General features: G+C 55.5%; 5 protein-coding genes across 10 annotated transcripts in view; 4 read left to right on the plus strand and 1 right to left on the minus strand.

Annotated features, from left to right (window-relative positions):
• Nucleotides 1–16,348: 16,348 nt before the first annotated feature.
• Nucleotides 16,349–55,777, plus strand: LOC144737207 (glycogen synthase kinase-3 beta-like). 2 transcript variants are annotated; one of them, XM_078619931.1, is made up of 11 exons: nt 16,349–17,936; nt 18,177–18,370; nt 36,340–36,423; nt 37,576–37,686; nt 40,890–41,020; nt 41,264–41,370; nt 44,847–44,944; nt 46,053–46,148; nt 47,478–47,664; nt 49,743–49,826; nt 50,729–55,777. In XM_078619931.1, the coding sequence occupies exons 1-11, from the start codon at nt 17,849–17,851 to the stop codon at nt 50,800–50,802; spliced, it is 1,254 nt and encodes a 417-aa protein (XP_078476057.1). In that variant the 5' UTR covers nt 16,349–17,848; the 3' UTR covers nt 50,803–55,777. The 2 variants fall into 2 exon arrangements, with proteins under 2 accessions (XP_078476057.1, XP_078476058.1); XM_078619932.1 differs by having other exon boundaries at nt 16,350–17,936; nt 18,186–18,370.
• A 22,971-nt stretch (nt 55,778–78,748) lies between these two features.
• Nucleotides 78,749–101,641, minus strand: LOC144737192 (hemicentin-2-like). Its single transcript, XM_078619913.1, has 17 exons — nt 100,308–101,641; nt 97,782–97,975; nt 97,079–97,229; nt 95,997–96,284; nt 94,741–95,028; nt 93,372–93,659; nt 92,224–92,511; nt 90,806–91,093; nt 89,250–89,537; nt 87,075–87,374; nt 86,037–86,303; nt 84,485–84,850; nt 84,003–84,173; nt 83,687–83,714; nt 82,844–82,950; nt 80,324–80,382; nt 78,749–79,203 (listed from the first exon to the last, which is right to left on the minus strand). Exons 1-17 carry the CDS (start codon nt 100,378–100,380, stop codon nt 78,829–78,831), a joined length of 3,819 nt encoding a protein of 1,272 aa, XP_078476039.1. The 5' UTR covers nt 100,381–101,641; the 3' UTR covers nt 78,749–78,828.
• Nucleotides 101,642–106,047: 4,406 nt separating this feature from the next.
• Nucleotides 106,048–117,997, plus strand: LOC144737132 (protein mono-ADP-ribosyltransferase PARP12-like). 2 transcript variants are annotated; one of them, XM_078619831.1, is made up of 12 exons: nt 106,049–107,975; nt 108,961–109,096; nt 109,660–110,017; nt 110,606–110,689; nt 110,808–110,937; nt 112,110–112,272; nt 112,829–112,949; nt 113,510–113,606; nt 114,098–114,179; nt 114,615–114,751; nt 115,000–115,151; nt 115,601–117,997. In XM_078619831.1, the coding sequence occupies exons 1-12, from the start codon at nt 107,545–107,547 to the stop codon at nt 115,900–115,902; spliced, it is 2,193 nt and encodes a 730-aa protein (XP_078475957.1). In that variant the 5' UTR covers nt 106,049–107,544; the 3' UTR covers nt 115,903–117,997. The 2 variants fall into 2 exon arrangements, with proteins under 2 accessions (XP_078475958.1, XP_078475957.1); XM_078619832.1 differs by lacking the exon at nt 115,000–115,151 and having other exon boundaries at nt 106,048–107,975.
• Nucleotides 117,998–119,520: 1,523 nt separating this feature from the next.
• Nucleotides 119,521–135,477, plus strand: LOC144737126 (1,4-alpha-glucan-branching enzyme-like). Of its 2 annotated transcripts, none has more exons than XM_078619818.1 (16): nt 119,521–120,159; nt 125,417–125,586; nt 126,210–126,325; nt 126,577–126,702; nt 126,873–127,008; nt 127,589–127,679; nt 128,081–128,290; nt 128,665–128,780; nt 129,104–129,231; nt 130,808–130,906; nt 131,066–131,176; nt 131,296–131,467; nt 132,759–132,943; nt 133,332–133,462; nt 134,098–134,215; nt 134,745–135,477. In XM_078619818.1, the coding sequence occupies exons 1-16, from the start codon at nt 120,050–120,052 to the stop codon at nt 134,799–134,801; spliced, it is 2,076 nt and encodes a 691-aa protein (XP_078475944.1). In that variant the 5' UTR covers nt 119,521–120,049; the 3' UTR covers nt 134,802–135,477. The 2 variants fall into 2 exon arrangements, with proteins under 2 accessions (XP_078475944.1, XP_078475945.1); XM_078619819.1 differs by lacking the exon at nt 119,521–120,159 and adding an exon at nt 122,843–123,425.
• A 4,449-nt stretch (nt 135,478–139,926) lies between these two features.
• Nucleotides 139,927–141,317, plus strand: part of LOC144737194 (uncharacterized) — a 6,193-nt gene continuing 4,802 nt past the window's right edge. For 2 of the 3 annotated variants that reach the window (XM_078619915.1, XM_078619916.1), the window contains exon 1: nt 139,927–140,111. In XM_078619915.1, the coding sequence (XP_078476041.1) occupies nt 140,072–140,111 (40 nt within the window). In that variant the 5' untranslated portion in view covers nt 139,927–140,071. The remainder of the gene's footprint in view (nt 140,112–141,317) is intronic. The other variant, XM_078619914.1, reaches the window with a different exon arrangement.

Below are 141,317 nucleotides of genomic sequence, written 5' to 3' on the forward strand. Positions count from 1 at the left end.
CCTCTAGCGACCTCTAGTCTCATCAACTCGCGATGTGTTGCCCTCTAGCGACCTCTAGTCTCATCAACTCGCGATGTGTTGCCCTCTAGCGACCTCTAGTCTCATCAACTCGCGATGTGTTGCCCTCTAGCGACCTCTAGTCTCATCAACTCGCGATGTGTTGCCCTCTAGCGACCTCTAGTCTCATCAACTCGCGATGTGTTGCCCTCTAGCGACCTCTAATCTCATCAACTCGCGATGTGTTGCCCTCTAGCGACCTCTAGTCTCATCAACTCGCGATGTGTTGCCCTCTAGCGGCATCTAATCTCATCAACTCGCGATGTGTTGCCCTCTAGCGACCTCTAGTCTCATCAACTCGCGATGTGTTGCCCTCTAGCGACCTCTAGTCTCATCAACTCGCGATGTGTTGCCCTCTAGCGGCCTCTAATCTCATCAACTCGCGATGTGTTGCCCTCTAGCGACCTCTAGTCTCATCAACTCGCGATGTGTTGCCCTCTAGCGACCTCTAGTCACATCAACTCGCGTTGTGTCGCCCTCTAGCGACCTCTAGTCTCATCAACTCGCGATGTGTTGCCCTCTAGCGACCTCTAATCTCATCAACTCGCGTTGTGTTGCCCTCTAGCGACCTCTAATCTCATCAACTCGCGATGTGTTGCCCTCTAGCGACCTCTAATCTCATCAACTCGCGTTGTGTTGCCCTCTAGCGACCTCTAATCTCATCAACTCGCGATGTGTTGCCCTCTAGCGACCTCTAATCTCATCAACTCGCGATGTGTTGCCCTCTAGCGACCTCTAGTCTCATCAACTCGCGTTGTGTCGCCCTCTAGCGACCTCTAATCTCATCAACTCGCGATGTGTTGCCCTCTAGCGACCTCTAATCTCATCAACTCGCGATGTGTTGCCCTCTAGCGACCTCTAGTCTCATCAACTCGCGTTGTGTCGCCCTCTAGCGGCCTCTAATCTCATCAACTCGCGTTGTGTTGCCCTCTAGCGACCTCTAGTCTCATCAACTCGCGATGTGTCGCCCTCTAGCGGCCTCTAATCTCATCAACTCGCGATGTGTTGCCCTCTAGCGACCTCTAGTCTCATCAACTCGCGTTGTGTTGCCCTCTAGCGGCCTCTAATCTCATCAACTCGCGATGTGTCGCCCTCTAGCGGCCTCTAATCTCATCAACTCGCGTTGTGTTGCCCTCTAGCGGCCTCTAGTCTCATCAACTCGCGTTGTGTCGCCCTCTAGCGGCCTCTAATCTCATCAACTCGCGATGTGTCGCCCTCTAGCGACCTCTAGTCTCATCAACTCGCGATGTGTTGCCCTCATGCGGCCTCTAGTCTCATCAACTCGCGTTGTGTTGCCCTCTAGCGGCCTCTAATCACATCAACTCGCGTTGTGTTGCCCTCTAGCGGCCTCTAATCCCATCAACTCGCGTTGTGTTGCCCTCTAGCGGCCTCTAATCACATCAACTCGCGTTGTGTTGCCCTCTAGCGGCCTCTAATCACATCAACTCGCGTTGTGTTGCCCTCTAGCGACCTCTAGTCTCATCAACTCGCGTTGTGTTGCCCTCTAGCGGCCACCAACCACTACAGCAGCCCCTTCATCTTCAAGCAGGAGCAGCAATGGGGGTGTGCAGTCACGTGACTCTCATGCGGGGGGGCGGTGACGTGGGCGTTCCTGGGTTCGACTCCCGACTCGGGGGCATCTATAAGTGGAGAGTGTGAGAGAGAGTGTGTGTATGTGAGTGTGTGTGAGACAGAGAGTGTGTGACTGTGTGTGAGTGTGTGTGAAAGTGTGTGTGAAAGTGTGCGTGTGAGAGTGTGAGTGTGTGTGAGAGAGTGTGAGTGTGTGTGAGAGAGTGAGAGTGTGTGAGAGTATGTATGAGTGTGTATGTGAGTGTGTGAGAGTATGTGTGAGTGTGTGTGTGAGAGTGTGTGTGTGAGAGTGTGTGTGTGAGAGTGTGTGAGTGTGTGTGAAAGTGTGTGTGAAAGTTTGTGTATGTGAGTGTGTATGTGAGTGTGTGTATGTGAGTGTGTGAGAGTATGTGTGAGTGTGTGTGAGTGTGTGTCAAAGTGTATGTGAGTGTGTGTGTGAGTGTGTGTGAGTGTGTGAGAGTATGTGTGAGTGTGTGTGTGAGTGTGTGTGAGAGTGTGTGTGTGTGTATCGGGCGTGGTGCTGGCCACCCACCCCCTCGTGTGCCGTTCCGGCCTTCATAGGTGCTCGCTAACAGCACTTGCCCCTACAGTCTGTTAAGGCTAGACGGGAGATCTTTATCTTTGTGTGTGTGAGTGTGTGTGAGATAGTGTATGTGAGTCTGTGTATGTGAGTGTGTGAAAGTGTGTGTGAGTGTGTGTGAGAGTGTGTGTGTGTGAGTATGTGTGTGAGTGTGTGAGAGTGTGTGTGTGACAGAGAGTGTGTGTGACAGTGTGTGACTGTGTGTGAGAGTGTGTGTGAGACAGAGAGAGTGTGTGACTGTGTGTGAGAGTGTGTGTGTGTGTGTGAGAGTGAGAGTGTGTGTGTGAGTGTGTGTGAGAGTGTGTTTGAGACAGAGAGAGTGTGTGACTGTGTGAGAGTGTGTGTGTGTGTGTGAGAGAGTGAGAGTGTGTGTGTGAGTGTGTGTGAGAGTGTGTTTGAGACAGAGAGAGTGTGTGACTGTGTGAGAGTGTGTGTGAGTGTGTGAGAGTGTGTGCGTGTGTGTGAGTGTGTGTGAAAGTGTGTGTGTGTGAGAGAGTGTGTATGAGTGTGTGTGAGAGTGTGTGTGTGTGAGAGAGAGTGTGTGTGAAAGTGTGTGTGTGTGAGTGTGTGAGAGTGTGTGTGTGACAGAGAGTGTGTGTGTGAGTGTGTGTGAAAGTGTGCGTGTGAGAGTGTGAGTGTGTGTGTGAGAGTGTGAGTGTGTGAGAGTGTGTGTGTGTGAGTGTGTGTGAGAGTGTGTGTGTGAGTGTGTGTGAGTGTGTGTGAGAGTGTGAGTGTGTGTTCTCTCCCCATGTTCTGCAGAGTGAGTGAGTGGAATTGGTATGATCTCCCCCTGTTCTACAGAATGAGTGAGTGGAGTTCGTATGATCTCCCAATGTTCTACAGAGTGAGAATGAGTGAGTTGAGTTCGTATGATCCCTCCCTGTTCTACAGAATGAGAATGAATGAGTGGAGGGAAAACCCGAAGGACCCAGAGAAAAATCCACGCGACCACGGAGAGAGAGAGAGACGCAAACTCCAAATCGACAGCAGCAGGCGTCAGGGTTTGGGATCGAACCCACACGCTCATGCGTACCTGGCTGGGTATTTAACTCCGATTCACCGCGGCGGCCACGCAGAGGAAGTTCGCGTGGTGGGGTTAGGGGGTTACGTGGGGACGGGAGCCGAGCCACGCGTCCCCCGTCACCCCGCCCCCCCTATCGCGGGGGCTGGGGCGGTCGCCCAGTTCTGGCCCGCGTCACTCCCCAGAGACGGCGGTCAACGGGACCCGGAAACGGCGCCGAGAGAGAGAAACTAAAACCACGTGACCAGCGGGGAGGGGGGAGAGAAACTAGAACCACGTGACCAGCGGGGAGGGGGGGGGAGAGCGGGGTGGAGAGAAACTAAAACCACGTGACCAGCGGGGAGCGGGGAGGGGGGAGAGAAACTAGAACCACGTGACCAGCGGGGAGGGGGGGGCGGGGTGGAGAGAAACTAAAACCACGTGACCAGCGGGGAGGGGGAGAGAGAGAAACTAAAACCACGTGACCAGCGGGGAGGGGGAGGGGGGAGAGAAACTAAAACCACGTGACCAGCGGCGAGGGGGAGGGGGGAGAGAGAGAAACTAGAACCACGTGACCAGCGGGGAGGGGGAGAGAGAGAAACTAAAACCACGTGACCAGCGGGGAGGGAGAGGGGGGAGAGAAACTAAAACCACGTGGCCAGCGGGGAGGGAGAGGGGGGAGAGAAACTAAAACCACGTGACCAGCGGGGAGGGAGAGGGGGGAGAGAAACTAAAACCACGTGACCAGCGGGGAGGGAGAGGGGGGAGAGAAACTAAAACCACGTGACCAGCGGGGAGGGAGAGGGGGGAGAGAAACTAAAACCACGTGATCAGCGGGGAGGGGGAGGGGGGAGAGAAACTAGAACCACGTGGCCAGCGGGGAGGGGGGGAGATGGGGGGGGGGAGATGGGGGGGGAGATGGGAGGGGGGAGATGGGGGGGGGAGATGGGGGGGGGAGATGGGGGGGGGAGATGGGGGGGGGAGATGGGGGGGGGGAGATGGGGGGGGGGAGATGGGGGGGGGAGATGGGGGGGGAGATGGGGGGGGGAGATGGGGGGGGGAGATGGGGGGGGGAGATGGGGGGGGGAGATGGGGGGGGGGAGATGGGGGGGGGAGATGGGGGGGGGAGATGGGGGGGGGGGAGATGGGGGGGGGAGATGGGGGGGGGAGATGGGGGGGGGAGATGGGGGGGGTCGACTCGGCGTGACCGCCGCGCTCCGGGCTACGAGCCTGGGGTGCCGACCGGCGTGATGTCTGCACTAAACCCAGGATCTGGAGTTCAGCCACACGCTCCACTACCCACACGCTCCACTACCCACACACTCCACTACCCACACACTCCACTACCCACACACTCCACTACCCACACACTCCACTACCCACACACTCCACTACCCACACACTCCACTACCCACACACTCCACTACCCACACACTCCACTACCCACACACTCCACTACCCAGCCACTCACTCCGCTACCCAGCCACTCACTCCACTAAGTTGATCCGGCCACACGCTCCACGAAGTTGATCCGGCCGCATGCTCCACTAAGTTGATCCAACCACACACTCCACTAAGTTGATCCAACCAGACACTCCACTAAGTTGATCCAGCCTCACACTCCACTAAGTTGATCCAAGCAGAGACTCCACTAAGTTTATCAAACTAAACACTCCACTAAGTTGATCCAAGCAGACACTCCACTAAGTTGATCAAACCACACACTCCACTAAGTTGATCCAAGCAGACACTCCACTAAGTTGATCAAACCACACACTCCACTAAGTTGATCCAACCAGACACTCCACTAAGTTGATCAAACCACACACTCCACTAAGTTGATCCAACCACACACTCCACTAAGTTGATCCAAGCAGACACTCCACTAAGTTGATCAAACCACACACTCCACTAAGTTGATCCAACCAGACACTCCACTAAGTTGATCAAACCACACACTCCACTAAGTTGATCAAACCACACACTCCACTAAGTTGATCCAAGCAGACACTCCACTAAGTTGATCAAACCACACACTCCACTAAGTTGATCCAACCAGACACTCCACTAAGTTGATCAAACCACACACTCCACTAAGTTGATCCAAGCAGACACTCCACTAAGTTGATCAAACCACACACTCCACTAAGTTGATCAAACCACACACTCCACTAAGTTGATCCAACCAGACACTCCACTAAGTTGATCCAGCCACACGTTCCACTAAGTTGATCCGGCCTCATGCTCCTCCACTGAGATCCACCGACGGCGCCCGACTCGGCGTGGCCACCGCGCTCCAGGCTCCGAGCCCTGGGGTCCCCACCGGGTTTCTGTTCTGCACTCAGAAGTCTCCATCGACTGCGAGTTCCCTGCCCTCCAAGGGCAGGGAACTCGCAGTCGATGGAGACTTCTGAGTCCCGGGTGAAGATCCACAACACCAACAACAACAACACCAACAACACCAAAAACAACCGCCATTCGCCACTAAGTGGCGGTGACCTCACCACGACGCTTGTGCCAGGCCATGTGCACCTTGAGGCCACGTGAAGTGTCGAACGCCCGCTGGCAGGAGGTCACGGGGCAGACCCAGGTGCCACGGGTCGACAGACTGAGATGACCGAGATGACCGAGATGACTGGCTGATGCACCACCTGTGCCCCCTACTGTGCCAACTTGCTGCGCTTTAGTCACCCGGCGCTCCGCTCGTTGTTGTGAGCGTCGCTCCTCCGCCCTCCGTTGTTGTTGGAGGGCGATGCCTCCAACTGCCCAGTAGCGTCCTTCACGAGCCTCCTCCACAGAGGCCGATCTTGACACTGCTGGTACCAGTCATCGGCAACAACACAACACCACCACCATTACCACCACCAGCTGTTGTTTACAATCCTCCCTCTACCCTTTGGTTCTTTCGGTAAAGTCACGTAGGAATAAAATAAATTAAATTAAATCACGACGTTTCGGGCGCAACACAAGCGCCCGTCATCAGGTGGGACAACCACAGCAAGAAGTCATTGCTGAAGTGGGCAAAATGGGCTGCTGCAACAAGAGGCTATATAGGCAGGAGAAGGGGAGGAGGAGCCAGGGAGGAGAGACAGGGAGGGGTGGGGGTGTGGGGGTTAAGGGGAGTGGAGGCTACAAGTAAGACGCAAGCACGGCAGGAATGGCCGGGGTGCGGAGGGGAAGTGGGCGGGGGTGGCAGTGGGAGGGTTAGGAAACTGGAGATGCGGATATGAAGGCAGGCCAAAAGCATCTTCTTGGTTCTTTCGGTAAAGTCACGTAGAATGGAAATAATAAAATAATAAAAATAAAACATAATAAAATAAAAGAACCTTTATTATTATTTTATTATTTCCATTTTACGTGACTTTACCGAAAGAACCAAGAAGATGAATCCCTGCAGTCACAAAAGCTTTAAATCGAAAAAGGCCAAAAGCAGTTGTGGTTTTACCTGGTTAATAACATCCTTCCAATGATTGCTCAATCTGTATCCATCTTCCAGGTTGAATTTATGTCTATGTTTATATATCTGGATGGCTTCATGAACAAACCTTTGACAGTACGCCCGAAGGTTTGCAGAGCACCTTGGTCTCGGAAAAAACAATATCATGAGAGCCAACAGCGTTATAGCAATGGTCAGCCACGGCGGAGGAATTAGTTCTGCCATGTTTCAGATCTGCCTCGTGTTCGCGAACACGGTTCGAGACATGACGTTTCGTTTCCCCAATGTAACAATCACCACAGGTGCAACTTAGTTTGTAGACTCCAGGATATTGCATGTTAGGAACGACATCCTTCACAGATGGGATTAGATCACGGATTTTGTGTACTGTACTGAATCGGACCTGGATGTTATGTTTGTTTAAGATTTTTGAAATCTTTTTGGTAACGCCTGCTATGTATGGTATCGTGATGGTTTTGATCGGCGTCTCAGGGGGTTGTTTCTCCATGGTTGGAGAAACAGCTTTGCGGATAATGATGTCCGAGTATCCATTCATCTTGAGGGCCTGGTGCACGTGTTCCAGTTCACTGGCTAGGTGGTGTTGGTCAGAAATGCAGTGGGCCCTATGGTGTAGTGTTTTGATGAGGGAATTCTTCTGTGCTGGATGGTGGTGGGAATCAGGTTTCAGATAGGAATCTGGGTGGGTGGCTTTCCTGTAGACAGAGTGTCCCAAGGAGGCATCAGGTCTCTTCTCAAACAAAACATCCAGGAATGGTAGCTTGCCATCCTTCTCCACTTCCATGGTGAATGTGATGGACGGGTGTATGGAATTAATGTGGTTGAGAAATTGGTTCAATGCTGGCAAGCCATGTGGCCAAATAACGAAAGTGTCATCCACATATCTCTTCCACAAGGAAGGATGTAGGGTGGATGTCTGGATGGCGTCTGTTTCAAATTTCTCCATGAATACATTGGCTATCACTGGTGATAAGGGTGGACCCATGGGGGTACCTTCATTCTGTTTGTAGAAAGTACCATTCCAGGTGAAGTAAGTGTTGGTAAGGCAGTGCCTAACCAGCGTAGGAACATCAGGGTTCAGTCCATGTTGGACTAAATCTTAAATTATTGCTAAAGTGTCAGGCACAGGAACCTTGGTGAACAGAGAAACCACATCAAAGCTGACGAGAAAATGGTCTGGGAACAGTGAAATGTCCTTGATTAGAGAGACCAAGTGAGCTGAGTTACGTACTGCCGAGGTCGTCTTGCCCGTGAATGGAAGCAAGGTATCAGACAGGAAACGGGCCAGCTTGTAGGTAGGTGAGTTGATAGTGGAGACGATGGGCCGAAGTGGAGTGCCTTCTTTATGGATCTTAGGAAGACCATAGAATCTGGGTGGTCTAGCAGCAGAAGATTTTAGGGAGATTCGTTTGACTGGCTCGATTAAAGAAGTCGAACTGGTAATGATATTATTGTTTTTTGTAGTCAGGCTGTGAGTAGAATCTTTGTTGATTTTGGTGTAGCTGCCATCATTAAGAAGGTCCTGGATTTTGTAGTTGTATGTGGTTTTATCCACGGCGCTCTGGCATCCCTTTGCTTCAGGGCGCCGTGTGAAGCGGAGTTCTCAGTGAGAGAGGCAGTCAACAGTTGACTCGTCGCCTGAGACGTGGATGAACCGGGTTCTCAAGCCAAGCGAGTTGGTCTCATCCCGGTCACCAATGACTCACGCAGAGACCCATAGACTTACACAGAGACCCGTAGACTCACACAGAGACCCATAGACTCACACAGAGACCCATAGACTCACACAGAGACCCAGATACTCACACCGAGACCCATAGACTCGCACAGAGACCCATAGACTCACACAGAGACCCAGATACTCACACCGAGACCCATAGTCTCACACCGAGACCCATAGACTCACACAGAGACCCATAGACTCACACAGAGACCCATAGTCTCACACCGAGACCCATAGACTCACACAGAGACCCATAGACTCACACAGAGACCCATAGACTCACACAGACTGAGTTGTGATTAAACCGGGTTCTCTAGTGGATAGAGTTGATGGTCTCAGCACGGTCACCAGTGTCTGTTACAAACCCTCGTCTCGTTACATTTGGTTCCACACTGGATTTGGCAAAACACATTCTGCTCTTTGGACGAGTGCTCACGTGCACGGATGACACTGCTCCACAGCTCGTGACGTCTCTCACCATCATCAACAACAACAACAACCTTGGTCAATCCACTGCTGGATGAAGTACTCCCCGGGTGCCCGCACCACCCGCCACAATCCACCCAGCTGCTGCTGCCAACTGATTTCATTGCTCCATCTCCCCGGCCAAGGTCATCTCGGACGCGAGGTGTTATATTTCACGAGAATAACAATAAAACGATATTTTTGAAAATGTGCGATTCATTGTTCGTTCGTGTGCCAGCCAACAAGGAGAGGTTGCTCCCTGCCCCCCCCTCCCCCCGGCTTCAGCAACCCGTAATGACCAGCGTGGTGAAGTATGGTCAAACAAATAACCACCCACGGCCCCCTGCACAGCCTGGAGAAACACGCGTGCAGCAGTGGAATGACATCGGGACGGCCGCACGACACCCGCTCCTCGCTCTCGCGTAGAGACAGAGAGAGAGACACGGGGCAGACTCAGAGAGAGAGAGAGACACGGGCAGACTCAGAGAGAGAGAGACACGGGGCAGACTCAGAGAGAGAGAGAGAGACACGGGGCAGACTCAGAGAGAGAGAGAGAGACACGGGACCGACTCAGAGAGAGAGAGAGAGAGACACGGGACCGACTCAGAGAGAAAGAGAGAGAGACACGGGGCAGACTCAGAGAGAGAGAGAGAAAGACACGGGGCAGACTCAGAGAGAGAGAGACACGGGGCAGACTCAGAGAGAGAGAGAGACACGGGACCGACTCAGAGAGAGAGAGAGACACGGGACCGACTCAGAGAGAGACACGGGGCAGACTCAGAGAGAGAGAGACACGGGGCAGACTCAGAGAGAGAGAGAGACACGGGGCAGACTCAGAGAGAGAGAGAGAGACACGGGGCAGACTCAGAGAGAGAGAGAGACACGGGGCAGATTCAGAGAGAGAGAGACACGGGGCAGACTCAGAGAGAGAGAGAGACACGGGGCAGACTCAGAGAGAGAGAGAGAGACACGGGACCGACTCAGAGAGAGAGAGAGAGACACGGGGCAGACTCAGAGAGAGACACGGGGCAGACTCAGAGAGATCATACTTTGCAGCGGTCATCCGGAGCGATACATTTGATTTCAGGCCACTGAATAGCAGTGGCAGCTAGGGGTGTACAACTCCTCCAGAGCAGTTTTGAGTGAAGATCTCACAGGTAGTGATCCAAGTTGCAATTTATTGGCGATAGCATTCCAGACCCTGGGGGCATCAATAGCAAAGGCCCTTCCTCCAGTGTTTGTGCGGCAATGAGGAATGTGAAGCTGTAAATGAGCGAAGACCTTAGGTCACATTTGTTCTTCGAAACAGAGAGGAGATCCAGCAGGTAGTCTGCTGATTTTGTTTGCAAGTACATCGTGAATAAATACGATCTGATGCACAAGCCGTCGATCAGATGTTAAGTTTGACCCAATGTAGAGATCGCAGTGGTGAGTCCTATATGGGCAGTTCAATGCAAATCTTAAGGCCGAGTGATACATTGAGTCAAGCTTCTTCAGTACAGTGCTTGGGGCTGATTTGTATACGATGTCACAGTAATCAAGTAGAGGCAGTATGGTTGCTTTTATCAATTCCAAACGGAACATAGGGGGGAAGCAGTGCTTGTGCCGATACAGAAAACCAATTTTTATTTTGTCTTTTTACCAATATAATCAATGTGATTTTGAAAATTCAGTTTTGAATCAAAGATGACCCCAAGACACTTTTAGATCTTGACTTGCTCTATTTGATAATTATTTAAGGAATGTAATTGGGGGAAAAAACTTCCTGCTTTCGTCCTGGTGAGAAGCATTGCATCTTGGTTTTGGAGGTATTCAGGATTAGTTTAAGAGCAACTAGCTGATGTTGTAGTTTGTTGAAATCCTCCTGGAGCTTAGCACCCTGGAGCTTAGCTCAGGGAGAGAGAGGCACGGGGCTGACTCAGAGAGAGAGAGAGACACGGGGCTGACTCAGAGAGAGAGAGAGACACGCGGCTGACTTTAAATTTCGATATATTTTCTATCGAAATTTTAGTGTTGGCCAGTAGTAGCAAGTTGAAATATCATGAGCTGCAAACCCGGGCTGAGCCAATGGGAGGGAGCTGTGAATAACGGAGGGGGGGGGGCGGAGGGGGGGCGGAGGGGGGGGGGCGGAGGGGGGGGCGTGAGCCGCGGTGCAGAAGAGCAGGTGACATGGTCTGGCTCTGTGAGCACCAGGCATGGACAACCGCCGCCTCTGATTGGTCAATGCGCTCGACTCGATTCCAAAGGCCGCATTTCGATTCAACTTCGCGAAGACGAATCGATAAATTGCCCGACGATTCGGTGATTAACCACCGATTTAGAGAAATCGGAATCGAATTACGTCACTTTATTGCCTGGAAGAGGGGTGGGGGGAAGTTCCAACAAATCCGTCACCAGCGGCCAGAGTCTACGCACTGCTGGGTGGAGGCCTCCCCTCGTCACCATCGACTCGGGCGTCTCTCTCTCTCTGTGTTCTCTCTGTGTGTGTGTGTTCTCTGTGTATGTGTGTGTGTGTTCTCTGTGTGTGTGTTCTCTGTGTGTGTGTTCTGTGTGTGTGTTCTCCGTGTGTGTGTGTTCTCCGTGTGTGTGTGTTCTGTGTGTGTGTGTTCTGTGTGTGTGTGTTCTCTGTGTGTGTTCTCTGTGTGTGTTCTCTGTGTGTGTGTTCTCTGTGTGTGTATTCTGTGTGTGTGTGTTCTCTGTGTGTGTGTGTTCTCTGTGTGTGTGTGTTCTCTGTGTGTGTATTCTGTGTGTGTGTGTTCTCTGTGTGTGTGTGTTCTCTGTGTGTGTGTTATCTGTGTGTGTTCTCTGTGTGTGTGTGTTCTCTGTGTGTGTGTGTTCTCTGTGTGTGTGTGTTCTCTGTGTGTGTGTTCTCTGTGTGTGTGTGTGTTCTCTGTGTGTGTGTGTTCTCTGTGTGTGTGTGTTCTCTGTGTGTGTGTGTTCTCTGTGTGTGTGTGTTCTCTGTGTGTGTGTTCTCTGTGTGTGTGTGTGTTCTCTGTGTGTGTGTGTTCTCTGTGTGTGTGTGTTCTCTGTGTGTGTGTGTTCTCTGTGTGTGTGTGTTCTCTGTGTGTGTGTTCTCTGTGTGTGTGTGTTCTCTGTGTGTGTGTTCTCTGTGTGTGTTCTCTGTGTGTGTGTTCTCTCTGTGTGTGTGTTCTCTGTGTGTGTGTTCTCTGTGTGTGTGTGTTCTCTGTGTGTGTGTGTTCTCTGTGTGTGTGTGTGTTCTCTGTGTGTGTGTGTTCTCTGTGTGTGTGTGTTCTCTGTGTGTGTGTGTTCTCTGTGTGTGTGTGTTCTCTGTGTGTGTGTTCTCTGTGTGTGTGTGTTCTCTGTGTGTGTGTTCTCTGTGTGTGTTCTCTCTGTGTGTGTGTGTGTTCTCTGTGTGTGTGTTCTCTCTGTGTGTGTGTTCTCTGTGTGTGTGTGTGTGTTCTCTGTGTGTGTGTTCTCTGTGTGTGTGTGTGTTCTCTGTGTGTGTTCTCTCTGTGTGTGTTCTGTGTGTGTGTTCTCTCTCTGTGTGTGTGGTCTGTGTGTGTGTTCTCTGTGTGTGTTATCTGTGTGTGTGTTCTCTATGTGTTCTCTGTGTGTGTGTTCTCTGTGTGTGTGTGTGTGTTATCTGTGTGTGTGTGTGTGTTATCTGTGTGTGTGTTCTCTGTGTGTGTGTGTGTTCTCTCTCTCTGTGTGTTCTCTGTGTGTGTGTTCTCTCTCTGTGTGTGTGTGTTCTCTGTGTGTGTGTTCTGTGTGTGTGTTCTCTCTCTGTGTGTGTGTGTTCTCTGTGTGTGTGTGTTCTCTGTGTGTGTTCTCTGTGTGTGTGTTCTCTCTCTGTGTGTGTGTGTTCTCTGTGTGTGTTCTCTGTGTGTGTGTTCTCTCTGTGTGTGTGTGTTCTCTGTGTGTGTTCTCTGTGTGTGTGTGTGTTCTCTGTGTGTGTGTTCTCTGTGTGTGTGTTCTCTCTGTGTGTGTGTGTTCTCTGTGTGTGTTCTCTGTGTGTGTGTGTGTTCTCTCTGTGTGTGTGTTCTCTCTGTGTGTGTGTTCTCTCTGTGTGTGTGTTCTGTGTGTGTGTGTGTTCTCTGTGTGTGTGTGTGTTCTCTGTGTGTGTTCTCTCTGTGTGTGTTCTGTGTGTGTGTTCTCTCTCTGTGTGTGTGGTCTGTGTGTGTGTTCTCTGTGTGTGTTCTCTGTGTGTGTGTTCTCTGTGTGTGTGTTCTCTGTGTGTGTGTTCTCTCTGTGTGTGTGTTCTGTGTGTGTGTTCTGTGTGTGTGTGTTCTCTGTGTGTGTGTTCTCTGTGTGTGTTCTCTGTGTGTGTGTGTGTTCTCTGTGTGTGTGTTCTCTCTGTGTGTGTGTGTTCTCTGTGTGTGTGTGTGTTCTCTGTGTGTGTGTGTGTTCTCTGTGTGTGTGTGTGTTCTCTGTGTGTGTGTGTGTTCTCTGTGTGTGTGTGTGTTCTCTGTGTGTGTATGTGTTCTCTCTGTGTGTGTGTTCTCTGTGTGTGTGTGTTCTCTCTCTCTGTGTGTGTGTTATCTGTGTGTGTGTTCTCTGTGTGTGTGTTCTCTGTGTGTGTGTGTTCTGTGTGTGTGTTCTGTGTGTGTGTGTGTGTTCTCTCTCTCTCTGTGTGTGTGTTATCTGTGTGTGTTCTCTGTGTGTGTGTGTTCTGTGTGTGTGTGTGTTCTCTCTGTGTGTGTTCTCTCTGTGTGTGTGTGTGTTCTCTCTCTCTCTGTGTGTGTGTTCTCTGTGTGTGTTCTCTGTGTGTGTGTGTGTGTTCTCTGTGTGTGTTCTCTGTGTGTGTGTGTGTGTTCTCTCTCTCTGTGTGTGTGTTATCTGTGTGTGTTCTCTGTGTGTGTTCTCTGTGTGTGTTCTCTGTGTGTGTTCTCTCTGTGTGTGTTCTCTCTGTGTGTGTTCTCTGTGTGTGTTCTCTGTGTGTGTGTGTGTTCTCTGTGTGTGTGTGTGTTCTCTGTGTGTGTGTTCTCTGTGTGTGTGTGTTCTCTGTGTGTTCTCTGTGTGTGTGTGTGTTCTCTGTGTGTGTGTTCTCTGTGTGTGTGTGTTCTCTGTGTGTGTGTCTTCTCTGTGTGTGTGTTCTCTGTGTGTGTGTGTGTTCTCTGTGTGTGTGTGTGTTCTCTGTGTGTGTGTGTGTTCTCTGTGTGTGTGTTCTCCGTGTGTGTGTGTTCTCTGTGTGTGTGTGTTCTCTGTGTGTGTGTCTTCTCTGTGTGTGTGTTCTCTGTGTGTGTGTGTTCTCTCTGTGTGTGTGTTCTCTCTCTCGGTGTGTTCTCTCTCCCCTTGCTCTCTCAATGGGTTCCCTCCGTGTTCCCCGGCTTCCTCCTCCTCCCCCCACGGCTAAATGATCCCACTAGTGTCACCTGCATCGGCCCAAAACCACCCCCAATGCTCAACAGAATCCCATACAAATCACTCGATTGGGACAACGCGCTGCTGCTGCTGCTGCAGCTGTAGCAGCAGCAGCAGCAGTGGCAACATCGCCCCCTACTGCGAGACCTTAGCAAGAGCCTTCTGAACAAAGAGCCCAGCGACTCAGTGACACTTTCCTGCGGGGTGGAATATAAACTAAATTGTGTTTTATTTTAGCTGCTACGTCGCCCTCTCTCTTCAGACGCGACCTGGCTGGCTATCACAAATGATAGCGAAGTGGCCGTCAGCGTCATCATCATCGCGTGGGAATTCATCGTGGCAGCCAAAAGCTCTAGAACGCGTGGCGGCGTTGATGCTAAACAGCAGCAGCAGCAGCAGGCGTCGTCAGGGTCGGGGTCGAACCCACGACCTCCTGCACACCTGGCGAGGTAGTTAACATCTCATCGCCACAAGAGACAACAACAACAAGTCAGCACGTTCCGTGTCAACAACAACAACTGAGCACGTGCCGTGTCAACAACAGCAGCACCGCGTGTGGCCTCAAACGAAACAATATGTTGGGTGACGTTTAAGGCAATGCCCCCATTTCATGGCACACACATCAAGATGCCAGAGAGAGAGAGAGAGTGGACGGTCAGCACCAGCATCGTGATTCAGATTGGAGGAGGATGAATCCGAAGAGCTATCAAGCTCTTTTTTTACACAAGTGTCCCGTCGGGCCACGGAGTGAGCGAGTTACAACAACAAACACAACAACAAACACAACAAACACAACAACAAACACAACATACACAACAACAAACACAACAAACACAACAACAAACAACAACAAAACAACAACAAACACAACAACAAACAACAACAAACACAACAACACACACACAACAACAACAAACACAACAACACACACAACAACAAACACAACAACAAATACAACAACACACACAACAAACACAACAACAAACACAACAACACACGGACCGCAGTGCAGAGCAGTAGCAGGTGTTGGGAGGATCGTCACATCGAAGGATCGTGAACGGTGGTGGCGCCCATCATCCAGCAGTAGATCGACCACGACTGAGGATGGTCACGTGGCTCAGCGGAGGGTGAACGGGTCGCGAAAGGAGAACTCAGCCCATCATCATCATCATCTATCCCCCAATGGTCGATAAAGTGAATTCCAATTTGTGGAAGGTTGCCAGTGGTTGTTCTATGGGTAGACGCGCAGCCCCCGCCATGGGAATGTGGAATTTCCACTCGTGGCTTCGCAGGGCTGTAACAAGTTGATAAGCACCAATCGTTCAATGCTCATTGTGAGCAGCACTTTGAAGATAAAAATGTAAACATTTAAATGTGGATGTTCAAGCTTTTAATTCAGGACACACCCACATTGGATGAATGTATGTGCCATAAAGAAGGCCCATTGCTCGAAACGTCGCCCATCAAATATGTTTTCCTCTTTTAAGGCCACGATGTTAATGATGCACGTGTTGAGTTTGTGTTCATTTTTATGTTATCTGGTGACGCTGCTGCTGTTGTTGCTTTAGCAGTGGTGCGCAAACAACGACTGAACGTTCCGTGTTCATAACAGCAGCGCGTGCGTGTGGCCGTAAATGGTAAATATATAATGGTCGACGTTTCGGGTCATGGCCCTTCTAATTGGGCCATTTTTGTGTTGTTTGTTATGGCTCTCTGACCTGCTCCGACTGGACATCTGTGAAAAATATCTTCATGGCTCATCGGATTTCTCCAGGATAAATAAAGATTCTGATTGTGACATTGAATGTGATGTGTTGTTCAGATGCTAAAATCTTCTTGGTTCTTTCGGTAAAGTCACGTAGAAGGGAAATAATAAAATAATAAAAAAATAAAACATAATGAAATACAATTACTTCCCTTCTACGTGACTTTACCGAAAGAACCAAGAAGATGAATCCCTGCAGTCACGAAAGCTATAAATCAGATGCTAAAATACAATTTTAAAAACATCGATTCGATTCCCACATTTGTAGATTCGACATTGAGCGCAATCGCGTTCAGTATTAAAAAAAACTCGATTCGATTCCGATTCCGTTGTTAACACCGGCGGTGGGCGGTGGGGCTGGGCGTGGGGTGAGCGGAGTGCGAATCGCGGCACCTTCAGAATCGATTCCGCCCATCGTGTAGAGACTGTAGGTCATTTTTAAGAGGAGATCTGCGGCTTGCTCCTCCGCCTCGGCTCTTCGCGCCCTCGGCCAGCAGTCTCGAGTCGAGGCGAGCAGTGGAGAAGAACCCGCGGGGGCGGCGGCGGCAGCTCACGAGTGTTGGGAAGCTGTTGGGGGGGGGGGGAGAGACGCTGTCTCTGAGCCGGTGGGGCGGCTCGCCGCAGCCCCGCGCCTTCTACAATCCGGCGATAGAGAGACGGATGTTACAATAGGTCGCGATTAGACGCGGGGGGGGGGGAGAGAGAGAGACACACACGAGTGGGGCAGCAGCAGCAGGAGTAGTAGTAATATTAACTCGCTCTTCTCATCTCTGGAAGTCGATGTGTGCGGGCTGACGCGTTCTGGCGGCAGGGTCCGTGCCGCGTGGACGAAGAGGGGGCGGTGTGACGAGGTGATAATCCTATTGGCGATTACAATAATAGGGCCGAAGAGCGGCAAGTGGAGCTCTCGGGGCTGCTGCTGTAGCTGCTGCTGTAGCTGCTGCTGCTGTAGCTGCTGCTGCTGTAGCTGGGGGTCAGGATTGGGGGGCGTGGGGGGCTCTCGTGGCCTCACGACATCGGGGCTCTGCTCGTCACTTCAATTAGGATCGAACTTTGGGGTTGTGAGGGCTGCGAGGAGATACGCAAGAGGATTCGTGTTGTAGTCGGGGGAGATAAGCAGAGAGCGTACGAATATCTTTTTTTTAAAGAGGCATCCAAAGTAAGCCGTGTTTCAGTCAGACGAGGATAGGAGATCATTACCGGTAGCTACTCGCCTGGCGAGAGAGGGTAGTGTGGCTGAAATAGATCATCAGAGAGCAGGGGGAGATCCAGAGAAGCAAAGGACGAGGCGGAGGGAGGAGGCAGAGCGTGAAGGACCACCACCACCACCACCCTGCTACAGCTGACGGGGTCTAGCAGGAGGTCTGACATCAGGAGATCTAACAGGTCTAACAGGAGATACATCAGGAGATCTAACAGGTCTAACAGGAGAGATACATCGTACAGGGGACGGGCAGAGGGAGACGGACACAGGGGGGAGGTGGAGACGAGGAGACAGACAGGGAGACAGAGAGGGGGGGGACACACAGGGAGAGAGACACAGGGACAGAGACACAGACAGGGAGACAGAGACACAGACAGGGAGACAGACAGGGAGACAGACACACAGAGAGAGACACACATAGACACACAGGGGGGGTAGTGGGGGGATGTGGCCTCCCCAGCACCACACATCGTGAGGCACAGACCGAGAGACGTGGGGCGAGTCGGGCTGAAGGCGGCGGCGGTGGCAGAACAATAACCAGGCGGAGGAGGGGGGAGATCGCTCGACACATTCACCAGCACCACGACAGCGACGACGTCGAGAAGATAACAACAAGAATCATCATCGTCGTCGTCGTCAGAGCCACACCGAGAGAGGAGGAGGACGAGAAGGAGGACGACGAGGGGCGATGAGTGGACGGCCCCGCACCTCGTCTTTCGCCGAAGGCCCGAACCGGGCCGCGCAGCCATCGCTCTTCGGGAACCTCAAAGTCAGCCGTAAGTTCCACGTGAACGCCATCGGATCGACACTCTCGTCGCGACGTCAGGACGACGTTGGGACGACAACGACAGCCGCAGCACGCGCAGAGCCCCGCGTTCGATTTTATGTTTAGTGTTCACTTCGCTCGGCTCTGGGCGCTGTCGTTGCTGATACAACAGCAGCAGCAGCCGTAGCCGACGATGGTGTTGTGTGTGTTGTGTTGCTGCTGTTGTTGATTGACTCCCCCTTAATCTAAGGGGATAAAGACGGCGGCAAGGTGACGACCGTCGTGGCTACACCGGGCCAGGGGCCCGAGCGGCCCCAGGAGGTCTCCTACACCGACACGAAGGTGATCGGCAATGGCTCCTTCGGGGTCGTGTACCAGGCCAAGCTGTGCGACAGCGGGGAGATGGTGGCCATCAAGAAGGTGCTGCAGGACAAGAGGTTCAAGGTAAAAGACGGCGACATTATCTCTCTCTCTCGCTGGTGCTGGTGGTGGTCGTTGTGTGTGGGTCGTGTTGGGGGGGGGGGGATTGTCGGCTCCGTCGTTGTCGTTTTGCGAGTTTCATGTCGAGCCGAGGAGCGCTGCCGAGGCTCTGCTATAGTAATCGAGCATTGTGTGTGGATGTCTGCTGCTTGTGCTGCTACTGCTGCTGTACTTTGTGGTGCACAGTCTAAAGACGGCGATGGTTTGAGTTGACGATTTGATCCCCATCTTTACTCGCCGCGGTGGGAATCTCGACCGCGATATCCAGTTTATGCATCCCGACAGATGATCTTCATGTGATGACGATCATCGTCAAATCAGTCATCTTTAGCGTAAATCTTTATCGGCCAAGATCAATCACACTTCACGAGCCGCCGCCCGTTGCATCTCGTAACCAACCTGCCGATGTTAACCATAATTCAACTCTTAACACGTGAGCCGATGGTACTCGAAACCAACACCGCTCCCGTCTCCACGGTCCGTAGTTTTTCTCGCTACAAATCAACAGTTGTGTAAAATCGACTTTTTTTTTTATAAATTCGAATTTTAAACGAAATTTTATTCGCAACCGACGACTGCCCCCAAGGAAGCTCGGCGCGAGGAAGCCGCCATTGCAGGGCGGCGTCTTCCTCGCGCTGAGGGGGAGGAGGTGGTGGTGGGGAGAGACCGCGGCCGTTCTCGCTACGCGGGGCGGCCGAGAGAGCCCTCGCGTTGTCATCCGCCGTCGATGAGCGCGGTGTCCGCCGTCGTCGTGAGGGGAGAGGCGGCAACATTCGTGTCGTTGTTCGCCTCTCGGCCCCCTTCACGGCGCGGCCTGGGTCTTCTTGTCGCAGCCTGCGGGGGGGGGGAGGCCGCCATTGTTCGCGAGCGAGCGAGAGGAAACGAAATCAAATCGAGCGAAACGCCGCCCGGCGCGTAGTCCGCGCCTCTCGGAATCCGTCACAAAGTGTTTAAAACGACGTTGGGAGTCGTTTTAAAACAGCGCCCCGCCGCGTAGGAGCCGGTTTGCTCGATCCACTCGTAGGCCCCCACGGTCTTTGCTTGCGCCTACGGTGCTCGCCTGAGCGGCTTGGCCGGGGCGGGCGGTGTCCCGGTCGGCAGTGGGAGGCCAGGCGAGGCCGAGGCTCCTACCCCGCCCATGGGGGCCCAAGCCCCGCCATGTTAAAAATCTCAGAGAGAGAGGGGGGGGGGAGGTGGGGAGGAGTGGGGGGTGGGGGGGGGCCCCCTCCCAAGTGGAGACGGAGCGAGACGGAGCGTCGCGTGATTTGGCGACGCGCACCGTGAACGTCGACCGCGATGGGAGGGACGCCGTGGGGTAGTGGGGGCGTTGGAGACGGAACACCTCATCCAGCAGTGGATTTGATCATAGATGCTGCTGCTGCTGAAACAAAGCAAGACGATTATGTAAAGGATCATGAAATTGCGGAAGGGTTAAGGAACCCGACCATTTGCGATGTGGTGCGTGTGCGGTTCTGGCTATGCTTAAGAACTGGGACGGAGGCGGAAAAAAAACCCCGTGAAAGAAGGGGTCATGTGGCACGTCCCCGTGGGAGATGGAGCGATGCTGTCGGATGGGAGTGCGGCACGGGGCTCGGTGGATTGATGTCATCCTCTGTGTCGTGAGAGATGGCGACTGCTCTGGAGTGAGCTTTTCATTCGGCACTGCATTGTGCCATTGCTGACGATCATTAATGCCGAGATCTGCCGTGGAAGGGCTGGAAGCCTGACACGTGACACAAGTCCAGCTGAGACTCAATAACTACATCGTGATCGTCAGCATCGTCAGCCATGGTAATGAGCGGTGCATCGTAATAATCAGCCGTGCTCCGTTCACTGCTGGATGAAGTCCTCCCGCAAGTTGTCGCTGTTTCTCACGAGCCCGCGATGTAATCGGCCATGCGCCCACCGCTAATTTCGGCGCAAAATTTCCTTCCGTGGACGACCTCTCTGACGCCTTCCATTGCTTGGCTGCCACTCCATCATTCTCGACCACCGTCCATCTCTTCTTGCGTCTCTACGCTCCGTCAAGTGACAGCCACCGTAGCTGGGCAAGGTTTGAGAGCCCATTGTCGGGAACGTCACCAAAGAGTGATGGGGAAATGAAATTGGCTCGTGTACAGAAGGTGCCAGGTGGAATTGCTACATCGCAGAATCGTGACAGATGCTGATGGCTTGATGGGCCAGGGATGACTCAATCCTGCGGTGGATTGAACGTGACCGACAATTGATAGTCTATGGAATACATCAGTCCCATATTGCATCCCCTTTATACATTATGCAGCATTGGATTGATCACGACTGATTTTGATTGATGATGGTAATTTGTGGAATTATCGGTGCCTTGCATTACAAGCGGTCGCTGAATCTCTGCTGTATAATTCCATGCCATCCATGACTTGTGGGTCCACCCTTCTGTGGTTGCCCATGATGAGCCTTTCTCTGAACCAGGCACACTCCTACGAAGCACTGGCAGAAAGCACATCAGCAGGGTGTACATTTCCGCACCCTCGCAAACGCATTTGGTCAAATTACCCCCCCGCAAGCTGCTTGGCAGGGGAGGCTATCATCCAGCAGTGGGCTCTACGTGTTTGCTGTCCATACAAATACGAAGATCCCCTCCCCCCTACAGCAATAAAGACTGTTGAGGCTAGTCGTGTCAGCGAGTACACATAATTACTGGCATGGCACACGAGGGGCTGGTGTGGCTAGCACTATGCCAGGCCACATTTCTCCCCCAGTGCTGAACTTCACACACCAGAGTGGAGTGATGCTGTCGAACCCAGAGTGGAGTGATGCTGTCGAACCCAGAGTGGAGTGATGCTGTCGAACCCAGAGTGGAGTGATGCTGTCGAACCCAGAGTGGAGTGATGCTGTCGAACCCAGAGTGGAGTGATGCTGTCGAACCCAGAGTGGAGTGATGCTGTAGAAGCCACAGAGGAATGATTCTGTAAAATCCACGGTGGATTGAACATGGCTGACGAATCGCACAATTCTGTAGAATACAGAGTGGAGTGGATCTTTAGAATGCACAGCGGAGTGGATGTGTAGAATTTATGTAGAAGTGATGCTGACTGACTGGTGGGCAAAAATAAGAAGGGACTGGTAGCCCACAGAGGGAACCCGCCAGAGAGTACATTCCCCGTGGAGTTGGAGCGATGAAATCCAGTCGTGTGCAGAAGTCCGACGGATTGTTACATTGCCACACCACGAGAGATGGTAACGGCTTGGGCAGGTCCAGCTGATGGTAATGTGGCTGATGGTAATGGGAATACCTTTATCTGACGAGCAGGTTCGAGTCCGTTCACAGTGATGCTGTGCTCCCACGGGTGACTGCGATCCCTGCTGGCTAGTTCCAGGATATTCCTAGAAAGTCCCAGCCGCGGGATTCGGGTACTCGGCCACTCCCATTCTATCGCTCCTCCTTTCCCTCCACAGCCGGAAGGAATTCAAAGTGATTTCCTACTTCAACAAGCATTGAGGCACGAGTACTCATCTCCTCTTTACAGTCCTGAGCAATTGGTGGAAATTCCACATTCCTACTGTGTTGGTGAGCATATAATAGGATAACCACTGTTGACTTACCCACGAAGGTACTCATTTTGTCGACCCTTGAGGGATGATGGGCTGAGTTATTACCCCCATTTTACTTGGGCATGACACGCAAGTGGGTGAGCTTGTGCTAAGGTAAGCAGTAGTAACGTATTCATTGTCATCGATCCTGGACGATCCGCTGTTGGATGAAGACCTCAGGCCGTCACCATTACTCATGGCCCTGTGATGTGACGATCAGTGGAGCACCTGGGCAGAGCTGACTTCATCTCTCCATCTCCTCGGTGGTCTTCCAGGTGATGGGCTGAGTCAATACCCCCCAGTGGCGATATGGTAACTACCTCGCCTGGTACGCAGGGCGTCGTTGGTTCGATCCTTACCCTGACGCCTGTATATTTGGAGTTGGCATGGTTTTCCCGTGGTTGCGTGGATTTTTGTCCGGGTCCTCTGGTTTTTTCCCTCCACATTTATAATGCACATCATGCGTTTAGACTTTAGAGTGTCCGGCTGCTATATGTTTGCACGTGAGGAGCCACTTCATTGACCTATAATTTGTGGCCAGGTTTGCTTCTGAAAAAGAGTAATATAGCTCACTGGGGCCTTACCTGGCTAAATAAAACTAGTAAAAATCGTGGTCCGTTCCTTGGCTGCTTCCACTTATTATTCTGGAGCATCGGCCATCGCCGTCCCTTCTAGCCGAGACATGTCCTGCCGAAGCCCAATTTTCTTAACACGGAAAATTAAGTCTCTATCCTGCGTGTGTTCTCTAATCAACGTGTTCCTTTTTGTCTCCTGACGAGAGCTGATTTTAAATGGAAGGCTGTTCAATGACATGCAATTTTGTTCCATGTGCATCAGAGTACAAATGCATATTGCCGAGTTAAATACTTAAGCTTGGACACATGGCACTGACAATTTGAGGCGTGGGTTTTCTTCATATGGTTCGTAAATGAGAATAAAAATGTTCTTCTCATTGTGTCACTGCTGTACGATGTCCTCCCTGCACTGTTAAGTCATTTGGGTTGCTTGACCATACTTCGCCACGCTGGTCACTGGGGCGTGTTGAAGGGGTCGGTGGGGAGGGAATTCCGATATCGCCACCGCAAAGCTGGTCGGGTGGGGAGGCTGTAGGCGAGCGAGTGGCTCACAATCACGAGCTTGCGGGTTCCACACCATAGTTGGTTGACTTGGCCCATCATCCTTCTAGGGGTAGACAACACGATTACTACAAAGTGGGGAAGATCAACAGTGGCTGTGCAATGGATAGACTCGTTACCGCCATAGGAATGTGGAATGTCCACCTCTCGGGGTTGGAAACTGAAGGATGAGCGCCGCTTATTTTAGAGCACGCAATCACTTTGAACTTTTTTGACTGCGACCGGTCATCGCTGGGATTGGAAATAGGACACTGGATTCATAGCGCATCACGCTAACCGCAGCGCCACTGCTCTCCCACCCCTAACGATGTAAACTTTGGTGGTAAATTATTTGTTAATGCCCCAGTTGTGGTGTTTAGGGCCCGTCACGATGACACCAGATGAGTGGCAGTTTGTGAGCAGGTCTGGGTAGACGATCTTGCAAAACGTAGCATCCGCTGTGGTGAAGAAGTAAAAAGCAACGTGCAAAGCCATTCTCAATCCACTGCCGGATGAAACGGGAGGTTTTGACCATACTTCACCTCTTTGGTTATCATTCGGGTTGGCGAATCGATGACGTGGAAGGGAAGTGGGGGAGGTCTGACGATCGGCTCTGATATGGCTTGCCATGAGCCCTCGGCCGGGACGTCGACCTCTCCTCGTGCGCTCGGTGTTCCGCGCGTTGCCCACCAGGGTTGCTTGGCGTTGACAGATAAGAGCGGTTGGCAAACAGCGGCGGGCTCTGTCCCAGTTGCAGTACAGCAACGTGGTGTGAATGCTTTGTGTGTGGAGCGGGGGGGGTGTCTATTAACACACACAGCTTGTCGAGACACAAGGGTGCCGCTCTTATCAGAGATGCTCATTCCATTGCTAGTCTTAAGTCTAAAGACATCTACATTTAAACTTGTTAATTACTAATGGTTATGTTTTGTTGTATACATTTTCATATATAGTATCATTGCGTCCCTGTATTTTATAATTCGACTACGTATGTTCGGGGCGGGGGGGGTGTTATACATGAGAGGTGCTTTATGTAAGGTTTGTCATTGTATATAAAAACTTTCATATCCTTTTCCCCACATTTAATCCCGATTTGTGTCACGTCGGCAGAGAACCTGGTGGAAACCCAAGCAAAACCACGGTGGAGAACACACAAACCTCACGCACACAGGAAGGTGCCCCAGTCGGGGATTTAACCCGTGGGCCCTTCTCACCCACCGTGAGGTGCCGCCCACCTTCCTGCCGCCCTCGGAGCTGGGATTTCCCCATTCTGAAACAAGCCGATCGTGTTAATGTAACGGTTTGGGGAGGGGGGGCGGTTACTGTTACTGTGCGTATATTGCGCGAGTGGTCCTGTGACCGTAACGGTGTAAAGGAAATGACTTCCTCAAAAAAAGAGCCGCTGTTATCTTGCAGTCGCATACCTGGAGGGTCACGGAGCCGTCGGGGCCCTGATTAAGCTTGGGTTGGTGAATTGGGGGACCCTGATTAAGCTTGGGTTGGTGAATTGGGGGGCCCTGATTAAGCTTGGGTTGGTGAATTGGGAGGCCCTGATTAAGCTTGGGTTGGTGAATTGGGGGTCGTGAGCTGTGCACCGAACGACTTGCACAATTCCAGAAATTGTGCGAGTTTAGACTTGTCGACCCAGCTTCCGATTCCGTACGGTGGGGGGTGGGCTGGGGATTGTGTAATTTTCACGCGAGTGCTTTAGGGCTGGTGGTGGTGGTGGTGGGCGAGGCTCTGGCGAAGGTGCTGTGTTTCACAGGCGGATATATTCCGCCGGTAGGGGGCGATCTCGTCATGTTTAATCCCAATTGAGTAATTTGCGGTGTGATTTTGCTAATTTTGGAAATTTGAACCCCGACACAGGAACACAAATACTGGATAATTTCTCATTAATTTAAGGGGGTCCTTTAACGTCCACTCTGAAGCAGACGGGGCCTAGTATTTTTTTATGGCTGAAACACACTGCAGTTATACCCAGGTTGGTCTACCGGATTCAAACCACGAGCTTCTGCAGCGAGCGGCGGGAGCGCTTCCCACCGGGCCACGTCGTGACCTCGGCGGTAGTTCTGTGACGTCGTCTTCCAGGACCATCTCCGAAACGGGGTGGTGCACTGCTGTCTGTGAGGGTTTTCAGAATGGAAACTTCTTCGTGTGATGACGTGATGCTGATCGCACAGTTGGAATGTAGTTGGGTGGTGGGGGTGGCAGTGCAAAAAAAAATCTCGAAATGTTGACAAAAAGTCTTTTCATGCCAGTTGCTATTGACGGAACTGCATGCATGCAGACAATCTAGGAGATGTTTCAGTTGGGCTATGGCTCCGAATCCCGTATTGACCCATCCAGCACAGAGACCCTGTGTGTGTGTATTTTAGAGTTCCTTAGTCTGGAATACACCAATATCCAGATCACGAGGAATGCACCCAGTCTCATCCGATCTCCGAAGCTAAGCAGGTTTGGCCCTGGAGAGCGCTTGGATGGGCTGCTGCTGCGTTGCCAGTGGTGCACAAATAACGAAGCGATTCAACACGCCCGTCGAGGACACAACAGCGTGTGTGGCCCCTTACTAGGGAAGGTACATGTAGTCGCTGACGTTTTGGGCAACGGCCCTTCTACGTGGCACACGCACAACAGGTTGTTGTAGGCTGCGGGGGCGGGCAGTGGATGAAAATAAATGTTTAATTCTATTGTACTTCTGTGTTCCCAACACAATGCCCCCTCCGTGCCTTCGTCGAGCGGCGTGGTGAGGAATGGTCAAATAACCGCCCCTGCAAAACGTGCACCGTGTGGGCGAAGGCCCTCATCCAGCAGTGGATTGACAGACGGGGCTGCACGTGTATATTCGGGCTTTACAGCACCACTGTACCGTTTAGGTCACGTGGAAATCTTGACTTGAAGCTTTCGTGACTGCCGGAATTCTTATTATTTGGGTCTTTCGATAAAGTCACATTGATAGGTTCAAAGAAAATAACAAGTTTTTTGTAATTTGTTTTGTTATTTTTTTTGAACCTATCTACGTGACTTTACCTAAAGACCCAAATAAACAAGGCCATGTGGGTTTGACAGGCATCGTCAAGGACAGCGGCGCTATTTAATAAATAAACAGATGCTCACCTTGTGGCGATGTACAGGAAGGACGTTACCGTTGTGCGAGGCAAAGCCCGTCTTTGAGGGTGCCTGGTGGTTACCGCGCGTCTGCGATCCGGCGCTTTGAAGGCAAGGGTTAGTGGATCACGTAAAGATTTGTGAGACTCCAAAAAAACCGCTATGCGCTGCATTGAAGGTGGCTCGGAGAAGGGACTACAGCAAGTGAGCTAATCAACCCATCCCTGTGGGCAATTTGAGCGCTATTCCCTTGTAATTAATGTGTGCGGTTTTTCTCCGGGTCCACTATTATTCTTTCGCACCACACAAATCGCTGAACTGAAATTCCCAACGTAGCAGAGGCCCGAGTACACAGTGACTTAACGACATCACACCAATGTTTATACGTTCGATTTAAGGTAAGATTTTACCGTAACTCCGAGTAAGACGGTTATGATATTGGACATTTCTGAAGGTGAGACATCTTACGATTGGTCCTTCTATGATCGTCTGTCCAGCATAACTAAAAAATAATAATACTCAGCTGATAAGTGTCAACACCGGTCCGGAACTTTGCTTACTCTGAATCTTTGCTGCTGAAATTATCCACTCCCAGAGGGCCATGTGGCTGATGTTTTGTGCAAGAAATACTTGATGTGTGAGTGGAAGGCTTTAATTTGTTTGCGTTTGAGAAGCCGATATGCGAAGGAGGCGTATCCGGTACCTGCTCGTCTCATCTCATTGCTGTCGCCATGAAGCCACCCCACCTCCTGCCCCCCCTCCACCACCACTGCTTAGCGCACTCCTCCCCCCCCACTCGGGGGAATTGGTGGGGCCTGATGAAGGGGGCGGGGCCTGACGAAGGGGGCGGTTCCTATAAAGGAAAGGCGCAGAGGCCTCGTCATTTAGAATGATGGAAGCATTGCATCAAGGGCAGCGGCGCCGGCAGCAGCAGCAGCGTGGATTTAGTGTCGCAAACGTGGCCATAGGCTACTTGTTTATTTAGCTTTTATAGTCTCCTCAATTATGCTAAGTGGATGAGACTCAACGACGGACGTTTCGGATCGTAGCCTGGCGGTCGAGACTCAACGATGGAGTCTCAGCCAGAGGAAGCGACGTTCGTACAGTTGCCACCTCCGGCGGTGGCGGTAGCAAGCAATTGCAGGGCTGCACCTTTGCCCTACGTTGAACAAAACTCGACGCACTTGGCAACCACACTGGCCTCAAAATAAATAATACATAATAATTTACATTTGTACGGCGATGCGTCACCGTGTATGGAAAGCAGGGAAATGAGACGGAGCCAGCAGCGTAAACGGCCAGGCAGGGCAAGATTTAAGTAGCTCTCAGGGTTCTGATTGTCTTATCAGATGCAACGCGTTCCATAGGCTGGTGACGTTTCGAGCAGTGGCCCTAATTCATGGTTTTGTGTGCTATGAAGAAAGGGCCGTAGCCCCAAACATCACCTGTTTTTTCTATATTTATATTTTTTCACTTGAAGGCCACGCACACTGGCTTGTTGACGACTGTCAGTTGTGTAGTGCTAAATGTGCTTGCGCACCACCGCCAATGCAGCCTCGCCGACGTAATTTGTCTTCGTGCGACGCTGAGACGTGCTGCAAGCGCCGTGCCCGTCGCCTTCGTACGCTTGTGAATTTTGCGGAAGATAAAATCTTTAAAAAAATGTCTTCCTCGGAGATGAATTCTGGGCTGATAAGCCATGCCTTCTATAAATAGCTGTCAATGTGTACAGTCTCTGTCCCTTATGATATTAATGTGCAGGTAGTGCTTTGCCCGAGTGCAGATGCCGCGGTTTCTTCACCAAGACCTCTAATCACAATAATTTCAACTTGAAATGCTCCGCACAGTTCTTCACTCACTGTGTCCCGGTTAAAATAATTCACAGCCCTTTGTCATCGCACTGCTGGATGAGGGCCTCCCTCTGCGCCATCTGAGTCTCGCGGGTTATTTGACTTTGCTTCGTTGCTGATTGTAGGCGGCGATCGGGGGGAAAAACGAGGAAGCATTCACGAAAAATACAACAAGCGTATTTGTGGTTAGTCTGACGAATGCACCGCGACTTACGGCGTTGTAGGCGCCCGCTGCGCTGTTACCATAACATCACCGTGGCCATCGCCACCACCCTGCCATGATCACGCACGTTCGCCGTCTTCGCCATTGTGGCCGGAAATGTCGTTCAACACCTCCGTTACCGTCATCAACAGCGGCGTCATCGTTACATCTCTCGTCGTCGTCGTCGGCCGCGATCAATACAGCTCAGTGATAAAGGCATCCCCAGTTCGTCGGTATCACGATTCTGAAATGTAAAAAAAAAATCCATCTAGCGTTCCCCACATGGGCCGGTTTCATCGCTCCATCTCCTTGGTGACGTCCTTTCGGACGCGTCCCATTTCTCGTGCGCGACCCATTGCTCGTCTGCGACACCGTCATTACGCTTTGCCCATCGATCATCCTTTCTTGCCATGACTTGTCCTGCCCAAGCTCACTGCTGTTGGTAAATTGAGCAGCATCTCTTGAGAGTCGTCCGTTGTAGGAGCGTGTAGCGGTGGCTGCAATTCATTTTTATTCGGTGCTTCTCGGCCGTATTCACTCCACGGCAAAGATTTCCACTGCTCACTTAACAGCAGGAAGGCACGACTCCCATCATGCATTGGGTGCGTGTCATGTGGACAACACATCGCACGTACATTGCGCTCAGCATTGTCTAGATCACTAGCTCAAGAGATTTAACAACACGCAAAGGTGTTCTGCTCGCTCGCAAACAGCAGCGTGGAGGGTGCAACTCCCGTCCACTGGCCTCGCACGCATGTCCCCGTGACCGCCACATTGCGCGGACGAGGCTGGGAGCGTTTGTACCCGCAACGTGGTTGTCTCTTGCATGCACGGAAGGGGTGATGAGTGTTTGTCCTGCTGCTGTTTGTCAGCGGGCGCACCTTTGAGTGTTGTTCAGTCTGGCTGTTATGCGTTGGGTGAGAGCTTGGGTTATATGGTGGGTAGTGTCATTGCTGCTGAAGCGGCATTAAAGTAATTTATGGAGGTGGGCGAGCCGCTCTGGGGGGGGGGGTTTATATGGTTGTGCCAGAGACGCTGACTCGGTACTGCTGGGATACTGGGTGTAAGTCCAGTTCCAGCCACCCAGCCGTGAATATTGTGCTTCTGTATGAGCAGGGAGCAGCCTTGGTGTCGTGGTTAGCACGCTGCACTTGTAACATGAAGTCACGGGCCCTTGGAAATTAAGTCGTGGGCCATGTGAAATGAAGCCTTGAATGTATGTTGAACGTCTTGCACCGTACGTAGCCAACCGTGCTAATCGGAGGTGCGGGGGAAGGACAACAAACTAAACACATAAAGCAGTTGTAAAAGAAATACATTTTCAATCTAAAATGAGTTTTCAACGTATAGGGCCGTATGTAATGAAGGCTCGGTCCGTGTGAAATGAAGTCATGGGTCACGTGAAATGAGGTCGTAAGCCGTGTCGGGCCCGTGTGCCGTAGGTCTCCCACGGCGGCGTGCCGACTCTCTCCCTCGGGTAAGCCGATACGTTCACACCGTCAAAGTGTGGCTCGCTTGATAAGGCGCTTGGATACTGAAACTCAACACGCAGGGCGGCTGCTGCTGCTGTCTACGAAGAAACACAATAGGACGCCTGACAAAGCCGCCCTCACTCACACGCTTCAGGCCGTTGTTAAATAATTAGCGCATGCAGACCGTTATTAAATAATTGGCGTGCACACCGTGCGGTTCGCAATGGCCAGGACCCAGCCGAGGAGCCGAGAGCATCTCCCGGACGGACAAACTCAAAAGTATTCGGCGAGGCGCATTCTATTTAAATTCCTTAATTAGAACTCGTTCTCAACTGTGACGGCTAGAGTACATTTTATACAAAACGGCGGTGAGCACCACTTAATTTTGCGTGTGCGTTTGACTTGAGTGCGTTGTTCACTGTATAAACGCAATGCTGTATAATTTCTAGATTTTTAAAAAATGTTTGTGTGCAACGCGTCATTGCGTGTTTGCTTGGTGTGTGTGTGTCAATCGACACCCTGGACCCTTGCAAACGAGATTTTCCATCTCAAAGGATTTTCCAGGTGAAATAGCGAATAAAAAAATACGTGGCATAAATAATGCAACTTAGATGTCGCTTGGGGGGGGTTGGATCTCGGAGTCTCTCGGAGACTCGCAATGGCCGTGTCGGAGACTACGAGCCTGGGTTCAAGCTCCGGGGCCCATGTTTCCTCCCTCTCCAGGGGCTTGAGTTTTTCCGTCGGCTCCTTTTTTCAAATCTCCATCCGTTGGATAACGTCCCCGCGGAAGCGGACGTCCCGGAGCTGCTCCTCGAGATGGCTGCTGCGCACGTGCCGCCCCCCCCCCCCCCCCCCGGGCCACTGGCAGTAGGGGACCGGCACCGTCCCACTCGCTCTGCCTTACTAGGGGGGAGTGTTTCTGTGACGTAATCGTCATGTGGGGGGGGAATAAAACCCCCCTCCCCACGGTCCCAGCGCGCATCGGTGCCGAACCGTCGGTGATGTTAACACCACCGCCCCCAAGTACTAAATCATTTTAGGCCAAGTCATCCTGGGGGTGACCTCAGCTGGGCTCGTATACCTAAAAGGATTCTATTCAGGAAGAGAATACCACTTAGCACGCACGCACATCGCGTGCACGCACATCATGGTCATCGCACGCACATCACACGTACTTGACACAACACACACTTGGCACTTCACACACGCACTTCACACACGCACTTCACACACGCACTTCACACACGTACTTCACAAGCACTTCACACACACACCTCACACGCACATCACAAACACATCACACACGCTTGACATCACAGATTACACGCACATCGCATGCGCAAAATAAAGGCAAAGATCCCCCATATAGCCCGTAACAGACTTGACAAGAGCTGTTGGTGAGCACTGGCAGTATTGGCTTGAGAAACAAGTTTATACCAAGGTACAAGGCCTCTTTAAATGCTGGCACACAGTGCTCATGTTTACACACCGCATCACCTCGCTTAAAGCGGAGTGGACCCAGGGGAGGCCCAGGACAGGTTGAAATATGTGCCACTTTTATTAGTCGTGAGCGGGAGTTGAATTTGGGTCGCCGAGTTGGTAGCGGTGTACTAACCGCGGCACCACCGTTCCCCGCACATGACACACGCGTCACACACATCGCACAGGCACACGCAAACTTGGCACACCGTTGACCGAGCAACAGGTTTTGTGCATCCTATAAACACAGATCACATTTTCAAGGACGCGCTTGACCTAGCGCCTGCGCAATGACGCAGGAGGAGCATGTCAAGGAGAACTGGAGGCACTACCCTAATGGCAGAGTTTCTTTCTGTGCCATAGCGACCCGCAGACTCGCACAGAGACCCACAGACTCGCACAGAGACCCACAGACTCGCACAGAGACCCCGCAGACTCGCACAGAGACCCCGCAGACTCACACAGAGACCCACAGACTCGCACAGAGACCCCGCAGACTCGCACAGAGACCCCGCAGACTCGTACAGAGACCCACAGACTCGCACAGAGACCCCGCAGACTCACACAGAGACCCACAGACTTGCACAGAGACCCCGCAGACTCGCACAGAGACCCACAGACTCGCACAGAGACCCCGCAGACTCGCACACAGACCCAGAGACTCCCACAGAGACCCCGCAGACTCACACAGAGACCCCGCAGACTCGCACAGAGACCCACAGACTCTCACAGAGACCCACAGACTCTCACAGAGACCCACAGACTCACACAGAAACCCCACAGACTCCCACAGAGACCCCGCAGACTCCCACAGAGACCCACAGACTTTGTTAAGTGGAAACCAATGCATCGAGTTGCATTGGTTTATCAGGCTATACGTTGCTTATGAGAGTAGAGTAAGGAGAAACGAGTTGTATATTCAGCGACTTTGCATGCTTATTATGACGCTTGTGGGGGGTGACGCTGCTGCTGTGTGATTGCGATTGAGTAATTCGCTTTTTCAGAATTGGGTTCTTTTGGTAAAACCAGTTACTGTGTGTGTGCTTGGCTATGGGAGGAAACTGGAGACCCCAGAGGAAACCCACGCAGAACAGCGTGAGATCATACAAACTCCACTCTGTAGAACAGGGGGAGATCATACAAACTCCACTCTGTAGAACAGGGGGAGATCATACAAACTCCACTCTGTAGAACAGGGGGAGATCATACACACTCCACTCTGTAGAACAGGGGGAGATCATACAAACTCCACTCTGTAGAACAGCGTGAGATCATACAAACTCCACTCTGTAGAACAGGGGGAGATCATACAAACTCCACTCTCTGTAGAACAGGGGGAGATCATACAAACTCCACTCTGTAGAACAGGGGGAGATCATACAAACTCCACTCTGTAGAACAGGGGGAGATCATGCAAACTCCACTCTGTAGAACAGCGTGAGATCATACAAACTCCACTCTGTAGAACAGGGGGAGATCATACAAACTCCACTCTATAGGATCTGGGGTGATCATACAAACTCCACTCACTCTGTAGAACAGGGGGAGAACATACAATCTCCACTCACTGTAGTACAGCGTGAGATCGTACAATCTCCACTCTGTAGATCAGGGGGAGAACATACAATCTCCACTCGCGCTCACTCCGTAGCTCAAGGGGAGGTGAGACATTTAGAGCAGGATAGGCGCCCGATTCGGGAATCTTGGGACCCGGCAGGCTCCAAGTTGCGGTGGGGCACGAGCGCCGCCACCGCCCAACGTGCGTGTGCGTGCGCCCGTGTGACTAATCCGCTCCGTGGCGTGCCCCCGGTAGTTTTTCGCAAACGGGCACTTTGTTGTTGTCCGTAAACACGGTCGCTATTTTAAGGCGGTGAGCAGTCTTGCGTTGCATTGGCACAGGGGGGGTGGTGGGGGTGTAGTGGGGTGGGAGGTTGCAGCCACCGTGATGGCTCGCAAGTCTGGACCAGCAGCTGGCACCGGAATACCGAATTGAAACTCGCCTGGACACAAAACCAGCTTGGATGCCTGTGGTTTTGCGATTTGAGAGAAGGGGTTTTGGCGTCATTTTTCTTGGTTGTACTAAACATTTTTATATTCAATAGGTTATTTTTTTTAGACTGTTTCCTTGTTGTAAGATACTCTGGAAAGTAGACGCACCCGGAACTGCTGCCCCCCTGGTATCAATAATAATGTTATGTAGACCTGGTCTCGCAAAGACAAAGGTCGCGTATAGCCTTCACAGGCTTTTTGGGTCAAGTGCTGCTAGCGAGCGGTGGGTGGCCAGCACCACGCCCGGCCCCATTGGTCTCCCCAGTGGTGACCTTTACGTATTGCAAACAGTTTGGCAGTACCCTCCCGAAGCGGCCCTCGGGCTGGGTGAGGCTCTCTCAGGCAGGGGGGTCCCCAACCCCCCGGCCGCGGACCGGTTCTGGTCCGTGGCCTGTTAGGAACGGGGCCGCACAGCAGCACGAGGTGAGAGCGGTGAGCCCGCGCGTGGCCCCCCGCCCATTATTTTATTATTTACCACTTCCGTCCCGCGCCTCTTTCCCGCACTGCGCACTTGTCACAGTTTTGGTGAGCCCACAAGCCAACCCTAGTAGCCAAAATGAGTAAAAAACAAACGTTCTTTGAAAAGGGGGAAAGACCCAATGATGATGCCCTCCCTCCCCACCGGTCCGTGAAAAAATTGTCTTCCACGAAACCGGTCCCTGGTGCCAAAACGGTTGGGGGCGGCTGCTCTAAGGGGCAGACAAGAGCCTGGTGAGTCGAAGCGATGTGGGCACGTTTCCCAAGTCCCCTCTCCTCCTCCGTCCACCCAGCGGTATCTATTGGCTGCACCGCAGTCGATCGGCAGGGCCGCGTGCGGTGGGGTAAAGTGTGGGTACGCCCGGCCACTTCCAACGCGTCTGGTCAACGCGAAAGAGTAGACAAAGAGTACCCTCTAGAGTTCGCTCTAGAGGAGGAGGTCCCTGTCCGTGTATAAATTGATGTATCGTGTTTCACTCAAGACAACGACAATTACTAAATTGCTGATGGAGGCTGACCTGATACAGTAGACTAACAGATGGCACTGCAGTCTTGATTCCTTGCCCCGCACTTCCGATTAGCACGGTTGGCTACGTCCGGCGCGAAATAATTTCAACCTGCACACTTGGAGTGGACTGGCAGCAGTGCTCTGTGAATCCCTGTAAAAACCAACGAGACGCGTCTCTAAGTGGTCCTTGGAACAATAGAGACACAGACCGGTGTATCGATTGTCTTTGTTGCGTGCCCCCCCCCCATTCCATGCGTGACCTCTGTCTTGGTCACATTCCACTTTGTTGGCAAAACAAACAGACTTCAAAGGCGCTTTCAAACCACGTCGTCGGCGTTACGCGCGAAGCCGCGTGGTTACGGCGCTCCGTCTGCGATGGGTGTCCCGGCGCTACTGCAGGTGCCAGGGGTGTGCCTCAAACTTTGGACTCGTGATTGATGGCCGTGTCGGGGAAGCGGTGGTCGCAATGTGGCGGTGACGCTCCCCGGCGGTTTAGCGCGGTGCCCGCTTGCTTGGCAGAGTTTCACGGTTCGTGCCCATTCAGGATGTTAAACCCCTCGCCCAGACCCTGACGCCTGCTGTATATTAGGAGTTTGCGTATTCTGCCCGTGGTTGTGTGGATTTTTTTTTCCAAGGTCCTCCGGTTTTTTTCCCCTCCATTTAGAATCAACATGGCACGTTTAGAGTATTTGGCAACTGTAAATTTCCACTTGACAAGCCACTTGGTTGAGCTGTCACTTGCGATAGCCAGGTTACTTCTGAAAAACAGCTACACAACTTCGTGGGTCCCTTACCTGGTAAACTATATTTTTTTAAATACCGAGGCTTGTGAATCAACCTTGAAAATACGACATCTGCAATGCGCCTCCCGCTTATTTATTGTAATTTGTATGACTATGCCTGTTTACACCAGAAAAGCCTGATAACTCTTCCGTGACCGTCCTGCCAAAGTATTTTTTTTGCGGTAAAGTCGTGACGACGATTGGCGTGTGTCACCCTCGTTGTGTCACCCTCGTTGTGTCACTTGTGGCGCAGCGCGAGTGACGTTTGCGCGCCGTGCTTCACCGTGGACCTTCAGAGATGCCCCCCCTCCACCCCCCCAGCGTTACGTGAAATGTGTGGGACGTTGTGTTCTGACGTCACGGGACACATTTTCCCCCCTGTTCAAAAAACAATGTCGCAAATGTCTCAACCATCATTGCCCAGCAGCAACATCGTCACCCCCTCCCGAACGGCAGACTCGCGTCCGGATTGCAGGCCACAGGCGCTGCCGATTCACATTGTGCCTCCTAGGGAAGCCTGCCGCTACCCCCTATGCTAGGTGCAACATAGCAGCAGTCATCACCCCCTACTGGCTGACTGATGCCCGATTGCATGCAGAGCGCTGATTCGCGTTGTGCCGCGTAGAAACGGCTGCTGCCCGGGGTGCACTGTGCTAGACGCAACGTAGCAGGAGTCATGGTCCCCTACCGGCAGACTCCGATGTCTGTTTGCAGGACGGATCCGTGTGCCACGCAGAGACAGCTGCCGCCGGGGGTGCCCCCTTTCGCTTACGCTAAGAGGCAATGCGCGTTGCTCGTTGCGTGTGAAGCGCTTCGAGATGCCGCGGCAGAAAGGAGGACGGCTCTGTCGGCTCCACCAAACCCAACTCACTGGGTCCCAACCATCTGGCGTCTGCCACCGTGATTGAGTGGGCGGGTGGGTGGGTGGGCGAGTGGTTAATTGGTGGGTGGGAGTGTGAAAACGTGGGTGAGTCGTGAATGGGTGAGTGAGTGTGTTGTGAGCTGCAGTGCGGTGGTTTAGCACTGCATGACACGACACAGTCCGTGTCTGTTGGGACCGAGTCTGCGGCACAGGCGGAAGAATCGACGCGTGAAGTTCACGGGAGCATTAAGCAGGGTAGTCGTAGCGGTAGAAGAGTGGCACGGAAGCGAACTGCCAGCGAGTGGGTGGAGTAAATCGGTGGGTGCCGGATCATCAATCACCATGACTACCGCTTCACCCTCAATCCTGTTGGGTGCAGAGACTGTGTGTGTGTGTGGGACAGCAGCAGGATTACAACTTGACTCGTGGCGTGTTGCTTGTCTTTCCCTCTTTTGTCAGAATCGTGAGCTTCAGATCATGAGGAAGTTGGAACACTGCAACATTGTGCGTCTGCGATTTTTCTACTACTCGAGTGGGGAAAAGGTAATTGCAGAAACCACTGCCGGCACACACAAGGATCGCCCGTGTAACCTTGAACACTGCCGGGACTGGTGCTGTTAGCGAACACAAGAGGGGTGTGAGTGGCCAACCACGCCCAGCCGAATCGCCTCAGTCTCCCCAGTGGCGATGCTTTGTGCACATCGCGTCAGGGTGAGTGGTGGACCGAGGGGAGGCCCCGCGGTGACCAGCTCTCAGATATTCTTCGCCGCTGTTATTGGCCGTGAGCGGCAATCGAACTCGGGGTCGCTGGATTTGCGGCGCGGCGCGCTAACCGCTGCGCCACCGCCCCCCACAACCGCTGCCAGCACGGCACGACCTCTCGCCCGTGAGCTCACGAGGACGACCGCTCTAATCATCATCACAGCCCCGCAGAGCCGTTAGTGGAAATTCCACATTCCTATGGCGGGGATGAGTCTTATCCATAGGACGGCCGCTGTTGACTTCCTGATCAAGTGGTGCTCGTGTGACTTGCGGTGCGGGTCTGTGGAGGCGATGCACGCTCTGGGCCATGGCTGCGTTTCTTTAGTTTAGTCACCGGTGGTGGTTGTTTTATGCCAAACATTCTTGTCCTCCACCCCCCTCCACCACGCAACAAGATTGTCATGGTTGCACAGATAATGCGAATACTGTATTGTTGTTCTTTACACGTGGACAATATTTCTGAACAAATTCTGTCCCGGTCAAACTGCCCCGCCGCGCCCGTCTCTCGAGACTTCTCGCCACCGAGTTCATCGGCGCGTCACTCCGACCGCTCGGTACGCGGTACGTAGTTTCCTGTAACCTGGAAGGATACGAGTTCAAATCCTGGTTGGGTGGGTTGACTCCACTGGACCATCTAAGAAGTTCTTGGCTCATCGGATTCCTCCGGGGTAAATCGAGATCCCCAGACTCTTTTGATTCCGACTCGTGCCCCGTCGCCCGTCCGGTGGTGCCGATAAAAGGCCTCGCCGCTTTGGAGAAGTCAACAGCGGTTTGTCTTGTGGATGGTTTGCTTCCGTTACAGGAATGTCGCATTTCCCACCACTGACTCTGCAGGGGTGCAACTGGGAGCCGAGCACCAATGGCTCGATGTGTGATGTTCTGCTCGCTGTGCTTGTTTGCGACGTTGTTACGCCCTGCCCCCCCCCACCGTAGAAGGATGAGGTCTACCTAAACTTGGTGCTGGACTTTGTTCCCGAAACTGTTTACCGAGTCTCTCGTCACTACAGCAAGGCCAAGCAGACCATTCCCATCATCTACGTCAAGGTACCGGCCCACACCGGGGACTTGTTGTTGTTGTTGTTGTCAATTCTACCCAACCCCCCCCCTCTCCCACTACAACCGTGCTGAAGCCGAGAACACAACGTTGTGCCGATTGTACTCTCGGCCGTGTGTATCGGACGGTCATGGTTAACACTCGTAGAGATGATCTGCTGTGAAGCGAGCGTTCGGATAACCTCCGTGGTATAAGATAGAAGCCCGATATTTGAGGTGGTGCTGCTGCTGCTGCTGCCTCTGTGTTGACAGCGGTGCACAAATTACAAAAAAAGCACTCGACCCAATTGTCAGTAGCACCGAGAGAAAATAGAGATACAAAAATAAGGGACGTTTCAGGCAATGGCCCTTCTTCACGCCGCGTAGAGAATCGCACCGTGAACGTCCACCTGGCCCCAACGAAGTCCGATTAGCCCATGGCGTTTGTTCTTGAAGCCCCCCCATAACCTGCCGATAAGGCCCCACCAATTGTCTCCAAGCACTGCTAGACTGAGGGCCTGGTGCGCTGTGCGTGTCGGCACCGTCGCCGGGGAGACGAACGCCCCCGTGCGCACGGTGCCGGTCACGCAAACCCCCCCCTCCCCTTGTTCTATTCCGGTTTTTGTAGAGGCCCGCCACCAGCACTTGCCCCCAACAGCCCGTGTAGGCTACACGGGTGGTCTTTGTCTTTTGTTAGTGCCACGGGAGGAGCTCCTGGCCGCGGCTGCCGGTGCTGGAAACGAGGGCAAAGGTTCCCGAGGAGCCACTGCCCTGCTGGCACCCCCCCCCCCCCCGCTGCTGCCGCTGCGTTGCAATGATGATGATGATAATAATTATAGCCTCGACTCTTGAGTCTGCACATTGTGATCTTGCTGTGGACCTAAAGGGGGGGCAGGGATTCACGGTGACGCCAGGGGGGAGAACGCCACGGTGGCTCGGAGATGTTAACTACCTCGCCTGGTATGCAGGAGGTCGTGTGTACATGTGGAGTTTGTATGTTCTCCCCGTGGTCACGTGGCTTTTCCTCAAGGTCCTCCGGTTTTTCCGTCCACGTATAGAATCAACATGATGCGTTTTAGAGCAGTGGCTCTTAACCTGCGGTGCGAAATGCCCTTTCTGGGGGTGCGAGACATGGCCAGATTTTTTGAGAGGGTAAATCGTGGACACACATTTAGCACCGGGGCACGTAAGTACAACTACTTTGTTTCATCAGACCCTATGCATTTATTAACATTGTCAACATTTTAATGATTAAGAACCGAAGGGGGGGGGGGGGTGCAAGGCAGCAGTAAAGGTTAAGAACCACTGGTTTAGAGTATTTGGCTGTTATAAGTTTCCACGTGATGAGCCACTTTGTTGAGCTCTCCACTTGTGATAGCCAGGACGCTTCAGAAAAAGAGCTTGCAGCTCAGTGGAGCTTTACATGGTAAAATAAAATTTGTAATTTTTTAAAAATATAATTAATAGATTAACCGCGTGGTGATGCGGTGATGAATCGCGGTTTGCGTTACCACGTTGCGTTGTGTGCAGGTTCAGGGGGTTTCGGTGTCAATGCTCGGTCAGTGGGGTTGGTGGGGTTGGGTGGTGGGGGCCCCGGGGGGGCAGGGTGGACAGAGTGTCCGGCTCTGCCGCCGTATTATTATAACCGCGGATAAAGCGGAGCGCGTATATATTTAGTGGAGGCTGTTGGAAACCAACTTTATTGTTTGCCTTCGTAGATTCATGGTAGTGGGAGACGTAGAAAGAGTCTGGGGCCGTTTGTATCGTTCCTCAGACTCGTCGGTTTAATTTGCCCAAGTGTTTCAGGCGTAGACTTTCACAACCAATGTGATTCAAAATTGGTTTCTTTTGGGGGGTGGGTTGTGTAAATAAAACGTGCGTCGTAAACCCTCTCTCTGACCGCGCAGCCGGTTCATAAAAGTGTCGCGTGAATCAAACGAGTCTATCTTGTTACCGCTTCAGCAGCAGCAGCAGCGCAACCGGTGTTGTTGATGTTGGAGAGCAACCTCGCGACGTTTAAACGGGGTTACTTGATCGCAACCGGCAATCGTCGGGGTATACAACGGGAGCTCGCTTCTTACTCGCTTGCCCGCGACGAGTGGGGGGCCGCTAGTGATTCCACATTTTTCTCATCTCTCTCTCGTCTCTCTTTCCCTCCTCTCTGATTTAGCACGGTTTGCTACGTAGGGTGCGAAAGAAGTTCAACATACGGACATCTCGCCATTCTCTATCGCTTTCTCATCTCTTTCCTGTCTCTCGTCTCACGAGTCTATGTTCGGTTCCAGTGTTTTATCATTGTCATAGTCCACATGTGGCCACCAGTTAATTACTCCTGATCTCGAGAAATATGTGGAAGGGGACCACTCTTCACTCTCACTGATGTGATGTTCATGGCTCTGCACCAAGTCGGGCGATAAGCGTTGACCTGTCTGGTGTCCGTGTGTGCCTGTGTATGCCTGTGGTATCTGTGTGTGTATGGTGTGTGTGTGTGACGTGTCTCTGTGTGCCTGTGGTACCTGTGTGTGTTTATGGTGTCTGTGTGTGCCTGTGGTGTCTGTGTGTGTATGGTGTCTGTGTGTGTGTGGCGTGTCTCTGTGCCTGTGGTACCTGTGTGTGTATGGTGTCTGTGTGTTTATGGTGTCTGTGTGTGCCTGTGGTGTCTGTGTGTGTATGGTGTCTGTGTGTGCCTGTGGTATCTATGTGTGTCTGTGGTATCTGTGTGTATGGTGTCTGTGCCAGTGGTATTTGTGTGTTAGCGGTGTCTGTGTTTGTGGCGTGTCTATGTGTGCCTGTGGTATCTGTGTATGTATGTATGGTGTGTGTGGTGTGTCTCTGTGTGCCTGTGGTATCTGTGTGTGTATGGTGTCTGTGCCAGTGGTATTTGTGTGTTAGCGGTGTCTGTGTGTTTGTGGTGTGTCTATGTGTGCCTGTGGTGTCTGTGTGTGTGGTGTGTATGTGGTGTCTGTCTTTGAATATCTGGAGCGGTGCTGGGCCCTCCCCTCGCCCATCTTTCAGGCTTAAATGAGTGTACCTGGTGCGGTGTATATCCATCCGCGCTGGGGAGACAAAGGTGGCCGAGCACGGTTGCCAATCACAACCACCCTTTGGTGCGCCGTGCCATCCCATGATAGGTGCTCGCCTAACGGCACGATGTCGCGCAACGGTCTTGTGAAAGCCTATATGGGTGTGTGGGAATGTTTGTCTCGATCTCACAGTTGTACATGTATCAACTCTTCCGGAGTCTGGCTTACATCCACTCGCACGGGATCTGCCACCGCGACATCAAACCCCAGAACCTCTTGCTCGACCCGGAGACGGCCGTGCTGAAGCTCTGCGACTTTGGCAGGTGAGACACGCGCACGACAACGACGGCGACGACGACAACCGCCACCGAGCGTCGGTGACGTTACCACGGAGCGAACGGTGCGTGCGCCGGGCTGGGTGAACCTCGAGACGTCCACTCGTGGACGCGCGCGTGAGCGAGCGAGCGAGAGTGAGCGAGCGTGTGTCGCATCGCGCCGATGGTGTGCGATCGCCCCGCCGGTGTTGAGGGCCGCCGCGTCTCCCTGTGCCCCCGCGCGTGTGCCAGTGCCAAGCAGCTGATCCGCGGGGAGCCCAACGTGTCGTACATCTGCTCGCGCTACTACCGCGCGCCCGAGCTCATCTTCGGCGCCACCGACTACACGTCCAGCATCGGCACGTGCACACCTCGCTCTGATACTCACTCAGCACCTCACAGATACTCACTCAGCACCTCACTCAGCACCTCACTCAGCACCTCACAGATACTCACTCAGCACCTCACAGATACTCACTCAGCACCTCACAGATACTCACTCAGCACCTCACTGATACTCACTCAGCACCTCACTCAGCACCTCACTCAGCACCTCACAGATACTCACTCAGCACCTCACAGATACTCACTCAGCACCTCACTCAGCAGCTCACTCAGCACCTCACTGATACTCACTCAGCACCTCACTAAGCACCTCACTCAGCAGCTCACTCAGCACCTCACTGATACTCACTCAGCACCTCGCTCTGATACTCTGCAGCTCACTCACTAAGTAGCTCACTGATACTCACTCTGCAGCTCACTCAGCAGCTCACTCAGCACCTCGCTCGGATACTCACTCAGCACCTCACTCTGATACTCACTCAGCCACTCACTCAGCCACTCACTCAGCACCTCACTCTGATACTCACTCTGCACCTCACTAAGCAGCTCACTCTGATACTCACTCAGCAGCTCACTCACTAAGCAGCTCACTCACTCTGCAGCTCACTCAGCACCTCACTCAGCACCTCACTCTGATACTCACTCTGCAGCTCACTCTGCAGCTCACTCTGATACTCACTCTGCAGCTCACTGATACTCACTCTGCAGCTCACTGATACTCACTCTGATACTCACTCAGCCACTCACTCAGCCACTCACTGAGCCACTCACTCAGCCACTCACTAAGCAGCTCACTCAGCACCTCACTCAGCCACTCACTCAGCCACTCACTCAGCCACTCACTCAGCCACTCACTCAGCCACTCACTCAGCCACTCACTAAGCAGCTCACTCAGCACCTCACTCAGCACCTCACTCAGCCACTCACTCAGCCACTCACTCAGCCACTCACTCAGCCACTCACTAAGCAGCTCACTCAGCCACTCACTCAGCCACTCACTCAGCCGCTCACTCAGCCACTCACTCAGCCACTCACTCAGCCACTCACTCAGCCACTCACTAAGCAGCTCACTCAGCCACTCACTAAGCAGCTCACTGATACTCACTCTGCAGCTCACTCTGCAGCTCACTGATACTCACTCTGCAGCTCACTCAGCTACTCACTCAGCCACTCACTCAGCCACTCACTAAGCAGCTCACTCAGCCACTCACTCAGCCACTCACTCAGCCACTCACTCAGCCACTCACTCAGCCGCTCACTAAGCAGCTCACTCAGCCACTCACTCAGCCACTCACTCAGCCACTCACTCAGCCACTCACTCAGCCACTCACTCAGCCACTCACTCAGCCACTCACTCAGCCACTCACTCAGCCACTCACTCAGCCACTCACTAAGCAGCTTACTGATACTCACTCTGCAGCTCACTGATACTCACTCTGCAGCTCACTCAGCTACTCACTAAGCAGCTCACTGATTCTCACTCTGCAGCTCACTGATTCTCACTCTGCAGCTCACTGATACTCACTCTGCAGCTCACTCAGCTACTCACTCAGCCACTCACTCAGCCACTCACTAAGCAGCTCACTCAGCCACTCACTCAGCCACTCACTCAGCCACTCACTCAGCCACTCACTCAGCCGCTCACTAAGCAGCTCACTCAGCCACTCACTCAGCCACTCACTCAGCCACTCACTCAGCCACTCACTCAGCCACTCACTCAGCCACTCACTCAGCCACTCACTCAGCCACTCACTCAGCCACTCACTCAGCCATTCACTCAGCCACTCACTCAGCCACTCACTCAGCCACTCACTCAGCCACTCACTAAGCCACTCACTAAGCAGCTTACTGATACTCACTCTGCAGCTCACTGATACTCTGCAGCTCACTCAGCTACTCACTAAGCAGCTCACTGATTCTCACTAAGCAGCTCACTGATACTCACTCTGCAGCTCACTCTGCAGCTCACTGATACTCACTCTGCAGCTCACTCAGCTACTCACTCAGCCACTCACTCAGCCACTCACTCAGCCACTCACTCAGCCACTCACTCAGCCGCTCACTAAGCAGCTCACTCAGCCACTCACTCAGCCACTCACTCAGCCACTCACTCAGCCACTCACTCAGCCACTCACTCAGCCGCTCACTCAGCCGCTCACTAAGCAGCTCACTCAGCCACTCACTCAGCCGCTCACTCAGCCACTCACTCAGCCACTCACTCAGCCACTCACTCAGCCACTCACTCAGCCACTCACTCAGCCACTCACTCAGCCACTCACTCAGCCACTCACTCAGCCACTCACTCAGCCACTCACTCAGCCACTCACTAAGCAGCTTACTGATACTCACTCTGCAGCTCACTGATACTCACTCTGCAGCTCACTCAGCCACTCACTAAGTAGCTCACTCAGCAGCTCGCTCAGCACCTCGCTCTGATACTCACTCTGCAGCTCACTCAGCATCTCGCTCTGATACTCACTCAGCCACTCACTCAGCAGCTCGCTCAGCACCTCGCTCTGATACTCACTCTGCAGCTCACTCAGCACCTCGCTCTGATACTCACTCAGCCACTCACTAAGCAGCTCGCTCAGCACCTCGCTCAGCACCTCGCTCTGTCACTCACTAAGCAGCTCACTCAGCATCTCGCTCGGATACTCACTCTGCCACTCACTCTGCAGCTCACTCAGCACCTCGCTCAGCACCTCGCTCTGATACTCACTCTGCAGCTCACTCAGCACCTCGCTCTGATACTCACTCTGCAGCTCACTGATACTCGACTGCTACTCACTCAGCCACTCACTAAGCAGCTCACTCGGCACCTCGCTCTGATACTCACTCTGCAGCTCACTCAGCACCTCGCTCTGATACTCACTCTGCAGCTCACTCAGCACCTCGCTCTGATACTCACTCTGCAGCTCACTGATACTCGACTGCTACTCACTCAGCCACTCACTAAGCAGCTCACTCGGCACCTCGCTCTGATACTCACTCTGCAGCTCACTCAGCACCTCGCTCTGATACTCACTCTGCAGCTCACTGATACTCGACTGCTACTCACTCAGCCACTCACTAAGCAGCTCACTCGGCACCTCGCTCTGATACTCACTAAGCAGCTCACTCAGCACCTCGCTCTGATACTCACTGCAGCTCGCTCGGCTACTCGGTCGACTGCTCTCTTGATACTCACTCTCCTACCCACTTAGGAACTCACTAAACAGTTCACTTGGCTACTCTACTACTCGTGTAGCCACTCACTACAGCTCACTCAGCAACTTACTCTGTTACTGACTCCGCTACTCACCCAACTACTGAATCAGCAGCTCGCTCGGCTACTCACGCGGCTACTCACTTAACCGTTCCGCTCCCCACTCCGCTGTTCGCTCTTCTCCTCATCCACTCGCTGTGCCACTGCGCACTCTCCGCTGGAGCTTGCCTCTGTGGTGCCTTGCCTGTAACGCGGCCGTGCCGTCCCCCACCCCCCGGTCTCCAGACGTGTGGTCGGCAGGCTGCGTCCTCGCCGAGCTGCTGCTGGGACAGCCCATCTTCCCCGGGGACAGCGGAGTCGACCAGCTGGTGGAGATCATCAAGGTATCTGGGCTGAGCTCACCTGGGTTCGATCCCCGTCACAGGCAGCCAACGCTCCGTCGCTGTGTACTCCTTTTGTTTTCGCCGGCTCGTCCGAGCCGTGCCAGCGTGGTGCCGGTCTGGCATGGGTGGTTTTTTTCCACTCGCATTTTACCGACTCGTACCGGAAGCACATTCTCATTAAGACTTGTGTTCTTGACAAATGTGAGATTAAAGAAAAATCCTAAACGCTGTGGATTTAAAAGGAAAAATCGATACTGCATGAAGAAATCTGCTTAACGGTGTGTTTTAATTTTCAACGCTTTCCAAATAAGGTGAAAAGCGTGATCGTGCATGAGCTCCATCTTCAGCGTGGAGTCCCGATAACTCGGTTAGAGTTAATCTGATTTGAGAAAAACGCTCGTGTAGAATTACGTGGCTTTTAGGGACTCGCCGTAGAGAAAACTGGGACCCACACATCCACTCACCCATTCACTCACTGGCCCATCCAGTCACTTATCTACACACCCACTACCCACTCATCTACTTTGTCCGTCTGCGTGTAACGTGGGGTCGCGGTAACTCCCGTTGAGGTTGATGCGACGTGAGCGAGACTCCGGTGTGGGCGTTGCTGTGAGGGACTCCACGCTAGAGGAACCTGACCTCGTCCATCGAAAACGTTATTGGCATTAAACTTGGAGACATGAACAAACAAAAAAACAAAAACGGCACTAAAGTCACCCGCGTCGCCCTCTCCGGCAGAGCCGCCGCGTGAGCCCTGCGGCATTACAAACGTTGAAGCTATTTCGCACCGTACATAACCAACCGCGCTAATCTGAGGTGTTGGGAAAGGACAACAAGGAAAACGCAAAAAGCTGTTTTTTTTCGCCGTTCTGGACGGTTGTGCGTCGCCACCAGGTTGCTGGATCCACGCGTCACGCTCACGATCCCTCTCCCCCGGTGGCGGTCGGTGCGCGTGTGTGTGTGCGTGTGTGTTTGTGTGCGTGTGTGTTTGTGTGTGCGTGTGTGTGTGCGCGTGTGTGTGTGTGTGTGCGCGTGTGTTTGTGTGTGTGTGTGCGTGTGTGCGAGTGTGCGTGCGCGTGTGTTTGTGTGCGCGTGCTCGTGTACGCAGGTGCTGGGGACGCCCACAAGAGAACAGATCCGCGAGATGAACCCCAACTACACAGAGTTCAAGTTCCCCCAAATCAAAGCTCACCCATGGACCAAGGTGACCGCCACTCCTCTGAACCTGGTCTCCGTCGATCACACGCTCGCGGTGCCTCTCCCCACCGCTCTACTCTCCTCTCTTTCTCACTTCCTGTCTCTCCCCGCCTCCGCACTGTGTGCGTGTATCTCCATGCGAGTGTATCTGTCTTTGTCTCTGTGTATCTGTCTTTGTCTCTGTGTGTCTGCGTATGTCTCTGTGTGTCTGCGTGTATCTCCATGCGAGTGTATCTGTCTTTGTCTCTGTGTATCTGTCTTTGTCTCTGTGTGTCTGCGTATGTCTCTGTGTGTCTGCCTGTATCTCCATGCGAGTGTATCTGTCTTTGTCTCTGTATATCTGTCTTTGTCTCTGTGTGTCTGCGTATGTCTCTGTGTGTTTGCGTGTATCTCCATGCGAGTGTATCTGTCTTTGTCTCTGTGTGTCTGCGTATGTCTCTGTGTGTCTGCGTATGTCTCTGTGTGTCTGCCTGTATCTCCATGCGAGTGTATCTGTCTTTGTCTCTGTGTATCTGTCTTTGTCTCTGTGTGTCTGCGTATGTCTCTGTGTGTCTGCGTGTATCTCCATGCGAGTGTATCTGTCTTTGTCTCTGTGTATCTGTCTTTGTCTCTGTGTGTCTGCGTATGTCTCTGTGTGTCTGCCTGTATCTCCATGCGAGTGTATCTGTCTTTGTCTCTGTGTATCTGTCTTTGTCTCTGTGTGTCTGCGTATGTCTCTGTGTGTCTGCGTGTATCTCAATGCGAGTGTATCTGTCTTTGTCTCTGTGTATCTGTCTTTGTCTCTGTGTGTCTGCGTATGTCTCTGTGTGTCTGCGTGTATCTCCATGCGAGTGTATCTGTCTTTGTCTCTGTGTATCTGTCTTTGTCTCTGTGTGTCTGCGTATGTCTCTGTGTCTGCGTGTATCTCCATGCGTGTGTGGGAAGCGGTGGCGTTTAGTGAACTGCGCTACAAACCCGGCGATCGGGTTCCATTCCCACTCACGGTCGACACCAGTAATGAGTAATAACAATTTACATTTATTAGTAAGGCGCCTTCCTCCCCTAGGCCAGCTCAGCCTGAAATGAGTACCTGGTGCGCAACTCGGGAGACAAAGGCAGTCAGGCGTGGTGCTGGCTACCCACCCCCTCGTGTGCTGTACTGGCCTTCATAGGTGCTGCGCCCAGCTCCACAAGTCTGTTAAGGCTATACGGGGGATCTTTGTGTGTGTGTGCGTGCGTCTCAATGCGTGTGTCCGTGTGCGTGCATGTCTCAATGTGTGCGTCCGTGTGCGTGCGTCTGTGTGCGTGCGTCCGTGTGCGTGCGTGTCTCAATGCGTGTGTGTGTGTGCGTGCGTAGGTGTTCCGGGCGCGCACGCCGCAGGACGCGGTGGCGCTGTGCAGCCGCCTGCTGGAGTACACGCCCTCGTCGCGCCTCTCCCCGCTCGAGGCGTGCGCCCACGCCTTCTTCGACGAGCTGCGCGACCCCACCATGCGCCTGCCCAGCTCCCGCGAGCTCCCGGCGCTCTTCAACTTCACCCCGCATGGTGAGTGCACAGACGCACGCGCAGACGTGCAGACGTGCAGACATGCAGACGCACAGACGCACGTGCAGATGCACGTGCAGACGTGCAGACGCACCAGCAGACGCACCAGCAGACGCACCAGCAGACGCACCAGCAGACGCACGCGCAGACGCACCAGCAGACGCACCAGCAGACGCACCAGCAGACGCACCAGCAGACGCACGTGCAGACGCACGTGCAGACGCACCAGCAGACGCACCAGCAGACGCACCAGCAGACGCACCAGCAGACGCACCAGCAGACGCACGCGCAGACGCACGCGCAGACGCACGCGCAGACGCACGCGCAGACGCACCAGCAGACGCACCAGCAGACGCACCAGCAGACGCACCAGCAGACGCACGTGCAGACGCACGTGCAGACGCACGTGCAGACGCACGTGCAGACGCACGTGCAGACGCACGTGCAGACGCACGTGCAGACGCACCAGCAGACGCACCAGCAGACGCACGCGCAGACGCACCAGCAGACGCACCAGCAGACGCACCAGCAGACGCACCAGCAGACGCACCAGCAGACGCACCAGCAGACGCACGCGCAGACGCACCAGCAGACGCACCAGCAGACGCACCAGCAGACGCACGTGCAGACGCACCAGCAGACGCACGCGCAGACGCACGCGCAGACGCACCAGCAGACGCACCAGCAGACGCACGTGCAGACGCACCAGCAGACGCACCAGCAGACGCACCAGCAGACGCACGCGCAGACGCACCAGCAGACGCACCAGCAGACGCACCAGCAGACGCACCAGCATACAAACCAGCATACGCACCAGCATACGCACCAGCAGACGCACGTGCAGACGCACGTGCAGACGCACGTGCAGACGCACGTGCAGACGCACCAGCAGACGCACGTGCAGACGCACGTGCAGACGCACCAGCAGACGCACCAGCAGACGCACCAGCAGACGCACGTGCAGACGCACCAGCAGACGCACCAGCAGACGCACCAGCAGACGCACCAGCAGACGCACCAGCAGACGCACCAGCAGACGCACCAGCAGACGCACGTGCAGACGCGCAGTTATGGTGACAGTTGGTGGTGTAGTTATGGTGACAGTTGGTGGTGTAGTTATGGTGACAGTTGGTGGTGTAGTTATGGTGACAGTTGGTGGTGTAGTTATGGTGACAGTTGGTGGTGTAGTTATGGTGACAGTTGGTGGTTTAGTTATGGTGACAGTTGGTGGTGTAGTTATGGTGACAGTTGGTGGTGTAGTTCTGGTGACAGTTGGTGGTGTAGTTCTGGTGACAGTTGGTGGTGTAGTTCTGGTGACAGTTGGTGGTGTAGTTCTGGTGACAGTTGGTGGTGTAGTTATGGTGACAGTTGGTGGTGTAGTTCTGGTGACAGTTGGTGGTGTAGTTCTGGTGACAGTTGGTGGTGTAGTTATGGTGACAGTTGGTGGTGTAGTTCTGGTGACAGTTGGTGGTGTAGTTCTGGTGACAGTTGGTGGTGTAGTTCTGGTGACAGTTGGTGGTGTAGTTATGGTGACAGTTGGGAGAAAGGTTGGGAGGGTTTAAGGAGAGTTTCAAGTAGGGCTACTGCTAGGGAGTAGTGGTAGTGCTAGGGGTAGTGTTGGGGGGTAGGGATAGTGATAGGGGTTGGGGTAGTTGTCGGGGTAGTGGTATGAGTTAGGGTAGTGATAGAGGTTGGGGTGGGGGTGGTGGTGGTAGGGGTGGTGGTTGGGGTAGTGGTAGGAGTTAGGGTAGTGATAGGGTTTGCGGTTGTGATGGGGGTAGTGGCGTATGCCTGGTCGTATCTGGACGGCAGGGGCAGGGAGGTGAGCAGGAGGGGTGGGCTAGGGAGACAGAGATGGGTTCTAAGGCTGAGTGGACGTCGGGGAGACCCCGGATCGGCTCAGATATTCGTTCCCGCTTGTGGCCACGAGTGGAAGTCGCACTGGGTTACTGCGGGCCATGGCGCGGTGCGCCAACCGCTGTTCTACCGCTCCTTGATCTGTTGTCCTTCCCCGCGTGTGTCAAATGTAAAATTCCTGTTCATGTTGACGCGGGTGTTGTTGTTGTTGTTTGTATCAGAGCTGTCCATCAACCCGGCTCTCAACGCGACGCTGATCCCCCCCCACGCCCGCTGCCAGGCCGTCCCCACAGCTGCCGCTTCCGGTAACAAACAAACAGCCCCCTCACAAACAAGCAAACACCCCCCTCACAAATAAGCTAACACCTCGCGAGCTTGGGACATCTCTACGCAGCTCTGATTTCCATTCGTCATTCAAAAGTTGTGTTTGTGTGCGATTGCGCGTGAGTGTGTGTGTCTGGAGCGGTTAGCGCGCTGCGCTATGAACCCGGCGACCCGCGTTCGATTCCCGCTTATGGCCACCAACAATTTCTCGGCCTCCCCTAGATCGACTCGGCCTGAAATGAGTACCTGGTGCGGTGTGTAAACATCGGCACTGGGGAAACAAAGGCGGCCAGGCGTGGTGCTGGCCACCCACCACCTCGTGTGCCGTGCCGGCCTTCACAGGTGCTCGCTAACAGCACTTGCCCTAGAAAGTGTGTGAGGGGTACATGGGGGGGCATCTCTGTCTCTGTGTTGTTGTTATTACAAAAGCAACCGCGTCGCAGGACAAATAGAAGACGCTGCGCGTATTTTTGTTGGTCCGTATCGTACGTGGATACTGAGGCCTGTCTGTTTACGTGTAGCCTTGATGCGCGCTTGTGTTGATAACGCCGTGTTTGTGTGTGTGTCTGTGTCCCTGCACCCCCATCCCTTTACGTCCACTCTCCATCGCTCTCCATCGCTCTCCTCTCCCCTCGCCTCGTGTGACATCGCGAACCCTCCTCCTCGTCCCGTCTCTTCCTGTTCCTGCTTCCCCTGTTCCACGTCCCATCCCCGTCCTCCCTGCAACATCGCCTCCCTCAATCTCCTCCTCCTGCCTCACCAACGTCCCTCAATCTCCTGCCTCACCAACATCCCCTCCCCACTCCATCCTCCTCCACGCTCTCCTCCACCCTGGCTCTCGCCGTCCCCCCTTCTCCGCTCTCCGTGTTTCCTCCGCCCACAGAAAGCAGCGCAGTCGGAGGCAGCAGCCAAGCGAGTACTGGAGGCGCAGCAGCCTCTCTCCCCAATGCTTCCTGAGCACACACGCACACACACGCACGCACGCGCGCACACACGCAGCACACGTGTACGCACAAAGACAGACACACACACACACACGTGTACGCACTCAATCCCAGCCCTTAACCAATCCCTCCGTATTGCTCGGTCCGTTCAATGTCGTAGCGTGAAGGGGGGTGTGGTTGTGGGAGTCCATGATTAGCCGGGCGGTGGGTGGAGGTGGAGCCGGGGGTGGTGGGGAGGAGTGTGGGGGGGGGCGGGGTGCACGGCGCGAGGTGGGAGGTGTAGTCTTGTTGATATGCCGCCGGCGTTTGCGAAGGGGCCTCCATTGTCCACCGCCACCCTCCGCTCGCACACCGCTCCTCCCCACGCTCGCACACACACAGACACACCTGGAACGCCCCGCTCCCTCCCCTCTCCCTGTGAGCGTGCGTGCGAGCGAGCCGGCGGTGCGGTCGTCATGTAAAGGCGGCGGTGGGGGGGGGGCGTTGTCACGTGTAGTCGGTCGGAGTGAGACGAGCGCTTTGCTTACCACATGTTGTTCAGTTGTTAACCCAACAGCGGTGAGCAAAGTTTTATTGACGGCGTCGTCCTTGTCTATCATAATAATTATCGTTACCGTTATTAATTATATTTTACCGTTATTATTCCCCCCCCCCTTCCCGCCCGTTGTTCCGTGCGAGACACAAAAAAACCGAAAGAGCAAAAAGGTGCACAGATAGATCTCGGCTCCCCGAGGAGGAGGAGGGAGGGAGACGCAGGTTTCCCTGCGTTCGGCCGTCGGGCTCAGCTCCGCGCGACGGCAGCAACGGAGCGGCGAGTCGCGTGCGTGTGCGTGCGTGTGGGTATGTGCGTGCGTGTGGGTATGTGCGTGCGTGTGGGTATGTGCGTGTGTGCGTGCATGCGTGCGTGCGTGTGGGTGTGTGCCTGTGGGTGCGTGTGGGTATGTGCGTCGGTGCGTGCGTGTGGGTATGTGGGTATGTGCGTGTGTGCGTGCGTGTGCGTGCCTGTGGGTGCGTGTGGGTATGTGCGTCGGTGCGTGCGTGTGGGTATGTGCGTGAGTGGGTGCCTGTGGGTGCGTGTGGGTATGTGCGTGAGTGGGTGGGTGCGTGCGTGTCTGACGATGTGCGTCTGTGTGGCGGGCGGACAGGACGGAGGGGGGAGGGTGGGAGGCAGGCCGTGTCCATGCATTGGGGTACGTCACTTTCAAGGTGCGTGTCGGAGTGTGTGTCAGTGTGTGTGTTGTCAGCCTGCGTGTGTTGTCAGCCTGCGTGTGTTGTGATCAGTCTCTGTGTGCCGGAGTGCGACTGTCCCGTGTGTTTGTGTCACTTTCAAGGTGTGTGTCGGATGTGTGTGTGTGTGCACGCGTGGGGAGCGGTGAGTGTATTGGTATGTCACCGTGATGGAGTTCGTGGTGGTCCGTGTGTCTCGGGGTATTGGTGTCGGCGTTTGTCTTTAAGTTGCATCGGTGTGTGTGTGGAGCGGTGGTGCGGTGGTTCACGCTACGAACCCGGCGACCCGAGTTCGATTCCCGGCCACAGCCAAACATCAGTGGGCGAGTGTTATCTCAACCGGCCTCGTTGTTTAAAACCTATCGGCACTGGGGAGACGAAGGCTGCCTGCCGGGTGTGGTGCTGGCCACACCACCCAGTCGTGCCCTGTGCCGGCCTTAACAGGTGCTTGCTAACAGCACTTGCCTCAACAGCCGGTGTAGGCTGCACAGGGGATCTTTGTATTTGTTAAGAGAGCGTGTATCTGCTCGTGGTGTGTGTGTGTGTGGTAGGAATGTGTGCGATTGATGAGTGTGTATCCGTGTTGGACCATGTGTGTCAGCGCGTGTATATCACGGTTTATGTGTGTGTCTGGGTGTGTGCGCGCGAGTGTTGAGGTTTCGGTGTTAGTCCACTTAACTGCAGCCACGCGGCCACGCGTGAGTTTTAAACCGTTGCACGTATGTCTCTCTTTACAGAGACGACAAAACGCGCGCGAGAACGCAACGCGCACGTACAAACGCGCACGTACAAACGCGCACGTACACGCACACACTATTTAAAGCTACCCCACGTACACACACACGCAGACTGGGTGCTATAGTCCCGAAAAAACCCCACACGAGTTCCATTCACCCGGACACCGCAGATGAGTTTAGCAGGCCAAGGGCGTGTGGGTGGCGGTGTGGGGGGCAGTGTGGGGGGCAGTGTGGGGGGCAGTGTGGGGGGCGGTGTTGGCTTGGCGGTGTGCGGTGTGGGGGGCGGTGTTGGCTTGGCGGTGTGGGTGTGGGCAGGGTGGTTGGATCGGCGTGGGGGGGGGCGACGTGCTCCGCTGTGCCCACGGGCACCAGGCACGATCCCAGCGTTGTTTCTTTTTGATTTTTAACCGGGGTTCAGACGGCGCGCTGTGTGGGTGGGGTGGTGGGAGTGGGTGGGTGGAGTGGGTGGAGTGGGTGGGTGGAGTGGGTGGGTGGGAGACGAGACGCCGCCACGCATGCGACCCCCCCCTGCCCGCCTTCCTTTCCTCGCCCCCCGCCGGTAAAGCCGCCGTCACCGCCGCCGCCGTGTCTCCGTTAGTGTCTCTGTTTTTAAATTTCAGGTCTCGTCAAAATATGTTTTGGCGGCGTGTGAAACGAGGGGGGGCTGTTGAAAAACGATCGTAGTTAGAAGGAAGGGATGCACGTGAAAAGCTACGGTGTAATATCGCTCGCACACACACGCAGACACACACACACGCAGACACACACACGCAGACACACGCGCAGACACACACACGCACAGGACCTGCCCCTCACCTCGCAGTCCGTTTTAGTTTGTACAGGTTTTAGTAGTATTATTATTGGTATTGTTATTATTGCTTTTATAATCTGTAAGTTTGAGGGACTTAGAGAGTTAAAGTAAGTATACAATTTACGAATGTGTGTGTGTGTACGTGCGTGTATTTGTGTTGTGTGTGTGTGTATACGAATACTGTCGTGTGTGCTTATTCTGTATATGACTCGTGTGTGCGCGTGCGTGCGTCTGTGTGTATATGAATAGGCTGTGTGTACAAGTGTATGAGTTAAGCATTAGGCCTATGTGTGTGAATGCATACGTATGAATGTGGATATGGTAGCGTCCTATTATGAAATAAGTTTGTAATTTACAGCACGTGGAAGCTTATGTAACGTGTGTGTGTGTGGGGATGTTAATGTGAACGCATGAACAAACCGTGGAGAAGTATGGTCAAATTATTCCCATCACGACGACCCGCACGGCTCTCGGGTGGCGGGGGGGGGGGGCCTCATCCAGCAGTGGATCGGCTCGAGGGACGCACGCGTGTGAACTCGTACGCTGGAAGTAATGAACGCGACGTGTACGGACTGAGCGTGTGTGTGCGCGCGTGGCATTGCGCGCGAGTTCGCGTTGGTCAAGGTTCGGCCTCCGCTGGACAGCTCGACAAGCGAGAGGGGCCCCCCCCCCCCCCCTTGTTAGAGGGGAATTATTTGTCCTGTTCTTTCACGCTGGCCAGCGACGCCTTGGAAGAGGTGGAAGTTGCCCACATTTTGCCCCACCGCACCAAGGACCCTGCGGATCGATTGGACACAGCGAGTTCGCGTGCGAACGGTGGCCATCGCGGCCGTCTCGTGCGCGCCCACGAGCCGCGTGCGTTCACGAGCGGCGCGGGGAGAGCGGCGGCGCAGCGGTCGGCGCGCCTCGCAGCGTCACACCAACACCCCGGCGACCCCGGCGACCCGAGTTCGATCTGCCGCTCGCGACCGATCACGGCGGCGGCGGCGCGGATATTTATTGCAGCGGTTTCCGAGGCCATCACCTCGGTCGACTTTGCCTTATAAACGACACGAGTACCCGGTGTTGCGTAAAAATAAAAAGCAAACCCATCGTAGCCGGGGGAGACAAAGGCGGCCGGGGCGTGGCGCCGGCCACAACCGCACCCCCACCACCGCCCCCTCGCTGGGACGCCGCTGCGGCCTTCACAGGGTGGCGCTCGCGGCACTTAGGGGGGGGCCGGCGGTCGCATGGCGGGCGACGCCGTGGGGAGGTGCGAGGTGGCCGTGGCGCTGCGTGCGCGTGGCCTGTGTGGCTGGGCTAGGATGTACGTGCATGTGAGTCAACAGTTACCCCCTGACCTTCGTCCCCCACGCGAGCATTTAAGGAAAAGTACATTAATTCCAATCGACTCCCACCTTCTCGGTTCAGACGCAGGTGTCGCACACACGACACTTTGTTGTACATAAATTCTGTATGTGCAAGCTTCAATTTTTGTAGTTATAAGTTTTATTTCTTCACGTGTTTGGCTGTCAGCTGCTATTAATCCATTTCTCCGTAACTCTTAATATATCTTCTTGAAAGCCCCTGCCCCTTCCCCTGTACATTCTTTTAAAGTTACGAGCGCTTCCCGGCGTAGAGGGGTTCCGCGCTCGTGCTGTGCGATTGTCCCGACGTTTCGCGCCGCGCCGCAGCGAGGGAGAGAGCTGCTGCGTCTCCACCTCCGAACGCCGGCACCGGCGGTGGCAGCACGCGCCGGGCAACTCGACAGTTTAGTTCCTGACGAAGGCTTCCAGCCGCGTGGTGCGAAACGTCGGACGTCGTGCCGTACCGGGGCGCGCGCGCGGCACGACCCGGAGCGCGCATTGGGAGAGGGTCGAGCGACTCCGGTTTGTTTGGGTTCGGAGACTGTTTGGAGCTTCCTAGACCTCGGTTGGGTAGTAATGGCACACAGCGCGATGTGGAACAAGACCCAGACCGGTTTTAGTTCACCGGGCAGTTGGTGTTGCCAATTTGAAACCACGGCGGTGGGGGCGGTGGTGGTGGTGGTGGCGGCGGTGGTGGCGGCGATGGCTCTGAAAGTGGAGAGCGTATAGCCGGCACCGCCGAGGTGTGGGGCCTGGGTTCGCACCCAGGTTCCGGCCACCCGTGATTGAAACCGGGTTCTCGAGCGGAGCGAGTCGATGGTCGCAGCCCGGTCGCCGATGACTGCACAATAAAACCCCGTCACATTACATTTGGTGCTGCCCTTAATTCGGCACAATTCCAGTAGGCGAGAATTAAAGCATCGGATTCACGGACTGTCACGGAACGAACCGCGACTCGGTGGGCGGAGCGGGCCGGCAACGCTGGCGACTTGGCGTGGTGGACCGGAGCGGCCACGTGACCAACAAGAAGAAGAAGAAGGGCTCTCGGAGGTAGCTCGGTGATGTCCACTTCCGCGGGTCGTTCTCCAACAGGAAGGGGGCTGCACACTGCTCGGCGAGAATTCCGAATGGTTCCTCGTCCCGTGACGCCGGTCGCGCAATTGCGACTCTCAGAATAGGAATTTTGATCCTGTAGGAATTCGATTGGCTTCCTAAGGCACTTTCGCAGATGCCCAGTCGGCCATGTCGAGGGACGAGACCCGTGGCCGTGCTGAGGATGCGGCAGTGCCCTCCTCCCCCATGGACCCACCGAGACGCCTACCGAACACCAACATCACTTCTCTTTTAAAAAGTGGCACTCCTGCACAGAATTGGGTCCCGTCGTCCTTGTCTCAAGGCGACGAGGGGGCCGCGAGGGCCTCGCCACGTTGGGGACGGAGCCCCGGGGCGTGACGTGCGCGCCTCGTCACGAGGCCGCAGCGGCAGCAGCCGCAGCGCCGCCGCTTCGATTCCTTCTCCCCCGGGGAGCGGCAGTCGACAGCAGCGCGGTGTGCGAGTTGCTCGATCCGCCCCCTGCCCCCTCAGGCCACCCAGCGACCTCTAACCTGGCGATCTGAGCCTCACTAAAACACACACCAGGCGATCTGAGCCTCACTAAAACACACCTCACGGATCATGCTGGCCGCGAAAGCCTTCGGGCGTGTTCAGCGCGGGAGAAACGTGCTCGCCGCGGTGAGGTCTTGAGTGGGCGGGTTAGTGTGAGAACGCCCGCGTCTTCAAGACGTCTTGGCCGAGCGAGGGGGGGGGGGTGTAGAGGGGATACGAAACGCCCTCGAGAGGGGCTCGCGACCTGCTCCTAGTCCAGGGGTCTGCAACTAAAATAATCAGAGCCATGATTCTCGAAGTTGGGTAAAAACTTAACTTAAAGCTTTCGTGACTGCAGGAATTCATCTTCTTTGGGTCTTTCGGTAAAGTCACGTAGATAGGTTCAAAGAAAAAAAAAACGACGTTTCGATCGCACCACAAGTGGTCGTCGTCAGGAAGAGTGCGTCACGAAGCGGTCTTCACAGAGCCGCCGATGCCCTTGGGCGAGCAGTGACGCGAGGTGACCAGTTGCAGGGCCGAAGCTTTGCCGGTGTCCACGTGCAAGCGACGTGGGCTGCCCGCGAGCCTGCCGAGGGCGCCTGTGGAGGTGCACAGCCCCCCCCCCCCACACGCCCCCCTGGCCCTGCACCCACAGAGTCGACGTGACCCTCACGCCCCCCCCCCCACTGCAGCTCGCTGCTGGCCACTCGGGCGCCATGGTGGCTGTGAGATGTTAACTCCCTCGCCTGGTGGACAGGAGGTCGTGCGCTGTTCATTCCGGGTTTGCGTGTCTCCCCCCACGGTCGCGTGGAATTGTCTCCGGGTCCTCTGGTTCTCGCCGCTACATTTAGAATCGACATCACGCGTTTCACACGAGGACACGGACACACACACGGAGACACACGGAGACACACGGAGACACGGGCACACGCATGGAGACAACGACACGGAGACACACGGAGACACGGGCACACGCACGGAGACACGGACACACGCGCAGAGACCGAGAGACGGAGATGCTCGCTCCGTGTAAGTGAACAGGGCCGGCCGTGACGAGATGGACGACGGTCCGGGATCGGAACGGAGTGGAGCCAAGGAATTGAACACGTCCAGGGGCGTCCAAGGGGCCTTCCGCCGAGGAGATGGAGCGGGGAAATCGGCTCGCGTGCAGCAGCAGCAGCGGCAGGTGCCCGGCGGGATTGTATCGCTGGATGGCGAGAGGTGGCGGCGACTTGGAGCGGCCTTCAGCAGTGGATCGAGCGCGGTGCTGGCGCGCCGGGTTGGAGTCCCGGACGGGGCTCGTTTCATCCGTGGCGGTGATCCCGAGTCCACACGGCCGCGGGCGAGTCGCTGGCGCGGTGCAGAACAACGCCAGCAGCGGGGAGACAAACACGGCCGAGCGGGGTGCTGACCATCCCCTTGTGGCACATCGTTAAAAACAAAACAACTTCCTCGACCCGATGATGCTGGTTGTGTTCTCGAGCAGCGAAACGACGGTCCCCACGTGACCATTGTTCGCCAACATCGACGCGGGCGGTGTGCTACGAAACAAACATAATAGTAGTTTATCATGTAATAGTTTATGTTGTGTCACCCTTCCTGGCAGTAACACAGGAGGTGTTAAAGATGCTTCGGGCACCAAATGGATTAAAACCTTTTGCAAGGAATAAAGTGTCGCGCTAACCGCACGCGGCGCTCGTGGTGAACATGCGAGCAAGCTCGCGCTCGTCACGTGCTCCGCGTGGAGCTGCGAGCTGATTGGCCAGCACCTTCACTCTCCGCGGGTCGGGCCGCGCCCGCTGCAGGTTCCTTTGTGACGTCACGGCGACGCCGACGTCATCGCCCGAGGGGTGGCCGCTTGGGGCGCCGTGAGTCGCCACGCGGCCAACCGCCTCGCCATTGGCGCTGCTCGGTCACGTGCGCGGTGCGGGCACAGGAAGCCGCTGTATCTGTGTGTGTCTGTGCGTGTGTCTGTGTGTGTGTGTGTCTGTCTGTGTGTGTGTCTGTGTGTGTGTGTGCCTGTGTGTGTGCTGCTCAGATTTGCCTAAAATATCACTATCATCGTGATGGTGATGAGGCATTTGAGTGACAGGTCGCTGTTTGCTCGGCACGGTGGCCACGCATTCCGACTTGCCCGATGTGCCCGGCACTGCCCAAGGGTCGTGCCCTCTATCGTCGGGCTGTGGCCAGAGCGGGGGGGGGGGGGGGTGCCCCAGTTTCGTGCACTTCAAGTCCACGTGCCACCACCATGATCGTGACCACCACCATGATCGTGATCACCATGATCGTGACCACCACCATGATCGTGATCACCACCATGATCGTGATCACCACCATGATCGTGACCACCACCATGATCGTAATCGCCACCATGATCGTGATCATCGAGTGATTGACTACTCGGGCATGGGATGTCAACCAATCGGCACTCAAGCAGACAAAGATCCCCCGAATAGCCTTAACAGACTGTTGGGGCAAGTGCTGTTGGTGAGCACCTGTGAAGGCCGGCACTGGCACACGAGGGGGTGGGTGAACAGGAGCACGCGCGGCCGCCTTTGTCTCCCCAGTGGCGATGTGGTTTAAGTGGAAATGTATAACGGCCAAATAATGAGAAGGTGCGATGTTTCTCAATGTGGAGGGAAAACCCGGAGGACCCGAAGATAAATCCACGCGACCACGAGGTGAGAGAGAGACGCACAGACTCCAAACACACCGCAGGGGTCGGGATCGAACCCAGGTCCTCTTGCCCACCAGGCGAGGTAGTGAACATCTCCCAGCAGCCGTGGAGCCCGTCTGAACACTCAACACAACGTCTGTGTCGCGACAGGTCGACTGTTTTCTGTGCGAGTCTATGGGGTCTCTATGCGAGTCTATGGGGTCTCTGCGAGTCTGTGTCGGGTCTCCGTGGGTCTCTGTGAGGCTGTTGGTGACTGTGCGAGTCTATTGCGGGTCTCTGTGGGTCTCTGTGAGTCTGTGCGAGTCTACTGCGGGTCTCTGTGGGTCTCTGTGAGTATCTGTGGGTCTCTGTGGGTCTCTGTGAGTCTGTTGGTGTCTGTGAGTCTCTGTGGGTCTCTGTGAGTCTGTTGGTTTCTGTGCGAGCGGTCCGCTCGGCGTCTGGAGCCAGCAGCTGCATTGATGGATTCGTTGTTGCCAGTGCCGGATTAAGCTCGTGCCGGGCCTGTTGCTTTTGTTGTTATAAAGGGGCCCTAATATAAATACGAAAAATACTTAAATATAAACATTATTTAGGTATTTCGGTAAAGCCACGTAGATAGAAAGCTTTAAGTCAAGATAACATTAAAACACATGTTTTACTTGCATAGTAATTTTATTTTTTCATTTGCTATACAGCTATAAAATACGACAAATCGCTAACCTTAAACACCCAGTCGTTCATAAAAGTCGAAGGCGGTATAGTACTATAGTAATAGAGCAAGTGCAGAATCACTGAACCGGAATTGATAGCTTGATAGGATTTAGCGCATGGCCCGTAAGCTACTACATATGTATGCATATATATAGCTACTACATATATGTAGTAGCTATACATGTGCAGCTACTACATATATGTAGTAGCTGCACATGTGCAGCTACTTTTGCTACGAGGAGAATCCGTCACTGGGTGTTGCCGCTCAATTCCTATCCGACCGTCGCGTGAAGACAGAATTGTATTTTTACCATCAAGACATCGCATGCAGTACTCCACTTGCTCCACCTCGCACGCCATCTTAAGACGTGTGATGAAGAAATCCACTGAACTACAACGATAACCTCTGACCTTGTAACCTCTATCCCTGTAACCTCTAAACTTGTAACCTCTGACCTTGTAACCTCTATCCCTGTAACCTCTAAACTTGTAACCTCTGACCTTGTGACCTCTGACCTTGTAACCTTGACGTGTCTACCAAGCAACCGGGGTCCGCGGAGAGGAAAGCAGCGACGCCGATCGCTCCCTGCCCAGCTACCGTCACGTGACGCGATGCCCATTACAACCAAGTCGGTCAGTCTGGGCGTGTCTGTGTGTGTCTGTGTGTGTGTCTGTGTGTCTGTGCGTATGTGTGTGTCTGTGCGTGTCTGTGTGTGTGTCTGTTCGTGTCTGTGCGTGTCTGTGTCTGTGCGTGTGAGCAGTCATTACCCAGCCCAGGCAGGCTGGGTCGTGTAGCCCGCATGCCCGGCTACAGCATGCCCGGCTACAGCATGCCCGGCTACAGCATGCCCGGCTACAGCATGCCCGGCTACAGCATGCCCGGCTACAGCATGCCCGGCTACAGCATGCCCGGCTACAGCTTCTGTTCAGCTGGATAGAGGTGGGGGCTACATGGGCGCGGCACGGGCTGGAGAAGAGATGGAGTGATGGGTGAGTGGGTGAGTGACACGGGCTGGAGAAGAGATGGAGTGATGGGTGAGTGGGTGAGTGACACGGGCTAGAGAAGAGATGGAGTGATGGGTGAGTGGGTGAGTGACACGGGCTAGAGAAGAAATGGAGTGATGGGTGAGTGACACGGGCTAGAGAAGAGATGGAGTGATGGGTGAGTGGGTGAGTGACACGGGCTAGAGAAGAGAAGAGATGGAGTGATGGGTGAGTGGGTGAGTGACACGGGCTAGAAAAGAGATGGAGTGATGGGTGAGTGGGTGAGTGACACGGGCTAGAGAAGAGATGGAGTGATGGGTGAGTGGGTGAGTGACACGGGCTAGAGAAGAGAAGAGATGGAGTGATGGGTGAGTGGGTGAGTGACATGGGCTAGAAAAGAGATGGAGTGATGGGTGAGTGGGTGAGTGACACGGGCTAGAGAAGAGATGGAGTGATGGGTGAGTGGGTGAGTGACACGGGCTAGAGAAGAGATGGAGTGATGGGTGAGTGGGTGAGTGACACGGGCTGGAGAAGAGATGGAGTGATGGGTGAGTGGGTGAGTGACACGGGCTAGAGAAGAGATGGAGTGATGGGTGAGTGGGTGAGTGACACGGGCTAGAGAAGAGAAGAGATGGAGTGATGGGTGAGTGGGTGAGTGACACGGGCTAGAAAAGAGATGGAGTGATGGGTGAGTGGGTGAGTGACACGGGCTAGAGAAGAGAAGAGATGGAGTGATGGGTGAGTGGGTGAGTGACATGGGCTAGAAAAGAGATGGAGTGATGGGTGAGTGGGTGAGTGACACGGGCTAGAGAAGAGATGGAGTGATGGGTGAGTGGGTGAGTGACACGGGCTAGAGAAGAGATGGAGTGATGGGTGAGTGGGTGAGTGACACGGGCTAGAAAAGAGATGGAGTGATGGGTGAGTGGGTGAGTGACACGGGCTAGAGAAGAGATGGAGTGATGGGTGAGTGGGTGAGTGACACGGGCTAGAGAAGAGATGGAGTGATGGGTGAGTGGGTGAGTGACACGGGCTAGAGAAGAGATGGAGTGATGGGTGAGTGGGTGAGTGACACGGGCTAGAAAAGAGATGGAGTGATGGGTGAGTGGGTGAGTGACACGGGCTAGAGAAGAGATGGAGTGATGGGTGAGTGGGTGAGTGACACGGGCTAGAGAAGAGATGGAGTGATGGGTGAGTGGGTGAGTGACACGGGCTAGAGAAGAGATGGAGTGATGGGTGAGTGGGTGAGTGACACGGGCTAGAGAAGAGATGGAGTGATGGGTGAGTGGGTGAGTGACAAGGGCTAGAGAAGAGATGGAGTGATGGGTGAGTGGGTGAGTGACACGGGCTAGAGAAGAGATGGAGTGATGGGTGAGTGGGTGAGTGACACGGGCTAGAAAAGAGATGGAGTGATGGGTGAGTGGGTGAGTGACACGGGCTAGAAAAGAGATGGAGTGATGGGTGAGTGGGTGAGTGACACGGGCTAGAAAAGAGATGGAGTGATGGGTGAGTGGGTGAGTGACACGGGCTAGAGAAGAGATGGAGTGATGGGTGAGTGGGTGAGTGACACGGGCTAGAGAAGAGATGGAGTGATGGGTGAGTGGGTGAGTGACACGGGCTAGAGAAGAGATGGAGTGATGGGTGAGTGGGTGAGTGACACGGGCTAGAGAAGAGATGGAGTGATGGGTGAGTGGGTGAGTGACACGGGCTAGAGAAGAGATGGAGTGATGGGTGAGTGGGTGAGTGACACGGGCTAGAGAAGAGATGGAGTGATGGGTGAGTGGGTGAGTGACACGGGCTAGAGAAGAGATGGAATGATGGGTGAGTGGTTGAGTGACACGGGCTAGAGAAGAGATGGAGACGCGTCCGCTCTGGGCTCAACATTTTCAACGGCATAATTTTATTATGCACCCGATGACCCCCAGGACGACTGCAATAGTTCCAATGACCACCCCGGCCACGGTCCCAGCGCTCCACCCGCTGCTCACGCCAAGGGCGATCACGGACGCCACGGCGGCTGCACCGTCAACGACGCCGCGGTCGTGAGGGTCATCCGACGCGCGGCTGTTGTTTGCATTCGGTCGAAGGGACTCGGTCGAATTGACTTGAGCCGCTGCAACAAGAAGAATAACATTTAGGCCTCGGCAAGGTAAGGCAATTTACCCTTTTTACCGGGTACAAGGGTGAAGGGTGAAGGTGTCGACATGCCGAGGGGTAAGGTAAAGGGTCGGGTAAAGGTAGCGCGAAAGTATTACCCGGTAAATACGGTACCTAGTTTACCGCTCGCTCCGTGGCTCAGTCCGTGGCCAACATTTAAAATTGGAATCATCGAGAGTATTCTAGACTAGCTTTACTAGCCGGCTTCGCCCGGGACTTGGATTATTGTATTGGACAAATACACGGCCTACGCGGAGGGTGGGGGGGGGGGGATGCATGACGTCAGCAGGTACACTGCGTGACGCTGCCGCATGCGGGTGACATCACAGATGTGACATCACTGCTTACTTGCCGTGCAAAATGTATCCATTATTGCGCCCCCCCTCCCCAAAATACAAAAGTCTATTTTTATACTTTTTGCATTGTATAGAGTCTGGAAGCTGTCCACATGCCAACATTTCAAGTTTGTTGCATGTTGGGAAGTATGCTAAACATTTCGAATAGACACATTCACAAATTTCTCTTTTATATACAGGATAGAGCCCTGCCAGGCCTACCGCTATTATGATGCTACCTGCATGGGGTGGCCAACTGCCTTCGTTATTTCAGGATCGTCCTCTTTTCGAGGCAGCTCACCTGGGACATCTGTAAGTCTACCTGGGAGATATAGATCCTGGCTTTGTCGGTGGCATGAGGGGGCTGCAGTCACTCAGAGCGGTGCGTTGACCTGCAGGTCTCTCCCTCGTGCGCTACCGTGGGGTGTTCCTCTTCCTTGTGCCGTGATGCCTCCCCGTTGTGCCTCGGAGGCGCTAACCCGAGCATGCTTCCCAGGAAGTGGAGAATGTTGAGAGTGTTTGAGAATTATCCTTAATCGAGGTTGTTTTGGGTTATATCGAGTAAATATAAATGCGTCGTAATTACCGGCGAAACGTCACGGCTACTTGAATTATAAATGTTGTAGTGAGGTCACTCTCCAACACACAACCGGTGTGTGGCTGTACTTGTACACTACACTAAACACTACACTACTATACACTACACTATACACTACTATACACTACACTGCGATACACTACACTATACACTACACTTCTATACACTACACTACTATATACTACACTATACACTACACTATACACGACACTATACACTACACTATATATGACACTATACACTACTATATACTACACTATACACTATACTACGATTGTAAATGCCGTAGTGGGTTTACTCTCTAACACATAACCAGTGCGTGGCTGCACTCTGAACTAATTGGCATATTTTGTTTCCGTGAAAAAACTTACTAATTGACTGTGTCGGGTGGTGGCGGCTTTAACAACGCAATTATATCTATGCTATCGAACCAAACCCCCCTCGATTATGGATAATATTGGTCGCGACAGCCCCCTACTACGACCACTGCCACGTGTTCAACTGCTTGAGAATTCGACTTCTTGTAAGAGTGACCCACACGGAGGTTTGTGTCACAGCAGAGGGGAAGCACAAGCTGGGCCTCGGGACCACGTGAGGACGCTGTGCTCACAGTCGCTTTAAGCGTCACTAAAAGTGAGCACTGAATACCAACTTGCTCTGCCCCTAGGCGTCTTCCGCCTGCGAGGAGGCAGTCGAGAGAGGCGGTTGCGAGCAACCAAAACAACTGTGGGACACAAAGCGAAAGGCCGAGAGATGCGCGCTGGGAATGAAAATCCGAGAGGCAGAAAGGGGAACGCGACGGGAGACGGAGCGATGGAATCGGCTTGCGTGCAGCAGCGTGCTCAGTGGACTATTTACATCGCAGGATCGTGAGTAGCGGCGACGGCTTGGGGAGGCCTCCATCCAGCAGTGGACTGATCCCGGTCGATGATGACCGGTTGACATCTGTGGGTCAAACAAATGAAGTTAACGCAGTCGACGATGATCGTGGCTATGGAGTTTATGAAGCCGATGCTGCTGCTAGTGATGATCACTTATCAGGCTCAAATGCGGTGTTTGAACATCGCCACTGGGGAGACAAAGGCGGCCGGGCGTGGTGCTGGCCGCCCACCCCCTCGCGTGCCACAGTCCCAGCCTTCACAGGTGTCGCTGCTACTACTGCTGCTACTGCTCCTGTTGCTGCTGTTACTTATTCTACTGCTACTCATACTACTGTAACGACTCCGGACTCGAGCTGTAGAGGTTAATTTTATTGCACGTGACGTGGCTTAGGACCGCGTCGTCACGAGATAACGCCGACCTGGAGACCGCGTGGACCAGCAGACAGCGGTGACGGACCGAGTCCCTCTCGACAGCCTCGAGCTCCCCTTCTTTTCCTGCTTTTATCCTCCTGGATTCTCTGAGGAGATTTCCCCAGCTGCCTCTTTTGGACACTGGCGAATTTCCCAACCAAGAACCTCTAGGGAATTTCGCAACCCAAGATCCTCCAGCCTCGCTGACACCCTTTCTTTACATCGAGACTTGCTGATACAGTCTTTACACTACTGCTGCTAATACTACTGATACTGCTGCTGAGACTACTGCTGCTGCTCCTGATACTGCTGCTACTGCTGCTGTCTGACTCCCCACAGGGGGAGCAGGGCCACGCGGTCGAGTGGAACATCGCCAAAGGCGCTTCTCACAGAGTGTTCACAGAATGTTCACGTGCACAGAGTATTCACTGTGTGCTCACTGAGTGTTCACAGTGTTCACAGTGTGCTCACAGAGTGTCCACTGCACAATTGACCATTCCCATCCCGCCCCTGCTCACTCGGCCAATCATCGACAGGCGGCACCAACCGGTGACACAGCCGCTCTGGGCTGGGCGACTGGAACCATTTTTGGTGGCCACGCGGATCTCTTATCCCCACGCCAGAGTCGTGGCACGACAAATGACCCTGCGGTGGTGGTGATGGGCACTCGCCACAGCCCCTGCCACTGCACCCACCGCTCACTGCAGAAGATGTCACCACCCGCAAGGCTTTTGTGCTGTGAATGAAATCCTCCTGGGCTTGAGGCTGCTCCGGCGCGTGGCTGTTGTTTGCATTCGGTCGAAGGGGCTCGGTCGAATTGACTTGAGCCGCTGCAAGAAGAAGAAGAATGACATTGTCAGTGTTTGTTCTGCCTCATGGCTGCTGTGGGGGTGTGTGTACACAGGAATTTCCTGTATGGATGTTGAGTTTGGTCACGTGACTAGGAAGTTACGATTAAAGATTCTCTCAGCCACGCGGCGGGGTGTCAGCCATTACGCAGAGTACAAAATGGAGGCACAAATAGCGTCTCAATGAAGACAGGTGCAACTGTTCATTGTGGGACTTTAAGAAGCATTGTCTGTAAGTTCGTTTATGTTTTTATAATACTAGGAATGCGGTTATAATGTTATAATGGCTGTTACAATGCTGAAAATGCCTTCATATTACTGTTAAATTGTAAGATAAATATGAGGCATAGTTAACAACGAAGCCTGCCACTTGCCTTATTGTGAATATTACTTGTAATTGAATAAGTCGAGTCAGACTTGTACCCATGTAACCTTATTGCGATCTTGAGAGCAAGGATGACGAAATATCTCATCCACAGTTCAGTGTTATGTGTAGTGCTGTACATTTAGGCTGCAGTATGGTGATTACACGATGTGCCCTTATTTAACACAGTAGCTTATTGTCTTGTATAGCGATTCAGTACGAATGTAGGTGCCTGGTCCATCCAGGATCTATTGTTGAGTTTCATGTTATCTAAGACAATGTTATGATGCCGTAGTGTTCATTCATTCTGTTGATATTTCCAAGTATTAACAGATGCTGTATTTGTGATGTGTTTTTTCATCAGTGTTACCTCGTTCAATTCATTAAATACGTGTGGAGTAGGATGTTCACCCTGGCTCTGAAGGTTTATTGAACCAGAGGTTATCTACTCGGATGGTTGTGCAACACAGCGCACAGCGAGGCCGAGACAGTGTTTGTCTCCCACACATCTGTAACTCTACAGGATAGTGCCCTGCCAGGCCTACCGCTATTACGATGCTACCTGCATGGGGTTGCCAACTGCCTTCGTTATTTCAGGATCGTCCTCTTGTCGAGGCAGCTCACCTGGGACATCTGTAAGTCTACCTGGGAGATATAGATCCTGGCTTTGTCGGTTGCTTGATGGGGCTGCAGTCACTCAGAGCGGTGCATTGACCTGCAGGTCTCTCCTTCGTGCGCTACCGTGGGGTGTTCCTCTTCCTCGTGCCGTGATGCCTCCCCGTTGTGCCTCGGAGGCGCTAACCCGAGCATGCTTCCCAGGAAGTGGAGAATGCTGAGAGTGTTTGAGAATTATCCATAATCGAGGTTGTTTTGGGTTATCTCGAGTAAATATAAACGCGTCATAACTGCCCACACAGAGCTTTGTGTTTGTGACAAAGGGAACACGTGGGGGTCTCCCGCTAAGAGACGGAGCGATGGAATCGGTTCGCGTGCAGCAGCGTGCTCGGTGGACTATTTACATCGCAGGATCGTGAGTGACGGCGACGGTTTGGGGAGGCCTCCATCCAGCAGTGGACTGATCCCGGTCGATGATGACCGGTTGACATCTGTGGGTCAAACAAATGAAGTTAACGCAGTCGACGATGATCGTGGCTATGGAGTTTATGAAGCCGATGCTGCTGCTAGTGATGATCACTTATCAGGCTCAAATGCGGTGTTTGAACATCGCCACTGGGGAGACAAAGGCGGCCGGGCGTGGTGCTGGCCGCCCACCCCCTCGCGTGCCACAGTCCCAGCCTTCACAGGTGTCGCTGCTACTACTGCTGCTACTGCTCCTGTTGCTGCTGTTACTTATTCTACTGCTACTCATACTACTGTAACGACTCCGGACTCGAGCTGTAGAGGTTAATTTTATTGCACGTGACGTGGCTTAGGACCGCGTCGTCACGAGATAACGCCGACCTGGAGACCGCGTGGACCAGCAGACAGCGGTGACGGACCGAGTCCCTCTCGACAGCCTCGAGCTCCCCTTCTTTTCCTGCTTTTATCCTCCTGGATTCTCTGGGGAGATTTCCCCAGCTGCCTCTTTTGGACACTGGCGAATTTCCCAACCAAGAACCTCTAGGGAATTTCGCAACCCAAGATCCTCCAGCCTCGCTGACACCCTTTCTTTACATCGAGACTTGCTGACACAGTCTTTACACTACTGCTGCTAATACTACTGATACTGCTGCTGCTGAGACTACTGCTGCTGCTCCTGATACTGCTGCTACTGCTGCTGTCTGACTCCCCACAGGGGGAGCAGGGCCACGCGGTCGAGTGGAACATCGCCAAAGGCGCTTCTCACAGAGTGTTCACAGAATGTTCACGTGCACAGAGTATTCACTGTGTGCTCACTGAGTGTTCACAGTGTTCACAGTGTGCTCACAGAGTGTCCACTGCACAATTGACCATTCCCATCCCGCCCCTGCTCACTCGGCCAATCATCGACAGGCGGCACCAACCGGTGACACAGCCGCTCTGGGCTGGGCGACTGGAACCATTTTTGGTGGCCACGCGGATCTCTTATCCCCACGCCAGAGTCGTGGCACGACAAATGACCCTGCGGTGGTGGTGATGGGCACTCGCCACAGCCCCTGCCACTGCACCCACCGCTCACTGCAGAAGATGTCACCACCCGCAAGGCTTTTGTGCTGTGAATGAAATCCTCCTGGGCTTGAGGCTGCTCCGGCGCGTGGCTGTTGTTTGCATTCGGTCGAAGGGGCTCGGTCGAATTGACTTGAGCCGCTGCAAGAAGAAGAAGAATGACATTGTCAGTGTTTGTTCTGCCTCATGGCTGCTGTGGGGGTGTGTGTACACAGGAATTTCCTGTATGGATGTTGAGTTTGGTCACGTGACTAGGAAGTTACGATTTAAGATTCTCTCAGCCACGCGGCGGGGTGTCAGCCATTACGCAGAGTACAAAATGGAGGCACAAATAGCGTCTCAATGAAGACAGGTGCAACTGTTCATTGTGGGACTTTTAGAAGCATTGTCTGTAAGTTCGTTTATGTTTTTATAATACTAGGAATGCGGTTATAATGTTATAATGGCTGTTACAATGCTGAAAATGCCTTTATATTACTGTTAAATTGTAAGATAAATATGAGGCATAGTTAACAACGAAGCCTGCCACTTGCCTTATTGTGAATATTACTTGTAATTGAATAAGTCGAGTCAGACTTGTACCCATGTAACCTTATTGCGATCTTGAGAGCAAGGATGACGAAATATCTCATCCACAGTTCAGTGTTATGTGTAGTGCTGTACATTTAGGCTGCAGTATGGTGATTACACGATGTGCCCTTATTTAACACAGTAGCTTATTGTCTTGTATAGCGATTCAGTACGAATGTAGGTGCCTGGTCCATCCAGGATCTATTGTTGAGTTTCATGTTATCTAAGACAATGTTATGATGCCGTAGTGTTCATTCATTCTGTTGATATTTCCAAGTATTAACAGATGCTGTATTTGTGCTGTGTTTTTTCATCAGTGTTACCTCGTTCAATTCATTAAATACGTGTGGAGTCGGATGTTCACCCTGGCTCTGAAGGTTTATTGAACCAGAGGTTATCTACTCGGATGGTTGTGCAACACAGCGCACAGCGAGGCCGAGACAGTGTTTGTCTCCCACACATCTGTAACTCTACAGGATAGTGCCCTGCCAGGCCTACCGCTATTACGATGCTACCTGCATGGGGTTGCCAACTGCCTTCGTTATTTCAGGATCGTCCTCTTGTCGAGGCAGCTCACCTGGGACATCTGTAAGTCTACCTGGGAGATATAGATCCTGGCTTTGTCGGTTGCTTGATGGGGCTGCAGTCACTCAGAGCGGTGCATTGACCTGCAGGTCTCTCCTTCGTGCGCTACCGTGGGGTGTTCCTCTTCCTCGTGCCGTGATGCCTCCCCGTTGTGCCTCGGAGGCGCTAACCCGAGCATGCTTCCCAGGAAGTGGAGAATGCTGAGAGTGTTTGAGAATTATCCATAATCGAGGTTGTTTTGGGTTATCTCGAGTAAATATAAACGCGTCATAACTGCCCACACAGAGCTTTGTGTTTGTGACAAAGGGAACACGTGGGGGTCTCCCGCTAAGAGACGGAGCGATGGAATCGGTTCGTGTGCAGCAGCGTGCTCGGTGGACTATTTACATCGCAGGATGGTGAGTGACGGCGATGGCTTGGGGAGGCCTCCATCCAGCAGCGGACTGATCTCGGTCGATGATGACCGGTTGACATCTGTGGGTCAAACAAACAAAGTTAACGCAGTCGACGATGATCATGGCTACCAAGCTGATGATGCCGATGCTGCTGCTAGTGATGATAACGTATCAGGCTCAAATACGGTGTTTAAACATCGCCACTGGGGAGACAAAGGCGGCCGGGCGTGGTGCTGGCCACCCACCCCCTCGCGTGCCACAGTCCCAGCCTTCACATGTATCGCTGCTACTCGCTAACAGCACTTGCCCCAAAAAGTCTGTGAAGGCTACACGGGGGAATTTTGCGTTGTCTCCTATTATGCTAATGAAGACCCAGCCCAGCAGCAGCACCTCGTCAGTAGCCCCGCCCCCTACGCGACACCTCGTCAGTAGCCCCGCCCCCTACGCGACACCTCGTCAGTAGCCCCGCCCCCTACGCGACACCTCGTCAGTGTCACGGTGTGTGACGTCACTCGCCGTGGAAGTCTCCGTGGGTGGAGACGCTCAGATCGGGAGTCGTCGCGGAAAGCCCCGGCGAGTTGGTCCCAGCTGGTCGCGACAGACAGAATAGAAGTTTGTTTGTGTCGTGAATAGATACACGTGTCGTTAAACCCGCAAACCACTCGACACAGCCAATCAGTGAGGTTTGTCACGTACACTCAATGTGCGAATTAGTTCCTCAACCACCCACTCACCTACCCTACTGACTCACGCTCCCAACAAATCCACTCACCCAACCACTCACCCAACTAATTCGCTCGCTGAATCACCCACTCACCGATCCACTCACTCACCCAATATCGCACTCACCCATATACCCACTCACCTATCCATTGACTCACCCATTCACCCACTTACCTGTCAATTCACTCACCCATACACTCACTTACCTATCCATTCACTCACCCATACACCCACTCACCTATCCATTGACTCACCCACACACCCACTCACCTACCCATTGACTCACCCACACACCCACTCACCTATCCATTGACTCACTCACACACCCACTCACCTATCCATTCACTCACCCATACACCCACTCACCTATCCATTGACTCACCCATACACCCACTCACCTATCCACTCACTCACCCATACACCCACTCACCTACCCATTGACTCATCCATACAACCACTCACCTATCCACTCACTCACCCATACACCCACTCACCTACCCATTGACTCACCCACACACCCACTTACCTATCCACTCACTCACCCATACACCCACTCACCTATCCACTCACCCCTCCGCCCCGACACTTCCCTAACGCTGCTCCACTTTGGAGCTCCCTCCCACGCGCTCTGCCCCCACACTCGTCGATTCACGTCGCTCCGTTCACGCGACACTCACGCTCATCCGTGAACACCGTCAGCAAGAGATGTGTGGTGCTGCCCGCTTGCCCTTCTGGGCATTTGAGCCCCTGCTCAGCGACTCTCTGATGATGGTTGCTGGAGTTGCAACCGAAACGTCGTATTCTATTATTATTTTATTTTCTACGTGACTTTACCGAAAGAACCAAAGCGTGACTCTTTGTGTGTTTATCTTCTTGGTTCTTTCGGTAAAGTCACGTAGAAGGGAAGTAATAAAATAATACAAATAAAACATAATAAAATAATTCTCACGTAGAAGGGAAGTAATAAAATAATAAAAATAAAACATAATAAAATAATTCTCACGTAGAAGGGAAGTAATAAAATAATAAAATTATAAAACATAATTAAATGTTTTATTATTTTATTACTTATTACTTCCCTTCTACGTGAGTTTACCGACAGAACCAAGAAGATGAATCCCTGCAGTCACGAAAGCTTTAAATCGAAATTTGTGTTTTTAGTTTGTTGAGTGTCGTCCTTCCCTCGCGCCTCCGATCAGCACGGTTGGCTACGTACGGTGCAAACGAAGTTCAACGTGCATGCAACTCTATAAATACATCTCATCGACTTGTCGAGACACACAGGCGACGAGATCGTCTCTGTCGCTCGTCAGGTGACCGCACAGATGGCTGCAGCGACTTCAAATCGTCCGACACAAGGAACCTCGACAAGTGTTCAGTCTTCAGAAATAAATCAACATCACACTGACGTTAAGAAAAGAAGCCTACACTGGTTACCTATCAAGGACAACATACATTTATACATAATCTTGCTCGCGTATAAAGGATCACGGCGCCAGGCTCCACCGTGCATCGCAACCCGTCCTAGGGATCAATCAAACCCGGCAGATCTCCTCGCTATCAAACCCCAACACTGCTCCCAACACCAACCATGAGCGTTGCCGGTCATCCCCATTCTCATCATTCTCAATTATTCTCATCCTCATTCTCATCCTCATTCTCACCTCATTCATTCTCATCCTCATTCTCATCATCCTCATCCTCATTCGCAGCCGCCACGCCTCTTGAATGACCTCCCCGACACGACAACGCTCCATCGACTCCATCACCACCACGTTCCAATGCCAACTCAGATCCCACCGCTCGCTCCGCTACTGAAGTTGACTGGCAACCTCATCGCTCGTGCATTGACGAGGATGGTGGTGGTGATGGTGGTAAGGAATTATTTAAAACATTTTTTTTTTAAACGGACATTATACTTTATACAATGAATGTTGCTGAATTCTCGTTTCCGTGTGTTCCATGCCGTGGCGCCTTGGATGTCACAGCCGTGCGGGAAAGGTCCCACGTGGCAATTGCAACAACATCGACTTGAGCAATGGTGGCAGCAGCAACGGCCAGGCCACGTGCAGGTGTCGCTGCACCGCAGCGGAAGAACGTCCCGCTCGTGAGATCGTTCATCGCACGGCGAGCGGAGAAAGCCCAAAGTGACATTTAAAGAAACGAGTTGTGTTTAAACTGTGGCGACTATCGTCGTGATACCTTCCCATATCGCTTCGCGTCGTATCGTCAAGAAGGACATGAGCCGCCGTGGATGTCACCGCCGTACCTGCGTGGGCCACGGCGACCAGAGCCAGCCATGTGAGGTGGAGCATCGGTCCCTGCATGCGAGCCAGCCGGGTTCCAGAGGACGGAGGTTGAATGTTTGGACGTTCGGCATCGTAAGCAGAGTTTATGTACACGAGAAGGGCGGGGTTCGCCAATATAACGATATCCAACAACACAATACACGCCTCAAGAAAAAGTTAAATGTGAAATCTGTCAGATCCCGACATTTATAGCAGCAAATGAGTCACTCACGTGCCTCAATTTGACTCACGTGCCTGCTATAAAGCCAAACGTCATTCATTTTTGTGGTTTTGACCTGGTTATGATTAATTTGATGTAGAATTTCCTCTTTCTTGTTTTTCACTCTCCCGCACACTCCCCTTGCCACCGCCAATTCTACCGTCCCATTGTGATGTCGTCGCCTTGTCACGACACCAGGAATCCGCTGGGAACTCCGACGGCAGAGCCAGCCGTGGCAACGGATATGACAGAGCTGCCTCTGAGATCCCTTCAAGTAACATCTTGAACAAGCCACAATACTTGATTTAACTCACACTTTGTTTTACCTTAGCAGGTAGGCCCACGGAACTGTGTAGCTCTGTTTCAGAAGCGACCTGGCCACAAATGGCAGCTCAACGACAGTGGCTCATCACGTGGACATCTCTCGCAGCTTGGACGCGTGGCGACGTTCATTCTAATTGTGAAGGGCGGGAGGGGGAACCGGAGGTCCTGGACAAAAGACCACGCCACCACGAGGAGGACACGCAGACTCCAAATATCACAGTCAGAATATTGATACTGGAGCAATCCCATGAGCTGTAAAGCCCTTTTCACAGATGTCCAGTCGGGGTGGGTAAGACCGTAACGACAACAAACAGTACAAAACATGATGGTAGTGCGTGTACTATCACATTGTATATGCACTACTGTCATAATACTAGTGCAGATATACAACAGGCGTCAGGGTCGGGATCGAACCCACGACCTCCTGTATACCAGGCGAGGGAGTCAACATCTCCTGGCCCCTCCTCACTGTTCAGTTCCCATCAGTCGAGGGCCTTGGCACGCTGCCAATGATGCCCCAGGAACATCTCCCACATTCACTCTGCGTCTCAACAAGTTTGTGACTGAACGTCTACGACTGGACGACACCCCGCCGACTGTCGTTGTTCCTCCACAATGCAGCTCCAGCCCAAAGGTCCCACAACCACCACCACCCACCACCACCACCACCCACCACCACCCACCACCACCGTCTGTGGTGAACCGGTGAACATTCCCATGCCAGGGTCAAGGGCGGTGGAGACCAACTTCGGGTGGGCTCCAGAGGCGCCGCACCAAAGACTGGGACACCCACGGCAGGAGAGGACAAGCACAACACAAAGAGTATCCCCGCCGCATAAAGTTCTACAGACTTCAGGGGCAAGTGTTGTTAGCGAGCACCTGATGAAGGCTGCCTTTGTCTCCAGATACTCATTTGAGGCTGAGTCGACCAAGGGGAGGACCAAGACCGCTGCAGATAATCGTCACTGGTGGTGGCCATTCGTGGGAATCGAACTCCGGCTGCCGGATCCGTAGCGCAGCGCGCTAACCACGACACTACTGCTCCCTGTCGTGGAGATCAAACACACACTCACACACCCACTCACACACACACACCCACTCACACAGCCACTCACACACACACACCCACTCACACACCCACTCACACAGCCACTCACACACACACACCCACTCACACACCCACTCACACACCCACTCACACAGCCACTCACACACACACACCCACTCACACACCCACTCACACACACACACCCACTCACACACCCACTCACACACCCACTCACACAGCCACTCACACACACACACCCACTCACACACCCACTCACACACACACACCCACTCACACACACCCACCCACTCACACATCCACTCACACACCCACTCACACACACACTCACACACCCACTCACACACACACACCCACTCACACACACACACCCACTCACACACCCACTCACACATCCACTCACACACACACACCCACTCACACACACCCACCCACTCACACATCCACTCACACACACACACCCACTCACACATCCACTCACACACCCACTCACACATCCACTCACACACAACAACAACCGCCATTCGCCACGAAGTGGCGGTGACGTCACCACGACGCTTGTGCCAGGCAATGTGCACCTTGAGGCCACGTGAAGTGTCGAACGCCCACTGGCAGGAGGTCACGGGGCAGACCCAGCAGGTGCCACGGGTCGACTGACTGAGATGACCGAGATGAGTGGCTGATGCACCACCTGTGCCCCCCTACTGTGCCAACTTGCTGTGCTTTAGCCACCCGGCGCTCCGCTCGTTGTTGTGAGCGTCGCTTCTCTGCCCTCCGTTGTTGCTGGAGGGCGACTGCTTCCAACTGCGCAGTAGTGTACTTCACGAGCCTCCTCCACAGAGGCCGATCTTACCAGTCATCGGCAAGTCCACTCAGCTCCACGTCCTCCTGTACCACATCACTCCATCTCTTCTCTAGCCCGTGCCGCACTCGTATAGCCCCCTCGATCCGGCCAAATAAAAGCTGTTTAGGCATGCGGTGGCTGGGCATGCGGGCTACATGACCCAGCCAACGCAGCCTTGCCTGCCAGAGGAGCTCACCGATGGGACCTTTTCCAGATCTTTCAAGGATTTGTGAGCTCCTCACACATTCCAGCCTGGTTAACCCAGGATGGATCGTAGGCAGGCTAGCCTAAATGTTTCTAACCGGCGAAGATGTTCCATTAGGGGGGGGGGGGGTCCACGTTTCGCAAGCGTAGATAAGGGAGGGAATGACTGTAGCCGAGAAGACCTGAAGCTTTGTGCAGAGCGACAGACGAGGTAGCTTCTACACAGCGTTACGCAACTGATTCAAAGATTCGGAGTGAGACCTCTGCTGTTAAACTGGAGCCGGTCATAAGCACACTGCCCAGGTATGGGAAACTCTCCACTCTCTCCACAAATGCCCCATCACCGATTGGGAGTTGTGGGGGTGGAGTGTCCGATGGTACAAAATACCCAGGCAGGTGCTTAGTTTTGGTGGAGCTGATGGTAAGGCCCCACCTCTTAGTGGCAAGCTCCAGTCTCAGCAGCAGCATCTCCAACTCCTCCTCTGAATGAGCAGCAATTACCAAATCATCGGCATACATAACGTGGTTGAGCAATTAGGGAGCAATCCCTTGACCGCACCCGGGCGTCGATTAGCCTCCCATTGTATCTGTACCAAATGGAAATTCCCCCGGTACAACACACACACGCGCACACACACACACCCACCCACACACACACGCGCACACACACACACACACGCGCACACCCACACACACACACGCGCACACACACACACACACGCGCACACACACACACGCACACCCACACACTCACACCTGTATCCCCAGCCCTGGGGACATGGATGAGTTATGTGCCCAGTGACAATTGTTGTTGGGTTTTCCCCTTAGTCACTTTTTTCCCATACTGCTCCTTTATTTAAACATCACAAAGTGCTGCACTGTGCATGTAAAAATTCCGGATTCCATGAATAAAAAAATGCCTAAAAATATAACAAGTGAATGTAAACAGATTATCAAATCTGTCAACCCACACGGTTTACCCCTTATTCTTGTACAGGGAAGCTGAGTTTTCAGGCCATACGGCGTACAGCCGTTTCAATACGAGCGAATTTTGTTTTTATGTTTGTGTTTCTCCCTTGTGATGTGACTTTGTAGGATGAGCGTTGAGATGTATCAGGGCGCGGGGTGACCAGTCAGGTCTGAGTTGGTCTGTCACAAGGCAGGGCACTGACCAGGGGTTGACGGCTGTGGAGACGCTGTGCCATCGGTCCCGCGCTGCGCGAGTGATGGGAAGGGCGTGAAGATTGAGTCGTGGTGACTTTAAATAAAACATCGCCTCTTGGTCTAAATGGGTGGTCACCTCTTGAGTCTAAATGGGTGGTCACCTTTGGTCTAAATGGGTGGTGACCTCTTGGGTCTAAATGACTGGTGACTTCCTGTGAAACTTTCCTGGTTTGTGTGAGAAGTTGGAACCTGTGGTCTGGGATGTTCACTTCATGGACTCATTTCTCTGTTGTGATCACCGTCTGATTGTTTGTTCTGGTATCTCTAAATTGGCTCTCAGAGAAGTGGAGTAGAACAATAATAAACATTTAATTTGTATATCGCGTCAAATCCTATTTATAGCAGAGCGACAAATAAAACACCTCAGGAAATGAAACTAAACATTAATAAGCTGTGGGGGTTGCCCCTCCCTGTGGGCCATGGAACCTGGAAATGTTGTTCACGTGGGTCAGGGGGTTCATGGGGGGGGGGGGATACAATGAAAGACAATTGATGAATGTTTAAGTCATCGGCCCTGGCCACAGGCGTGGGTTTCACAGGGAAGTTGTTTTTAGTATTCACACTCCACGACAGCAGCTCGACTCGAGCGATGGCAAAGTGTGAATTGAATCGATGATAATAGAACCATCAGCAGGGTGACACTCGGCAATGGGAGGATATTGTGTCACGATGGTGAATGTGTAATGTAGTAACTCGGCGGGAGACGACTTCACGGGTAACACACTCTTTATTTTATCAAACTCGTTCACAGGTGACTAACACCTACTTCGTATCTCGGGTGACAAACACCCACTTAGTATCTCGGGTGACAACCACTCACTTAGCTACTTGGCGACTAACGCCCACTGAGCTACTCGGATGACCAACATCCACTTAGTATCTCGGGTGACAAACACCCACTTAGCTACTCGGCGACTAACGCCACTGAGCTACTCGGATGACCAACATCCACTTAGCTACTCGGCGACTAACGCCACTGAGCTACTCGGATGACCAACATCCACTTAGCTACTCGGCGACTAACGCCACTGAGCTACTCGGGACACTCCCTGCCCGGGGTATCCGTCTCGACTGTGGGTCCCCAGCCCGACCCACGGGGGCGTCGGACCCCGGGTCCCACAGCCTCGCCTCCGAGCCACACAGGGCCCCGGTCCCCACAAGGACGGCGGGACTAGGGGTCTCGGGCACTAGGTCTTCAGCTCCGTCTTCGGGTCTTCAACTGGGTAACTCTCCCCGAGTGCTCTCGCGCGTCCCCCTTTATACCCCACCTGCGGACGTCGCTGCGAGCACCCACTTATTCGACCAATCGCCGGGCGCTGGCTACGATCCTCTTTTCCCACATCTCATCGTGCCTCACCACCCACGCCGCGCCGCCCCGTCATCTGTCACTCCCGGCGCGCGCGTCCACACCACGCCCACAACGCGTGCCCAACCCCGCACCCCGCGCCGCCCCGTGATCCATCACTGTCACAGTCGGCGCACGTCAATACCACCACTACAAATGGACCGGTCCACGCACAACGCCACAATTGTACCTTTGCTTGACACGTTCACCTAACAATGGTCCGTATTGTTATTGTTGCTTGCTACCCAGCAAAGCCTCCAGCGTCTTCCGCAGGGTGCGAAAGAAGTTTGAACATCGGGACAGAGACACCGCACTGTTGTAGCCGGGTCCTGCCGAGTTGTCAGGGTTGGGGTGCTGCTGCTGCTGCTACTGCTGCTGCTGCTCCTACTGCTGCTGCTCCTGCTGCTGCTGATCCTGCTGCTGCTGTTGTTGTGTGATCTCAATCAAGTGACTTGCAGGTCACATTTCAGCATTTGCGGCGTGCTTGGCCATGACCAGGTGACACTGCGTGCTTGAAACAGGCAGGATGTCTCCACAACTCTGGCTGTCGCCTGACAAGGGAGGTTGTTGTTGTTGTGGGAGGTTGTTGTTGTTGTTGATGGAGGTTGTTGTTGTTGAGGGAGGTTGTTGTTGTGGGAGGCTGTTGTTGTTCTCCACGATGTGGCTCAAGTCGTGATTGGTCTCCATCACCTCGAGCTCGTCGTGGTGGCCGGGCTCGTGGAGTTGCGAGGGAGGCTGTTGTTGTTGAGGGACGCTGCTCCGGCACGTGTCATAGCTCACGTAGTGACCGTTCTCCCTCACCATCTCCTCCTCCTCCTCCTCCCACAGCTCGGCCTGTCAAGTACCAGCCCAGGTACAACCACCACCATCATCATCATCAGCCAGGAGCAATCCATTGCTGGATGAAGCCTCCTCAAACGGCCACCACCACATCTCACGATCGTGCGATGTAACAGTGAAGACGTCGCACGCACCACAGGAACCTCGCAGGCCGTCCTCTCTCACGCATTCCACTCCCCTGGCTGCCGCTCCGCTCGTTCACCTCGACCATCGGCCATCGGCCGTCCCTCTCTGCTGCCCGAGCCCCACTCCCCCCCCCTCAATGCTCGGACCACTGACGTCACAAAACGGCGGTGGTGCCCGTCTGTCACACGTGGGTGTCCCTCTGTCCCACGTCGGTGTCGTTCTGACCCACGTGGGTGTCTCTCTGACCCACGTGGGTGTCCCTCTGACCCACGTGGGTGTCGTTCTGACCCACGTGGGTGTCTCTCTGACCCACGTGGGTGTCCCTCTGACCCACGTGGGTGTCGTTCTGACCCACGTGGTGTCCCTCTGACCCACGTGGGTGTCCCTCTGACCCACGTGGGTGTCCCTCTGACCCACGTGGGTGTCCCTCTGACCCACGTGGGTGCCCCTCTGACCCACGTGGGTGTCGTTCTGACCCACGTGGGTGCCCCTCTGACCCACGTGGGTGTGTCTCTGACCCACGTGGTCCCCCACGCGTGTCGTGGGGCCGACGCGACGGGGTCCCAACCCTCCGCACGCCGTCAAACCGTGGCGCGCCACCTCGCTCTCTCTCTCTCCCAAAGACTTCCCGCCCCCACAGCCCTTGACAGACCGTCAGGGCAAGTGCTGTCAGCGAGTAGCAGCGCCGATGAAGGCCGGCACTGCGGCACACGAGGGGGCCAGCACCACGCGCGGCCGCCTTTGTCTCCCCAGCGGCCGTGTTTACGCATCGCGCCAGGTACCCCATCTGAGGCTGAGTCAACGTAGGGGAGAGGCCCAAGACGGGTTCAGATAATCGTCGCTGGTATTGGCCGTGGGCGGGAATCAAACATGGGGTTATCATCGGAGCAGGCTCATCGAGCTGACGTGGCCTCGGACCTTCCGTCAACGTCAAACAAGGAGTGGAGGGAGCGTGGTGACCACCACACGCACGCTCTCGTTGTCTTACCAAGCCGTCCCTTCTGTCGATCACGTTGGCTACTACGACTTCATCACCGCCGCCGTCACCTGCAAAACGGGACGTGCATTAGAGACAAAACGACATTATTGTGTTGTTTCAATTAAATGTAGAAGTGCTCCCAGAGCAGTGCGTCGCGTTTCGCGTGCGACAAAGTCCCACGGAAGTGGACATCACAGAACTACCCATCCGATCCCTTCAAGCCGCCTCTGTCTCACGTGTTTCAACTCAATTGGGATCACACACACAGCATAAACATCGCCCCCCAACCTGGCAGGAGCCTCCTCTATACAAGTCTTGAGACTCTATCGAGAGTGTCCTGGGCAAGTTAGGGTAAGCACATAACATCACGTAAATATTTGATTACTGGCCGCTCCTAACTGGCAGTAAAAGCAAGCAGGCGCGGTGTTGTAGATCGGCCCTGGTCAACACGGGAAGTGAATGCTAAGTTCTCGGTGGCTAGGAGATGTTAACAACCTCGCCTGGTATGCAGGAGGTCGTGAATTCGATCCCAACCCTGACGCCTGCTGCTGCTGCTGTGTATTTGGAGTTTGCGGTGTCTCTCTCTCTCCCCGTGGTCGCGTGGATTTTTCTCCGGGTCCTCCAGTTTTTCCCCCCCTCCACATTTAGAGTATTCGTGCGTCTAGAGTATTTGGCTGCTATGAATCTCCGCACGATGATGATGATGCTGCTGCTAAGCCGCTTTGTCGAGCAATCATTTGTGATGGCGCAGGGTCGCTACGTAGCTCGGTGAGGCCTTCACTGGTGAAATATAAACGTTTTAAATCTTGACTTGTCCTGAAGACGACCGCTTATGTTGCGATCGAAACGTCGATATTTTGTGTTATTCTGTCGACGTGGCTTTACGGAAAGACCCAAAGAATATAAAAGATTTAGTTTTGTTCTCTAATACAACCACGAGGGGGCGCTCACGCAGTGGCTGGTTTTGATCTTCCACGGAGCTCATGGCCCACCCCGAAACGGCATCTTAAACAAAGAACTAAGCAATGCTTCTATTTGACCAGGTGTGAGGCCTCACTAAGCTGCTGCTGCTGCTGCGTAACTCTTTGTCAGAAGCGACTTGGCCATCACAAATGACACCTCCACGAAGTGGCTCTGCACCACGGGGAAATGGACAGCGGCAGACAAACACTCGAGACGCGTGTTTCTCAAGGTGGAGGGAATCAGGAGGGCCTGGAGACCAGGGAGCGAGAGACACACAAACTCCAATATATAGCAGCAGGCGTCAGGGTCGGGATCGAACCCAGGACCTCCTGTATACCAGGTGAGGTAATTCACATCTCCGAGCCACCGTGGCATCTGTACACACCATGACAGATGCGGATACCTGGTGCACACGTGGGAAATAAATAGAAAATCTCCAGTAGAGTGCGACTGTGGTTATCTATAACAGACCGTAGACCAGGGGCGGGGAAGATTTTTTCTGCCAAGGGCCATTTGGATATCTATAACATCATTCGCGGGCCATACAACATCATCAACTTTAAAATTAGCCCGTTATATTTGGTCAAACATAAAATTAACTAATGTGATGGCTGGAACTGCTTCGCTTTGGCGAGGCGTGTGATGTTAGTTGGTAATGATGATGTTGCTGCTACTCGCAACTGCTTTTCCAGGTTTGCTCCGAGATTGATTGAATTTCGAGTCCCGCCTGCGGTTGCCTGGGCAGGGCACAACAAATGATTTAGTGGGCCTCGTACGGCCTGCGGGCCGGACGTTCCCCAGCCCTGCCGTAGAACGTATCACGACGCAATGCCCCGATCCACAAATACGAAGGAGACATCGCAGCGATACAACTCCGCTGCTCCTGACGAGGTGGTCTGGCTTCACCGCCTGCAGGGCTCATTTGTAGTTGGTGCGCTGCCTCGACATCAGCAGCCAGAAGAAGCAGCAGCCGCTGGGCACCAACGCCTTTGTATGTCACTGTGCGTGTCACTGTGCGTGTCACTGTGCGTGCCACTGTGCGTGTCACTGTGCGTGGTGGTGTAGCGGTTAGCGCGCTGCGCTATGAACCCGGCGACCCGAGTTCGATTCCCGCTCACGGCTAACACCAGTGACGATTATCTGAACCGGTCCTGGGCCTCCCCTAGGTCGACTCAGCCTTAAATGAGTACCTGGTGCGGTGTGTAAACATCGCCACTGGGGAGACAAAGGCGGTCGGGCGTGGCGCTGGCCACCCACCCCCTCGTGTACCGTTCCGGCCTTCATAGGTGCTCGCTAACAGCACTTGCCCCTACAGTCTGTTAAGGCTATACGGGGGATCTTTATCTTTGTCACTGTGCGTGTCACTGTGCGTGCGGTGGTGTAGCGGTTAGCGCTACGCTGCGCTTAGCGCTACGCTGCGCTATGAACCTGGCGACCCGGGTTCGATTCCCGCTCACGGCCAACACCGGCGGTGACGATTATCTGAACTGGTCCTGGGCCTCCCCTAGGTCTATGTAAGGCAGGGAACAAGACACCTGTGCAGAGAAAGGGGGGGGGGGGTCTCACTGTCATGTGGAGCGGTGTTGGGGGGCAGGGCGGAGAGGATGTCGCATTCTGTTGTTGTTGGTGACGTCTGCTTAGGAACCACATCGCCTGCGTAGACATGTGGGCGTCTGCAAGAACACGGTCGACACAACAAAGACAAAGATCCTCCCCTCCCCCGTGTAGCCTTCACAGACTGTTGCGGCAAGTGCTGCTAGCGAGTAGCACCTATGAAGGCCGGTACAGCACGCGAGGGGGTGGGGGGCCAGCACCACGCCCGGGTGCCTTTGTCTCCCCCGTGGTGATGTTTTTTTTATCCACGCACCAGGTACTCATTTGAGGCTGAGTCGACCTCGGGGAGGCCCAAGACCGGTTCAAATAATTGTCACCGGTGTTGGCCTTGAGCGGGAATCGAACTCGGGTCGCCGGATTCGGAGCGCGGTGCACTAACCACTGCGCCACCACTCCCCACAACCGTCGACATCTGGATTTCAAGTCCAGTGGCGCTGCTATCAATGACACCATCACTGTCGCAGCTTTACAAATAGGCCTCTTTAAAAACAGAAACTCTTTGCAATTTGCAATGCACGTGGTAACTAATCTATGCCTATGACAAAAGTGACTCCCAACGTGCCCGATCTCGGCAGTTCTCGGAAGCTAAGCAGGTTTGAGCCTGGATAGCGTTTGGATAGGCGACCACCACCGTGCAGAGGAGAGGAGTAGCAGGCGTCGTCAGAATCTGGAGGAATCCGATGAGCTATGAAGCGCTATTTCACAGATGTCCAGTTGTGGACAGCACAGAGCAATGCAGCAACATCCCGATGTTCTAACGCCACATTAACGGAACTTCACTGACACGAGTCTTACCTTGCAGCTGCCTTTGCATCAAATTGTCCTGCAAAACACACACAAACATGGCTCAGAACGGCGGGGCGTGCAAGCAGGTATATGTGTGTGTGTGTCTGTCTTCTGTTTAGCTGAATAAAACCGTCACGAAGTTTCATCCCAGCAATTGCCAGTAGCAGGTCTCGGCACAAATCAATTCCTGCCACCGAAACACAAACGCCGATTCCTGGATCGTCCGGGTCAATTCCCGGTGTCAAACCCCGGGTCAAGCCGGTGCACGAACCCGGACAGGTGGTGATTGTCGCTGTCGTGCGTGCGGAGCGGTGCGCGCTTGTACCTGGCAGCTTGCGCTTCCTGAAGCAGACGATGGCGAGGAGGCCGATGACGACGAGGCTGACGGCCAGGACCGAGCCGACCACCATGCCGGTCTCGGCCACCTTGTCGCGTGGGGGTGTCGAGTGGGCGGCGCAGTCTGCACCCTCTGGGTCGAGGCACGTGACCCTGAGCCCTGAGGAGGCCGCCACGCCACAGAGTTACCGCTGTGGCCCAGTCCGGGACAGCCCCGCTCGTTACGTCATTTCATTCGTAGCTTTAGTTGTTGTTTGCCCCATGGAGAGACTCTGCACCCTCCCCCCCCAACGTTTGTGTGGCCCACCAAGCATCGCCACATCCACAGGGCTGGAAGCATACACTGTATGTAAAACTGGCGGGGGGGGGGGAGGGAAGACACAAACTCCACGCGGAACGGCTCCCGAGTTGGGAATCGAACGCGAGCGGTGAGCCGCGAGCATCGCCGCCACCCCGACCTTCGTTCCTCACCGGCGATGGCCGATTCCTCCTCCTGCGTCACGTCTCCGAACTCCAGGAGCAGCCGGTAGGCGGGCGCCGTGGCCCCCGCCAGCTGCGAGTCGTTGTGCGTCCCCTGGGCGGCGGGCGGTACGCGCGCCACCAGCGTCCACGCGGCGGGCGCCGCTCGGCCCAGCGGGGCTCGGCCCAGCGGGGCTCGGCCCAGCGGGGCTCGGCCCAGCGGGGCGGACGAAGCGTTCCGTTGAACGACGACCGCGGTCAGGGCCCCCCAGTCGCCGCCGCCGTTGTCGTCGCACCCCCACCTCTTGAGCGTCCACCTGAGCAGCGCCCAGCGCTTGTGGGCATCCAGGAAGACGGTGAACGAGGACAGCTTGGCGTCTGCGTGAGGAGAGGGTTGGGGCGGATGGGTCACTCAAGTGATTTCGATGATGTTGAAGCTCTGTGCAAAAACTATTTACTCCTGGCCAAGACTAATTAGAGAATCTATCGAAATTGAGAGAAATAAAAATAATTTTAACCGTTCGAATAGCTACAGACTTAGTGCTACTTGGAAGCGAATCATCCAATAAGACATTGTTTAAATGCGCTTCAATAGGTATTATCGTTGGTATGGCTATTTTAGTCCACACGATGGACAGGAACTACAAGATAAATGGGCCCGCATAATGTGCATGCATCATGTACGCTGACTCATTAATCCCGCCCCCACTTCCCACAAGAAGAGTGCACAAGAGTTGTCATCACATCGACGCCTCTATTTAAGGAACGAAACAGGAGGACTTCTCCACAAATCTGCCTGTCGCCTGATGAAGCTGGTTGTAATTGCTGGCGAAATGTCGTACTCAGATTGTAAATGTTGTGGCTTGGCTCTCCAACACGGAGGTGTGCTGTACTAGTGACGAATTGGCATGTTCTGTTTACGTGACAACTCTTACTAGTTGGCTGTGTCGGATGATGGCGTTTAATGACACATTTATATTTACACGATCTAACCCAAAAAAACCTGTATTACGGAAGGCTTACGCTAAGTTTCGATGTGTACCGGTCGTTCCAGATCGGAGGGTGGTGCCCACTGGAACGTGGACCTAATGGCCCTGGCACCGCACACGACTCGAGCCAGTGCTGGGCTGGCACGGTACGGGTGGTTTTCCCCTGGCACCGCACGCGAGTCGAGCCAGCGAAGGGCTGGCACGGTACGGGTGGTTTTCCACTGGCACCGCATGTGGGCCGAGTCAGTGCAGGGCTGGCACGGTATGGGTGGTTTTCCACTGGCACCGCATGTGGGCCGAGCCAGTGCAGGGCTGGCACGGTACGGGTGGTTTTCCACTGGCACCGCATGCGAGTCGAGCCAGCGAAGGGCTGGCACAGTACGGGTGGTTTTCCACTGGCACCGCACGCGAGCCGAGCCAGCATGGAGCCCTTGCAGTACGATTCGCAGACCACGAATCACGAAGCCTCCACAGGGGCGACCGAACAGCTTAGTAATCGCTTCACACTGGCACGCGAAACAAGAAAACGTTCTCCAACCCCGAGCGCAAGCGAGCCTCCCAGTCCCCCGTCTCGCCTGTGACGACGATCGTCCGGTTCCGCGAGCCGACCTCGTTGGTGGCCACGCACGTGTACTCGCCCAGGAGCGAGTCCGTGCCGCCCGCTACGAGCAGCGTGGAGGTGCAGAGCGTCCCGTCGGAGGCCTCCTTGGCGGGGCCCACCGGCGTGCCGTCCCTGAACCACGAGAACTTGGGGGTCGGAGACGCGTTGGCCGTGCAGCTCAAGTTCCCCTCGTGATTCAAGGCGGTGGTGGCCACGGGTTTGCCTGGGAGCAAATACAGCCCTGGGGGGAACAAAGCAAACCACCCCATTGATACAGTGGGAAACACGTTCCGTGCCCAGAGCACCGCGCACGTGTGTGTGGTGGGAGTGGTGGGGCAGCGATTAGCGTGCTGCGTCACGAACCCAGTGACCGCAGTTCGATTCCCGCTCACGGCCAACACAAGTGATAGCGATTATCTGAACCGGTCATGGGGCCTCCTCTAGGTCAACTCAGCCTCAAATGAGTACCCGGTGGTCGGGTTGACGATGGCGTTTGTCGTGAACACTGGAGGCCACGTGAAGGGAAAATAATCACACCTCTGATAAGTACCGTTGGTTACGTACGGTGCGAAAGATGTTCAACATACATACAGCTGCAGTCACAACATGTAATTCTATTCTCGCGCATGATGGCAGCAGCAGCAGCACTATGTGCAGGAGCTCGATGCCAATGTCGAGGTCCTGCTGCTACTGCTGCTGCCCTCACGACGAGAGAGAGAGAGGGCTTCAGCAGAAAGAGATTTCGTGTCATGTCCGCTGTTCCTCCTCCTCCGTTGAAGGGGCGCAGACCACAGCGGGTTCACTGTGTGGTCCGTCGTTTGGGTTACATAGCCAACAATTGCACCAATGTGGTTGTCTTTAATGTATCCATATGAGTTTGTATGGGTCTCTATAGGTCTCTGAGGGTTTTTTTGGGTCTCTATGGGTCTCTGTAGGTCTCTATGAGTTTATTTGGGTCTCCACGAGTCGCTATGGGTCTCTTGGTGGTTGCAGCCGCCACGCCGGCGCTCACAGATGACGACGAGCGCCTGTGGGTCGCTGCTCTCCACGCTCACGGCGTTGCTGATGCGGCAGCCGTAGCTGCCCCGGTCCTCCCGGCGCACCGGCCCCATCGTCATCTCGCTGCCGCGGCGCTCGCCGGGGCTGAACTCGCGGCCGCCGCGGAGCCAGGAGACCCGCGGAGCCGGGCCGGCGCCACCACCGCCACAGCCGCCGTTGCCGGCGCTCTTGCAACCGCACCGGCCCCCGACGGTGTCCTTCCCTTCCACTGCTGTGGCCGGGGTCAGCATGAACGTGGGCTTGGAGACCGCCTCTGTGTTGCACAAAAACACAAAGATTTCCCGTATAGCCTGGAACAGACTGTTGGGGGGGGGGGGGGGTGCCGTTAGCGAGCACTTCACTTACGAAGGCCCGCACGGCCCACGAGCGGGTGGGGTGGCCAACACCACGCCCGGCCGCCTTTGTCTTCCCAGTGAGGATGTTTACACACCTAGGGGAGGCCCAGGAGCGGTTTAGATAATTGTCATTGGTGTTGACACACGCGCACACACGCACGCACACCAACGCAAAGATAGAGGTCCCCGCGGTAGCTTCTAAGCGAGCACGGTAAACAAGCCGAGTACTAACAACAGTCACTGGCCATCAGGCGACACGACAAAGACGTCGTTGCCTTCACGCACCTTTTGGGGCAATTGTGGCCAGCGGCGAGCGGCGCCTGTAACACGTTGCCACGAGGTGAAGAATCCATTCGGAAAATCTTCGAATGTATCCGGCACGATGGGCTCAATGTAATGAATCACACAGAATTGTGAATGGAGATAACGATGCCCATGGATTGGACCCAGAGACTCACGTGACTGCACAGTAGGCCACGCCCACCATAATGGAGGTTTTCGGGTTAGATCGCGCATTCAGATGAGGGTGGACACTGTACAGGTCACACAGATTGACAGCTCCGTTAAAATATAGCTTTTACTGCTTAAAAACTACTGCTTTTATTATTCTCATATAAATCAACGTATAGGGATTAAGTAATGTTAATTAGCTGCAGATTGTTTAATGATAGTAAATATATTCACAGTTCAGATTTTGATAATTAAAGACGAGTTTAATCATTTAATAAAGTAACTCGGGCGTGGGTGCAGAATATTAACACTTGCACTCAATCCCATCAACACAGCGATTGAGTAACGAGGTGTTGTGTAACGTGGGGTCGATTGGTGTGCATCTGGTCATAATTCGATACACGAATCCTCAGAAGACTTTAAAATAAAGAGTTGCCATTCCACATCTCTCTGGTGTCCCTCGGTGGTGGAGTCACTCGATCCTCAATAGGAGGGCAAAGCACAATGCAGAGTATTCACTCATCGCCTCTAGACTCATCAATTCGTCTTTATTAGCTGACCTCTCCCCTGCTTCCGATCATGGGAAGAGCGGCGTGGGGCGAGCCGGTTAGACAGGGAAGCGCAGGCCTCTCTCTGTGTGTTGTGAGAAAACGGAAGCAGATATAGCAGAGCTAGCTCTGAGAGCCCTTCTTCAAGTGACATTCCGGTCCACTCAGGACGCGGCCTCCAGAAATGGATGTCACAGAACTACCTCCGAGATCCCTTTTGCTTCCAGCATCTTATGGTCTATACACAGCAGAGGACAACTGCGGCCATGGTAACCCAAACTATGGACCGTACGGAAAACCCACCGGAGTCTGCACTCCTTCAATGGAGGAATATCAAAACAACACGAGCGCTCTCTCCGCGGAAGCCATCTTGTCGCAGCCAGAAGATGATCTCGACACTGGCATCGAGTTTTCGAATTCATTGTTGTCACTGCCATCACGTACAGCAGCTTTTGTATAACCGTTGAACAAAGATGGTCACCGCATCGCGCGGCGCTTTCGGATGTGCTGCAGCCATTTTGAACGGTCTTCCTTCTGACATTCAGAAGCATACTGCAGCTATGCCACTTTCAAATCGAGATTGAAAAACTAATTTCTTTAAAACTGCTTTAAGCGTTGTCCTTCCCTCTGTACCTCCGATTAGCACGGTTGGGTAAGTATTATGCGAAAGACGTTCAACACACACACGTACATACAACATGACTACGTACGGTGTGAAAGAAGTTCAACGTACACACAAGAGTAGAACGGGACGGGCAGTGGTGTGGCTACTGGAAGGGGGCTGCTCCTCCTCACCGTGCACGTCAAGCAGCGCCGCTTGACTGGACGCGTTGTAGAATGCGTTGGACGCGTGGCACGTGATGGTGCCGTTGTCACCCGCGGTGACTGGCGCCAGGGTGAGCCTCGCCTGGTCCCGCGAGAGCGACGCGCGCGACGAGTCCGAGGAGTCGAGCAGCTTGCCGCTCCTTAGCCACGCCACCGCCACTCCCCTCGTGGCGTTGGCGACGCACGCGAGGGTCACGTTGTCGCTGTCCGCCTTGAGGGGCCCCGGCCAGCTGACGTCCACCGACACCTCGAGGGGGCCTCCGTGCACGGGAAGGGGGGAGGAGGGGCAGGACAAGTTAAAGAGAATGACCCCGTGGTGCCCCGCCAAGTGACGACACCAGCGTCTTACAACATGACGTGGCTCTATTTAGAGGCCGGCCGAAATTCGGTTTCGTTTTCGGCACCGAAAGTTGGCAAATGGCCTCTTGGGCAAACTTTCGGTTTCAGCCGAAAGTCAATTTGTAACTTCCGGTCTGGTTTCGGTTTCGGCCGAAACTGATATTGACTTTCGGTCGTCATTCGTCAACCGAAGATCTATTTTTAGAATATAACGCTAGTGCTACGTCTATCACTCTGCCTATCGGCCGGTCAGTCGGCACTAGGCAATTCTTTGCGAATGGCTGCAAACAAACGTCAGCAGCAGCATCAGCTTGGGAGCGAGGTTACAGCCGCAACCATGGTCTGCTAATGTAGATACGACCGGTCAACAGACGGCAGCCTGCATCTCCATCCGTGGGTGGAGCCTCTTTGGCGGGACGACAACAAAGTGCCTCTGTTGTCTGTTCCCAGCCGCCTGCCCGCCTTGGCTTATGTGTTGCGTTCGCTTCAGTCTATACGAGTGTTGATACCGAGATTCAAAGTCTGCCAATTAGAGGCCGACAGAAATTCGGTTTCGGTTTCGGCGCCGAAAGTTGGCAAATGGCCTCTTTCGGCATCGTTTCTGTTTCGGCTGAAGTCAAAAAGTTAACAATCACCATTGCAACCTCCTTTGCCAGTAGCAAAATATGATAATTGATTTTTTTACCCTTTTAGCTGGCAACAAACTGACACCTTTTTTTACGAGGAGTCATGTTTGCATTGACCACAATACCTGCGGTCGGAATGCAAACAAATAACACAACTCTGATAATGTATGCACTGTCCTTGAAATTGATTGGTCCACACCCGAGACAGCTTTTCTTAGAGCCTTTTGGCGTCATCTGGTCCAACACCATGTGAGACTAGGCTCTTTCAGTTTCGGCCGAAACCAGAAATTCAGTTTCGGTCGGCCTCTAGCTCTATGATATAACAACTGAACGCGTCTGAATAATACGGCAAGGCTGCTGACTCCCGCACATCTGATTAGTATGTTTGGCTACGTATGGTGTGAGAGTTTAACGTATATACGTTCATATATACAGCGTTACATACGGTGCCAAAGAAGTTCATACAACATGGCTACGTTCGGTGTGAAAGAAGTTCGACACACAAGAGTAGAACGGGACGGACAGTGATTTGCCGGCTAGAAGGGGCCTCCTCCTCCTCACCGTGCACGTCAAGCAGCGCGGCTTGACTGGACACGTTGTAGAATGCGTTGGACGCGTGGCACGTGATGGTGCCGTTGTCACCCGCGGTGACCGGCGCCAGGCTGAGCCTCGCCTGGTCCCGCGAGAGCGACGCGCGCGACGAGTCCGAGGAGTCGAGCAGCTTGCCGCTCCTCAGCCACGCCACCGCCACTCCCCTCGTGGCGTTGGCGACGCACGCGAGGGTCACGTGGTCGCTGTCCGCCTTGAGCGGCCCCGGCCAGCTGACGTCCACCGACACCTCGAGGGGGCCTCCGTGCAGGGGAAGGGGGGGGGGGCAGGACGTGGCTTTATTACGTATAATTGTAGAGCAACCAAACGCATCCAAATTATCTGACGACGACGCCGGTACTCTCCCGCGACTCCAAATTAGCACGGTTGGCTACGTACGGTGCGAGAGAAGTGCAACTTACATGCGTACAGCTGCATTGCCAGTGGCGCACAAGCACAAGGAATACTTTTTTTTTGTAAAAAAACTAAAAGTAGAAAATAAATTATTTTGACCCCAAAATAAATCAATTGTTACGTGCTGAATGAAAGTGGGTAGCTTGCACGAAGCAAATTCAACATATCGAAAGAAAACCACCCACTTTTATTCAGCACATCAAATTTGACTAATTCTGGCGTCAAAATAATGTACTTTCTACTTTTGAGTGCAAATAAAAGTGTGTGCATCGAAAAATTATTTCCACACAATTATTTTACCATGAAAACTATTGCAGCGTTTTAACTACTATTTTATTTTACGAGGTAAGGCCTACTAGCTCTATATAGCTGTTTTTCAGAAGTGACCTGGCCACAAATGACAGCCGAATAAAGTGGTTTATCGTGGGAAATTTATAGCAGCCAAATACTCGAAGCACATGTTTTTAAATGTGGAGGGAGAAACCAGAGAACCCAGAGAGAAATGCACGCAGCCACGGGGAGAACTTGCAAACTCTAAATACACAGCAGCAGGCGTGTGGGTCAGCATTGAACCCACGACCTCCTGTAGACCAGGCGAGGTACTTAACATCTCGTCACCACCACCCGGCTATCATGGGCTGCTGCTGATGATGTTTGTGATGAATGATTTGGCACCAAGAGTTTACGAAGGTGACATTGGCATTGGACTCACCATAGACGGTCAAGGTGATGCTGGTAATGATTAGTAGAGCGATGCCTTTTTGAAATTGAAAAATTAATTTCTTTAAACTGCTTTTCGTGTTTAGTGCTGTCCTTCCCGCACCTCCGAGTAGCAAGTTTGGCTACGTATGATGCGAAAGAAGTGCATCATACACACATACATACAACATGACTACGTACGGTGTGAAAGAAGTTCAACGTACACACAAGAGTAGAACGGGACGTGCAGTGGTGTGTGGAAGGGGGCTCCTCCTCACCGTGCACGTCAAGCAGCGCCGCTTGACTGGACGCGTTGTAGAATGCGTTGGACGCGTGGCACGTGATGGTGCCGTTGTCACCCGCGGTGACCGGCGCCAGGGTGAGCCTCGCCTGGTCCCGCGAGAGCGACGCGCGCGGCGAGTCCGAGGAGTCGAGCAGCTTGCCGCTCCTCAGCCACGCCACCGCCACTCCCCTCGTGGCGTTGGCGACGCACGCGAGGGTCACGTGGTCGCTGTCCGCCTTGAGGGGCCCCGGCCAGCTGACGTTCACCGACACCTCGAGGGGGCCTCCGTGCACGGGAAGGGGCGGAGGGGGGGGCAGGACAAGTTCAAAGGGATGACCCCGTGGTGCCCCATCCAGTGATGCCAGCACCTTACAACACGACGTGGCTTTACGATATAGCGACAGAACACATACAAATTATCTGGCGATGCCGCCGGTACTGCCGCACCACCGATTAGTACGGTTGGCTACGTACGGTGCCAGAGAAGTTCAGCGTACATACGGACAGCTGCATTGGCAGTTTTGCAAAACACATTTGTCAACAAGGCTAGTCTTAAAAGGGAAGATAATATAACAAGTGACGTTTCTGAATTATTTTTACATCTTCATATTTTATTCTCCTGCACTTCGGAACATCCTTTTACGTTCAAAGAGTTGGGCCCTGGTAGCTTCTGCGGCACTAAAGCCAGGCTGTTGCCTGCTGCTGCTGCTGCTGCTGCACCTATTTGATGTTGTGCTTTTATCGGCTAAATCCACTGGGAAGTTCAACTTGTGTAGGCCCCACCGCAATCTTCTTTATGCCTCTTCCTCTTTCGCTCCTTTCCTTTTTAGGCCCCGCCCACATTTTAGACACCGCCCATATTTTAGGCCCCGCCTCTTTCTGTAGAGCCCCTCCCCCCGGATAGTGGGTGGGGCCGGCGTGGGGCGTGGTGGGGTGTGAAAGGCGGGGGTGGTGGGGGCCAGTGTGCCAGGGCCTGGTCAGGGGGAGGGGCTGGGTCAGTCGGGGTAGGGTTTGGAGAAGCTTCCAGAACCTCTCTGAGAGCAGCAATAAATAACAACAGATTTGTGCGCGCGATACAAACAACAACGTGAGAATTCGCGAACGATAATGGCGAACGGCGAGGCTCCCACGCAGCCTCCGTACCGTGCACGTCGATGTCCGCGGCTGGGCTCCGCGCGCTGAAGAACGGGTTGGAGGCGCTGCAGGTGAGCGAGTGGTCGTCTCCCGGCAGCACCGGGGTGACGGTGAGGAGGCGGCCGTCCTCCGACAGCGAGTAGCCCAGCGGGTCCCGCCGGGTCAGCTCCACTCCGTTCCTCCGCCACGTGAATGTAACGCCGTCCGTGGAATTGGCCTCGCACGCGAGGCTCACGTTGTCGCTGTTGGCTTTGAGAGGCCCCGGTTTGCTGACGTTCACCGACGCCGCGAGAGGGCCTTGCAAGAGGGAGCGGCAGGACGAGCAGATCGCACATCGCGACGTTATTTTCGGTGTTGCCGCTGCTGCAATGGCAGTGGTGCTCAAGCGAAGTGAACAAACCCACTCGGCACGGTTCCGTGTCAATGACAACACCGCACGCGTGTGTGTACCCGCCCTGACTCGAAGTTTGCGGACAAGAGTTGTATGGCTCATTGGAATCCTCTGGTAGAAATAAAGATTCTAATTCTGATGTGTGTGGCCTTGAAAGGAAAATATATAATAGAAGATGGTTTGGGGAATGGTCCTTTTTTGTTATTTGTGTACCGCTGTCAATGCAGCATCACCAATTGACGAGTGTTTTTACAAGTGGGAGGAACTCGGAGCACCCGGACAAAACCCACGAGTGCGAGGGGGCAACACGCTATCCCATACAGCAGCAACAGGTGGAGTCCACGTCTTTGGTGTACCGTGGGGTACTGCTCCTCATCGACGCCCGTGTGAAGGGAGTTGGGACAAATGGAGACGAGTCCACACGTTTCTGTGCTGCCCTCTGGCGAGCCAGGGTGACGCCACCTCCTCAACGCCCACGCGAAAGGGAGTTTCACAGCATCTGTGCCGTGCTCCACCAACCCTCACTGCTGCTGCTGCTGCCTCCACAGCACTTGTGGGGTACAGCAGCCACGCGCGCTAAAGCCGCCACCGCCACCCGGCTATCACGGGCTGCTGCTGCTGCTGCTGAAGATGATTCTGGCGACGAATGATTTGGGCACCGAAATTCTACGAAGGTGACATTGGCATTGGACTCACCTTAGATGGCCCAGGCCATGCCGGTCATGGTGACTGCAGCTATGCCACTTTTAAATCGAGATCGAAAACATAATTGAATTAAAACTGCTTTTCGTGTTTCGTGTTGTCCTTCCCCCCATACCTCCGATTAGCACCGTTGGCTCCGTACGATGCGAAACAAGTTCCAACGTACATATACACATACAACATACATACAACATGGCTAGTATGGTGTGAAAGAAGTTCAACGTACATACAAGAGTAGAATGGGACGGGCAGTGGTGTGGCGACTGGAAGGGGGCTCCTCCTCACCGTGCACGTCAAGCAGCGCCGCTTGACTGGACGCGTTGTAGAATGCGTTGGACGCGTGGCACGTGATGGTGCCGTTGTCACCCGCGGTGACCGGCGCCAGGCTGAGCCTCGCCTGGTCCCGCGAGAGCGACGCGCGCGACGAGTCCGAGGAGTCGAGCAGCTTGCCGCTCCTCAGCCACGCCACCGCCACTCCCCTCGTGGCGTTGGCGACGCACGCGAGGGTCACGTGGTCGCTGTCCGCCTTGAGGGGCCCCGGCCAGCTGACGTCCACCGACACCTCGAGGGGGCCTCCGTGCGGGGGAAGGGGGGAGGGGGGGGGCAGGACAAGTTCAAAGGGATGACCCCGTGGCGCCCCACCAAGTGACGATGCCAGCGCCTTACAACACGACGTGGCTTTACTATATAGCGTCTGAACGCATCTGCACGGTTGGCTACGTACGGTGCCAGAGAAGTGCAACATACATACGGACAGCTGCGTTGGCAGTGGTGCACAAGCACAATGAACAAAAAATAAACAACACGTTTGTCAACAACACTGTGTGGTCTTAAAAGCAAAGACTATAACAGGTGACGTTTCTGAAGACGTTTCCCCTCTTTGTATTTTATTCTCGTGCGCTTAGAAACGTCCTTTTAAGTTCAACAAGTTGGCCACTGGCAGCTTCTATGGCACAAAAGTCAGGCTGCTGCTGCCTGCTGCTGCCTGCTGCTGCCTGCTGCTGCCTGCTGCTGCCTGCTGCTGCCTGCTGCTGCCTGCTGCTGCCTGCTGCTGCCTGCTGCTGCCTGCTGCTGCCTGCTGCTGCCTGCTGCTGCCTGCTGCTGCCTGCTGCTGCTGCCGCACCTATTTGATGTGATGCTGAATCAACAGCGAAGTTCAACCTCTACAGGCCCCACCGCAATCTTCTTTATGCCACTTCCTGATGAAGCCCCGCCTCTTCCTCTTTTGGCTCTGCACCTTTCCTTTTGAGGACCCGCCCATTTTGATATGTTAGGCCCCGCCTCCTTCTGTATAGGCTCTTCCCCCTGGACACGGATGGGACCAGTGTGACTTGTGGTAGGGGTGTGAAATTGAGGGCTGGGTAAGTAGGGGTAGGGGCTGGCTCACTAGAAGTAGGGGTTGGTTCAGTAGGGGCAGGGTTGGGGCAGCTTCCAGAATCCAGCTGAGAGCAGCAATAGAGGACATCAGATTTGTGCGCGTGTTCCATGAGAATTCGCGACCGATAATGGCAAACGGCGAGGCTCCCACACAGCCTCCGTACCGTGCACGTCAATGTCCGCGGCTGGGCTCTGCGAGCTGAAGAACGGGTTGGAGGCGCTGCAGGTGAGCGAGTGGTCATCTCCCGGCAGCACCGGGGTGACGGTGAGGAGGCGGCCGTCCTCCGACAGCGAGTAGCCCAGCGGGTCCCGTCGGGTCAGCTCCACTCCATTCCTCCGCCACGCGAATGTAACGCCGTCCGTGGAATTGGCCTCGCAAGCGAGGCTCACGTTGTCGCTGTTGGCTTTGAGAGGCCCCGGTTTGCTGACGTTCACCGACGCCGCGAGAGGGCCTTGCGAGAGGGAGCGGCAGGACGAGCAGATCGCACATCACGACGTTATTTTCAGTGCTGCTGCTGCTGCATTGGCAGTGATGCTCAAGCGAAGTGAACAAAAACCACTCGGCACGGTTCCGTGTCATTGACAACAACGCACGCGTGTGTGTACCCGCCCGGACTGGAAATATGTGGAAAAAATATTTATAGCTCATCAGATTCTTCTGGTAGAAAAAAATATTCTGATTCTGAAGTGTGTGTGGCCTTGAAAAATAGACGATGGTTTGGGCAATGGACCGTTTTTGTTATTTGTGCGTGTGTACCACTGTCGCAGCATCACCAAATAATATATCTTCACTATTGACGTGTTTTCAGTCAACGAGTGTTTTATACAAGTGGGAGGAACCCGGAGCACCCGGACTAAACCCATGCGTGCGAGGGGGCAACACTCGATCCCATACAGACGAACAGGTGGAGTTCACGTGAGGTACTGCTCCTCATCGACGCCCAACCCTCGCTGCTGCTGCTGCCTCCACAGTCTGTTGGGGTGCAGCAGGCACGCGCGCTACAGCCACCACCACCACCGCCACCACCACCATCACCGCCACCACCACCGCCACCACCGCCGCCACCACTGCCACCACCACCACCACCACCGCCACCACTGCCACCACCACCACCGCCACCACCATCACCGCCACCACCACCACCATCACCGCCACCACCACCGACTATCACGGGCTGCTGCTGCTGAAGATGTTGGTGAAGAATGATTCGGCACCAAAAGTATACGAAGGTGACATTGGACTCACCGTAGACGGTCAAGTTGATGTTGGTATTGGTTACTTTCATCCCCCTCTTCACAGCCACGTTGAACGCCCCACTGTCGCTCTGCTGCAGGGCCCTGATTTGAAGCGATCCATTCGCGAAGGGTTTTGCGCGGCCTCCAAACATCTGGGACAGCTGCAACGTGAGCAGAGAAACAATTAGCTGAGTCAGAATATTTATTTGTACTGGAGGAATCTGATTAATACGACGCACGAGTGGATAACTCGGATTGATGTACGATGATAAAATGCCATCGCAACAGAAGCATTGGTGCAGGCTGGTTAGTGATCCTGTAAAAGACAAAGATCCCCGCTATTACCTTAATAGATTGTTGGGGCAAGTGCTTTTAGCGAGCACATATGAAGACTGGCACGGCACACGAGGGGGTGGGTGGCCAGCACCACATAATCGTTATCGGTGTAGGCCGTGAGTGGGAATCGAATTTTGGTTGCCTACGAATCCTGTACGAAAGCTCCCAAGCTTGTCCAGATCAGACCAAAAATAACTGCAGAAAAGATATCAAACCGGTTCAAACTGGTATCAATGCGAAACCTTCCTGACAAAGAACAATTGCGCTCACAATGGCTTTCCTGGACAATTGCGTGATTTGCTATTATCGTATTGACGATGTTGCTGAATGGTTTGCCATTTGCCACCCACCAGGGCGATTAAAAGTGCAGTCCTCACCTCGGCATCGTCCGGCCTTGTGGGCTCCCAGCTCGCGACGATCGTGTACGCGTCTGGCGGTGACAGACTCTGCCACTCGAACTGCGTCACGCCGGCCAGGTCCTCGTCCCTGGTGCCCGCCCGCAGCAGCGCGTCGCTGCCCGCGCCCTGTCGGACCCATTCCAGTCGCGTCGCTCTGCTGACATCCGCGGCAGCTGCGAGAGCAGGGGGAGGGGACGGGGGCAGGAGACAAGAGAGCGATATTTCAAGAGCCGCGATGCTCTGTGGTGAATACGAGACGGCGGTGGTCCTCAATAAATAATGTCACGGAGCAGTCCTTCATGAGCCGCATGCGGATAGGGAGCCGCAGATTGCCGACCCCTGCCCATGGTGAACAGGACTCTCATGGTGAACTGGACTCCCATGGTGAACTGGACTCCCATGGTGAACTGGACTCCCATGGTGAACATGACTCCCATGGTGAACTGGACTCCCATGGTGAACAGGACTCCCATGGTGAACTGGACTCCCATGGTGAACTGGACTCCCATGTGAACTGGACTCCCATGGTGAACTGGACTCCCATGGTGAACTAGACTCCCATGGTGAACTGGACTCCCATGGTGAACTGGACTCCCATGGTGAACTGGACTCCCATGGTAAACTGGACTCCCATGGTGAACTGGACTCCCATGGTGAACTGGACTCCCATGGTGAACTAGACTCCCATGGTGAACTGGACTCCCATGGTGAACTGGACTCCCATGGTGAACTGGACTACCATGGTGAACTGGACTCCCATGGTGAACTGGACTCCCATGGTGAACTGGACTCCCATGGTGAACTAGACTCCCATGGTGAACTGGACTCCCATGGTGAACTGGACTCCCATGGTGAACTAGACTCCCATGGTGAACTGGACTCCCATGGTAAACTGGACTCCCATGGTGAACTGGACTCCCATGGTAAACTGGACTCTCATGGTGAACTGGACTCCCATGGTGAACTGGACTCCCATGGTGAACTGGACTCCCATGTGAACTGGACTCCCATGGTAAACTGGACTCCCATGGTGAACTCGACTCCCATGGTGAACTGGACTCCCATGGTGAACTGAACTCCCATGTGATCTGGACTCCTATGGTAAACTGGACTCTCATGGTGAACTGGACTCCCATGGTAAACTGGACTCCCATGGTGAACTGGACTCCCATGGTGAACTGGACTCCCATGGTGAACTGGACTCCCATGGTGAACTGGACTCCCATGGTGAACTGGACTCCCATGTGAACTGGACTCCCATGGTAAACTGGACTCCCATGGTGAACTCGACTCCCATGGTGAACTGGACTCCCATGGTGAACTGGACTCCGATGTGAACTGGACTCCCATGGTAAACTGGACTCTCATGGTGAACTGGACTCCCATGGTAAACTGGACTCCCATGGTGAACTGGACTCCCATGGTGAACTGGACTCCCATGGTGAACTGGACTCCCATGGTAAACTGGACTCCCATGGTGAACTGGACTCCCATGGTGAACTGGACTCCCATGGTGAACTGGACTCCCATGGTGAACTGGACTCCCATGGTAAACTGGACTCTCATGGTGAACTGGACTCCCATGGTGAACTGGACTCCCATGGCCAGGGGTTGGCAACAAAAATAACAAGAAGAGACATTTTTCTCGACTCTCAAGAGCCGCCACTGCAGTCCCTAAAGAGTCGCACGCGGCTCCGAGCCGCAGGTTGGCGAGCCCGGCGCCCGAGGAATCGTGACGACTCACGACCAGCCTGCGACCGGGGGCCGGGGTTGTCGTGCCACTCTAAACGTCCTATTTGTTTAGCCGGAGCCCTGCAGAGCCCATCACATTGAGTTGCCGCGTCGCGTGCACAAATTTTGCCCCAAATGATTTTGGCTTTTGAGATGAAACTTGAGGACAATCTCACTGGGGATTACATCCTGCATCATCAGCTGATTGGCACATATCCCCCTTATAGCATTAACAGACTTGGGTCGAGCGTTGTTAGCGAGCAATTATAAAGGCCGGAGCAGCATACATGGGGGTGGGTGGCCAGCCCCACGCCCGGACGCATTTGTCTCCCGAGTGACGATGTTCACACATCTCGCCAGCTACCCAGGAGCGGTCCAGATATTCGTCACTGGTGTTGGCCGTGAGCGGGAATCGAACTCGGGTCATCGGGCTCGTAGCACAATCGCTGTACTAACACTCCCCACCGTATGATAGACAAAGATAAAGACAAAGATCCCCCGTATAGCCTTAACAGACTGTAGGGGCAAGTATGACATATTGCGATTACCATTTGTTAGCTATTTGTTTATGTCTCTTATCTGTTATTGTTTATTAGCATTTATCTATTTTACTGTGACTTGTTGCGTTTGTAGGAGAAGCGCCGGCGTTGTTGTTTGTGTTGATGACACACCGAGTCCAAGGGCTTATTGGCTCACAGGGCAACGCAAAACGAACTGAAAGGGAGACGATCTCGTGCGAGAGGACTCGTGCAGGGCAGCGAGGTCTCGTCTCACCTCGCCAGGAGAGCGTCGTGAAGACGCCGCCGCCGAGGAGGAGGAGGAGGCACGAGGCGAGTCGCGACCTCATCTCCTGCCGCCACGCCGCCTCTAGCCGACTTGAGACTCGGAGCTGAGAAGATGCGAGACCCAGGGATATAAGATGTGAGACCCAGTGAGAGAAGATGTGAGACACGGGGAGAGAAGTTGTGAGACTCAGGGAGATAAGATGTGAGACCCAGTGAGAGAAGATGTGAGACACGGGGAGAGAAGTTGTGAGACTCAGGGAGATAAGATGTGAGACCCAGTGAGAGAAGATGTGAGACACGGGGAGAGAAGTTGTGAGACTCAGGGAGATAAGATGTCAGATTGACGGACGTAAGATGCGTGTCTCGGGGAGAGCAATTGCTGATCTCGCGCAGAGAATGTGTGAGGAGTCGAGCGAGCAGGAGGAGGACACTGACTGTGACACTCTTCACGTATTCAGGCGGCCCACGCACAGCTCGTCACGAAGGGCATGGGCGGTGTGTGCGCGTGTCTGTGTGTGAGGGTCGGTGTGTGTGTGTGTGGAGCGGTGTGTTTGTGTGTGGAGCGGTGTGTGTTTAGAGCGGTGTGTGTGTGTGAGGGTCGGTGTGTGTGTGTGGAGCGGTGTGTGTGTGGAGCGGTGTGTGCGCGTGTCTGTGAGGGTCGGTGTGTGTGTGTGTGGAGCGGTGTGTGCGCGTGTCTGTGTGTGAGGGTCGGTGTGTGTGTGTGGAGCGGTGTGTGCGCGTGTCTGTGTGTGAGGGTCGGTGTGTGTGTGTGTGGAGAGGTGGCGCAGCGGTTAGCGAGCTGCGCTACGCACCCGGCGGCCCGAGTTCGATCACGGCTCACGGTCAATTAAAGTGGCGATTATATGAACCGCTCCTGGGCCTCCCCTAGGTCGACTCAGCCTCAAATGAGTGCCTGGTGTGGTGTGTAAACATCGCCACTGGGGAGACAAAGGCGGTCGGGCGTGGTTCTGGCCACCCACCCCCTCGTGTACCTCAATGGCGGCCTTCATAGGCGCTCAGAATGATGTCTCTGAGCTGCGCGTGTTCTCTAACGCGTGCATTGCTCCTCTCGCAATGTCGCTTTATGCTTTTCTAATTCAGTGGGTGCCATTGTGTGTGTGCCACGGTGTTACTGCATGCATGTGTAATTCAAGCCGGGTGTTTGTGTTCCATCGTGGGTACTTATTTATCTATTTTTGGAAGCGACATCGTCGTTCATGCAAATTCCGTCTCAATCGCCGAGCAACCACAGAGCAGCTGGAATGCAGCAGCCAGGCGATACGACGGCGCCTCCACTTGCCAAAGCTCTGCGGTCCTCTACATACAGCATTAACATGGCCAGCCAATTCTATGTATTTATGATTGTAACTAGCACGCGTTTATACGCGTGGGCGAAACCGCACTCGTGAGAAGGGGCAACGCGCTATCCCGTACAGACGGAACAGGTGGGAGGCCACATCAACTGCCTTCCCCGCCTCCTCCTCGTGCCCCCCCCCACCGCCCCCTCCCCGTGCCCCCCCCCACCGCCCCCTCCCCCCGTCCCCAACTCAGCGGACTCGTCGCCTGCCGCGTCTCCACTCGCTTCTGCAGGCGTGCGCCGGGCGAGCCTCGGGTTAACTTGGGGAGAACCTCGGGTGAACCTCGGGTGAACATCGGGTGGATCTCGGGTGAACCTCGGCTTCGCGTGCGGCTCCACGTGTGCAGGACCGACCGGTCCCTCCCGTTCTGAGGTTTGCATCGCCTCCCACTCAGCCTCGCGCCCCCCTCGCCGTCACGTGCCCCCCGGCCGTCACGTGCCCCCAGCCGTCACGTGCTCGCCCTCGACGCACGCCTCAGCGGCGTTCATCCTGGAGACAAACACGTCCACAGTGGAGGGGGTTTTTAAATAATAAAACGTTTTCTTCTAAATTCAGCAAACTACGAGGTGGGGATGGGGCCTCGCCCAGCAGTGGATTGGCAGCGGCGCTGCTCTGCCCTGACTACTGACTCCAGAATAGAGATGGGGGGGGGTGAGATCGTGTAATATATAAATGCGTTGTTAAACCCGCCACAGCCCGACTAATTGGCGCGTTTTATTTACCTGGCAGCCTTTACTCATTGGCTGTGTCGGTGGTGGCGGGTTTAACCACATTAATCTCACCCAAAATGTAACCCAAAAAACTTTTATTATACTGAGACATTACTGCTGAGATCCTGAGTTTCACGCCTTGGATTGGGGTCCGTGTGTGTGTGTGGTTCTTCAGGGGGTCCGTGTGAGTGTGTGGTTCTTCAGGGAGTCCGTGTGTGAGTGTGGTTCTTCAGGGGTCCGTGTGTGTGTGTGGTTCTTCAGGGGTCCGTGTGTGAGTGTGTGGTTCTTCAGGGGGTCCGTGTGTGTGTGTGTGTGGTTCTTCAAGGGTCCGTGTGTGTGTGTGGTTCTTCAGGGGTCCGTGTGTGTGTGTGGTTCTTCAGGGGTCCGTGTGTGTGTGTGGTTCTTCAGGGGGTCCGTGTGTGTGTGTGGTTCTTCAGGGGTCCGTGTGAGCGTGTGGTTCTTCAGGGGGTCCGTGTGTGTGTGTGGTTCTTCAGGGGTCCGTGTGTGTGTGTGTGGTTCTTCAGGGGGTCCGTGTGTATGTGTGGTTCTTCAGGGGGTCCGTGTGTGAGTGTGTGGTTCTTCAGGGGGTCCGTGTGTGTGTGTGGTTCTTCAGGGGTCCGTGTGTGTGTGTGGTTCTTCAGGGGGTCCGTGTGTGTGTGTGGTTCTTCAGGGGGTCCGTGTGTGAGTGTGTGGTTCTTCAGGGGGTCCGTGTGTGTGTGTGGTTCTTCAGGGGGTTCATCGTGGCCCTGTCAAGAGAGAGACGAGGACGCGTTCACGGTTCTGGGCTGGGGCGTTAGTTCCGTGATGGCCGAGTTGGATACAGTTTGTAGATTATAAAGAGTGTGTAGATTATAAAGAGTGCGTAGATTATAAAGAGTTTGTAAATTATAAAGAGTTTGTAGATTTCGTAATGAACCTGGACCGTTTTCTCGTCGATGTTAAAATCGCCAGGCTACTGGCTAAACGGGCTCATCCGCGTAAAAAATCGACTCAACTCAAGACTGAAACTGTCGCCGTGAGCACGGCACGGTGGGCATGCTGCTGCTGCTGCTGGAGGTGCCGCCTGCCTCTGTTGGGCACCGTCTCGTGAAAGCTGAGCGACCTCGTGAATAATGAACGTCCAGGCGACGTTGTCATCGTCATCGTTGAGACAACGCAGGAGGACCGGGGCGTGTGGCCCCATCAATAAACTCAACACCGAGCCGCTCGCTCTCAATAACTGTGGCGTCAATAATTCACGAACGTTCATTTGTCAGCCGCGCTCTGAACAACACAGTCAATATTCACGTTCTACTTGGTGACGGTGGTGGGAGCATAGGCGGACAGTACAACAGTCGATGTCGCTGTACTCCCCTCTCGTGGTGTATGCGCGCAGCAGCAGCAGCCTATAACACCTGTTATTATGCGTCGTGGTGCAGCCATCCGAACACTGAACCAGGCTCGACCACTGCTTAGTTTCCACGAATCCGCCAAGACCAGGGGAATTCTGGGTGATTTTGGTGGGCTATCGATCAAAGGCGGTGGTCGCTGCATCGATGCGCTTCAGCGGCCGTCTGGAACGCTCTTCCTTTGCGATATGGGGAAGCCACTGGAGCTATTCACTTATACATAATCTTGATTAGAAACTAATTTCTTTAGAACTGCTTTTTGTGTTTAGTTTTATGTTGTCCTGCCCCCGCACCTCCGATTAGATGACTACGTACGGTGCGACCGAAGTTCAACATACATGCAGTAGTATGATATGGGACAGCTGAAATCATGGAGTGTCATTCATTCATTGCGCGTGATGGAAATGTGTTCGGGAGCTCGATGCCAATGTCGACTGCTGCTGTTGCTGCTGCTGCTGATGCTACTGATGCTGCTGCTGTTGCTGCTGCTGGTGCTGCTGATGCTACTGCTGCTGATGCTACTGCTGCTGCCACGCCGTGAGAGAGGAGAGGGCTTCAGCAGAGGGACTTCGTGTCATGTCGCTCTTCCTCCTCCAACTCCGTTGACCAAAGTGGATTCCCTGTGCGGTCCACAGTGGCCAGTCGCCCCGCTGTGGCCACGCCTTGAAGGTGTCTCGACGTCTCTGCATCTCCATTCGTCTCTGTGAGTTCACTGCATGAGCCCTGAGTTTATGTTGCGTGGCCACAACCGCACGCTGATTTGTCTTGAATGCATCTCTATGGGTTTACTCTCCACGCAGTCCACAGTTCGGGTTGTATGGTCACAAGGGGCGTCCATAAATGACGTCACGCACCTGGGGGGGGGGTCAGACATTTGTGACGATGTGTGACGAGGGGGGGGGGGTTGAGAAATGTGACGTCACGTCAAAATGCGCAACTTTTAATAAATATAGACAACACGTTCTACTTAATTAAATATATTTTTTAATAAAAAAATTATCCTACAACATCAGAATGCAGCGCCACATTAAATACGCACTACAATGACAATAGTCTAAACATATTTGAAGCATGTTTTGTGACGTCATATTTGAGGGGGGGTCTGACTTTTTTGTGACGCCATGTGACGAGGGAGGGGGGGTCAAAATCGTCCAAAATCGCGTGACGTCATTCATGGACGGCCCCCAATCGCTATGAACCGTCCATTCGTGAAGGGGATGTGCGCATCTGTTGACGAGGTTCGATGCGGCTCATGGTTCCGTCAGTATCGAGGAGGAGGAATGTCGGATTACTGTGGAGGGAAGTTGTCTACGCACTGTGCCGCCTCCCCCCGTGACTCTTCATGGCGCGGAGTGCTGGCGAATGAACGGCCGCTGAAGTTGGGAGGTTGTGGGGGGCGGCTCTGGGGAGCAGAAGGGCCCCCCCCCCTCCCCGGCTGGAGGAGGGGGGGGGGCACGGCGTGAGCGCCACCGCCCTCTAGCGATGAGTGCGGGCGGCGCTGTGAGCCCAGCCCAGCCCAGCCGAGGTCGATCCCCGCTCACGGCCATCACCGGTGACGCGCTCTGAGCTGCGTCTGGGCATCTCCGCGGCTCAGGAGCCGCTCGAGGCTCTGGCGAGGACTGCTTCGTGCGTGGCGACATTTATTAGCGGCCACCGTCTCGCATTTGAATGCGTTGCGGATCTTGACACATCGAGTTCGTTTTACCGAATTTAACAAAAAATGGCTCTTCTTGTTATTTTGGTTGCCGGCCCCTGCACTAGGTCGACTCAGCCTCAAATGAGCACCTGGTGCGATGTGTAAACGTCGACACTGGGGGAGACAAAGGCGGCCGGGCGTGGTGCTGGCCACCCCACCCCCTCGTGTGCCACAGTGCCGGCAGCCTGCACCGGCGCTGCCAGTCTGCCACTCGCTAACAGCACTTGCCCCAACAGTCCGTCAAGGCTACACGGGGGAGCTTTGTCTCGCGGTGACTGGGGGCTGTGACCGGTGACACAATCCGTGCACCCACAGCCGTGATCCCGCTTGATTCGTCAATAACTCGATTAATCGATGGTCAATTATCATCGACTCTCTTGCTTCTTGGGCGAGGGAGGGGAGAGTAAAAGGTCATGGATGGTGTCACTCTGAGGGGTCACGTGAGGACATGGATGATGATGTTACTTTGAGAAGTCACGGACGTCGCTTTCGGGAAGCCCTTTCCGAAAGTGGGTGGAGCCTAGCCGGAGGGAGGAGCCACGCAGGGGGTTTAAAGGGACCTCGTTGTCAATGGGGCAGAGATGAGTTCCTGCTGTGAAGAGGTCCCACCTCGTCGCGATGTGGAGGCCTTCACCTGAGCCGATTGCTGCAACTTCAACCGTGACCCCCCCCACACTCCTTTCTCCCTACTCACTTTTTTACCCAAAAATCTACCGATGGATTTCAATCCCCGTAGACAATGTCGGCAGTAACTATTCGACGTCGTATTATTGTACTTGTATCGCGTGCTGGGTTGAGAGGTATCACAGTGAGAGTTTTAATAAAAAAAAGATGCAAAGGTACAATATTCACAATTCAGTTATCCTGTGTCTTACTTCCATGCGCATGCCGGCAGCCGGCTAGCGAACACGCCCGGTCCTGTTCAGCACGGCGCCTTGCCTGTCTACTCGTGTATTGACCCACACGCCTCGATGATGCAAGACTGCCGCTGTCCAGTTACACCCGGCAGCAGTAGCGGCACTACCATCTTGACGCTGTTTTACCGGAAATATTACTTCGTTTAGAACACTGTTCTGTGTGTGTGTGGCATTTATGGTTCATCGTTGCAATATTTGTTTTGGAATGCATTTTCCGACCACGTGTTTTGTACTTGTTGATGTGTCGATTGGGGTGCCTTCTGGTGTCCGACTGGGCACCTGTGCGTCACGCCGGCTCGTACCCCCCTGAGCTGGTGGCGTAGCTCACTACGACAGCAACAGCACCAACAACAACAGCAGCAGCAGCAACAACAACAACAACAGCAGCAACAGCAGCAACAACAACAACAACAGCAACAGCAGCAACAACAACAACAGCAGCAGAAACAACAATAACAGCAGCAGCAACAACAGCAACAACAATAACAGCAGCAACAGCAACAACAACAGCAGCAACAACAACAGCAACAACAACAGCAGCAACAACAACAGCAATAACAGCAGCAACAGCAACAACAACAACAGCAACAACAACAGCAACAACAACAACAGCAACAGCAGCAACAACAATAACAGCAGCAACAGCAACAACAACAACAGCAACAACAACAGCAATAACAACAGCAGCAACAACAACAGCAATAACAACAGCAGCAACAGCAACAACAGCAACAACAACAGCAACAACAACAGCAACAACAACAGCAATAACAACAGCAACAACAGCAGCAACAACAACAGCTGGAGGCGGTCGTCATTGCCGGGTAGACCCCAGCGGGCGTTCCCAGAAACGGCGGTGACATCACGCGGAACTCGGCCCCGCAGACTCGCGCAGCTCAGCGACCTCCACTCGTTCGAGACGTCGCTCCAGCTGCTGCTCCAGCTGCTGCTCCAGCTGCTGCTCCAGCTGCTGCTCCAGCTGCTGCTCCAGCTGCTGCTCCAGCTGCTGCTCCAGCTGCTGCTCCAGCTGCTGCTCCAGCTGCTGCTCCAGCTGCTGCTCCAGCTGCTGCTCCAGCTGCTGCTCCAGCTGCTGCTCCAGCTGCTGCTCGTCTCGACCGACGGACGTCTCGCGTTCGTCTCGAGATCGTCTCGCGATCATGCAGTCGAGCCGCCCACAGGAGGGGGGGCAGCAGCAGCCGCTGCCCTTGGACAGGGCTCTGGGCGCGCTGCTGCTGCTGCACGGCAGCGGCTGCGCGATGCCGCTCTCCGGCCTCGCCTCCGCGCTGGGACTCGCGGACTCGGCGTTGCTGGCGACGCTGCGCTCCAAGCCGGAGGCGTTCGCCATCGTGGAGCGCAGCAGCAGCCTGAGCGGGGGCAGCAGCAGCAGCCTGAGTGGCGGGGGGCAGCAGCAGCAGAAGGAGCAGCTGCCCCCCGCCGCCCAGGGCGTGAGTCTCGACTGGAGGGTGCTGGCCGTGAGCGCGCTCCGCGTGTGCCCCCGGTACCGGGATCGAACCGGCTGCCCGGAGGGCGACGGCTGCGCAAAGCTGCACGTGTGCCGCCGCTTCGTGCTGGGCTCCTGCAAGTTCGGGTAAAGTAGAACTCGGCGTGCCGTGGGGGTCTCCTCCGTCTGGGCCCCCCATTCGGGTACAAGGGCCTCCCCCACTGAACGTCGGGCGAACGTACGGTGTTGCTGTTCACACGCAACGTGTTGAGTTTGTGCAATGTTAGTCTATGGGCAGTGTTAGTCTATGGGCAGTGTTAGTCTATGGGCAGTGCTAGTCTATGGGCAATGCTAGTCTATGGGCAATGTTATTCCCGCTTAGCACGTAGTCGGCTTTGGTGACCACAATTGCCGCGCAATAAAGTTGTTTTTGGGTTAGTTCGCATAAGTACAAACGTGTCGTAAAAGCCGCCACCACCCGACGCAGCCAATGAGTAAGCTTTGTCACGTCAACAGAACGTGCTAATGAGTTACTCCTTCCGCGCAGGTGTGTTGGAGAGTACACCTGCAACATCTACAACTTGAGCACGTGACCCAACCCAAACACAACTCTATGATGGCTCTCTATTCCCGTTCATGCTCTTGTTGTTGTTGTGTGCACCCTGCTATTCTCCTCTGTGAAACACTCACGTCGCTCCCGCGCGACAGGCATGTGTGTGTATCACCAGTCACCACACGACAGGCATGTGTGTGTATCACCACACGACATGTATGTGCGTGACACCGCGTGACGTATGCATGCGTGTGTGTATGGGGAGTGGTAGTGCAGCGGTTAGCGCTACGCTGCGCTACAAACCAGGCGACCCGGGTTCGATTCCCGCTCACGGCCAACATCAGTGACGATTATCTGAACCGATCCTGAGCCTCCCCTAGGTCGACTCAGCCTCAAATGAGTACCCGGTGCGATGTGTAAACATCGCCACTGGGGAGACAAAGGCGGCCGGCCGTGGTGTTGGCCACCCACCCCCTCGTGTGCCGTGCCGGCCTTCACAGGTGCTCGCTAACAGCACTTGCCCCTACAGTCTGTTGAGGCTACACGGGGGATCTTTGTGTGTGCGACACCGCCACGCAGGTCCGACTGCAAGTTATCCCACGACTTCCGGGATGGCCACAACCGAGATCTCTGCTACAAAAGCGGGGTCGAGAGCTTGCCCTTTGACCCCATGCAAACGCTGCTCCTCCAGAATGACCCCACGCTCCTACCCCAGGTACTGGACCCACTCCCACCCACCGCATCGTTCACTCATTACCGCCACTGCTTCTGCTGCTGCATCGGTCTAATCGTCACGTCCTACAATGTAATGTCCTGTGTTCCTCTCTCTCTCTGTGTAAGCCACGTCCCATGATATATTCACTCAGCAACTTGGCATCAAACGCTCCCAGTCGCAATCCAGATGCTTTTGTCGCTTAATTCGCTGGCTTCTTGCGGTGCTTCTCATGTTTAGATCATGTCGATTATGTTAAGCCATTTCGTTGAGCCGTCATTTGGGGCCGAGCCGCTGATGAAGAATAAGCTAATGGCTCTGTGGGCTTTCTCTGGTAAGATAAAAATAGTTTCGTTTTATTTGTATTTTTTGTAAGTGGTTTGTTTACCTTTCGTAGACTCTGCACTCCCATCGTGTTATTTGTATTGCTTCATTAGCTCATCGCATTCCTCCAATCTAAATAAATATTCTGATTCTGATTTGAATGTTCCCAAGGGAAGTCACATTCATACTCCCAGATCTTGCCATCTCACCGCACGATGTCTACGGGGCTGTCTGCCGCGCAGATTTGCAAGACCTACAAGGTGCTGGACGCTCCGGGCGAGTGCAAGTACGGCAGCAAGTGCGCCAGGCTGCACCTGTGCAGGCCCTTCGTGCTGGGAGTTTGTAAATTCGGGGACAAGTGCCGACGCAGCCACGGGCTGAGCGACGCGGCGCTGCGCCGGCAGCTGAAGCAGCAGGGCACGTACGCGTGGTCCGACGCCGAGCTGCTCAGCCTGCTGCGCAGGAGGGAGCAGATTCACGCCGCGGCCGCCGCGGCCGCGGGCGGCGCGGACGCGGCGGACGACGCGGCGGACGACGGGGCGACGAAGGCGCCGCTCGGCTTCGCCGCCCGCGGACGGAAGGCCGGAGGGAGCGGCGGCGGTGAGGCCCCCCGCGATCGGCCGGCGCCATGGCGCCACGGCGCGGTTGATCCTTGGGCGGCGTGGGGACGGTCCGGGGACGCTCCGGGGACGGTAGGGGACGGTAGAGGACGGTAGGGGACGCTCCGGGGACGCTCCGGGGACGGTAGGGGACGGTAGGGGACGGTCCGGTCGAGTCTCCCGCGGCCATCCGCCGTGGCCTCCCCGCGTGCGTCGCCGGCTCGCTCGCTCAGAATGAGGCCGCAGGGCGGCACGGAGCCAGGCTCCCAATCCGGGTGTCCGACCCAACCCCGGCGACCCCGCCGGGCTGTCAGCGTCGTTGGTAGAGCGCGGTTTGAGCTATGGGAGAGGGGAGCCGGAACGCCCGGAGGAAATCCACGCAGAACGGGGGTAGAGAGAAGACACGGCACACTCATCCACGCACTCGCTCGCTCGCTCACACTCTTGCATTCCAGAAGAGTGTTTGTACACGTGGGAGTATCCCGTAGCCTTGGCAGGAGAGCTGCACGCGTGGGAGTGGAGGGCACTGGGTTAGCTGGGTTATCTTTCTGAATGTTTCAAACCCCATTTATTTACTTATTTATTCCAGACGGCTGGCCAGCTGGCGCGGCAGGTCGCGACGGGGAGGGAGACATCTGCTTCTACCACCTCCTCTCCAAGTGCCACTACAAAGGTCGGTGTCGGTTCACCGTCGTCGCGGGCGGCCACGACCTGCGAGCGGCCGCTAACACCGCGACGAGCCGGCGCGCGCGCCACGAGCGTGACGCTTCTCCGTGTCGCGCGTGATGCAGAGCGCTGCCTCAAGAGCCACGCGGCGCTGCCGTACCGGTGGCAGGAGCGCCCCCACGGTGGCGGCGCGTGGCAGGATCTGCCCGACCCCGAGGCGATGGAGCGGCACTACTGCGACCCGGCCAGCGTCAGGTGCCGTCGTCCCCCGCCTCTCGCGAACGGCGCCGTGCCACGGTGCCGGGGGCCGTTGCCCGAAACGTCGCCAGATTATGTTTCTTGTACGTTCAAGGCCGCGCGGCGTTGTTGGCGAGCGCCGCGCCGCGCCGAGTTTCGTCGCGTGAGGAGCCTTAACACGTCAACATGTAGACTACGTGTATCTTTCGCGCCGTACGTAGCCAAGCGTGCTAATCGGACGTGTGGGGGAAGGACAACAAAAAGCACTTCAGAATAGGTGAACTCCTTTTTAGGTTTTATCTTTGAGCCAGTGGGGCCCGGCTATCGTACATGGGAGGCCATGGAGCTCGGCTCGCAGACGGAGAGGCCACCAGGCCACGGGGGCACCGGGAGCACTCACAGACAGAGAGGCCTTCAGGCCACGGGGGCACCGCGAGCACTCACAGACAGAGAGGCCACCAGGCCACGGGGGCACCGGGAGCACTCACAGACAGAGAGGCCACCAGGCCACGGGGGCACCGCGAGCACTCACAGACAGAGAGGCCACCAGGCCACGGGGGCACCGGGAGCACTCACAGACAGAGAGGCCACCAGGCCACGGGGGCACCGCGAGCACTCACAGACAGAGAGGCCACCAGGCCACGGGGGCACCGGGAGCACTCACAGACAGAGAGGCCACCAGGCCACGGGGGCACCGCGAGCACTCACAGACAGAGAGGCCACCAGGCCACGGGGGCACCGCGAGCACTCACAGACAGAGAGGCCACCAGGCCACGGGGGCACCGCGAGCACTCACAGACAGAGAGGCCACCAGGCCACGGGGGCACCGCGAGCACTCACAGACAGAGAGGCCACCAGGCCACGGGGGCACCGCGAGCACTCACAGACAGAGAGGCCACCAGGCCACGGGGGCACCGGGAGCGCTCACAGACAGAGAGGCCACCAGGCCACGGGGGCACCGCGAGCACTCACAGACAGAGAGGCCACCAGGCCACGGGGGCACCGCGAGCACTCACAGACAGAGAGGCCACCAGGCCACGGGGGCACCGGGAGCGCTCACGCCGCGTCCGTCGCTCGGCGCGAGCCCCGAGGCACAGAGCGTCGGGCGGGCAGCGGCACAAACGGCACCGTTATGGCAGCGAAAAGTCTCGAACGTCTCCGCGTCACTCCCCCGCGTCCGCTGTGCGCAGCCACGACTCGGTGGACTTCATGCACATGAAGTCGGTGCACGGCACGGTGAGGCGCCTCTCGACGGCCAACGCCGTCGCCATGCCGGACAACTTCCTGCTGACCACGCGGTGGTCGTGGTACTGGCAGGAATGCGTCGGCACGTGGATCAAGTTCGGAGACGAGGTGGGCGCAGCCGTCGCCACCACCACCACCGGCACCACCACCACCACCACTGTCACCTCCACTGCCACCACCGCCGGCACCACCACCACCACCACTGTCACCTCCACTGCCGCCACCGCCGGCACCACCACCACCACCACTGTCACCTCCACTGCCGCCACCGCCAGCACCACCGGCACCACCGGCACCACCACCACCACTGTCACCTCCACTGCCGCCACCACCGGCACCACCATCACCACCACCGCCACTGCCATCTGGCATCATACCTCTGGGCTAGATAAAATAAGTACCGCCTCGTTCAAAAGTCAACCGCGTTGTGCCCTACGGATGGGCACAAGTACACGGCGAGGGATGTAAACACAATCGAGCTGTAGAGCGAGTTCCTGCCGCTCCAGGGACCATCGAGCCACCGGTGCTCATGTCCCTCGTGAAGCCCCGTCATAGGAACGTGGAATTTCTGCGGTCGCTGGCCATGCGGGGCTGTGCGAGGGAGACGGGCGCCGGTGGGAAGCTCGCTCCGACGGAGTTTGTCCTGCGCTGTGTCCATGCGCAGGCCACGACCAACGACAAGGCCAATGCCTCTTCGCTCGACCTGGAGAAGGCCTACCACGAGGACAAGGAGGGCTCCTTCAAGTTCACTGCCGGCCGCTTCTCGTACCGCCTCGACTTTAAAGGTTTGGTCGACTTTCTAATCCGGAGCGGTTCGTAACGACGTCAAATGTCGCCACCGCCGCACAGTGTCCGCTCATCGCTCGCAGCCAGAGCGAGAGAGAGAGAGGGGGGGGCGGCTTAGGGTGGTGTGGCCACCCGGGAGACACGTGGCTCGGGGGAGCGACTCGGAGTGGGCTGCACATTTACTTACCAGACCCAGAATGTTATCCGTCATGAATGTTGCGAACCGTGTCAGTGGACAACGTTGTCATGTCAACACAATTGGGGAGCTCACGGCCACCAGCTCCAATGACGATTATCTGAACCGGTCCCAGGCCTCCTCCAGGTCGACTCGGCCTAAAATGAGTACCTGGTGCGGTGTGTAAACATCGCCACTAGGAGGGAGACAAAGGCGGCCGGGCATGGTGCTGTGTACCAGTGCCGACCCTAATAGGTGCTGCTCGTTAACAGCACTTGCCCCAACAGTGTGTGTAAGGGTACCCGGGGGATCTTTGTCTCTGTAAGCATGTGGAGGTGTTTACACTCGCGGCGCACTTGACCTGGGTGGTGCGTCTCGCGGCAGACATGACGCAGACCAACCTGGAGGTGGGCACGAGGAGGAGCGTGAGGAGGAGGCCGCTGCTCGTGACGGCGCGGGATGTGGAGGCGGCCCGCGGGCGGTGAGCACTCGGCTCGCTCCGTCCATCCATCTGTCACTTAAACAAAACGAAGCTGTTATTGATTTATTTACCAGACAAAGTCCACTGAGCTGTATAGCTCTGTTTCCGGAACGACCCGGGCCACAAATGGCAGCTCAACGGCGTGGCTTATCATAGTGTGTGGACTTTATAGCGGCAGAAAAATACTCTGAATGCACGTCGATTCTAAATGCGGAGGGTAAAACCGGAGGACCCGGAGAAAAAGCCACGTGACCACCACGGGGAGAACAGGCAAACTCAAGATATAGAGGGGTCCGGGTCGGGCTCGAACACACGACCTGCTGCATACCAGGCGAGGTAGTTAACATCCCATAGCCACTGGGGCGCTCGCGGTCGTTGCGCGCTGGCTATTTACTTGTTTTGGCGTCGAGCTCGGGACCCTCGTCGACGTGGGCGCATTTCACGGACGTCTCCGTCCCCCCCCCCGCGCGTGACACCTCCCCTCCCGCCAGGCATGGGAGCCTGCACCGGATCGGCGTGGGCAGCGCTCCGGCTCACTGGGACCGCGCCTCTCTCTCCGACGTCGACATCTCGGTAAACGCAAACGGCCTCCGCCGGCGAGCTGTGGAGTGCGGTGCCCACGCAGTGGCAACAGCCCCTCCCCTGTGTTCCCTTGTGCACGCCGGTGCACGCGCACGCGTGCGTGCATTGTAAACGACGCTGGCCACCCACCCCCACGTGTGCCGTGCTGACCTTCGTAGATGCTCGCTCAAGGTTATATGGGGGGGATCTTTATCTTTGTTGTATCCCCATGTGTGGGGAGCGGTGGCGCAGTGGTAGCACGCTGCTCTAGCGATCCGGTGACGATCACCTGATCCGGCCCTGGGGGCCTAGCCACCGGCACAACAGCTGATGGCCACGAACCAGTCGTCATTAATGACCGTGGAGCACAGCTGCTGCGATCTTGGCAGACGAGGAGTTTGTCAAATAACCTCCGTTGTTGGCGTGTGCGTTGCCTCCCCCCTCCAGTTTGTGGAGCTCGTGAACACGACGTCGGAGTACAACGAGGTGGCGACCCTGTTCAAGAACACGCTAGGTCAGCCCTCCATCAATATCCTCAACGTCAAGAGAGTCCAGAACCTGGAGTTGTGGGATGCTTTCCAGAGGTGAGTTCTTCGAAGCTTGCGGGGTGTAAATTAAAAAAATACAATAAAAGGATTCGAAATCGAATTTTGGGTAGGATCGCCGCGAGTAAAATGCCACCGTGTGTCGTACGCCCTCCTCCACCCGACACGGCCAGTTAATAAAGTTGTCACGTGCCGAACGAACGAGTCATCCGCTTCGGAGAGCCACTCGCGGTGCTGAAGAGCGTCCCGCTCACGGTTAAGCACCGAGTTGTTAAACTGCCGGCCAGGAAGCGCGAGTGGATGCGCAAGAAGAACGGTGGCGTCGAGGTGGAGGAGCGGAAGCTGTTCCACGGCACGCGGCCCGAGCACGTGGCCCCCATCTGCCAGCAGAACATCGACTGGCGCTTGCGCGGAGCTCACGGAACGCGCTTCGGCGAAGGTAGCGCTCTCCCGTCTCCAACGCACAGACTGCCGTACGGTTCTTGTACCACGCTGGTCTACAGAGTGAGAGTGAGTGGAGTTTGTGTGATCTCCCCCTGTTCTACAGAGTGAGTGAGTGGAGTTTGTGTGTTCTCCCCCTGTTCTACAGAGTGAGTGAGTGGAGTTTGTGTGATCTCCCCCTGTTCTACAGTGAGAGTGGAGTTTGTGTGATCTCCCCCTGTTCTATAGAGTGAGTGAGTGAGCGCGGTTCGTATGATCTCTGCCTGTTCTGTAGAGAATGAGTGAGTGGAGGTTGTATTTCCTCTCTTGCCTCAGGGCTCCCCGGGTTCCCCCCAACACAGCCCCCTGCTCCCGACAGAGAGACCTCAGCGTGTGAGTCTCCCGTGTAAGCAACGTTCCGTTCCCATCGGGTGCCCCCCCCCCACCCTCCACCCTCCTCTCTCGCAGGGAGCTATTTCGCACGCGACGCTTCCTACTCCCACGCCTACTCCCACAAGGGCCGCAAGGGAACGGCCCCTGCCAGCGCGGCAATGTTCCTGGCCCGGGTGCTGGTGGGCCGCTACACTCGCGGCGTGGCCGGCTACGTGTGGCCCCCCGCCATCAAAGCTTCCCCTTCGACGTCGGCTGGGCAGCCGGCCCCGGAGGTTTTCTACGACAGCTGCGTGAACACCGAGATCGATCCCAGCATCTTCGTGGTGTTTGAAAGAGACCAGATCTACCCAGAGTATGTCATCGAATACCAGTTTTAGGGTTAGAGGAGGAACCCAGCTGGATGCGTCACGTTGAGGGTCCAAACGTCGCCATGGAAGCGGATAACCACCTTTGAACCAACGTTGGTTCAACGTAGACGTATAACTGGAAACTGTTGGACCAACGTTCCGTGTGTATTGGGGGAAGGCTGCCTGTGCACCACGAGGCTGTGTTGACACGGGCCTGAGGAAACTGCTTTAAGGTCGTGATCCACTTGGGCAATTTCAGGCCAATTATTGCCGGCAATAGTCACCGACAGTGGTTGTCGCAGCAGCGTTTCCCACTGTAAAAGTCTAATTTCCCCCCCCCCCGCTCCCTCAAAATGTGAATAACTCCGATTCCAGCTGCCCCCTAGTCAGCAACCGGGCGGCATCTCCCAATCAGATTGCAGACAGAGGTCACATGACTGCCTGACGAGTTACGCTGAAAAAAATGGTGGCTTCCCGTATGGGTGGGATCGAGATGGATGGACTAGACTTGACCCAACTCTATCAACTCGTGACTAATATTAGGACTTACCCCATCTCTACCAACTCGTGACTAGTACTGGGCCTTGCCCCATCTCTACCAACTCGTGCCTAGTACTGGGCCTTACCCCATCTCTACCAACTCGTGACTAGTACTGGGCCTTACCCCATCTCTACCAACTCGTGACTAGTACTGGGCCTTGCCCCATCTCTACCAACTCGTGACTAGTACTGGGCCTTACCCCATCTCTACCAACTCGTGACTAGTACTGGGCCTTACCCCATCTCTACCAACTCGTGACTAGTACTGGGCCTTGCCCCATCTCTACCAACTCGTGACTAGTACTGGGCCTTGCCCCATCTCTACCAACTCGTGACTAGTACTGGGCCTTGCCCCATCTCTACCAACTCGTGACTAGTACTGGGCCTTGCCCCATCTCTACCAACTCGTGACTAGTACTGGGCCTTGCCCCATCTCTACCAACTCGTGACTAGTACTGGGCCTTGCCCCATCTCTACCAACTCGTGACTAGTACTGGGCCTTGCCCCATCTCTACCAACTCGTGACTAGTACTGGGCCTTGCCCCATCTCTACCAACTCGTGACTAGTACTGGGCCTTGCCCCATCTCTACCAACTCGTGACTAGTACTGGGCCTTGCCCCATCTCTACCAACTCGTGACTAGTACTGGGCCTTGCCCCATCTCTAAGTAACTAGTGACTCATGATTGTTTACAACTCTCTACAGCCACTTCTTTGACCGCGCAGAACTCTTGTCAAAACATCACGAAAAACACATTGATTTACGTCAGACACTGCACATTAATACAGTACGTTTCAGGTGACGTACGTGCTTTTAAAGGCATGGCACAGGTACCCTTGTGTTTTGTTGAATATTTAGCAGTTAAGCTTGATTTATGCACTCTGAGGGCTTGAAAGGCTTTGATATGGAACACAGCTCGGCTCTGCCTTGTGCAAGGCTCCGAATATCTTGCTCAGAGATTAACACTCTCACATCTTCACTTGACACGTGGTGTTCACACAATCTGTTTTCGAAATAACGCGGTTCTTCTATTAGGGAACGCAACGCAGTGCAGGTTCATTAATTATAATTTCATTTGACTTTCGCGTAATTCATGCTAATTTCCAATGCTGTACATGATATATAAGTGCAGTAGGCACCCATTTTAACATGGAACGTGCCCATCGTAACACGAGAGGCACTTGTTTTTACACGATAGGCGCCCGTTATAACACGGGACTGCTACAAGACGGACTTCGCTCGCAACGGACGACGAGTCGGCACGTGATCTCGAGCACGCTTCGGCGCGGGCGTTGAGCGATGTGCGGCCCACGTGAACGCGAGGTGAACGGGGGGCGCCTCCCGCTCCGCTCCGTGTGGCTATCGGCGTGCCTTGCGGGATGATGGGCCGGGTTTTGCCGGTCACCGACTCGCGAACTGCGCGCTTCGTTCCCAAGCGCCGTGGAGACCGTGAACCGTGAGGCTCGTGAAACGTTCATAGAACGCTGCCGGAGGTGGGTAAAGTGCGTCGAACCGAATGTGGCTCGCGTGCGATGCGTCTATTGGGAGAGGGCATATTGTGCAATAATAAACATTCATTACCACCCCTCTGTGGTCTCGCCTCCAATACTCCGAGGCCCATCCCCGGACTCCCTCGATGACTGTCCCAGAGGGCTCAGCAGTCCCACCCGTGTGGCTCACACAGCCCCACCCGTGTGGCTCACACAGCCCCACCCGTGTGGCTCACACAGCCCCACCCGTGTGGCTCACACAGCCCCACCCGTGTGTGAGGCTCACACAGCCCCACCCGTGAGTGAGGCTCACACAGCCCCACCCGTGAGTGAGGCTCACACAGCCCCACCCGTGAGTGAGGCTCACACAGCCCCACCCGTGAGTGAGGCTCACACAGCCCCACCCGTGAGTGAGGCTCACACAGCCCCACCCGTGAGTGAGGCTCACACAGCCCCACCCGTGAGTCAGGCTCACACAGCCCCACCCGTGAGTGAGGCTCACACAGCCCCACCCGTGAGTCAGGCTCACACAGCCCCACCCGTGAGTGAGGCTCACACAGCCCCACCCGTGAGTCAGGCTCACACAGCCCCACCCGTGAGTCAGGCTCACACAGCCCCACCCGTGAGTGAGGCTCACACAGCCCCACCCGTGAGTGAGGCTCACACAGCCCCACCCGTGAGTGAAGTGGAGGTGGCCTCACCTGTTGACCAAATGACCCTGCGTGGTCCCCCTCCTCCTGGTGGCCTCGCTCCACCGCCCGCCCGCCCACCCACCAACCCACCCACTCACCCACCCACCCACCCACCCACCAACCCACCCACTCACCAACCCACCCACTCACCCACTCACTCACCCACCCACTCACTCACCCACCCACCCACTCACCCACCCACCCACTCACCCACTCACTCACCCACTCACCCACCCACCCACTCACCCACCCACTCACCCACCCACCAACCCACCCACCAACCCAGGGCCCCCTTAAGGGCCCATCCACGGCCTCACCCGATCCCGGGGTGTTCCACCCACCCCTATAACGCCCATTTCTGGAATCCCCTATCCGCTCATCTGCCGCTTGGTTCCCCACTACATTTCCCTGATAGACCAAAACACGCAGACAGCGGCGCTTCCTCTCTTTGTCAAGGAACATTAACCATCGCGCTTTCAGATGCGCTTCTGCAGACGTCTGGAGCGTTCTTCCGATCTAAAACTATTTAAACTACATTATTTTTTATTTTACCAGGTAGGGCCCACTGAGATGTACAGCTCTGTTCTAGGAACCACGCGGGCCACAAATGACAGCTCAACGGAGTCACTTATCGTCGTGTGGGAACTTATAGTAGCAGCCACATTCTCTAATCGCTTGTTGCTTATTTTAATTGTGGAAGGAAAACCCGGAGGACCCGGAGAAAAATGCACGCGACCATGGGGAGAGAGAGAGACACGCAAACTCCAAATGTACAGCAGCAGCAGGCGTCGTCAGGGTCTGGATGGAACCCACGACCTCCTGCACACCAGGCGATGGAGCTAACATCTCCTAGCCACCGTGATGATGATGACAGAGAGACGCAAACTCCAAATGTACAGCATAAGCAGGCGTCGTCAGGGTCTGGATGGAACCCACGACCTCCTGCACACCAGGCGATGGAGTCAACATCTCTCCACCGCGTCGTCTCACATTTGCAAGCCACTGGGCGCTCTGCAATTCTACATCGAGATTGACAACTCATTTCTTTACAACTGCTTTGTGTGTTTTACTTTATTGTCCTTTCCTCGCACGGCTGGCAACGTACGGTGCGAAAGAAGTTAAACATTACATACAACAACACTCTTTGGTTCTTTCGGCAAAGTCACGTAGGAATAACACATTCAATGACTTCCACCAGCCAGCACCTCGTGCCCCCCTTGCCAACGACGTCACCCCATGACGTCACGCCCTCCCACTCGCCGCTCCAACGTCACCGCCACGCCCCTTTATAAGCGGGACTTGTCTCCCGGTTGCGCCCCGCGCCGATTCGCGGCGCGCCCTCATTCACTTGCACGCCACTCACGCGCCGCGCTCGCCTCGGCTTCGTGAGCAAGCGATCGCGTAAAATAATAAAATATAAATAAAATAGATTTGTAGTTCGGCATTCGCTGTGAAATGTCGTCGTCCAAGACGGGCGGGAGGGGGGTGGCGCCGCCGCCGCGGCTGCAGTCGCTGGTGGAGCTGGACCCGCTGCTGCAGCCCTACGAAGCCGACTTCAAGCGAAGGTGACGGGGGGGGGGAGAGTGAATGCGGCGGCACGGGCAACGGGAGACAAGGCCCGGCTCGTGCGCGTGCTGTGTTGTGTGTACGTGCCGGGGAGACAAAGGCGGCCGGGCGTGGTGCTGGTGGTGGTGGCCCTGTCCACCCACCCCTCGTGTGCCACGGCAGGTGATGCCGCTCGCTGGCAGCACTTGCCCCACAGTCTGTGGCAGGCTATACGGGGGATCTTCGTCTTGTGTGTACGTGCACTTAGCCTGGCACGACGCGGGATTATGTGCTGACGTGACACTGGCACGGTGGCGAATTGCGGCCGCTGCGTTTGTTGGGGTCGATGACATCCAGCCGTGGACTGGCCAGGGGCTCGGGACGCGTGTGAAGAGCGGTAGGTCGACTCGGCCCTAAATGACGAACTGGTGCGGTTCGTAGCGGGGAGACAAAGGCGGCCGGGCGTGGTGCTGGCCACCCACCCCCTCGTGTGCCACGCCCGCCTTCAGAGGTGCCTGCCAACAGCACTTGCCCCTACAGTTTGTCAAGGCTACACGGGGGACATTTGTCAACGTGTGCGTACGCGCGCACACGTGAACCTAGCCTGGCACACACGTGAACCTAGCCTGGCACACACACACACGTGAACCTAGCCTGGCACACACACACGTGAACCTAGCCTGGCACACACACGTGTGAACCTAGCCTGGCACGCACACACACGTGTGAACCTAGCCTGGCACACACACACGTGTGAACCTAGCCTGGCACACACACGTGTGAACCTAGCCTGGCACACACACGCGTGTGAACCTAGCCTGGCACACACACACGTGAACCTAGCCTGGCACACACACACACGTGTGAACCTAGCCTGGCACACACACACACGTGAACCTAGCCTGGCACACACAGGCGTGTGAACCTAGCCTGGCACACACACACGCGTGTGAACCTAGCCTGGCACACACACACGCGTGTGAACCTAGCCTGGCACACACACACGCGTGTGAACCTAGCCTGGCACACACACACGCGTGTGAACCTAGCCTGGCACACACACACGCGTGTGAACCTAGCCTGGCACACACACACGCGTGTGAACCTAGCCTGGCACACACACACGTGTGAACCTAGCCTGGCACACACACACACACGTGTGAACCTAGCCTGGCACACACACACACGCGTGTGAACCTAGCCTGGCACACACACACACGCGTGTGAACCTAGCCTGGCACACACACACGCGTGTGAACCTAGCCTGGCACACACACACGTGTGAACCTAGCCTGGCACACACACACACACGTGTGAACCTAGCCTGGCACACACACACACGCGTGTGAACCTAGCCTGGCACACACACACGCGTGTGAACCTAGCCTGGCACACACACGCGTGTGTGAACCTAGCCTGGCACGCACACACGTGAACCTAGCCTGGCACACACACACACGTGTGAACCTAGCCTGGCACACGCACACACGTGTGAACCTAGCCTGGCAGGCACACTCACGTGAACCTAGCCTGGCACACACGTGTGTGTGAACCTAGCCTGGCACACGGTGGCTAATGCCGGCTGGTGTATCACGTGGGAGGGCTTCATCCAGCAGTGGATGGTCCAGAGGCTGCCAATGCGCATGACGCGCGTGGCGTCCTGGGGAGCGGTGGCGCAGTGGTTGGCGCATAGCCCGATGAACCCGGCGACCCCGAGTTGAGATTGGCGCCCACGGCCAATCACATTCGTGACGGCGATTATCTCGATCTGTTACTGTGCCACCGCTAGATCCACTCGGCCCTAACAACGAGTGCCTGGTGTAGTGCGTGTAAAACATCGGTACCCGGGCGAGACAAAGGCGGCCGGGCGTGGGTGCTGGCCACCCACCCCCTCCTGTGCTGATCGCAAACAGCGCTTGCCCCGACAGCCGTACGAGGCTATACGGGGGACCTTTGTATGGGGGGGGGGGATTAGTGGCCGAATTGTCGCAATCCGGCAGCCGCGAGTGCGACACGGCGCTGTGTGAATTGTCTGCACGCGCCTGTCACCGCCCCCCCCCCCCGTGGTGTCGCATTTCGTGGACGCTGGCGCCGCGGTGTGACCGTGGTGCAATCGTGGGGGGGGGGGGGGCCGCACCCTGCTGGTGTTGCAATCCGCAGGGATCGCCGGCTACGCTGCGAATCCATCTCCCGGCGCGGTGGAAGAGTAGGCCAAGTGCCTAGAGGGGAGCTCCCGCTTCTACAGAGCTCCCTCGAGGTTGAGGCCTGGTCTGCCAGCAGTGGCACGAGGAAGCACTTGAAGGGCTGCCCCTGTCGCTTATTTGACATGTCACGTTCCCGCGCCTCGTGGGGCTCGTCCCAATCGCGCTCTCCGTGTCGCTTCACGGGGCAAAGGATCCGCTCTGAGCTCCCGCACGGCACTGCAGAAGTAGCTCCCGCGTGGGAGAGAGGCCCGCAGAAGTGGCCAGCGCAGAGCTAGCGCCGGGGTCCCTTCAAGTCACCGCTGGACGGTGGTGAGCGTGCTGAGGCTGGTGAGGCTGGTGAGCGTGGTGATGCTGGCGAGGGTGGTGAGCGTGGTGAGCGTGGTGAGGGTGGCGAGGGTGGCGAGGGTGGTGAGGGTGGCGATGGTGGCGAGGGTGGCGAGGGTGGTGAGGGTGGTGAGCTTGGTGAGGGTGGCGATGCTGGTGAGGGTGGTGAGGGTGGCTCTCAGCAACGCTGAGAGTTTGGCTTCTTGTGCGAGGAACCAAGAGGTACCTAGCCTGGCACGACACGGAATTGTAAACAAAACATGCCAATTTGCCCCTAGTCCAGCACACCGGTGTGTTGGGGAGTAAACCCACGACGTCTACAATGCGAGTACGACGTTTCGCCAGGAATTAAAGCTAGCGTCATCAGGCGACGGCCAGATTAGACTGTGTCGGGTGGTTGTGGTGAGAATTACATTGTTAACTTGTTTCCTGTTGACACCAGTTTTTACATAAGCGTATGCATAGTTAAACGATTAGTAGTGAATGGGTAACGGGCAAACCCTTCAATAGTAGCACAGTATTACTGATGCGTCAACTGATTTGTATTCAGAGTTTATAAAACGTTGCTGGCACGGTGGACAGTGGGAATGTTTCTCCCGGTGAGCTCAGGGCAGGGGCCGCTTGGCCCCACGTGACCCCGGGACCCAGGCCCCACGCGAACTTCACGGCCCTGCAAATTCCCATGCAGTCTGCCTCTCAAGGATGCGCCAGGCTCAACCCCCTGGCCCTGGCATTCAACATCTTTGTTTGTCCACCAGGTAAGGCCCCACTGAGCCGTGCGGCTCCTTTTCAGGAGCGGCCTGGCTCCCACAAACGATAGCTCAAGGAAGCGGCCTATCACGCAAACTCCAAATATACAGCAGCAGACGTCCGGGTCGGGATAGAACCCACGACCTCCCGCATAGCAGGCGAGGGAGACGACGTCTGCGCCACCCGGCACGCGGTTTGCAAACGTTAGCGCCGGGGAATACAAATGCGGCTGTGCGTGGTGGAGGCCTCAGCCGCCCGGCTTGCGGCGGGGCTGGGGGTGCGGGAGACACCGCGCACCGCCCGGGCTCCAACCCGGGCGGCGGCGGTGCGTTCGTGGCTCCCTGCGGACGACGGCGAGCGGCGCAGACTTTGTGGATGAAGAGCACGGGGAGGGAGAGGCCCCCCCCCGGCACCCAATCGGCTGGCACCCCTCCTCTCGACGTGTGCCAGGGGGGGGGGCACCGGGGTCAACTCGGGGCAGGGGCGGACCCGCGGGTGACATTTGGGCGATGTATTTCTGGGCTGTGAGTGGCCCAGTTTAATTAGCGGAGTGTCGCAATGCCGCTGCCATGGTATCGCGTGTCCCAGCAAGACGGCGTGTGGGCTCAAGGTCATTTGAATGAACGTCCCCTGTGGGCTTGCGTCTGCGTGTGAGCCCGTGAGCGGGCACAGGGCTCGCACGTAGCGGTCAGCGCGGCGCGCTACGAACCCGGCGACCCGAGTTCGATTCCCACTCACGGCCAACGCCGGCGATGGCGATTATCTGAGCCGGTGCTGGGTTTCTCCTAGGTCGACTCTGCCTTAAATGAGTATCTGGTGTGGCGTGTAAAGATTAGCACTCTGATATGGGACCTTTCTTGGCATTATTAAAATATAACAATCGGTTTTACCCTTTCTGGCAACAAAACAGTTGTGTCAAGATGTTTAAACACCAAACAGAATGCTTAGTCAAGGAATCCTGTCACTGCAAACAACAAAAACAACAACACGCTCTCACAATAGATGGGCATTGTCTTTGAAACTGATTGGTCCACACCAGAGACAGCTTTCTGTTGAGCCTCGTCTCAAAGTGTTAGACCTGTTTGGTGTTTTAACATCTTGACACAACTGTTTTATTGCCAGAAATGGTAAAACTTATTGTTATATTTAAATACTGGCGAGTGGAAAGAAAGGTCCCATGTTGCAGCTGCTCACTCCGGGCTATACACGTCCTGATCGTGCATTGCCTTTGTGCTGTTCGCCTCGTGGCGTTCTCTGGATACAAAGGTGGCCGGGCGAAGTGTTGGCCACCCATCCCCCTCCACCTCCTGTAGCATCGGTGCTCACTAACAGCACTTGCCCCAACAGTCTGCTCAGGCTATCATGGGGATTTGGGTGAGTGAGTGTGTGGGAGTGCGTGAGTGAGTGAACGAGTGTGGAGTTTGTAAGTTCTCTCTCTCTCCCCCTGTTCTCTTCTGCATGGGTTTCCTCCCGTATCTCAGATTTCCTCCCCCATGTAAGCATTCATTACGTGGGCCAATAACACCTTAATATGAAGAGGACTGCAGAACTTGGTCAATTGTTGGTATTGTCGGCTCCTCAGTAGTTCCTCGGGGCTCCTCTGAGTGGGTACTCGCTATTTTTCAGAAGCAACCTGGATATCGCAAATGGCAGCTGAATGAAGTCGCTCATCACGTGGAAATATAGAGCAGCAGCAGCAGCAGCAGCCAAATCCTGTACGTGCGCGATGTTCATTCTAAATGTGGACGGAAAATCCGGAGGACCCAGAGGAAAATCCACGAGACCACGGAGAGAGAGACACGCAGACTCCATATACACAGCAGGCGTCGGGGTCGGGATCGAACCAACGACCTCCTGTACACCAGTCGAGGTAGTTGAGTCATTGCCGGTATTGTTGTTGTGTGGGTGTGCGCGTGTGTGTGGGTGTGTGTGCGCGTGTGTGTGTGCGCGTGTGTGTGTGCGTGTGTGTGCGTGTGTGTGTGCGTGGGTGTGTGTGTAGGTATGGGCGCATGCAGGAGCTCCTGGGGGAGATGGATCAGCACGAGGGCGGATTGGACGCGTTCACGCGCGGCTACGCCACGATGGGCATCTCGAAGGGCCCTGACGGGACGCTGTGCTGCCGGGAGTGGGCCCCTGGGGCCCAGGCCCTGCACCTCACGGGCGACTTCAGTGGGTACCCCCACCACCGCACCGCACCACCACCGCACCACCACCGCACCGCACCACCACCACCACACCGCACCACCACCACACCGCACCACCACCACACCGCACCACCACCACACCGCACCACCACCACACCGCACCACCACCACCACAGCAGCAGCAGCGGCGGCCATGTGTCACTAAGTGGCGGTGATGTCACCGCGGCGCCTGTGCCAGGCTGGGTGCACTTTGAGGCCACCGCGTGAAGTGCGTGGGGATCTTGCTGACGGCACGGGCAACGGGAAAGAGGGCCGCATGTGTGTGTGTGTGTATGCACCTGTGTATGTGTGCGTACGTGCGTGTATGTGTGCGTACGTGCGGGGGGGAGCGGTAGTATGGCTGTCAGCGCGCTGCGCTACGAACCCGGATTCCCGCTCACGGCCAACAACACGAGTGACGATTATCTGAACCGGTCCTGGGCCTCCCCTAAGTCGACTCGGCCTCAAATGAGTACCTGGTGCGGTGTGTAAACATCGCCACAACGGAGGCAAAGGCGGCCGTACTCACCGGCCTTTGTCGGTGCTCGCTAACGGCACTTGCCGTGACAGTGTTCAGGCTTACTCGGGGGACCTTTGTCTTTGTCTCAGACGGCTGGGACCACTTCTCGCACGCCTTCTCGCGCCTCGAGTTCGGCAAGTGGGAGCTCCTCCTGCCCCGCAGGCCTGACGGCTCCCCCGCCATCTCGCACGGCTCCAAGCTCAAGGTGAGCCCGCGTCTAGGTGCGCTCGGCCTCAAATGGACGGGCCAGGCGCATCATGGCGGTTACATCGTCGTCGGCGTCGTCACCATTGCTGTGTTTGGCACGGTCGTGATGGTGACGATGGGTGACGATGGTGATTGTGGCTGTAGTGTGGATGGCGGCGGTGATGGCGGTAGTGGTGATGCTGTTTTTGTTGATTTTCACATTGACGTTGTTCATGGTTTTATTGATGGTGATGTTGTTGTTGATTTGAGGTGGTGGTGGTGACGACCGATGGCCGCACGCTGTTCCGCATCTCTCCGTGGGCACACTACGTCACCAAGGAGGGTGCAGCCGTCACCTACGAGTGGGTGCACTGGGACCCGCCGAACCCTTACCAGGTGTCCAACCCGAACCCCGCCTAGAACACTGCCGCAGCCGCAGCACCAGCTGTCGCACCACCAGGTCTACCGCACCCCTGGCTGCCGCGAGGCCAATCCTCGCCACAGGCCCTTCTCTGCCTCTAACGCGGGGCTCTGCCCGTGCCCCCCCCCCCCCCCCCGTGGCGCAGCGCGTGCACCCTGTGCCCCCGTGCCCACGCAGTCTGCGCATCTACGAGGCCCACGTGGGCATCTCCTCGCACGAGGGCCGCGTCGCCACCTACGAGCACTTCACGCGCCACATGCTGCCCCGCATCAAGAGGCTCGGTGAGTCGCTTGCTCACTTCACGCGCCACATGCTGCCCCGCATCAAGAGGCTCGGTGAGTCGCTCGCTCACTTCACGCGCCACATGCTGCCCCGCATCAAGAGACTCAGTGAGTCGCTCGCTCACTTCACGCGCCACATGCTGCCCCGCATCAAGAGACTCAGTGAGTCGCTCGCTCACTTCACGAGCCACATGCTGCCCCGCATCAAGAGGCTCGGTGAGTCGCTCGCTCACTTCACGCGCCACATGCTGCCCCGCATCAAGAGGCTCGGCGAGTCTCTGGGCTCTCCACCTGTACCCATGTATTCCGCCTCCTCCTCGTGCCTCCATCGAGACGTCCCCTCTCTCTCTGTCTCTGTCTCTACGCGAGCGATGAGCGGGCACCGTGCGGTGTCGTCGTTACCGTTACCGAGTAAACCTCATCATCGCGGAGACAACGGCGGCCGAGTGCGGTGCTGGACGTGGACGCCCCCCCCCCCCCCCGTCTCCCCCTCGGGTGACGTGCTGGCCTCACTCGCAGTACTTGCCCCGCCCGCCGGTCGGGGCTATGTGGGGGACCTTTGTCTGCGTCTGCGCTTCAGGGTACAACTGCATCCAGCTGATGGCGGTCATGGAGCACGCGTACTACGCCAGCTTCGGATACCAAGTCACCAGCTTTTTCGCCGCCTCCAGGTCCGTGACATCGCCACCATCGCCACCATCACCACCATCATCATCGCCAACACCGTCGTCATCGCCAACACCGTCGTCATCGCCAACATCGCCAACATCGCCAGCATCATCATCACCAACATCGTCATCATCACCAACATCGTCGTCCTCACCAACACCGTCGTCATCGCCAACACCGTCGTCATCGTTGTCATCATCGCCAACATCATCATCGTCGCCACCAACATCATCATCATCATCATCGCCGACATTGTCGTCACCATCAACACCAACATCGCCATCGTCACGGCATCACCGACTCCGACGTGACTGTTGGCTCCTTCGGCGCCATCGACGCCGTCGGCATCCGCCACCCGCGCCATCACCCCCCCCCCCCCCCCCCCCCCCCCCCCCCCGTGCAGTCGCTACGGCACCCCGGACGAGCTGAAGGCGCTGCTGGACGCGGCCCACGCGCTGGGGCTGCGCGTGCTGCTGGACGTGGTGCACAGCCACGCGTCGCGCAACACCGAGGACGGCCTCAACGAGTACGACGGCACCGACGGCGCCTTCTTCCACGCGGGGCCACGCGGGGCCCACCCGCTCTGGGACAGCCGCCTCTTCAACTACCGCAGGTGGGCGCCAACGCCAACGCCGCCACCGCCGGGATGCTGGTGGACACCCTGCGGTGGTGGTGGAGACGGTGGTGGTGGAGACACGGTGGTGGTGGTGGTGGGAGACCACAATAACACTGACACACTAATACTACCACAATAACACTGTGTATGCTCTGTGTGTGTGTGTGTGTTCTCTGTGTGTGTGTGTTCTCTGTGTGTGTTGTGTGTGTGCTGTGTGTGTTGTGTGTGTGTTCTCTGTGTGTGTACTCTGTGCTCTGCGTGTGCTCTGTGTGTGTGTGTGTGGGCTCTGTGTGTGCTCCGTGTGTGTGTGTGTGTGGGCTCTGTGTGTGCTCTGTGTGCGTGTTGTGTGTGTGTGTGGGCTCTGTGTGAAGCTGGGAGGTTCTGCGTTTTCTGCTCTCAAACCTGCGCTGGTGGATGGAGGAGTACGGATTTGATGGCTTCCGCTTTGACGGCATCACGTCGATGATTTACCACCACCACGGTGTAGGTGAGACACGCGGGGACACGCGGGGACACGCGGGGACACGCGGGGACACGCGGGGACACGCGGGGACACGCGGGGACACGCGGGGACACGCGGGGACACGCGGGGACACGCGGGGACACGCGGGGACACGCGGGGACACGCGAGGACACGCGGGGACACGCGGAGACACACACAGAGACCCACACAGAGATGCACACAGAGAGACGCGGGGACGCGTGGGGACACGGACATTCGGGGACACAGACACACAGGCAGACAATGTTGATGGTGTGTGTCTCGGAGTAGGCTTCGTTAGCGTTGTTGGTGGCGTTGACGATGTGCAGGAGCGGGGTTCTCTGGGAACTACGAGGAGTACTTTGGGCTGCAGGTGGACGAGGACTCCCTCGTCTACCTCATGCTGGCCAATCACATGCTGCACTCCTTCTACCCACAATGCACCACGGTCGCAGAGGTACCGCCCCCCGTGCCCCCACACACGGCTTGAGTCGTTGGCAGCGTTGACGATGCAGTTGGCAGCGTTGACGATGCAGTTGGCAGTGTTGACGATGCAGTTGGCAGTGTTGACGATGCAGTTGGCGTGTTGACGATGCAGTTGGCAGTGTTGACGATGCAGTTGGCAGTGTTGACGATGCAGTTGGCGTGTTGACGATGCAGTTGGCGTGTTGACGATGCAGTTGGCAGTGTTGACGATGCAGTTGGCGTGTTGACGATGCAGTTGGCGTGTTGACGATGCAGTTGGCAGTGTTGACGATGCAGTTGGCAGTGTTGACGATGCAGTTGGCAGTGTTGAAGATGCAGTTGGCAGCGTTGACGATCCAGTTGGCAGCGTTGACGATGCAGTTGGCAGCGTTGACGATGCAGTTGGCAGCGTTGACGATCCAGTTGGCAGCGTTGACGATGCAGTTGGCAGCGTTGACGATCCAGTTGGCAGCGTTGACGATGCAGTTGGCAGCGTTGACGATGCAGTTGGCAGCGTTGACGATCCAGTTGGCAGCGTTGACGATGCAGTTGGCAGCGTTGACGATGCGGTCGGCAGCGTTGACGATGCGGTCGGCAGCGTTGACGATGCGGTCGGCAGCGTTGACGATGCGGTCGGCAGCGTTGACGATGCGGTCGGCAGCGTTGACGATGCGGTCGGCAGCGTTGACGATGCGGTCGGCAGCGTTGACGATGCGGTCGGCAGCGTTGACGATGCGGTCGGCAGCGTTGACGATGCGGTCGGCAGCGTTGACGATGCGGTCGGCAGCGTTGACGATGCGGTCGGCAGCGTTGACGATGCGGTCGGCAGCGTTGAGTGTTTTGTTTGTCGTCTTGTGCTGGTTGGCCACAGCCTGTGGGAGGGCTCTCTCAGTCGATTCCGCCAACTCATTCTCTTGCTCGGTTCAACTAGAGCAGTCGTATTTTAGTCCGACACTCGTCACGAATGATTAGCTGAGAGTTTTGAATTCCTAAATAGTTTAGCGTCAAACTATAACCTCCATATCCTTAAGAGAGGGTGCTTGCCTATGAACGTCTGGCAGCTCACCAGCATTGACTCGAGCAAGGCTGCCTCTGCTGCTAACGAGACACCGACTGTCGAATCGGTGCGGTGGGAATTGTGCACTCTCAGCAGGATGTGTGTGTGGGGCTGATGGGCTGAGTAAGGAATCATTGTAGGTTGTGTCTGCAGAGAGGGACGCGTGAAGGAGGAGGAGGATCGTTGATATCGTTGGCGTTGGGGACTCACAAATCCCCCCAACCCCACCCCAGTTGAATTCCCGCTCACAGCCAACACCAACACCAACACCGATGACGATTATCTGAAACTGTCCTGGGCCTTCCCCAGGGTGGACTCGGCCTAAAATGAGTGCTTGGTGCAACGTGTAAAATCTATCGCCACTGGGGAGACGAAGGCGGCCGGCCGTGGTGTTGGCCACCCATCGTCCCACGTGCGCCGTGCCGGCCTTGATGGGCGCTGCTACTATCCCACGGCACTTGCCCCGTCGCTCTGTGAAAGGCTACACGGGGGACCTTTGTCCGCGTGGCAGGAGGTGTCGGGGATGCCGGCGCTGTGCCGCCCGGTGGAGGAGGGGGGCGCCGGCTTCGACTACCGCCTGGCGATGGCCATCCCCGACAAGTGGATCCAGGTACCACGGTGCACCGCCGCCGGCGTCGGCCATGCTCTACCCACTGCTGGATGAAGGCCTCCTGAAGCCGTCGCAGTCTTCATCTTCACGTGCCGCCTTGCGTCTCCGTGTCCCCCCCCTGTATCCCCCCCCCCCCCGTGTCTCTGAGCGTCCCCGTAGATAATCAAGGAGCGCAAGGATGAGGACTGGAACATCGGGGATATCGTCCACACGCTCATCAACCGGCGGCACGGGGAGAAGTGCATCGCCTACGCAGAGAGCCACGACCAGGTGACGAGGCCGAGGCTGAGACCTCCCGTGGTGTCGCCTCTCACGGGCTGCGAGGGTCGCTAGGCCGCTCATTCGCGCTGCCCCCCCCCATCCCCTGCCCCTCCCCGCCGTGGCCCCAGGCGCTGGTGGGGGACAAGACGCTGGCGTTCTGGTTGATGGACAAGGCGATGTACTTCGACATGTCCGTCCAGTGTCCGCCCAGCGTCATCGTGGACCGGGGCATCCAGCTGCACAAGCTGATCCGCCTGCTGACGCACGCGCTGGGCGGCGAGGCCTACCTCAACTTCATCGGTAGCGGCGCGACCCCCAGCGTGCGTGCGCGTGTGCGTGCGTGTGCGTGCGCGTGTGCGTGCGTGTGCGTGCGTGTGTGCGCGTGCGTGCGCGTGTGCGTGCGCGTGCGTGTGCGTGCGCGTGCGTGCGTGTGCGCGCACGTGTGTGTACGTGTGTGTGTGTACGTGTGTGTGTACGTGTGCGTGCGTGCGCGCGTGTGTGCATGTGCGCGTGCGTGCGTGCGTGTGTGTGTGTGCGCGTGCGTGCGTGTGTGCGTGTGTGCACGTGCGTGCGTGCGTGTGTGTGTGTGCGCGTGCGTGCGTGCGTGCGTGCGTGCGCGTGCGTGCGTGTGCGTGCGTGTGCGTGGGGAGTGGTAGTGTAGCGGTTAGCGCTGTGCTGTGCTACGAACCCGGCGACCCGGGTTAGATTCCCGCTCGCGGCCAACGCCGGTGGCGATTTATCTGAACCGGTCCTAGGTCTCCCCTAGGTCGACTCGACCTCAAATGAGTACCTGGTGCGGTGTGGCGGTGTGTAGTAAACATCGCCATTGGGGAGACAAAGGCGGCCGAGCGTGGTACTGGCCACCCACCCCCTCGTGCGCCGTGCTGGCCTTCATAGGTGCTACTCTCTAGCAGCACTTGCCCCAACAGTCTGTTAAGGCTACACGGGGGATCTTTGCGTGTGTGGAGCACAGTGGTTAGCGCCGTGTCGGCCACCGAGCCAGGGCCTAGGCCTCGGCAAGGTAAAAGGTAAAAACAACGAGTCTACCTTTACCCTACCTTTTACCCTTACCCCATACAAATTACCCGATTACAGGCTAATTACTGGGGTACTACACATGAAAAAGGTTTATAACAGGTAAATGCTAGGTAGAGCGCTTTACTCATATAGAATACTCTCGATGATTCCAATTTTAAATGTTGGCCACTGACTGCGCCACGGAGCTATTAGCGGTTAACAAGGTACCGTATTTACCGGGTAATACTTCGCGCTACTTTTACCCGACCCTTTACCTTACCCCTCGGCATGTCGACACCTTTACCTTTTACCTTTACCCTTTTACCCGGTAAAAAGGGTAAATTACCTTGCCTTGCCGAGGCCTACCAGGGCCACACAGTTGACGGGCGGTCGTGTGAGGGACACTCCGAGAGCCTAGGCCCTAGGGTGACGGTTCAAGCCCCGGGTCTGGGCGTCTCCCTCGGCAGGTTTACAACGGCCGTTTCGTTGTCGAGGTGTTCGTAATGGCCTCTGTGACGCAGCCTCGTCTGGAATCTCACCACCACCGCCCCCAATCTCCCGACCCCCGTCGCAGGCAACGAGTTCGGGCACCCCGAGTGGCTGGACTTTCCCCGGGTGGGGAACGGCGAGAGTTTCCACTACGCGCGGCGGCAGTTCCACCTGGCGGACGACCCGACGCTGCGCTACCAGCACCTGCAGGCGTTCGACGCCAGCATGAACCACGCGGAGGAGAAGTTCGGCTGGCTCGCGGCGCAGCAGGTCGGACGGCGCGGCATGCTCGCTCGCCGCGGTTGGGTGGTGGTGTGGTTGGAATGCGGCGGGCCGCTCCGGTTAATACCGTGCGCCGTCTGCACCGCTCGCGGTGGACGCTCCGGGAGCCCCGTGACGTCGTTGGCAAGGAGGGGTCGGCCGTCGTGTGCCGGCGTTGCGCAACACATTTGACAAATTCGAAAATTGCCATCGCACCCCTCCCCCCCCGCCCCCCCTCCCGCCCCCCCTCTCCCCCCTCCCGCCCCCTTGCCCCATGCTGGGGAACCATCGCCCCGCGCTATGGGAACGTCGCCGACGTCAAACGTACTGAATAACAACGGCTATAATAATAATAAGAGTGATGATAGCCGTGGTTGTTGTGTGTGCGCGTGTGCAGGCGTTTGTGAGCTGCAAGCACCAGGGCGACATGGTGGTGTCGTTTGAAAGGGCCAACCTGCAGTTCGTGTTCAACCTGCACCCCGCCAACAGCTACACCGACTACCGCATCGGCGTGCGCACGGCCGGGAGGCATCCTCACTCGCTGGCCGCACGCACACGCGTCGCAGCGTGTGTGTCGTGATGTCTGTGTGTCGTAGTGTGTCGTGATGTGTGTGTGTGTCGCAGTGTGTATGTGTGTCGCAGTGTGTTTGTGTGTCGTAGTGTGTTTGTGTGTGTGTATACCAGTAGGGGGAGGCACAGCGCCAGTCGTATCAGTCAGCCAACCCACGGCACCTGCCGGGTCTGCCCCGTGACCTCCTGTCGGCATTGAGCCTTCCACACTTCATGTGACGGCCTCAAAGTGCGCCTGGCCTGGCACGGGCGCCGTGCTGACGTCACCGCCACTTAGTGGCGAATGGCGGCTGTTGTTGTTGTTGGTGTCTGCGTGCGTGCGTGGCTGTCTTTGGTAGTGTATCTGGGGGGAGCGGAAGTGCAGCAGTTGGCGCGCTGCTCGCGGCCAATACAATTGACAATTATCTGAACTTGGGCCTCCCCTATGTCGACTTAGCCTTAATTGAGTACCTGGCGCGCAGTGTGTATTAAACATCAGCCGTGGGGAGACGAAGGCAGCCCCAGCGGCTTCCGCGAGTCTCTTGCACCTCCGCCCCCCCCCCCCCCCCCGCGCGTCTCCATGTAGCCTTGAGTCCTTGACGGCGAGTCCGCAGGTACCACATCGTGCTGGACACGGACCTGCGGGAGCACGGCGGGCACCAGCGGCTGCAGCACGACGTCGAGTTCTTCTCCAGCCCCGTGCCCATTGGGGGCCTCCAGCACTCCATCCTGGTGAGTTGGGGGGAGTTGGGGGCAGGGGGGGAGTTGGGGGCGGGGGGGGGAGTTGGGGCAGGGGGGGGAGTTGGGGCAGGGGGGGGGAGTTGGGGCAGGGGGGGGGAGTTGGGGCAGGGGGGGGGGAGTTGGGGCAGGGGGGGTGTGTCCTTGGAGGGGGGGTTCATGATGGCCATGTCGGGGGACGTGACGGCCTGGGCACATTCCCCAATGCTGTTGGTTGAAGGCTCAGAGAGGCAGCCTAGGGCACTTGGGGTTCAAAGTTACAGTGTACTAATGTGTCTGCGTGTGTCCGTGTGTCTGCGCGTGCGTGTCCGTGTGTCTGCGTGTGTCCGTGTGTCTGTGCATGTGTCTGTGTGCACACGTGTGTGTCCGTACATTTGTGTGTGGGTTTTTGTCTATGGGTGGGTTGGTGTCTGTGTGTCGCTCTGTATGTGTGTCCATGTACGTGTATTTATGCACATGTGTATATGTATTTTACACACGTGTGTGCACGTCCGTCCCATGTGTTTGTGCACGCACGCACCAGCTGTACATCCCCTCGCGCGTCGCGGTGGTCCTGGCCAACAGGGAGCTGGACAACTAAGACCATTCACGACTCTGCATCGTGAACCAATCGCGTCGGCGTCACCACCGATCACAGTCAACCCGTTCCTGCAACCTATCGCCAGCCACGCGCGCCTGATCGGGGTGCCGCCCTCTCTACCTCTCACTCACTCGCGCTGTCACGCTGTGTCACGCTGTGTCACGCTGTGTCACACTTGCACACTGCCACGTGCTTGTCACGCTGTGTCACGTGCTGTCACACACTGTCACGCGCGACGGCATCTCACCTCCACTCTGTGCCTATTCCTCTATGCTCGCTCACCCACTCGCTCACCCACTCGCTCACCCACTCGCTCACCCACTCGCTCACCCACTCGCTCACCCACTCGCTCACCCACTCGCTCACCCACTCGCTCACCCACTCGCTCACCCACTCGCTCACCCACTCGCTCACCCACTCGCTCACCCACTCGCTCACCCACTCGCTCACCCACTCGCTCACCCACTCGCTCACCCACTCGCTCACCCACTCGCTCACCCACTCGCTCACCCACTCGCTCACCCACTCGCTCACCCACTCGCTCACCCACTCGCTCACCCACTCGCTCACCCACTCGCTCACCCACTCGCTCACCCACTCGCTCACCCCGCTCGCTCACCCGCTCGCTCACCCATTCACCTGCTTGCTCACCCATTCACTTATCCCCTACCCACTTCTCTACTCACCCACTCACCTACTCATCCCCCCCCCCCATCCTCTACTCTGGCCCTCGCTCTCCGCCTGCGCTGTCCCTCTCTGTGGGTACCGTCTGTGCCCCAGGGGACGTCCGGCCATTCTCTCCCAACTCGTCGCGGCACTTTATGTTTGACAGCAGCCGATGAGCGGCCGTGGTGCGGCGTGACCCCAAACAGTTCCAAACTCTAACTCGGAGCGGCGCCCTGACCCCGCGTCTCCAAAGTCCGCTTAAAAGTAAAAAACGAAATGGGATGCCTTTATTCTAGTTTGTTTTTTTAATTACCCGCGTTTTTTGCCGAGAAAGTTCGAGGTCTGTCGAAGTTTTGATAATCGCCGGTCGCCGCTCCTGCCGGGGGGGACGCGCGACCCGACGACGTCTCGCAATCGCCGCGCCACCGAGTCGCGTGGCCCCCGCTCGTCGTCGAAGTGTTCTGACGGGTGCGCTCGGCACGAAGCTCACGTCGAAGCGTTCTGACGGGTCAGCGTTGGGTTGGCGCTCGGCACGAAGCTCGAAGCGTCAGAGCGTTGAGCCGCAAGTCGCCCTCTGTTCCGACTCCTGAGTGGAGATGCACGGTTATAGTGAAGAGTGGAAATACCTCTAAACAAACGAAAGAATTGTGATTTTGTTTCTTGTTGGCTCTATGATTATCTATCTTGCAAATGAAAGTAATTGGGACAACATGCTTAGAGATGCTTGCGCACACACAAAAACACTCGCATTGGCAGACGCTCGCATTCACGGACACACACACACACGGACACATACACGGACACACTCACAGACACACACACACGGACACACACACTCGCACACCTCTCCTCTGCCACCGGTTCCCGCGGAGTCAGAATGACCGTGGCCGGGGCGATGTCCGTCTGGCTCGGCGCTCGTTCCGCGCGGCTCCTGGCGAGCGATTCGTGGTCCACTTCGTGGTCCACTTCGTGGTCCACTTCGTGGTCCACTTCGTGGTCCACTTCGTGGTCCACTTCGTGGTCCACTTCGTGGTCCACTTCGTGGTCCACTTCGTGGTCCACTTCGTGGTCCACTTCGTGGTCCACTTCGTGGTCCACTTCGTGGTCCACTTCGTGGTCCACTTCGTGGTCCACTTCGTGGTCCACTTCGTGGTCCACTTCGTGGTCCACTTCGTGGTCCACTTCGTGGTCCACTTCGTGGTCCACTTCGTGGTCCACTTCGTGGTCCACTTCGTGGTCCACTTCGTGGTCCACTTCGTGGTCCACTTCGTGGTCCACTTCGTGGTCCACTTCGTGGTCCACTTCGTGGTCCACTTCGTGGTCCACTTCGTGGTCCACTTCGTGGTCCACTTCGTGGTCCACTTCGTGGTCCACTTCGTGGTCCACTTCGTGGTCCACTTTGTGGTCGTGCCGCTGCGGAACGACCGCCGAGAACCCCCCGCCGCCTCCACCCTGCGCGCCCACCGACTCCTCGGGGGTCTTGAGCGGCGAGTCGCCGCACCCTCCCCCCCTCCCCTCGCGTGCCCTCCTCCATCGCGTCTGGCGGGCTGCGTCTGTGGGTGGTGGAGGCCCACGAGGGCGCAGATTCGGTCGGCTCGTTTGGAGAGCTCACCACCCCCCCCCAAAAAAAGTATTTTGAACAAATGGCTGTGACCCATCACTCGGTGCATTGCAAGGCTGTCGTTTGTGGTAGTTGAAGTCGTACATGTCATGGCGAGTTCAATGTCTTCTTTAAATGTTCTCGTGCATCGGGACGGCGTGCGCATCGAGCGCAGGACGGGCTGCGATGTGAAGCCTTCGCACGCGTGGCACGGCAGCGCCGCGGGGAGGGGAGGCAAGGAAGTCGTGACTGGGAACGGAGAAGGGAAGAGAAAGAGTGGGAGATGGGGGGGGGACAAGGATGGATGAGAAACGGGAGCACGGGGTCAGGGAGACGAGGAGGGAGAGGCCGTGGCGGCAGCAGCAGGGAGAGGCCGTGGCAGCAGCAGGGAGAGGCTGTGGCAGCAGCAGCAGCAGTGAGCGGCTGTGGCAGCAGCAGGGAGAGGCTGTGGCAGCAGCAGGGAGAGGCTGTGGCAGCAGCAGCAGCAGTGAGCGGCTGTGGCAGCAGCAGGGAGAGGCCGTGGCAGCAGCAGCAGCAGGGAGTGGCGTCTGTTTTCACAGTGGGCGGGGAGAGGGAAGGAGCTCGGTGGGCGTGGCCTCACGGAAGCCACGTGATTGAACGGAGGCTGCAGCTGGTTTAGAGATGGTCCAGTGATGAGAGGACTCGCTGCAGTTGATTAATGTATATTCTTGGTTCTTTCGGTAAAGTCACGTAGAAGGGAACTAATAAAATAATAAAAATATAAAACAATAAAATTCTCACGACGTTTCGACTGCAACACAAGCAATCATCATCAGGTGTGAAATCCACACTTTACCGAAAGAACCAAGAATATGAATCCCTGTAGTCACGAAAGCTTTAAATCAAAATTGATGAATGTAGTGAATATCGTATTCGTATTGGAAGTAGGCGAGCAATGGCACAAACCCCGATGCAATAAACAACGCGAAGTCGAATTGTGACTCTTGGGGCGTCGCGTTGTGGACGTGAATGTCGTGATCACGGTACCCATCGCTCGGGCGTGGCTCGTGCCGCCACGCGTGTGCTTGCTGCGTGTCATTTGTCACAACCCTACGTGTATCTATGTAGACGAGGCATTAATCGGCACTCCCCATGCTGTTAGCGGGTAGCTTCCCCTTCGCGGCAACAGGGGACGGAAGTGCGATTACGCGAATGTAAAGGACCGTGGCCCAAGGAGCCAACGGCAGTCCCTGGGAGAGGGATCCTGGGGACAAGATCCCCAAACCCCGGGAGGGGGACTGGGGGATGACGTCACCTTCCAGAAGGCTCTGGAAGGGGGGCGTAGCTAGGGCGGAGCCAGCCACGGACCTGTATAGAAGCCGGTCCTCTGAAGGGTTCGGCTTGGTCATCTCCAAGCCGTGGACTGAAGACCTGGGCTGAAGGTAGGACCCTGGACCCCAAGCTACAGGGTCCTATCTTCTGAGGGCCGGAGCTGAGTGAGGCCGGCGGTCGGGTCGGCGTGGCCCCCCCTCGGGCCCCTCGCCGGACGGCTCCGAGCCGGCGTGGCCCAGTGTTGGGCGGCAGTGTAGGCCGGAGGCCGCCTCGGGCATTGCGTGGAAGGGGCCGCTACCCCTTCGTGTTCGGGACCCTGTGACAGAGTAGTGAAATAAACATCGTGTGGCCCCACAGAAGGTCTCCTCTGGTTATTGACCCACTACATATACACGTGTGTAAATATCCAGCTCACTCATTTATCCACTCAACTCACCCACTCATTTACCTATCCATTCACCTGCCTACTCACTCACCTACACACTCACCGACTCACCAACACTACACACTAACTCGCCTACACACCGACTCGCCTACACGCTCACCCACTCACCTACACGCTCACCGACTCACCAACACGCTCACCCACTCACCTATTCACTCGCCTACCCACTCGCGTAACTCACCTCCCCACTCGCCTCCTCACCCAGGGGTCCCCTCCTCCTCTGCATCCCGGCCTCTAACAGCGTCACCTGCTCGTGCTGCTCTCCCGGCCCTGCCGCCGGCGATCTCGGCCCACGTGGGGGGTGGCCGAGCGAAGAAGCCACGAGGAGGTGGTGGTGCGACCTCGAGGCGCGGGCAAATTCTGTGCGCGACGCACCTCGGACGGCGTGGGGAGCGGTGGCGAACTGCGCCGACCAACTCCACCGGCGACAACATGAGCTCAAATCCCCAGCCCACGGCTCTCATCAGTGGCGACCGCTCTGTGTGATCCTCGGCGCGCTAATTCTGGGCCCTATTCCCACCACCACCACCGCTCCTCCGGCGAGGATCTCTCTGGTGACAGCAGCAGCAGCAGCGGGGGTTGTTGTTGTTGTCCAGGAGCTCCGTGCCAATGTGCAGGTCCTCCTGCCGCTGTCGCGACGGGAGAGAGGGCTTCAGGCTTCAGCAGGGAGAGAGAGAGACTCCGTGTTGTGCCGCTGTTCCTCTGCTGCAGCAGCGCAGGCCACAGCGGGTTCGCTGTGGCCCACGGCGTGGCCACAATGGTCGCGCCGCTGTGACCCGTGTCGGTCATGTTCCCATTCATGAAGCTGTGGCACGGCGATGCTCTGATGCGGTTGGTTGTTACACCACTGGTGAGTGGGTGGGTGAGTGAGTGGGTGGGTGAGTGGGTGAGTTGCTGGTTACACTACGAGTGAGTGAGTGGGTGGGTGAGTGGGTGAGTAAATGGGTGGGTGAGTGAATGGGTGGGTGGGTGAGTGAGTGGGTGGGTGGGTGAGTGGGTGGGTGGGTGTGCACTTGTGGCTGCGTGTGCACGTGTGTACGTTTGTACGTAAGGCTGCGTGTGTACGTGTGCACGTGTGTAGGTGTGCACGTGTGTGCGTGCGGCTGCGTGAGCGTGGTGACGCGATTGCTCCTGTGGGTGTTGAAGGGAAGCGGTCGCAAACCGCCTCCAGGAAACTCGTCCGGCTTTGTGAGTTTTCCCCGCACTCGAACTCGGACTCGATCTCGAACTCGGCCGGGCGAGTTGAGCGGCGCTCGCTCGCTCGCCATGGACTCCCGCTGGGCTCACTTGCTCGCCATCGCCCTCGGTGAGTGGCCGCATCCCCAGAGCCGCTCGACTCCCGCGCGGAGCCACCGCGCCCCGCACGCTCGGTGTGACCCACACGGAGACGCACATCGCGGCGTGCTGCTCGGTCCCAGGCGGCCGCTTTAGAGGATCGCCCCCCCCCCCGGCTGCCCCAGACCGGCGCTGATCGTAGCCCGACCCGAGCGGGCGGCTGCCCCACGCGACGCCGAGCCGCTCCGCGATGATGATGTTGTTGATGTTGTTGTGGATGTTGTTGATGTTGTTGTGGATGTTGTTGATGATGTTGATGTTGTTGTCGGCTATGACCTGCGGCTGTCGAGGCAACGAGGGAAGAGCGCCCGAGTTGTCGCCTGCGGGGTCGTTCTTCATCCTGACGCTCGCGCTCCACGCGGTCGTTTGTGTTTTGAACGACGCGATTTGTTTTTAATTCAGTGAAGCATCGTGCAGTGCGTGTGAAAGTGAGTGTGCGCGTGTGTGTGTGTGAAAGTGAGTGTGTGTGTGAAAGTGAGTGTGCGTGTGAAAGTGAGTGTGCGTGTGAAAGTGGGTGTGCGTGTGAAAGTGAGTGCGTGTGAAAGTGAGTGTGTGCGTGTGAAAGTGAGTGTGTGTGTGTGTGCGAAAGTGAGTGTGAAAGTGAGTGTGTGTGAAAGTGAGTGCGGCCGGATCGAGGGGGCTAAACGGGCGCGGCACGGGCTGGAGAAGAGATGGAGTGATGTGGTACAGGAGGATGTGGAGCTGAGTGGACTTGCCGATGACTGGTACCAGCGGTGTCAAGATCGGCCTCTGTGGAGGAGGCTCGTAAAGGACGCTGCTGGGCAGTTGGAGGCAGTCGCCCTCCAGCAACAACGGAAGGCGGAGGAGCGACGCTCACAACAACGAGCGGAGCGCCGGGTGGCTAAAGCACAGCAAGTTGGTACAGTAGGGGGCACAGGTGGTGCATCAGCCAGTCATCTCGGTCATCTCGGTCAGTCGACCCGTGGCACCTGGGTCTGCCCCGTGACCTCCTGCCAGCGGGCGTTCGACACTTCCCGTGGCCTCAAGGTGCACATGGCCTGGCACAAGCGTCGTGGTGACGTCACCGCCACTTAGTGGCGAATGGCGGTTGTTGTTGTTGTGTGAAAGTGAGTGTGCGTGCGTGTGTGCTCGTACATTGCGCATGGAACTGAAGGGAAATTCCGACGCGACTACGTGCGTGCGGTGAGCCCACATC

Source organism: Lampetra planeri, chromosome 65 (genome assembly GCF_965212315.1).
Source record: "Lampetra planeri chromosome 65, kcLamPlan1.2.h2, whole genome shotgun sequence".
NCBI lineage: Eukaryota > Metazoa > Chordata > Hyperoartia > Petromyzontiformes > Petromyzontidae > Lampetra > Lampetra planeri.

Excerpts from the sequence above, each read along its gene's own strand:
- LOC144737207 (XM_078619931.1), top strand. The coding sequence starts at position 17,849 with ATGAGTGGACGGCCCCGCACCTCGTCTTTCGCCGAAGGCCCGAACCGG. Across the intron at positions 37,687-40,889 it reads TTCCCATCATCTACGTCAAG|TTGTACATGTATCAACTCTT; the intron begins GTACCGGCCCAC and ends TCGATCTCACAG. Across the intron at positions 44,945-46,052 it reads AGCTGGTGGAGATCATCAAG|GTGCTGGGGACGCCCACAAG; the intron begins GTATCTGGGCTG and ends TCGTGTACGCAG.
- LOC144737132 (XM_078619831.1), top strand. The coding sequence starts at position 107,545 with ATGCAGTCGAGCCGCCCACAGGAGGGGGGGCAGCAGCAGCCGCTGCCC. Across the intron at positions 112,950-113,509 it reads GTACCGCCTCGACTTTAAAG|ACATGACGCAGACCAACCTG; the intron begins GTTTGGTCGACT and ends GTCTCGCGGCAG. Across the intron at positions 114,180-114,614 it reads TCTCCGACGTCGACATCTCG|TTTGTGGAGCTCGTGAACAC; the intron begins GTAAACGCAAAC and ends TCCCCCCTCCAG.
- LOC144737126 (XM_078619818.1), top strand. The coding sequence starts at position 120,050 with ATGTCGTCGTCCAAGACGGGCGGGAGGGGGGTGGCGCCGCCGCCGCGG. Across the intron at positions 127,009-127,588 it reads GCCCCGCATCAAGAGGCTCG|GGTACAACTGCATCCAGCTG; the intron begins GTGAGTCGCTTG and ends TCTGCGCTTCAG. Across the intron at positions 129,232-130,807 it reads AATGCACCACGGTCGCAGAG|GAGGTGTCGGGGATGCCGGC; the intron begins GTACCGCCCCCC and ends TCCGCGTGGCAG.
- LOC144737192 (XM_078619913.1), bottom strand. The coding sequence starts at position 100,380 with ATGAGGTCGCGACTCGCCTCGTGCCTCCTCCTCCTCCTCGGCGGCGGC. Across the intron at positions 97,976-100,307 it reads CACGACGCTCTCCTGGCGAG|CTGCCGCGGATGTCAGCAGA; the intron begins GTGAGACGAGAC and ends CTGCTCTCGCAG. Across the intron at positions 79,204-80,323 it reads TCGACAGAAGGGACGGCTTG|GCCGAGCTGTGGGAGGAGGA; the intron begins GTAAGACAACGA and ends GGTACTTGACAG.